Source organism: Microtus oregoni, unplaced genomic scaffold, assembly GCF_018167655.1.
Source record: "Microtus oregoni isolate MIOR12 unplaced genomic scaffold, Mior012 000048F_ref0000485, whole genome shotgun sequence".
In the NCBI taxonomy this organism is placed as follows: domain Eukaryota; kingdom Metazoa; phylum Chordata; class Mammalia; order Rodentia; family Cricetidae; genus Microtus; species Microtus oregoni.
Genome location: NW_024543222.1, coordinates 18,798,359 through 18,942,537, shown reverse-complemented (window position 1 = coordinate 18,942,537; position 144,179 = coordinate 18,798,359). Strand labels below are relative to the sequence as shown.

The window sequence follows — 144,179 nt, the reverse complement described above, 5'->3', positions numbered from 1 at the left end:
CTAAGCTAAGATCTTGTATCAATAAACTGAGGTGAAAACAGTCAGTACAGAGCGTTAGTAGCCTGTTTAGGGTTATAACAGCGTTAATTGGGATGGCACTTTCTATATTGGTAGAAAGTGAATTCAGGGCAAGCATTCTTCCTGTCTTCTCTGAGGGCTAAACATCAGCCATTTCAGACAGACATACATGTCTGAAATGTCCTTGGGTGTCTGTGAATGTCTCAGTTGAGATCTCATTGTCTGGACACTAATACTGACCAACTGCTTAACGAAGGAGATAATAGCAGAGGGGCAGACTTCTAAGTTTATATCGGGGGAAATGGAACAAGGATCTGGTTGTGAGAACAAAAGTTTTGGCTGTGTGATTACTTCACCAGAATCTCACATCGCTGGAGGGAGTCATCCAATATACCAATGCTTAAGGGAAATTGTGCCCAATAAACAATTAGCACATTGTAGTTCTGTAGGAAAAATCTCCAAGCTGTAATGTAAGGGAAAGAACTGGTGTGGGACAATTCTATATTCTGTCACTTATGTTTTAAATAAACGCTGATTGGGCAGTAGCCAGGCAGGAAGTATAGGCGGGACAACCAGACAGGAAGTAGAGGTGGGGCAATGAGGAGTATTCTGAGAAGAAGGAAGCCCATTCCTCCCCAGTCCTCTCCAGACACTGAAGAAGCAGGATGTAACCTGCCCTGCTGAAAAAGATACTTAGCCATGTGGCTAACTTAGATAAGAATAATGGGTTAATATAAGTTATAAGAGTTACAAGAAGCCTGAGCTAATGGGTCAATCAGTTTATAATTTATGGAGACCTCGGTGTGATTTTCTTTGGGATTTACTGGGTGTGGGAACTGGGTAGGACAGAAACCTCAACAAAGCAGGCCCTCATGTTACAAAGAACTATGGCTTCACACAAGAAATCTGCAAGGAGGACAGTTAATACATTCAAAAGGTAGCATTCCTTATCACCTTACAAAATAAGGTTATCTCCATCAGATGTGCATCTGGTGGGTTGACCTCTGAACTCTCACTGTATAATTCTGCGACCTGCCAAGGACTGATTGCTTCTTCAGTATGTTGATCATTTGGCTGCTCCTGTACCAGCTGTTCTAATGTCTGTAATTTTTCTTATGTTAAAGGTTCCACCCAGATGGGATTTTCAGTTAATCATTTTAAATGTAGGGAAGTTGGTAACTTTGAAAGACCAGCAGCTGTTGTGTCTTGCTTATGCACAATCTGAACAGTCAGTGACTCTTCTTGATAATATCTTTTTTTATATTTCTCTCAGAGGCATTCTTTATTTTATGGTTTGTTTCTGAGATTGAGGAATGCTAATCTGGGTTTACCATTGTTGTAACAAGTCATACCCCCATAAATTCATTGCTATTGGTCACATATGCCTTTAATTTCCCTACCTATCCTACTGGCCCTATACATTTGACCCACCTTGTTCTTTTTTTTAAATTCTTTTACCAGAGGTAAAGTTCCAACACCTGGAAACTGAATATTTACCTTCTGAAGAAGCCATTCTGGATGCCAAGATGTTGGAGAAATTATTGTTACATCCAAACCTATGTCTATAATTACAATGTCATTCACTTGTATTTTTAGCTTTGTTCTTTGAACATTTAAAGAAGCATTAAGTTTTTTAATTGCTCTGTGGATGAGTTTCACCAATACTGACAGGGAATGTTTGAAATAAATTTGAGATTGGCGCCTGTAAGAGGCCCCTAAGGTGTTTCCCAATGGCAAAGGATTATCTTGTCTGTCACTTGTTGATCTGCATTCATTGGTCCAATGTTGGCCTTTGCTGTACCTTCTGCATATTTCAGAAGGTCAGGTCTTCTGTTTGAATCATCTCTTGAAAAAGCATTGTTTCTAGGAATGCCTTGCCTTTTCAGATGATCTTATTTACCACATTAAAACATCTGACCTTTTGAACTTTCTTAAAATTTTTAGAAATCACTTCTTCTATCCAAGTATCATCATAAGTGTGAGATCCAATATCAACTATATTTCAGATCCATTCATCTGTAGGGTCTGATCTTGCCTTTAAAGGCCTAATCATCCTTTTTCATTCTGAATTATCATTTTTAAAAGCCAAAGATTCAACTTATATTTGTCTAGCTTCTTAGTCCGATAACATTTTATGCACAGCTAAAGTCAATCTTTGTTTTAAAAAAATCAGTGAAGGGTTTTTGGAACCTTGTATAATTTTAGTAATGAATCAGTCCTCTTTCCTGATTCTTCATCCCTGTCCCAAGCATCCAAAGTTGCTGTACAACATATGGCCAAGATGTGATCATCAAATCTAAACTGTCTTTGCAAATCAGCATGCTCACCTTCATTGAGAAGCTGGTCTTGGGAAATTTCCATACCTCTGGCCCTACTTCATTGTTCTGTGATCCTAGCTTCCTTTCTCCCCCTTATTTTTCATTGTAACTGAGAACTACCTTCTAAGATTGCTGTAGCTAAAGCTTTTCAGTCTTGTGGGGGTATTTCTGTTCTGAGTTCTCTATGAATTTAACATTTGTTTCACAGAGTGTGAATGCATACCATATGAAACAACTGCTTCTTTAAATCTTTTCAAATCTAACATTTCTACAGGATCCATTTAACTTCTGATAGCCTTGGGGCTGCCTGTCATCTGGTACTTGTTCTTGTATGATAACTGGATATTGGTTTTCTAATAGCCTTGGGCTGTTCCTCTTCAGTTTCATAATTCAATGTGGTAGGTTCTGTTCTAAATTCCTCTGTCTGTGTGTGAATATTTGTCTTAGTTTCATTCGTAGATCTTTCTAAGGATTGTATTTTATCAGTCAATTTTTTTTATACTTGGAACCAATATCAAACTACTTTTTAAAGTATATAGCATGAATTACCAAAGTGATAATTACAATTAACATGTCAATCCCAGCTAAGCTGATTATGCCTTCATTTAATTTTTTTCATTTTCAAACCATACAGTGTCCTAACTCTCTGTATCATAATACTGTTCCCCATTCTTAACGTAAGAAAGACTTTATTTTGAAATTTTCTTTAAAGACTTTTGAATAAAATTTCATTTCCTCCTAAAGAATTCCTGGGTGTCTCACCAGATCTGCTGACTTCTCAGTTTTTCTACAGCAGCAGTGTTTGACTGTGGGGAGTGCCTCGGGGTACCTAGGTAGCCAGGCTAGTACCGTGTGCCCACTGGAGTGGCAGCGGGATGCCGCTGCACTGCACGATCTGGGTCGAGAGCACTTGCAGCTTCTTGCATATCCCCAGGGGCTGAGGGTGTGCAGCAGTGGCAGCAGCAGTAGAAGACTAGCAGGTGCAGGCAGGTGTCAAGGCAAGCAGGCTGGTCCAGGGAAGGCCCACAAGCTTCAGGGAGAGGGAGTGAGCCACCTGAAAAATGGACACGGGGGAGGGGGATGTGCAGGAGAAACCTGCTTGGCAGGAAGTGAGGGCACAGAACTGACTGAATGACAGCCAGCAACTGTCTCGGGATCAGGTATCAGGGTAAAAACTGGATTGATCAGAGAAACAGTGGGGGAAACAACCATTGGACTCCTCTCTCTTTCCTTCCTCCATCCAAAAAGGGCCTGTGAATCTTTCTAAGCCCCTCTTTTCTTATTAAGCCCCTGCTAATAATTCATGGGTCTCTCTCTATATGTCCTGGGTCCTTCAAAACTTCTATGGGTAATTCTGGTCAGCTAGTAGTAGCTAGCTCCACCCTCTGATTCAAGGTAAACTTTATTGTTAGTACCAGGATTGTCAGAGTCTGATCAAAATATCAGTGAGACCATGTAGCCCTGGCTGTCTTCAAACTTGCTGTAAAGACCAGGCTGGCTTCAAATTCACAGCGATCACTGCCCTTGACTCCAGAATGCTGGGGTTACAGATGTGCACTTTTCTTGCTTTTTTTGCATGGCAAGTTTCTTACTCCAAACATTGTAGTAAATTTCATTTTGGGTATATCGTAGATGTTGATATTCCTATGTGTTCCCAGGTATGGCTATTGTTACTCAAAAGGATTTCACCATTTTGAATCTATCAGTGAAGGTTTGTGAGAGGGTAATATAAAGTAGCCTTTACAACTTCTGATTTATAACTCCTAATATATGTTCTAAGTGCCTTGTGGCCATCGGCCATTAGTTCTCCTGCCTGGCATGTGTGAGTGCCCTGTGGCCATCTGTTATTTGCATGTGTGAACAGACAAGATTCCTAACCACCTACGAACTAAATTATTATTCTTTATACTCAATTGGCAGGTTCCCCCCCCCCATCTGTCAGTAGTTTCTTCACACACAGTATTTAGCACTTTGCTGAATACATGAGCTATCTGGCTTCATGGTTCTCTTTTTCTTAGTGTGCCTCTTACCTTATGATACTCTGTCCCATCAACTATAGTCACTTTGATTTTCTTGATTTCTCAACTCCATTTCTGTCATCAAATTGTCTACCGTTTGTTACTTTGTGTTCCTTCCTGGCAACACAGAATGTCTTCCAGGGCAGTAAGTTAGTATATAGTCAGCTTTTTTTTTTTTAGATTCATTTATTTATTATGTATACAGTATTCTCAGTATTCTGTCTACATGTGTGCCTCAGGCCAGAAGAGGGCACCAGATCTCTTTACAGATGGCTATGAGCCACCATGTGGTTGCTGGGAACTGAACTCGGGACTTTTGGAAGAGCAGGCAGTGCTCCTAACCACTGAGCCATCTCTCCAGCCCCTATAGTCATCTTTTCACCGCTGTGGCAAAATACCCAAGAAAGACAACTAAATGGAAAAACTTTCTTGAATTCCCAGTTTCAGAGATTTTAGTCCATGATCACTGCATTTTGTCACTGTAGACTTGAGGGGACACAGAGTGTGAGTCTTCTGACCCTTGACTCGTGCAAGGTTAGCAGTCATCCTACTGGACAGTAGTCCTCAAGACAGTTCACACGTACTACTTCAAGACTACTTCCAAGTGGAACGGTTCTTCACTGTAGTAGGGACACACACAGAAATCATTGAATGAGGACTAGATCTTTCTCTTCAGGCCATGACAATGGTAATAACTTCTTAAGGACTACCCTGAAGTATCAGAATTGAAACAGTGATCAATCAGACCACTCGTTGATCAGGATTGCTAGAATTATGCATAGCCCTGCCCCTCCCCCACCTAGATCCAAAGCTATGTCAGCCCTTGAAGATGGACTTGTGATCACAAGGCTCTTTTGGTGTTTGTTGTCACAAGTGTAGCCACATTAAATAAAGCTGTCTTTGCTTGTTCCCCCTGACCCCCCCCAAAAAAAACAGAAACAAAATAGCACCCTGGTTTGGTTTGATTTGGTTTTGAATATTTGTTTTCTTGGTTTTGAGTGAGGGAGGTTAAATCCATTCACTCTATTTTGGCCAGAAGTCGATATTACTCTTTACATCTTTTTGTTTTGATTCAAGATCAATATATGGCAGGCGTTAACTGTCATGTTTTTGGTTTTTATCAAAGACATTTCACTACTTTTTCATGAGCCATGAATTGACATTCCAGGCTGGATTTGTCTGTTTCCTCATCAGTAATCAGGTTAAATATCTGTACTGCTTTCTTGAATGGGACTTTAAGTGACCTTTCATGCTGAGTTTGATCACATGTAAAGTAAAATGTTGAAGATCTTCAAATTATTATTTTTATATACTGTAATTTGAGAATATCCAGTGGCTGATGGTGGCACTTAGGAGGTAGAAGCTCATGGATCTCCATGAGTTTGAGGCCCAAAAGGTTTATATAACAAGTTTCAGGACAGTCAATGCTACATAAAGAGACCTTGTCTCAAAAAACAAACACAGGAGGAGAAAGGAGAAGAGGTGAGAAGGAGAAAGGATGAACCTATGGAATTGTTGAGACCTTAAAGATCCTATTCTCAAACTTCTTTTACATGGCTGTTTTTGATAACCTTGTTGCAATTAATTATTACTTGGTAGTTACAAAATCTTTTCAACATCAGTTAACTAGTGTTTTCTCGAAGGCCTACCCTGCTTTTCTTTTTGAGTATCATTAGGAATTCAGATTGTCTTTACATTATATTGTATTTATTGTATTTCATTATAATTTATTATTCCTCCTTTTTTCTTGCTTTCTCTTTGTGTCTATCAATGTGTGTGTATGTATATGCACACACACACACACAAACACACACACACATGCACACATAGATCAAATCCAGGGCCTTGCACCGCTACACAAACACCATGCCAAAGAACTGCACCATGGCCCTTATTCATTGGAACACAAAAATAATCCAGATTTGGTCAATGTGATCCATGTTGCCATTTAACCATAAAGTATGGGTTAAAGTGGGCTATTTTAGGCCTCACATAATCTATTCTAATCTAATAGTAGGAATAGAGAAAAGCATCCCTAGGTTGGATGCTTGCTCAGGCCCTGTGCATGACCAACCCAGAGTGAGACTTGAGTTGAGGGGAGTTGCTTCTACTATCAACATCTCCTAGTTCTGTTTTTGTCTCCTGTTTTAGGCGTGTCACCTGGTTCGGTTCCTGTCACTTTTGTTAAAGGCACACACACACACACACACACACACACACAACACTTGCTCTTCTGTTGAACACCTCTGTCCTCCTCCATGATTACTTTCAGTATCAGAGAGCAGCAATTTGCCATTGAGTCCCCACCCAACTGAACATGCCTCAAGAACTCTGTCCTCTGCGACCCTGTGGTAGCCTTGGCCTGCCTCTTCTGTACCTCAGTAAGGCTTTTCCAGTAAACCAATTCTCTGTTTTTCTATTTACAGAATCTTACCTAGACATATGGCCTGCTGCCTCTGCAAATATAAAACTGATATTGAGGTTGTCTGCAAGACAGTCAAACTGCATTGCCATACTGGATGTCTGACAAACACAACACATTGTCGTGAGTCTCTTACCTGATGAATGTTTTAATTTTATGTCTTACTTTTTAACTAGTTATGAAAAAGGCTCATCCACACCTTCTCTTTTGCTGAAAGTTGGATTCTCAGCTATTATTGCATGATTAGATAATAGAACTGTTCCATATGCAGAAAGAGCAAAAGAAAGGGGTAAAATGGGAGAGAGATAACATAGATGACCACAAACTCTTCACTATGCTGTCTGCCTGGTATCCTGCTTCCAATAATTACTTTTGCATATAGTACACTTCAGTCTGTAAGCTGGCTTTTTGTACATTAGGTCTCAAGTGATCTCCTACTTTTGATATCTCTAGACAGATTTTGTTTGGTTTCTTTTCTTAATTTTGTAAGTGATGCCTTTTTATTTGGAATCTGAGAGCAGTGAGTGCTGCCTCACTGTGCTGCTGGAGCCGGGAGCTCTTCCATGCCCACACCGACCACCTCCCTACTGTTTTGAACCTCAGGCTTTTCTACCGCCAAATCTTTCATGTAATTTTAAGTGTTTTTCTAAACTGAATATCTCGGCACATGGCAATAATCCCAGCTACTCAGGAGGCTGAAGCAAGATGATCCAAGTTCAAGGCCAGTCTAGGCAATTTAGTGAAAACCTAGCTCACTTTTTTTTAAAAAAAAAATATTTTAAAAGGGGACAGCGATACAGCTTGATAGTATAGCTTGTGCTTAGCACTAAAATATTTTCTATGTATTAGGTTTATTAGCAATAACTTCATCCAAAATATGACCGTTTTCTTGCCTAAATAGTTTAAATGCAAGTCTTTAGCCTTGATCTGGAGAAGAGAAATAGAAGTGGCATTTGACTGTCTATATAAATGTCATTTATTTTTATTTAAGAAACCAATTACATTCTCTTTTTTCCACAGAAATGGCAAATAAGCATTTCTCTTATTTTACACATCAGAAGTGTCAACTGCTGTTGCCTCTTGCTTGAGTTATCACTTCCTAATTCTGAGCAGTCCATAGGCACACATTTTTCTTTTCACCACTCCTTCAGGCCCTCACTACCACCTCAAATCCTCTCAATTCTCCTGGGAAAGAAACACAGCTACACAGTGACTCACTTGACCTTCCTACTACCAGAAGCCTTGTATTGTTCCCATGTGGACCTGGAAGAATGAGAAATGAAGTGAGAACAGGCTTCAGACAAGAGTAGCTCTGACCTTGTGCATTTTATGAGTTCGAGTAATGTTTATCTAGAAATTGCTATTCTATAAATTGATTTTACATAAGAATAAAACCCAGTACATTAAACATGTCTTCACCTACACCTCATAACCCCCTTCACTCAGGCAAGAACCAGAAAGATGCACAGAGAGGATGCTCCTGTTTCAGGAGCTGGAATACATGCCAACAGAGCCTATGGGAAGAAATTGGGCGGGTAGGTGGAGAAGGACACACATCCAGATGTGAATGAGAGGTGCCTGCTTTAGCATTTCTGGCCTCACTCCCCTCAAAGGTTGTCCATCACCATAGTTAGCTGAGGTTGTATCAACAGAGGGCACATTGAAACGATGGAGAGAGGAAACCTAGTGGGCCTCTCGAATCTGAGGCAGATGGTGTAGATGTAGAAGCCTGAGGAGGTTCAGTCAGCCATGCAGAGAAGAAAAGCTGGCTTTGTCTTCTGGCTCTGGGTCTCTCTCTACTGGTCCACTGGCTGTCTTGAATAGACTTCCTGTGTGCACACTGTGGAATGTTCCCAGGAGGTTCCTACTTTGCCAATGACACTCTTTCTTTCGGTTGCTCCCATTTCACAGAATTTAGTTTAGTGTGTTTTCACACACACACACACACACACACGCACACACACACACACACACGGCATACCAGTATTTGCTGGCCCATAATTTATTTGACTACAGTGTGTGACTATGAGCTGAGAAAGGGGTAAAAGTATTCTCTGACTAAAAACAATCTCTCCATCTCTGACAGTTGAGGAAGCATCTATAGGGAACCCAGAAGGGGCATTCATGAAGGTGTTGCAGACCCGGAAGGAGAATAACAGCACTGAACTCATTATTGAACCAGAGACAGGCTATTCAGACCAAGAAAATGCCAAGTACTCCAGCTCCATGGAAGAGGATATCAACTTTAATGATGAAAATGATGTTATGAGTGCCCTGAATTACATACTGCCATATTTCTCTGAGGGAAATCTGGAAGATGTAGTATCAACAATGTTACCATACATTAAACTGCTGTTTTCTCATGACCAAGATTCAGAGAGTTCCTTGGGATCTTTGCAGAATGATACACAAAGTCTTTTTCCTACAAATGAATCTGAATCTGGTAACTTCACTAACAAAAATAAATTGAATAAACTTTATTTTCTGGAAAAGTTATTAGATGAAGAAATTGATGAGGTTAAAAAGGAAGAGAAAACTATACTACATAAGGAGAAGTCTAATAATTCAGGTAAAAAATTTAAGTGACAAATATTTGGAAAGAGTTGGACACCTGCCCAGGCAGAGGAAAACAGTCTTGCAGAGATTGAGAAGGCAGAGAAAAGACTCCACAGCCTGAACAGAGTGCTCAAGAGGACAGGAAGCATACAGAAAAGGCACTTTAAGGGAGTGAGTGACAAGAGCCTGTGGGATAAGCAGAGTGTCCAGACGCCTGTGGAGAGTATTGCCAAAGACGGACAGCTCGGGAGCCCACCCACAGTGGAGTAGCAGCAACTCAGTATTGTTCAGAAGATCAGAAAATTAGTGAGAAATTCCTTCCACCCAGAGCCCTTGCTCCCAAAGGAGCATGGGGAGGCAGTGTCTTCTTCCCCAGAACAGTCGCTGGTGGACAAGACTCTCACTACAAAATCGCTGCCTGAGTTCATAGACAGACGAAAAGACTTGTCTTACACCATTTTAGTTTTAGAAAGTGCAAATTTAAATGTGAAAAGAACGAAGGGGTCTAACCCTAGTTTACTGTCTGAAAAGACACATAGAAACCTTAGGAAGAAAAAGTATCATTTCCGGTTGATTGCAAAGAGTCCAGCATCCTCTGCAGTGAGGAGCCTGGTAAATTCCCCTGCAGGAGGGGTCTTTTCATCTTTAGGAGACCTGAGTTATGCAGAAAAGCCTTTTTCAGAATTAGATGCTGCCTTAGGACCTCCTTCCAAAAAACCTCTGGCTGCATCTGATATTGATAATATTGAAGAACACATCTTTGAACCAACCACCCCTATGTCTGAAGAACCTATATCAGAAAATATATTCCCTGAAATGACTGCTGTAGAGTCTTTTGGGCCTACATACGATTTGATTCCAACAGATATCACTGTGCCTGAAGAAACTGCATCAGAAATTATACCCTCTGAGAATCCTATTGTAGAGTCTCATGTGCTTACCTCCGATTTAATTCCAACAGACATCACTGTGCCTGAAGAAGCTGCATCAGAAATTATACCCTCTGAGAATCCTATTGTAGAGTCTAATGTGCCTGCATCTGGTTCAATTACAACTCTTCAGCAAGCCAGCAAGCCACAGTTAGACTTCATCTTGGGGCCTGACTCCCATGAATTTGCTTACTCGTTGCTGATGTCACCAGGTAAACGCTTTGAATCTCAGCTAAACCAGCAGCTGCGGCCCCTCATCCCCAACAACAACGTGAGAAGGCTTATTTCTCACGTTATCAGGACTTTGAAGATGGATTGCTCTGATCCCAGTGTGCAACTGTCCTGTGCCAAGCTCATCTCCAGAACCGGCCTCCTGATGAAGCTTCTCAGTGAGCAACAAGAATTCAAGTTGTCCAGGGCCGACTGGGATACGGACCAGTGGAAAACTGAGAACTACATCAATGAGAGCCCAGAAACCCAAGGTGGACAGAAGGGTCTGGAACCAAGTCAGGTGAGGACAATGTTGGAACTGAGTCCCCTGTACCCTCTCAGTCATTTAAGCAGAAAGACTGGAGGCTTCTATTCCAGATCTTGTATTGTCCACATAACACTAGCCCAGCCAAGACAGTGGTTCTCACTATGGTTCTAAATTTATTGACAGAAGGCAACCTAAAACTCAAAACATAAAAATTGTGTTAGATAGGTAGCACATTTAATTTGGTATGTTCTTTTAAAATCTGCAAGCTACTAATGTAGAAAACTTTTATTATTTTTTTCATATTGTCATTTTGTTTTATAGTGTTGGGGATTAAATTCAGGACCTTGTATACATAATATACAAGGACTTGATCACTAAACTATATACTGTAGCCCATAGTCTTGCTTTTGTTTATTGTGCTATTGGGGCATTCTGTTTTGTTTTGTTTGAGAAAGGGTCTCACTATGTAGTTATATCTAGCCTAGAAATTGCTGTGTAGACCAGGCTGGCCTTGAACTTTCAGAGATTCACTTGCTTCTGTCTCCAGAGTGCTGGGATTAAGAGCCTCACCAAGCCCAGCTCTTAGTTTTATTGAGTCAAAGTCTTTTTGTATAATCCAGGATATCCTAGAACTTACCTGGTGTTCTAGGTTGTCCTTGAACTTATGGCAGTCCTCCTATCTTAACTTCCCGATTGCTAGGTTATATATATGTTACCATTCACAAGCCCAAGAAGGAATTTTAAGCAATTAGCCTTCACTTTCTGTCATTCTTTTAATTTTATTATTATTTAATAGCCACACAAATGTCCATTCATTTATTTCATATATTCCAGCGCACAAAAGAAGTTCCGGGATACAGCTACAACAACAAAGTCATCTTGGCAATATCTGTAACTGTAGTAGTGACAGTGTTGATTATCATTTTCTGTCTCGTTGAGGTAAGGACAACAATACATTCCTGTGTCCAGCATGTGCCCGGTCTGTGTCATAGGTTTAGAGGCCGCGAACTGAAAACCTGAGCCACTGACCCTCTCTGTCTACAAATAATGCCCCCGAGTGTCCACAGGTACTCTGTGAAGTCGGGCTCCTCAATGTCAGGTCATTATGTAACGTTCTGATTTGGTGTCAGACTGGTGGTGTTGCCGTGAGAGGCTGTGGGAGCAGTGGAGAGTTCTCTGTCCGTGAGGATGGTGGAATTTTGAGGCTAGATGGCAGAAATCAGCATGGGGTCAGTTCATGACCTCCGGGAGGATGTCCTCTGGCCCCTGTACAGGCAGCACCTCCACACCTAATGTGGTTGTGACCTCCAGGGAAATCTCTGTAAAGTCCTATATTGCTCTTTAGTGGTGTATACTGTTCACCACTGTGCTGGAATTTATTCACATTTTCACTATTTTTTCTGCCAATTTAGATGATACTCTGTGAGTAGAGTAAGCATGCCCAGTATTTTGCCTACAGTAGATAACAGTGGTATTCAAAGAAGAGAAATGACGCATTCCATCAATTCTACTATGAGGGTGATAGAAATCAGTACTTATTAAAATAGCATCAGAGAAAGATGTTTGTGTACTTCTGTAGTCCTTGCTCTTAGGAAACAGAAGCAGGATGATCCATAGTTCACAGTCGTTCTCAGCAATGTAGTGAATTCAGGCCAGGGATATATGAAATGCTATCTTAAAAAAAAACAGATTAAATAGTAACAGACAGAGAAAAGCAATGGACAAACAGTGCGGGGACTGTTGGGGTCTGGGGATTTATATGGCCTGTGCATGCTAAGCATGAGCTATATTCCTAGACACTTAAGACTTTTGAGTAATTTAATAGTTTAGTCAACTGTGGAAAATGGAGTAAATGGTAAGAGAACAATTGCCTGATTGTTTTGTGGCCAAGTAATGAAAGCTTACTCCTTCTTACCTTAAAGAAACCATGCGAAAGAGAAAAAATAGCAGTGGTTTTAAAAATGAATGTGTGGGGGGAAGAGCTGTCTGTTTCCACTCCATAGGCAAAGGCCTTTGCTGAGTCTGGACGCTGTCTTCCACATCCTTCGGGATAGAAGGCTTGTGCCTGCTGAGCACAGCACAGAGTTCTCCATTCTTTGTCTGATCTAATCTCAGACTCCTTGGGAAGAGCTTATCAGCCTCTCCTAGGGTGAAGAGCACCTAGGCCCAGTGGCCAAACCAAGAGTAAATCTCCCATTCATTCCCCTGATCCCTAAGCCTGCACCTGGACCCTTCACTGGTCAGTTTCGCCCCCTCAGAGACAAACAGGAAGTACTGGGAGTGTGAGAGTACTAGGAAACCATTGCAAACCACCCAAAGCATTAATATATTTCGTGGTAAAACAACCCAGTGGAAAGGAAAGTGTCTGTAGCCGAGGCCACTCATCTGCCGGCCTGTGTCTCCTCCTGTGTGAGTTATGGATGTTCTTGTTCTCAGGGTGTTACCACCTCAGGGGACGCAGGTTCCTTCTGTACCACGTCCTAGCTCTTGTCTAGCACTGTTTTCTCATTTGTACATTTTCCCGCCGCCCCAGGAGAAAAGGAGCTTGAGACAGGGTTTCTATAGCCAGAATGACCTGGAATCCACTATGTACCTGAGGCTGACCTTCAGCTCCTGATCTTCCTGCCTCAGAATCACAGGCATGTGCCACCAAGTCCAGCTGGTGTGCTGACGTCTTTGTTTTGTGACTTTCCACCCTACTAACTTTTCATATTACTTCCAGTATAGTTTTAGTTGATCTCGTCAGCATTTTGGTTGTCTGTTGTTTCCAATACAAATAGTACTAGTTTTTCACCTGTCTTCCCAATTTAGTTTCCTTATTGTGTATTGAGCCCTTCTTGACAGGGCCACCCTGCAGCAATGATAGAGGAGACCTCTGGACACCTTAGGCCACCCCGCAGCAGTGACAGAGGAGACCTCTGGCCAGGGCCACCCTATAGCAGTGATAGAGGAGACCTCTGGACAGGGCCACCCTATAGCAGTGATAAAGACATCTTGCTCTTGTTCTTGATCTCTTCAGCAGTGCATTTCTTAGGCTTTTGCTGTATACTTAGATGGAGTTAAAAATATTTTGAATCACCTGACCATGATAGTGCTTTCTTTTAATTCCAGCACTCAGGAGGCAGAATGCTGTGAGTTCATGACCTGCCTGGGATAAAAAGCTAGTTCCAGGACAGCCAGGACTGTTAAACAGAGAAACCCTATCTCAAAAAACAAAAAATTCATACTTTTAACAGAAATTATTTTTATTAAGAAGTATTTGCTGAATTTTATCTAAAATAATCAGTATAATATATTAAGTGAAACCTAAAGGATGGTGTTGTGAAGAGACAAAGAAGGGCAGAATGGGCTCCTGAGCTCACTGAACAGGTAAGACTTTAGGTAAGTAAAAGGAATTAGTAGATTTAGAAACAGTGGTCATTGTGATAAGCAGAATTATGTTTTCTCCCCAAACAGGTTTATTCCCACAGAACAAAAGAGGAAGATGAAGAAAAGTCCATAGGGTAAATATGAGACCATCTTTCACAGAGAACATGAGAGTTAGCAGAGAACTTGGAACTCACCTAATTCCCTCATCTGACAGGGAGAAGAAAATTGCCAGAAAGAATATGATCCTCTCTGTTGTTTTGCCTGGCTCCCAAAGAGGCACCTGGCACTAGCATGGATGCCTCTGCTGCCACCAGGCTTTCAAAGAAAGAGGGTGAAATCCATAGGTTTAGGCTGTACCAGCTTTTGTTAGTGTTGTCTGCTCCAGCTAGAGACTTCAGAATTGGATGCTTTGGAGAAGAAGCAGGGGAGCCCAGAGTTAGAGTGTAGGGCTGTGAGTATACAGAGGAGGAAAGTCCATATCCTCATCCTGTTGGTCACCTTTTGAGCCTCTTCTTTCTTTGAGTGACACAAACTTCATAGAACTATAGCTGGGAGAGATTATGGACAATAGTTACCTTTCTTCTAAAGAGGAAATGAAGGACAATGGCAGAAATGTCTGGTCCTGTGGTCACTCTCTGGGGCATGTCAGAAAGAGGACCATTTTCTCCCTGGTGGAGCCCTTGTTTTTAGTTCCTCTCTGCTCAGGCTTTGGTCATATTTCACATCAAATCTGTACAGCGTATATGTCTGGAAAGTATGCTCTGAGTTTCCTAATTGTCCTTGGATTCAGAAAAGATAACTAATGTGTGTGTTGGTTCTTGTCATGTACTTTACTGCTTTTTTGGAGACATGGTTTCACACTTAGGCTGGTCTGGACTCACTGTGTAGCCAAGGCTGGCCTCAACCTCACAGAGATCCGCCAGCCTCTGCATCCCCAGTGCTGGGATTAAAGGTATTATGCACCACTGCCTGACTGGCCTCAGAATCTTGTTTCAGCCTCCCAAGAATTGGAATCACAGGCATGATCCACCATGCGCAGCTACCTGTGCCCTTTAAACTGCTCTTACAAATCCTCAGCAGAGGCAGGCTGCAGGGTGAAACCCCGTGAGTCTGTGAGCTGTGCTGTGGACTTGGGCTTTGTACTTGGAGGATAAAGCAGCTAGGCAAGCAGGAGCAGCCCCTCCCTCACCTCAGCAAGTCTGCCTGTGAGAGCTGATCTGCAGGAGAGCAAAGGGCTCCTGCCTAGAGTGGCTTCTTCAGAGGGAGAAGTTGGTTCAGTGGAATAAGTGGGACTACTGTCATGCTGGTGCCTCTGCTCCAGGACAATTCACAGGCAAAATCTCCCCAGGGAGATCTTTTGGAAAGTTCCTAAAAGCCAGATATGCATGGAATTGTTGTTAAGTCCCATTGCTGGGGTGATCTTTGTTATGGGGAGAGCCAAGATGTCCCCAGACAACACCACACACACACACACACACACACACACACACATAAACACAGCACAATCACTAACTGTCTTCTGCATGTGTTTTCTTCCAAGGAGTAAGAAATGCTACAAGGACAGTGAGAGTCAGGTAAGCCCGAGACTCGGTGCTGTGGCTGGAGAAGGTGGGGCTAAAAGAACTAATGTCTCCCCTTCTGTTTCCTAGGAAGGATTTTTCCGGCTAAGGTGGCCACAGTGGCTCACAGATTTATTCAAACGTGACATACGAAAGAAGAGCATGACTGAGGGAATGCAGGTCAAGGAGTCCTCTGCACAGGACGATAGTGCCATTCAGGATGTACCATGGTAAATGTCTAGCTCAAATGAGAAGCTAAGGTCAAGTTCCTCATTTCAAAGTTTGAAAGCCTTGGCATTGCTCTTCTTCCAGGGACGTCAAGGGGGAAGTGATGCCGCCGGCCCTGAATCTGTCAGTCGCTGAAGCAGAAGAGAGTGAAGAAGCAGATGACACTGAAGGCACAGAATGATCTGCTATCATTTATTAATAAATTATTTTGTGTAGATTCGTGAGTGTCAAAGGACTTTGTACACAAGTAAATGAAAATCGATGTAGAGCAGTTTAGAGCTGAGCCAGTAGGACGACTTATCACGTGAAAGCAGTGGCCATGCAAGCCAAGTTTGATCCAGAATCCAAGTTTTATAAAAAAATGCTGCATGGGTAGCAAGCATCTGTAATGGAAGCACTCGTGAGCAACATAGGAGGTGAAGACAGAATCACTTAAAGTCATCTAGCCTGGAGTACAGAGCAAAAAAACAGATAAGGGACCCTGCCTCAACAAGGTGGTTGGCCAAAACCAACTCCCAAATATTGTCCTATGACTTTCACATGATTGCCATACCATGCATGAACCTAGACATTCCTCTCCTCCCCCCGTACACACACACACAATTTCAAAATGGGGAATGGGCTTATTAAACACAGAAAAAATACTGACTATCCAGTGATACAAAGACTGGCGCTGGTCATGGATGCTCAGCATTCTTGGTCCCCAGAGGAGCAGTGTGGCTGGGGAACCACCGGCCTGTGTGGCTGGCTATGGGTCCAAGCAGAGCAAGTGGCCCTCTAGTCCTCACCTGGCTGGTCAGTGAGCTGGTTGCAAAGGAGGTGTCCTTAGCGAGTCATCTTAAAGGACAAGAATAGGGAATATCTTGAAGAAAGGGGAGGCAGTGGAAGCTGTACCCACCGCTGCCCCCTAGGAACGGTGTGTGTACTCAGTGCCAAGCCCTGGGCTGGACTTTTAATGTCTTATGCCATTTGCCCCAACAAACTACCATAGCAGCATTGTTCCAAACTGTCTTCGAGTAGCTGGGGATGGGCAGGCCTGTAATCTCAGGACTTGGGAGGTCCAGGCAAGAGAATTCCTACAACTTCAAGGTTAGTCTGGGCCACCTCGAGGTTACCAGTGAGGTCCAGGCCACAGGACTTGGAATGTAAGCAGAATGCAGCCTGCTCAAGTACCCTAGACCACACATCATCATAAGCTATTAGACCTTTACGGACAGAAGCCTCTCGGCCCTTACCCTGTCATGCTGCAGAGACAGGGATTTGGAGAAACACAAACCTTGCTGTGGACAAAAGTCAGCGTCCATATGGAAGGTGATGCCACTCTTCCTGAGGACCAAGGATGGACCAGGCACAGAGCTGGGCACTTTAGTTACAATGTTGACACAGGGACAGAAACTCTCAAGCCAGCTCCTATGCTACACTTGAGTGGAAGGGCTGTTGACCTTGGTAACAGTTAGAAACAAACAGAAGCTGACAAAGCAAGAAAAGAGGAGCCTCTGTTGCTGGGCTTCCCAAAGCCTGGGCCAGGTCTTTCCACACAGCTGCTTACATTGTTCATTTCTGAAAACAAGTTTTGAGAAACGTTATTCTTCACCCCAGAACTGGCAACACAAGCCCGTTCCACATCCATTTATTTAATATTACTATTCATTATTATTAGCATTATTTATTTTGGTTTTCAGAGACAGGGTCTCCATATGTAGCCCTTACTGTTCTGGGACTCACTTTGTAGACCAGCATGGCCTCAAGCTCACAGAGATCCACCGGCCTCTACTTTATGAGTACCAGGATAAAGGGCGTGCATAACTGTGCCAGGCTTCATATCCTTTAGACATGAGGGAAACGGTGTTAGAAGTCAGGGGATATAATCTCCTGCTTGGATCATCTATCCCTATTTCTGAGGTGGCCATATCCCTCTTATCATCCCTTCCTCCCTCCTCTGGCCCTCGCCATCGTCAGAAATCGTCTTGATTCTCCTGGTAAGGAACTGTAGCTGCACCTGACCCTCATGGTCATCAGAAGCATCGTGAAGGGGGAAGAAGGACATGTAGTGAGAACAGAGCAGCCCCAGACAAGAGGAGCCCTGACCTTCCGTGTGTGTGTTTAAGAACTTAGAGTAATGGTTGTCTAGAAACGGCTATCATTCTGAATAAAGAGGGTAACTAGAGTTGTTAGGGTGCAAGCCTATGTCCTAGCCCTCAAAACAAACTAGGCTCAAAAGGCTGATAGAGGAAACAGTCATGAAAAGTAGAAGAAGATTTATCCAATGTGGCCACATTGGGAAGTGGACTCCTCGAGTCCATCTTCGTGGTCCTGACATAAAGTTTAGATTCAAATAGAGGGCAAGAAGTATACATTACTAAGTAACCCTGTTCATGACATAGCTCTGTTCCCGTCTCTCTGGCACATTGTTGAGAATCTCTGACTGACCCAGGCTTCGGCTTTTTCCTTTTCCCATCACTAGATTGTGGGGAAATTTCAATTTCTTGGAAATCACTATTTTAATAATGTCCTGGTTAGTGTTACTATTGCTGTGATAAAACACCATGACCAAAAGTAAGTTGTGGAAAGGTCTGGGTAGTTCAACAGTGTGGAAAAGTGAAGCCCTGGCTTTCATCTCCCTCTGCTCCCTGAGTGCTGATGCAGTGTGAACAGCTGGCTCCTGCTCCTCCCACCAAAGTTGTGTGAGTTTTGTTTGTGTTCTGACAAATAAAGCTTGCTTGGAGTCAGAGGATAGAGCTGGCCACTAGTTAACCATAGAGGTCTGGAGGTCTGTACAGAAAGGAGACAGGATCTTAGCCTTTTTTAGATGGAGGATGAAAGGGGTAGGAAGGGACTATGGCTCTCTCTCTCTCTCTGCTTCTCTAATCTTTCAGGATATTACCCCCAATTCTAACTTCTGGTTTTTATTGATAAGATTAATTAGATTTATGCTTCAACTAGCACCCAACTTTTGGGGCACAAATTTATGAAATAGCTCCTTGCCAGTTGCTTGCAGGCATTGGCCAGAGCTGCATGTGGAAACTGCATCCACCAGGGTCACCTCACCGTCAGCTTGGTTTTCCTTATTTTTCCTTTTCTTCCCTAAGCCCTCTGAGTGAGTCTGGAGTTTTTCTGTTGCAGCCTCTCTACAGTAATCTCCACAGGCAAAGATAGATGCACAGGTGGAAAGAAAGACTCTGAAGATAAAGATTGACCTAATGCTGCAGGATATTTGATTACACTGTGAACCCTGAGATTGTGCTGTTTACTGGAAAGCCATGAGTTGTGCTGTGGCTCAGCCCTACCACACACCTTATATCCAGGTTTTCTGTTTGAATATTCTAATCATGATTAAATAAAACCAATCACAGGTCAAGGGCAGAACAAGCAACCAGTTGACAGGAAAAAGTCATAGAGAATAAGAGGAAGTCCGTGGATTGAGAGACACACAGGAAACAGAAAGGAGGGACATCCAGTTGGAAGAATTTCCTTTGAGATGGCATAGGAGAATACACTCTTGCTAGGATGTCAGCTGAGGAGGGTCATGCAGGTGTTCTCTCTCTCTCTCTCTCTCTCTCTCTCTCTCTCTATCTCTCTCTGAGTTTGCAGGTGTTCACTTCAGCATCTGGCTCTCGAGTCATTATTGTTAAAGTGAATAATTGAGATTTAGTCAAAAAGCAACATTTGGTGCTCCAATGTGTGGCAGAGAAATCATGCCAGCTGCAGACAAATAGGAAAGACATCATGCTTGTTAAGACACCTAGAATGTCCTCAAAGTGTTAAATAATATTAAAAGGGGAACATTTCTCAGGTTAAGGATGAGAAATATCATAATTCAGGAATTAGAATCCTGTAGAGTGATACAGAAAGACTGAAATTAGAAGCAGGAAATGAAAAGAAAAATGACTTACCTGAGATTGACATAATATCAATTGTTATAATTACTATCAGTCCAGTAAATCATATTTTATCCTTAATAGTCACAGTGGTTTTCCTGTGCCAAATACGAAAAGTGGATTGATAAGCTGCAATCCTTAGAAAGACATATAAATGAAAATAAGAAAACTACAAACAGAGGAATTTAGACAAGAACCTACTACATTACTGCATGATGAAATTGAAGAGGAGCAGCCCAAGGTTGTTAGGATGCAACCTTAGTTTATCCAGTTCGTATACAAGAACTACAAGGAGACTATAGACATCCTCAAAGTTTTCAAGACGTTAATAGAACTCTATAGAAATACTAGATTGGAAGAGATTTAAGGAAATGGTTGTTTCATATGGTAAGCATTCATCCTACATGAAGTAGATATTAACATCATATTAAACTCAGAACAGAATTATCTCCCAGGATTAGAAAGACTGGGCAACAGCAATATGGGAAACTGGTCCTCAGTTACAATGACAAACATGGTGGAGAGAGGAAGTGAGGAGCATAGAACAATGAAATAGGGTTAGAGGCATTAATATTTCCAAAGATTGGTTTCTAGGTGAAGGTCAATATGCTGAATCACAAAGGCAGCTTAAATTTGATGATCATACCTTGGTGCTATGTCGTTTAGCAACTTTAAATGCTTGGGACAAGGTTGAAGAATCAGGAAAGAAGTCTGAGTCCTTTACTAAAATTATACAAGGCCCCAAAGAAGCACACACTGATATTTTGCAAAGATTAACTTCAGATATAAATAGAATAGTATATCCAGAAGTCAGACAAAATTAATGGAATCTCTGGCTTTTGAAAATACTAATTCAGAATGCAAAAGGGTGATTGTGCCTTTAAAGGCAAGATCAGCACCAACAGATGAATGGATTACAGATTGCTATTGGATCTCATGTTTATGATGCTACTTATTAGTAAAAGAAATTTCTAAAATTTTAAGAAAAATCAAAATATAAGTTGTTCTAATTATGGAAAGCAAGGTCATTTGATAAGGGATTGTAGGCAAGGCATTCCTAGAAACAGTATTTTTTTTTTCTAGAGCTAATTTTTAAAGAAGGCCCCAGGAGTATGCAGAGGTGTGGCAAAGACCAGCATTGTACTAATGAATGCAGATCAACAAGGGACAGACAAGGTAACATTTTGCCATCAGGAAATGACCTAAGGGACTTCCTACAAGAACCTGATATCAAATTTGATATAATCATTGCCTGTTTTCATTGGAGAAACCCATTCATAGAGCAATTAAAAGATTTAATGCCTATTGTTAAAACAACACTGTTCTGAACATAATCAAGGATAGAACAGCTTCGGTAAATAAAGCAAAAAACTCAAAGGAGACCAGAATACAAGTATTTTGGCAAATTTATTTGCTATAAATGATCAAGAGAGCAAAGCTAGAACTACAAATAAATGACATTGAAATTGAAGGATTGTTAGACACAGAAACAGTTGTAACAATAATTTCACCAAAATCTTGGCATCCAAATTAGCCTTTTCAGGAGGTAAATACCCACCTTCTAGGGACTGGAACTTACCTAAGGTAAAACAATGTACAAAATAGGTCGGTCAAGTGTATAGAGCCAGAAGCAGAAAATTAAAGCCATATGTGATAAATATAATCATGAACTGGGGGACATCATTTGCTGCAGCAATAGAAAACACAGATTAACCTTCTTCATATCTCAGAAACAAACCATAAAGAATGTTTTTGAGAAAAATAGTAAAAGATATTATCAAGAACAGTCACAGACTGTTCAGGTTGTACACAAGCAAGACACAACAGCTGATGGTCTTCTAAAGGTACCAGCTCCCCTTCCACCAAAGTAGTTAACTGACAAACCTGTGTGGGTGGAACAATGGCCTCTGACATCAGAAAAATTATGGGAACTACAACAGCTAGTACAGAAGCAGCTAAGAGCTCAACATACTGAAGAAAGAATTGATCAGTCCTCGGGATTCTCCTATATTTGTTATTTTAAAAAATCTGGAAAATGGATAATACAACAGATCTGAGAGCTATAAATGGGTGACTCAGCCAGTGGGATCTTTGCAGCCTGGAATTCCCTTGCCTCCTTTATTACCTAAAGAATACTCTATTATAGCAATTCATTTAAATGTCTGCTTTTTTACTATATCTTTACAATAACAAAATTTATTATTAGCAAAAATTTGCCTTCACAGTGCCTACTTATAATACCTGTTAAAAGGTATCAGTGGAAAATTCTACCACAAGGAACATTACACAGCCCTACATTGTGTGAATATTTTGTACAATAGCTGTTAGAAATAATTCACAATTTTCTCAATCTAAAAACCTATCATATGGATGGTATCTTACTGACTGATTTAGATGAAAATACCTTAGGAAAATGTTTGTTTGATAAAGAGAATTTTGCCTTTCTAGGGATTATAAATTGCTCTTGAAAAAAATTGAAAGAGGAGATTTTATCAGTTATCTAGAATAAAGTGTTTACAAAAATTCAACCACAAAAAGCACAAATCAGGAAAGATCAATTATAAACTCTTAATGACTTTCAAAACTTGCTGGGAGATATTAACTGGCCATGGCCCATAATTGAATTAACTACTCAAAAGTTAAATAATTTATTTCAAACATTACAAGGTGATAAGGACTTAAAGAGTCCAAGAAAATTATCAGCTGGGGCCAAGAGAGAATTGACTCTGGCAGAAAAGAAATTACAGGATACACATATGGATCAGTTGGATCCAAAACTTGATTATATTTTAGTTATTTTGCCTTCTACTCATTCTCTCACATGAATTCTTATGCAGAGAGAATATAATGTCATAGAATGGCTATTTCAGCACACAGTGTAAAAAAATTAAAGACCTATGTAGAAAAGGTTTCTGAATTTATTTTGAAAGGAAAATGAGACTTTGTCAGTTAGCAGGAGTAGACCCAGCAGAAACTGTAGTACCTTTTACTAATGCTGAAATTGCCTCATTGTGGGCAGAAAATGAACACTGGCTAAGAGCTTAAATAGTTTTGGGGGGAAAGATTAACAAATATCCCCAAAGCAAGAGACTTCAATTTATGAAAAGAACTAATTGGATTCTCCCTCATATAGTAAAAGAGGCACCAACTTCTGGAGTCCTTTTATTCTATACTGATGCAAATAAATCAGAAAAGGTCCTTTATAATCAGGAAAAAGAAATAAAGTGGTTCAAAGCCCTTATGATTCAGTAAAAAAAAAAAAGAATAGAGCTGTATGCCATTCTTGCAGTGTTATTAGATTTTCCTGAACCTCTTCATATAGTTACTGACTCCCAGTATGCCAAAAGAGTTGTTTTACATATTGAAACTGATGAACTAATTCTGTATGATTCAGAATTAACTTTGCTATTTCTTTAATTACGTGCAATCAGAAATATAAACCATCCATTGGATAAAACCTCTCGCACAAGGTGATGGTGAAATTGATCAGCTAGTAGGGATGTGATAGAAACCTCAGAATTTCATAAGAAACACTATGTTAGCAACAAAGGTTTAAAGAAAGATATTTCTATCACTTGGCCATGAAAATTATGGGAAACATCTACTTGTTCTTTGTATAAATGAACTCCATTATTTGCAAGAAGTAACCCAAAAGACATCCAAATAAATGAAATTTGGCAAACAGATGTGTTTAATTTTTCAGAGTTTGGAAAACTGAAGTATGTGTATCATATCATAGATATATACTCAGAATTTCAGTAGGCAACTACTTTAAGTTCTGGAAAGGCTAATTCTGTAATTACACATTTATTAGAAGGTATGGCTATTATAGGAATACTTGTTCAAATGAAGACTGACAATGATGTATCATATGTTTCTAATAAAATGAAACCATTTCTTGTATGCATATTATAGGTACATGACAATCCCACGGGATAAGCAGTTACAGAAAGATATAATCTCACTTTAGATCATGTTTAATAAACAGAAAGGGGCAATAAAGACCTCAGAGATAGCAGTGCTTTATTAACGTTAAATTGTTTAAATGCTAATGAGAAAAAGAACAACCTCTGCAGAGAGATATTGAATAGAAAAGCTACTGAATTAAATCAGCCTGTATATTTTAAAGACCTCATTGAGGTCTTTCATTTGTTTAGTTTTTTCTTATTCAATTATAATAATTTTTTAAAAATATTCCATTGACTTCAGAATGGAAACTGTGATACATGTTATGCTGAGGAAGACGTTTTGCCTTTGATTAGGCATGAAAAAAATCAAAAATAATATTTTCAAATGATAATTTATTAAAGACACACTTGTCTTACTGGCATGAAACGAAAATGGACTTTCTTAAATAAACTACCTGTCTTAACTCCATATTAGAATTTGGATTGTAGATTGTCATGTGGCCCACGCCATCTTGGACATCAGCTTTTCAGTTTTCTCTTAAATAAAAATTTTTGTTGTTTGGTATTAAAAACATAATTAAGAGATTTTAAATGTTTTAGATAAATTCAAAGGGTTACTATAGCTCAAACTTGTTTTCTAAATCTCTAAGAGTTGGAGTTATTTGAAGATAAAAGGTTTGAGTAGGGCAGTGGTAGCCCATGACTTTAATGCCGACAGAGATAGGTGGATCTCTGTAAATTCTTTTCTAAATTCTAGAGTAATGGGGAACAAGATGGTGGTGGCATGCACCCTTAATCCCACCACCCAGGGACAAAACTCAAATACAGTTCCTAATTGGTAGGTTTGCATACTAGAGAGATCACAAACTATATTAACAGGTTATTATAAAAATCTTCTACAGGCTTATTTAGAAGGTAACTAATTTCCAATGTGGGCAAGAACAAAGAGCAGCTTTTGCGACTGCCAGTAAGCTCTTCTCCGTGCATGCAACCGTGGCCAATATTGAGCCAGATACCCTAATTATGGATATCATGTTTATTGGTGACTTGGCAACTGGGAACTCTTCATAAAGCAAAAAGGAGTCTACCAACATTTGCCTGTTGGCTTCTTTTGCAAATGCTTCCCACTTACATAGAATAAATATTCCTTCTTTGAGAAAAAAATCTGGACATCCTACAAGGCATGGAAAACCTTATATTCAGTCACCGCCAGCCACCCTAGGATCAGTCCTAAGAGTGCCCCATACAATGGTGGACTGGATCTGTTTGAAGACAGAGTCCTTTGCAGGCTTAGCCCTGGAAGCCAAAGTGTTATAGTGGAACTGGTACCTGTCTGATTCTTTGTGACCAGGATGTGGTAGCAAAGGGGTCTTGCCTTCTTGCACTGAGGAAATAGCTCAGTTACCCATAATTCCCATCCCTAAGCTTGTTCACCCCTCTCCCCAAAGAGGCACCCATTGGACTCTGGGCACTGACCAAATGACACAACATTTGGTTAAAGCACAGTTTCCTGTTAGGGGGATGGAATGGCCAAAGGCAAGGGCAACACAAACTCAGTATCAAGCTGTTATGCTAGGAAGGCCAACTCGTGGTGTGTGTGCCAAGGGATAGCTCAGCCCTAGTACACAAAGTTAATCCAAGAGCTTTCTGCTTGATATTATAAACAGGATTAAATCAAATCAACCATAGGTTGAGAGCAAGCAAGCAACCAACTTCCGTGAAAAAGTCATAGAGTGGGTGAAAGTCAAGAGGATGGAGAGAGAAGCACACAAGAAGTAGAGGGGAGGGTGGAGGGTGTCTCCAGGCAGCGTAGGAGAAAGCCCCCTTCTGGGGCGATGGCAGAGGAGGAAGCAGCTGGGTGCTTTCTCTGCCTCTCTGAGCTTGCAAGTTTTTACCCCAACATCTGGCTCCTAAGTCTTTGTTGATAAAATGACAGAGACTTAGATAAAAAAGAACCCTAAAGACTATACTCAAGCTTGCTCTTCTACAAGCCTAAGAGAAACATTCTGAACCTGCACAGCCTTCCACATCCGTGGAATAGAGTGGTTATGCTGATTTCTGGCACCAGCTTGGAATAAAAGAAAGCAACCAGTATATTGTCTCTTCAGTAAAGTCATTCTAGGCAAAGACTTAAGAAAGGAAAGAAAAAGGAAATGAGGAATGTCAGAACAAGAAGCAGCCAGGCAAAGGGAAGCCTTGGAGCCACGGAGCTGGATGTACGGGGCCCGCCAGCGCCAGCTCCCTCAGAGACCACCCTTCTTCATATTTTTTTTACAGGTACTTCAATCCCAGGGTCAATAAATTTAGAAAAACACTTGTGACAACCCATCCTCACAAGACTACCATTCAGTCTCCTAGGCCAGTTCTTTTCATGAGCGCTCCAAACAGGCACAACAGCGAGAGAGCCCCCAAGGCCAGGAAAGAGCAAATCCTCTCCGAGTGTGAGAAACCTGCCAAGAGGCTTGGCTACAGGAACTTGATTGACAGAGAGCAATGTGAGGAAGTTATCAAAGGGCTTGGAGAGAGGACAGGGTTGACTTGGACCCCGTCCAGGAACGGGGAGGCAGCAGCCCAACTGAGGGCTGCTGAGGATCTCCACTCTTGGAGCAGGTGGAAGGACTTTATTCGAGGGTGCGCTGTCAGCGGCGACAAAGGGGGTGCCCCAGTGCAAGCTCTCTAGTGCCTGCTCAGTCAGCAGCACGAGCTTGTCGAAGCCGTGAGAGACTAACTGGGTGGCCAGATGATGAAGAATGAGAAGAGAGAAGAGAAACTAAAGATCCATCCTCTTACTCTCACACCGAGTCCGGGTTGACTTATCAACAGGATTTCCTTCCTCCCAAGCAGGAGCAACCACCAAGCGGCTCGGCCACTCCACCTCTCCTGGCACAACACCAGGTCCGCCAAGTGCACCAGACGGAAGACGCAGATCTCTGAACTGCATTCGGCTAGCAGTGCATATGCTTAGGCGCCATAATGGATGTGGCTGCATGGGATGACTGCGGGCACCCGACCCTGCTTCGTTCTTCAATCCTCCACTTTCATAAAGCCTGGCAAAGGATTACTCCTGCCAGGACTAGTCCTCATTGCCCAAATTAAAAAAAAAACAACAACCCCACAACGTCCTATTATGTATTACATGTAAATGTTGTATCAGACACAAAGCACAGCATAAAATTGTCAGATGTCTAGCAGACCTGATATGATCCAGGGCTTTATGCCTTAACGCCTTAACAATTATTTCTCTTTCTTGAAGCCTACTTTCCTGATTGCTCAACCTTACTGATACCAGATCCTAGGAGTGAGCCTTCCATTCAGTGTGGATGTTAGGCAATGCGTGGTCTCTGCAGGCACAAAATGTGATGCTTGGCTAACAGGGACAATGGCGAGCAGAAGTTTCCACGGGAAAAAGCTGCTGCCTGTGTTAAATCAGCTACACAGTAAATTTGGCTGACTGTGAAATGCTACAGTGTTACAAGATGGGAGCCAGAAAACGCCTCAGACTATCTGTGGCCCTTTAGGAGGTGTTCTGTGCCCCCTCTGCCTGTCACCTGACATTCCTGTGAGTGCCAGCATCTTCTAATGTGGATGTTGTGTTTTGAATGAGAAATGTCCTCCCAAATGGTTTTAAACACGTGGTCCCCAATTGGAGGTGCTGCTTGGCAGGAGTGGGATGGGGAGGGGTATGGAGCCTTCTGGAGGTGCAGCCTCACTGGAGGAAGTACCTCACTGGGTGTGAACTAAAGGGTTTATAGCCTTGCCCCACTTCCTGCTTGCATTCCCTACTTTCCACGCATGGTTGAGACATGATCTCCCAGCTTCCTCTTCCTGCTGCACGCCCTCCCCACCTTCATAGACTAAGCTTCTAGAATCAGAATGAACTCATTCTTCCTTAAGTTGCTTTTGGGCTATTATTCAAACGTCATTTCCAGATGAAATATCTGGAAAGTTCTAACACAATATCAAAAATGTCCTCCAAGAAGACTCAATGAAAGCCTGACCAAAACCTCTCAACACCGAAACCTCGATCCTGATTGTACCAGGGCTCCTTTCTTTGGGATGCGTGTGCTGTTTCCGCTTCTGTTGCTTAGCCTTGCCTTCCCACTTCTCAATGAGCATATACAGTTTTTCTCTTATTACCCACGGCTTCAGCAAAGAAGACCACTTTAGTAATCATTGCCAACGATGCCTTTGTCTGGGGGATTTCATAGACTGTTCCCAATGGAGACTTCAAAACCTTAGGAAAGCGTAGGAGAGACTGTATCTGCCCAACTCAGTTCTGGGCCCCTACCCAGCAGCTCCAAGAAGACCAAATCCCTCAGTAGCCAACAGGCACAGGAATAGCTTAGCAACCTAGGACTCGGCCTGGCTTGGGCTATGAAGACACACTCACTAGTCTCGTAGCATAGGGCCCTCACCTGCATTAAGTTGCATATACACCGCATGTCAAACAGTGTATTTCCTGATTTCACCTTAGTAACTCTTGTGGCCAGCTTTCATTCAAGCTTATTCTAGAACATATCTAACAATGAGAAGCAGGGGGCCAATTCGGCCTGAACTGGTTCTGGATATATGTCCAGCAAGAGAAACTCTGTCCTCCAAGGTTTTAGGGAAAAATCTTATATTTACTGTTGTATGTCTATGCATAATTGGGACACATATGATTCAAATCAGATGGATCATGGTAAAGAATGTTCGAACCAAGCAAAGACATAATCCAAGCCTACCAGTCAAAACAGAAAGATTGCCCATAACCTGATGGAGGAAGGTCATTGGTTAATTAAATAAAGAAACTGCTTGCCCTGATAGGTTAGAACATAGGTGGGTGGAGTAAACAGAATAGATGCTGGGAGGAAGAGGAAGTGAGCTCAGAGATGCCATGTTCCCCTCTCCCGGGCAGACGCGATAGCTCTGCTCTCTGAGGCAGACGCATGAAGCTCAGACCCAGGATGGACGTAGGCTAGAATCTTTCCCGGTAAGACTGATGCTACACAGATTATTAGAGATGGGTTGATCGGGATACGAGAATTAGCCTGTAAGGGCTAGAGTAAATGGGCCAAGCAGTGTTTAAAAGAATACAGTGTCTGTGTAATTATTTCGAGACATAAGCTAGCCAGGCAGCTGGGGTGCTGGGGATGCAGCCCCGCCACTCCTACTACTACAATAACCCATTATTAACAACTAACTCTGCTGTTCCTCAAACCCTTAAAAGGAGGCTGCAGACACTGAACACTACCCAGCACGACAACCATGGCGTCCACTGCTCACTGTACTGTTGTATTGTTTCTGAATACGGTTTCCTTGCCACTTTGCAATCTGTGTTGCCTGGATTCTTTAAACAAGATGCCAAGAGACCGGAAATGTTGATCCAGGCAACAATGTCCAGCAACACTTCCACGGCCCACTTCAGCTCTGAGGAGCCAGACGGATGGTGCGAAGCAGCTCATCTCCTTACAAGTTTAATGTCTCAATTCTTTTCCTATTTCCCTTATTTATTTCATCGTATGTGTGTGTGCACGTGTATAGACGTGCATGCCACAGCAAAATTTGGAATGGACATGCAGGGGGTCAGTTCCTTCCTCCACGTGGGCTGAACTTGAGGCATTGGGCTTGGCTCCTGTCCTCTGAGCCATCTCAACAGCTCTGGCCTCACCTCTTGGGGAGGATGTTGGGTGGCCAGACAGGTAGTAGCAGGCTTGGAGGCCACTGAGGATAGTCTCATTATTAGATTCTAGCTCCAGTTTACCATATAAAAGGATGGAGGAACAGGGGACTTTCTTGGGATCCTCTAAAGGACAGCTATTTTCTCTTGGTTAAAAGAATAGAATCTTAACTTCTCCCTCAGATGCTAACTAGATATAACAGTCTAATCTACTTCCAGAATTAGAGATTACATATTATTGCCCCCTCAAAGTGGTCCTGCCAGTTACCTGGTCAGGAGACCACCCCTCAGGGAAGCTGATTTAGCTGAAGGCTTGCTAAGGGGATGGGAGGAATAATTATCCCCTTAGTGAAGTGATGGACTTACACGCCCCAGATGCCGCTTCAGACCCTCACTGCTAAGCCCACCCTCTTTTCTCATTTTCTAATTCTAAACCGAATCTTTTTATTTTCCCCTTTCTATGCCTTCCTTAGATGCTGAACAAAACCAGAAGCATGCTTGCCATAGCATATGGAGATTTGTTTTCCCTAAAGATCCTATAGCTCCTTTCAGACCCCCACTACTGACTTAAAAGGCGTCTTCCTCCCACACCCCCATCATCTGCCTCAGCAGCTTCAAGAATTTACAACTTGTCCGGCCTGTTTTTCTTGCAAGATACAGTAAAATGACCCTTCAGCTTCCTCCCAAGATCCTTTTGAAATTATTTTAGCAACCAGACTAGGAACATTGTTACCGTTGCTGAACTACTTTTTCCCCTAATGGATAAGATGCGGGTTCTTTGCATGGCTTCTTTGCAAAATGACCCTGAGTCCTCCTCTCAAACTTCCAAACAAGCTTTGTGCTCAGTTGGAACCTCCAGTTCACATATACTAGATCTGGAAAGCCCCATTCCTCTCTCTCCTATCTGTCTCCAAAGTCCTCCCTCTCAGAGAATCTCCAACAGAGGGAAGGCACCAAAAAACCCAGTTCCACATTTCTGGTGGCTACAGGAGCTTCTCCCCTGAAGTTGCCAGGCACCCAAGATCCTGCCTAAAGCACTCAGCTTTTGAGCATACTTGGGCACAAACCCAGCTTGTGACAGACATGTCATTAGACAGGCATGTCATTACCCCTTGCCTACAACCTATATAAGCTCCCTGCTTTAATCCCGGCAGGGGTGTGACTTCTCCTGCCTCTGTCTCTGGGACTGGAGAACTCACCTGGGGAGTTGCTTTACTCAACCTGTTCATTCACTTTTTCAATTCAGCTTAACCTGGCTTACTGTGTGGACAGAGGAACCTGATATCGTGATATAGAAAACCTATTACTAGCCGGGCGATGGTGGTGCACGCCTTTAATCCCAGCACTCGGGAGGCAGAGGCAGGCAGATCTCTGTGAGTTCGAGACCAGCCTGGTCTACAGAGCTAGTTCCAGGACAGGCTCCAAAGCCACAGAGAAACCCTGTCTCGAAAAACCAAAAAAAAAAAGAAAACCTATTACTCCGACAGAAAAGGAAGCACCCTTCTGCCACCATTGGGCGCTTGAGGCATCTCCTAATTTTCTTAGAAACTTGGTTCAGGCTAAACAAATACTTGTGGCTTCCATGCAGAAAAGAGTATCAGGGTGACCCCATCCAAAGAAGAGTTGGGGGTTTATAGAAGATATTTTACTATAGGCTTAAGAGAGTTAAAAGAGACCTCAGAACAAAAGGCACATTCAAGAGCATGGGTGGCGGGGGAGCGAGCAGGGCTCCACTGCCCTTATAGGAGTCACATGTACTATAGAGACCGTCATTTTGGCGGGGTTTGAAGTGTCTTTAAAGGTGGGTGTGGGACAGAAATCAGATCTCAGGGTGGTTCCTGAGGAGGAGCTGGGCATTTGAGAGGATTCCAATTGATAACGTAAAAGTCTAGCTCTCAGGAATGAAGGTCGGTGGGATTGCTTCCCTGTAAACAAAGTTAAGCCTTGTTTGGATTCCCAAGAGACCTCTGGGAGAGAAGGCTGACAAGGCCACCGAGTCAGCCCTTCACCTACCGTTTCCCCCTTAAAAAACATCTTTAAAGGCAATACTACGTCTTTGTCAGCAGCCTTCAGAGCACAAGTTCGTTGTGCTGTTATCCTTGCTTCTCAACCCAAACTCTAGGAGAGGGCCTCTTTTTCTTTATCCCCATCATTTTCCATCTCTCTAGCCTACCTCAGCCCACTTCCTGGGAAATTCATGAATTTTTAAAAAATGAAGGAAAGTATTGTTGTATTGATAAGGAAGGATGTTGCCACACTCAGGCAGTGAGTAGTCTAGACTTTTGAAAAGAAACTGAAACCATCCATGCTAGCCAGAGGAGAATGGTCTTTCAGAGGTGGAAGATGGGGGGGGGGGGCTCCATGGGTTGAACTGCTACCTCAAAGGACCAGGAAAAGGTACTTCAACAAGCTGGGGGGGGGGGGGGGGACTGGGGCAGGAAGACATAGGGAAAAGGTTAGTGACCTGGGAACCGCACTTGGTTTCTGTGTTATGCACATACACTTCTCATGATCTGCCCAGCATTCCAAGGTCTATGCATACATATTCACATACTATATGCACACCTTGGCAGCCAAGCCTCCTGCCTGGGTCTGCAAGCGGCATGCACACTTCACTCTGAACAACTGAATGAACATCTCCTCCCCTTAAGGACCATCCAATCCAGCCACAGATTCCATCCAGTCATACACCAGCTACATCCAGTTACAGGGGTGGAGGGGCCCTCTGGCTTGAACTCATCTTGCCTGTGTGAAGTCTGAATGAAAATGGCTCCCATAGACTCAGAGGCAGTGGCTTTATTGGAGCTGGTGTGACCTTGCTGAAGGAAGTGCATCACTAGGGTTCAGGCTTTGAGGTTTAGGATGCTCAAGCCAGTCCCAGTGTCACTCTCTCTTGCTGCTGCCTTTGGATCTGCATGTAGAACTGTCAGCTACTTCTCCAGTGCCATATCCGCCTTCATGCCGTCATACTTCCCACCATGACAGTGGACTAAACCCCCAGAACCAACTGTACGCCACCCCCAATTAGATGTTTTCCTTTATAGAGTTGCCGTGGTCATGGTGTCTCTCCACAGCAATCGAAACCCTAAGTAAGAAAGTGTGCTTGTTCAATAAAGCAAATTGAGTCCTCTAAGGGAATTTGTAGGGGAAAGTCCCTATTAGCTTTTTTGTGCCCATGCTCAATGCATGTGCACTCCATGTGCAGTAGAAAAGAGGATGCAGAGTTTTAAACTGTCTACCAAACCAGCGATCACCCCCACCCAGGCAACATCCTGAGGCCCTGACTACCTTCACTCATTCACTCTTATTTCAATTAATTTATTAAACTTCATTTTATATTCTAGCTAAAGTTCTCCCTCCCATCCTGCACCCTTACCTCTCCCCCCTCCCCGGCCTATCTCCCACCTACCCCCCAACAGGTAAGAGCTCCCATGGGGAATCGGTACAGTTTGGCACATTAATCTACAGCAGGACCAGCCCCTCCCCTCTGCATTAAGTCTGAGCATGGCATTCCCTTAGAGGGAATGGGATCTAACAAGTTACTTCAACGCACCAGGGAGAGATCCTGGCCCCACTGCCAGGGGTCTCTCAAATAACTCAAGCTTCACAGTTGTCTCCGGCATATGGAGGGCCTAGTTTGAGCCATGGTGGCTCCACAGCTGTCTGTCGAGCTTGGTTCAGGTGTCTCTGTAGATATTGCCATCACACTCTTGACCTTCCCTGTTCATGTATTCCCTACTCAAGTTAAAACAGTGTTGTTTTAACAATAGGCATTAAATCTTTTAATTGCTCTATGAATGGGTTTCTCCAATGAAAATAGGTAATGATTATATCAAATTTGATATCAGGATCTTGTAGGAAGTCCCTTAGGTCATTTCCTGATGGCAAAATGTTACCTTGTCTATCCCTTGTTGATCTGCATTCATTAGTACAATGCTGGTCTTTGCAACACCTCTGCATACTCCTGGGGCTTTCTTTAAAGATTAGTTCTAGAAAAAAAATACTGTTTCTAGGAATGCCTTGCTACAATCCCTTATCAAATGACCTTGCTGTCCATAATTAGAACAACTTATATTTTGATTTTTCTTAAAATTTTAGAAATTTCTTTTACTATTGAGTAGCATCATAAACATGAGATCCAATAGCAATCTGTAATCCATTCATCTGTTGGTGCTGATCTTGCCTTTAAAGGCACAATCACCCTTTTGCATTCTGAATTAGTATTTTCAAAAGCCAGAGATTCCATTAATTTTGTCTGACTTCTGGATATACTATTCTATTTATATCTGAAGTTAATCTTTGCAAAATATCAGTGTGTGCTTCTTTGGGGCCTTGTATAATTTTAGTAAAGGACTCAGACTTCTTTCCTGATTCTTCAACCTTATCCTAAGCATTTAAAGTTGCTAAACGACATAGCACCAAGGTATGATCATCAAATTTAAGCTGCCTTTGTGATTCAGCATATTGACCTTCACCTAGAAACCAATCTTTGGAAATATTAATGCCTCTAACCCTATTTCATTGTTCTATGCTCCTCACTTCCTCTCTCCACCATGTTTGTCATTGTAACTGAGGACCAGTTTCCCATATTGCTGTTGCCCAGTCTTTCTAATCCTGGGAGATAATTCTGTTCTGAGTTTAATATGATGTTAATATCTACTTCATGTAGGATGAATGCTTACCATATGAAACAACCATTTCCTTAAATCTCTTCCAATCTAGTATTTCTATAGAGTTCTATTAACGTCTTGAAAACTTTGAGGATGTCTATAGTCTCCTTGTAGTTCTTGTATACGAACTGGATAAACTAAGGTTGCATCCTAACAACCTTGGGCTGCTCCTCTTCAATTTCATCATGCAGTAATGTAGTAGGTTCTTGTCTAAATTCCTCTGTTTGTAGTTTTCTTATTTTCATTTATATGTCTTTCTAAGGATTGCAGCTTATCAATCCACTTTTCGTATTTGGCACAGGAAAACCACTGTGACTATTAAGGATAAAATATGATTTACTGGACTGATAGTAATTATAACAATTGATATTATGTCAATCTCAAGTAAGTCATTTTTCTTTTCATTTCCTGCTTCTAATTTCAGTCTTTCTGTATCACTCTACAGGATTCTAATTCCTGAATTATGATATTTCTCATCCTTAACCTGAGAAATGTTCCCCTTTTAATATTATTTAAGTCTTTGAGGACACTCTAGGTGTCTTAACAAACCTGATGTCTTTGGGCTTTTAAATATTATTTAACTGTTTGAGGACATTCTAGGTGTCTTAACAAGCATGATGTCTTTCCTATTTGTCTGCAGCTGGCATGATTTCTCTGCCACACATTGGAGCACCAAATGTTGCTTTTTGACTAAATCTCAATTATTCACTTTAACAATAATGACTCGAGAGCCAGATGCTGAAGTGAACACCTGCAAACTCAGAGAGAGAGAGAGAGAGAGAGAGAGAGAGAGAGAGAGAACACCTGCATGACCCTCCTCAGCTGACATCCTAGCAAGAGTGTATTCTCCTATGCCATCTCAAAGGAAATTCTTCCAACTGGATGTCCCTCCTTTCTGTTTCCTGTGTGTCTCTCAATCCACGGACTTCCTCTTATTCTCTATGACTTTTTCCTGTCAACTGGTTGCTTGTTCTGCCCTTGACCTGTGATTGGTTTTATTTAATCATGATTAGAATATTCAAACAGAAAACCTGGATATAAGGTGTGTGGTAGGGCTGAGCCACAGCACAACTCATGGCTTTCCAGTAAACAGCACAATCTCAGGGTTCACAGTGTAATCAAATATCCTGCAGCATTAGGTCAATCTTTATCTTCAGAGTCTTTCTTTCCACCTGTGCATCTATCTTTGCCTGTGGAGATTACTGTAGAGAGGCTGCAACAGAAAAACTCCAGACTCACTCAGAGGGCTTAGGGAAGAAAAGGAAAAATAAGGAAAACCAAGCTGACGGTGAGGTGACCCTGGTGGATGCAGTTTCCACATGCAGCTCTGGCCAATGCCTGCAAGCAACTGGCAAGGAGCTATTTCATAAATTTGTGCCCCAAAAGTTGGGTGCTAGTTGAAGCATAAATCTAATTAATCTTATCAATAAAAACCAGAAGTTAGAATTGGGGGTAATATCCTGAAAGATTAGAGAAGCAGAGAGAGAGAGAGAGCCATAGTCCCTTCCTACCCCTTTCATCCTCCATCTAAAAAAGGCTAAGATCCTGTCTCCTTTCTGTACAGACCTCCAGACCTCTATGGTTAACTAGTGGCCAGCTCTATCCTCTGACTCCAAGCAAGCTTTATTTGTCAGAACACAAACAAAACTCACACAACTTTGGTGGGAGGAGCAGGAGCCAGCTGTTCACACTGCATCAGCACTCAGGGAGCAGAGGGAGATGAAAGCCAGGGCTTCACTTTTCCACACTGTTGAACTACCCAGACCTTTCCACAACTTACTTTTGGTCATGGTGTTTTATCACAGCAATAGTAACACTAACCAGGACATTATTAAAATAGTGATTTCCAAGAAATTGAAATTTCCCCACAATCTAGTGATGGGAAAAGGAAAAAGCCGAAGCCTGGGTCAGTCAGAGATTCTCAACAATGTGCCAGAGAGACGGGAACAGAGCTATGTCATGAACAGGGTTACTTAGTAATGTATACTTCTTGCCCTCTATTTGAATCTAAACTTTATGTCAGGACCACGAAGATGGACTCGAGGAGTCCACTTCCCAATGTGGCCACATTGGATAAATCTTCTTCTACTTTTCATGACTGTTTCCTCTATCAGCCTTTTGAGCCTAGTTTGTTTTGAGGGCTAGGACATAGGCTTGCACCCTAACAACTCTAGTTACCCTCTTTATTCAGAATGATAGCCGTTTCTAGACAACCATTACTCTAAGTTCTTAAACACACACACGGAAGGTCAGGGCTCCTCTTGTCTGGGGCTGCTCTGTTCTCACTACATGTCCTTCTTCCCCCTTCACGATGCTTCTGATGACCATGAGGGTCAGGTGCAGCTACAGTTCCTTACCAGGAGAATCAAGACGATTTCTGACGATGGCGAGGGCCAGAGGAGGGAGGAAGGGATGATAAGAGGGATATGGCCACCTCAGAAATAGGGATAGATGATCCAAGCAGGAGATTATATCCCCTGACTTCTAACACCGTTTCCCTCATGTCTAAAGGATATGAAGCCTGGCACAGTTATGCACGCCCTTTATCCTGGTACTCATAAAGTAGAGGCCGGTGGATCTCTGTGAGCTTGAGGCCATGCTGGTCTACAAAGTGAGTCCCAGAACAGTAAGGGCTACATATGGAGACCCTGTCTCTGAAAACCAAAATAAATAATGCTAATAATAATGAATAGTAATATTAAATAAATGGATGTGGAACGGGCTTGTGTTGCCAGTTCTGGGGTGAAGAATAACGTTTCTCAAAACTTGTTTTCAGAAATGAACAATGTAAGCAGCTGTGTGGAAAGACCTGGCCCAGGCTTTGGGAAGCCCAGCAACAGAGGCTCCTCTTTTCTTGCTTTGTCAGCTTCTGTTTGTTTCTAACTGTTACCAAGGTCAACAGCCCTTCCACTCAAGTGTAGCATAGGAGCTGGCTTGAGAGTTTCTGTCCCTGTGTCAACATTGTAACTAAAGTGCCCAGCTCTGTGCCTGGTCCATCCTTGGTCCTCAGGAAGAGTGGCATCACCTTCCATATGGACGCTGACTTTTGTCCACAGCAAGGTTTGTGTTTCTCCAAATCCCTGTCTCTGCAGCATGACAGGGTAAGGGCCGAGAGGCTTCTGTCCGTAAAGGTCTAATAGCTTATGATGATGTGTGGTCTAGGGTACTTGAGCAGGCTGCATTCTGCTTACATTCCAAGTCCTGTGGCCTGGACCTCACTGGTAACCTCGGGGTGGCCCAGACTAACCTTGAAGTTGTAGGAATTCTCTTGCCTGGACCTCCCAAGTCCTGAGATTACAGGCCTGCCCATCCCCAGCTACTCGAAGACAGTTTGGAACAATGCTGCTATGGTAGTTTGTTGGGGCAAATGGCATAAGACATTAAAAGTCCAGCCCAGGGCTTGGCACTGAGTACACACACCGTTCCTAGGGGGCAGCGGTGGGTACAGCTTCCACTGCCTCCCCTTTCTTCAAGATATTCCCTATTCTTGTCCTTTAAGATGACTCGCTAAGGACACCTCCTTTGCAACCAGCTCACTGACCAGCCAGGTGAGGACTAGAGGGCCACTTGCTCTGCTTGGACCCATAGCCAGCCACACAGGCCGGTGGTTCCCCAGCCACACTGCTCCTCTGGGGACCAAGAATGCTGAGCATCCATGACCAGCGCCAGTCTTTGTATCACTGGATAGTCAGTATTTTTTCTGTGTTTAATAAGCCCATTCCCCATTTTGAAATTGTGTGTGTGTGTACGGGGGGAGGAGAGGAATGTCTAGGTTCATGCATGGTATGGCAATCATGTGAAAGTCATAGGACAATATTTGGGAGTTGGTTTTGGCCAACCACCTTGTTGAGGCAGGGTCCCTTATCTGTTTTTTTGCTCTGTACTCCAGGCTAGATGACTTTAAGTGATTCTGTCTTCACCTCCTATGTTGCTCACGAGTGCTTCCATTACAGATGCTTGCTACCCATGCAGCATTTTTTTATAAAACTTGGATTCTGGATCAAACTTGGCTTGCATGGCCACTGCTTTCACGTGATAAGTCGTCCTACTGGCTCAGCTCTAAACTGCTCTACATCGATTTTCATTTACTTGTGTACAAAGTCCTTTGACACTCACGAATCTACACAAAATAATTTATTAATAAATGATAGCAGATCATTCTGTGCCTTCAGTGTCATCTGCTTCTTCACTCTCTTCTGCTTCAGCGACTGTCAGATTCAGGGCCGGCGGCATCACTTCCCCCTTGACGTCCCTGGAAGAAGAGCAATGCCAAGGCTTTCAAACTTTGAAATGAGGAACTTGACCTTAGCTTCTCATTTGAGCTAGACATTTACCATGGTACATCCTGAATGGCACTATCGTCCTGTGCAGAGGACTCCTTGACCTGCATTCCCTCAGTCATGCTCTTCTTTCGTATGTCACGTTTGAATAAATCTGTGAGCCACTGTGGCCACCTTAGCCAGAAAAATCCTTCCTAGGAAACAGAAGGGGAGACATTAGTTCTTTTAGCCCCACCTTCTCCAGCCACAGCACCGAGTCTCGGGCTTACCTGACTCTCACTGTCCTTGTAGCATTTCTTACTCCTTGGAAGAAAACACATGCAGAAGACAGTTAGTGATTGTGCTGTGTTTATGTGTGTGTGTGTGTGTGTGTGTGTGTGTGTGGTGTTGTCTGGGGACATCTTGGCTCTCCCCATAACAAAGATCACCCCAGCAATGGGACTTAACAACAATTCCATGCATATCTGGCTTTTAGGAACTTTCCAAAAGATCTCCCTGGGGAGATTTTGCCTGTGAATTGTCCTGGAGCAGAGGCACCAGCATGACAGTAGTCCCACTTATTCCACTGAACCAACTTCTCCCTCTGAAGAAGCCACTCTAGGCAGGAGCCCTTTGCTCTCCTGCAGATCAGCTCTCACAGGCAGACTTGCTGAGGTGAGGGAGGGGCTGCTCCTGCTTGCCTAGCTGCTTTATCCTCCAAGTACAAAGCCCAAGTCCACAGCACAGCTCACAGACTCACGGGGTTTCACCCTGCAGCCTGCCTCTGCTGAGGATTTGTAAGAGCAGTTTAAAGGGCACAGGTAGCTGCGCATGGTGGATCATGCCTGTGATTCCAATTCTTGGGAGGCTGAAACAAGATTCTGAGGCCAGTCAGGCAGTGGTGCATAATACCTTTAATCCCAGCACTGGGGATGCAGAGGCTGGCGGATCTCTGTGAGGTTGAGGCCAGCCTTGGCTACACAGTGAGTCCAGACCAGCCTAAGTGTGAAACCATGTCTCCAAAAAAGCAGTAAAGTACATGACAAGAACCAACACACACATTAGTTATCTTTTCTGAATCCAAGGACAATTAGGAAACTCAGAGCATACTTTCCAGACATATACGCTGTACAGATTTGATGTGAAATATGACCAAAGCCTGAGCAGAGAGGAACTAAAAACAAGGGCTCCACCAGGGAGAAAATGGTCCTCTTTCTGACATGCCCCAGAGAGTGACCACAGGACCAGACATTTCTGCCATTGTCCTTCATTTCCTCTTTAGAAGAAAGGTAACTATTGTCCATAATCTCTCCCAGCTATAGTTCTATGAAGTTTGTGTCACTCAAAGAAAGAAGAGGCTCAAAAGGTGACCAACAGGATGAGGATATGGACTTTCCTCCTCTGTATACTCACAGCCCTACACTCTAACTCTGGGCTCCCCTGCTTCTTCTCCAAAGCATCCAATTCTGAAGTCTCTAGCTGGAGCAGACAACACTAACAAAAGCTGGTACAGCCTAAACCTATGGATTTCACCCTCTTTCTTTGAAAGCCTGGTGGCAGCAGAGGCATCCATGCTAGTGCCAGGTGCCTCTTTGGGAGCCAGGCAAAACAACAGAGAGGATCATATTCTTTCTGGCAATTTTCTTCTCCCTGTCAGATGAGGGAATTAGGTGAGTTCCAAGTTCTCTGCTAACTCTCATGTTCTCTGTGAAAGATGGTCTCATATTTACCCTATGGACTTTTCTTCATCTTCCTCTTTTGTTCTGTGGGAATAAACCTGTTTGGGGAGAAAACATAATTCTGCTTATCACAATGACCACTGTTTCTAAATCTACTAATTCCTTTTACTTACCTAAAGTCTTACCTGTTCAGTGAGCTCAGGAGCCCATTCTGCCCTTCTTTGTCTCTTCACAACACCATCCTTTAGGTTTCACTTAATATATTATACTGATTATTTTAGATAAAATTCAGCAAATACTTCTTAATAAAAATAATTTCTGTTAAAAGTATGAATTTTTTGTTTTTTGAGATAGGGTTTCTCTGTTTAACAGTCCTGGCTGTCCTGGAACTAGCTTTTTATCCCAGGCAGGTCATGAACTCACAGCATTCTGCCTCCTGAGTGCTGGAATTAAAAGAAAGCACTATCATGGTCAGGTGATTCAAAATATTTTTAACTCCATCTAAGTATACAGCAAAAGCCTAAGAAATGCACTGCTGAAGAGATCAAGAACAAGAGCAAGATGTCTTTATCACTGCTATAGGGTGGCCCTGTCCAGAGGTCTCCTCTATCACTGCTATAGGGTGGCCCTGGCCAGAGGTCTCCTCTGTCACTGCTGCGGGGTGGCCTAAGGTGTCCAGAGGTCTCCTCTATCATTGCTGCAGGGTGGCCCTGTCAAGAAGGGCTCAATACACAATAAGGAAACTAAATTGGGAAGACAGGTGAAAAACTAGTACTATTTGTATTGGAAACAACAGACAACCAAAATGCTGACGAGATCAACTAAAACTATACTGGAAGTAATATGAAAAGTTAGTAGGGTGGAAAGTCACAAAACAAAGACGTCAGCACACCAGCTGGACTTGGTGGCACATGCCTGTGATTCTGAGGCAGGAAGATCAGGAGCTGAAGGTCAGCCTCAGGTACATAGTGGATTCCAGGTCATTCTGGCTATAGAAACCCTGTCTCAAGCTCCTTTTCTCCTGGGGCGGCGGGAAAATGTACAAATGAGAAAACAGTGCTAGACAAGAGCTAGGACGTGGTACAGAAGGAACCTGCGTCCCCTGAGGTGGTAACACCCTGAGAACAAGAACATCCATAACTCACACAGGAGGAGACACAGGCCGGCAGATGAGTGGCCTCGGCTACAGACACTTTCCTTTCCACTGGGTTGTTTTACCACGAAATATATTAATGCTTTGGGTGGTTTGCAATGGTTTCCTAGTACTCTCACACTCCCAGTACTTCCTGTTTGTCTCTGAGGGGGCGAAACTGACCAGTGAAGGGTCCAGGTGCAGGCTTAGGGATCAGGGGAATGAATGGGAGATTTACTCTTGGTTTGGCCACTGGGCCTAGGTGCTCTTCACCCTAGGAGAGGCTGATAAGCTCTTCCCAAGGAGTCTGAGATTAGATCAGACAAAGAATGGAGAACTCTGTGCTGTGCTCAGCAGGCACAAGCCTTCTATCCCGAAGGATGTGGAAGACAGCGTCCAGACTCAGCAAAGGCCTTTGCCTATGGAGTGGAAACAGACAGCTCTTCCCCCCACACATTCATTTTTAAAACCACTGCTATTTTTTCTCTTTCGCATGGTTTCTTTAAGGTAAGAAGGAGTAAGCTTTCATTACTTGGCCACAAAACAGTCAGGCAATTGTTCTCTTACCATTTACTCCATTTTCCACAGTTGACTAAACTATTAAATTACTCAAAAGTCTTAAGTGTCTAGGAATATAGCTCATGCTTAGCATGCACAGGCCATATAAATCCCCAGACCCCAACAGTCCCCGCACTGTTTGTCCATTGCTTTTCTCTGTCTGTTACTATTTAATCTGTTTTTTTTTTAAGATAGCATTTCATATATCCCTGGCCTGAATTCACTACATTGCTGAGAACGACTGTGAACTATGGATCATCCTGCTTCTGTTTCCTAAGAGCAAGGACTACAGAAGTACACAAACATCTTTCTCTGATGCTATTTTAATAAGTACTGATTTCTATCACCCTCATAGTAGAATTGATGGAATGCGTCATTTCTCTTCTTTGAATACCACTGTTATCTACTGTAGGCAAAATACTGGGCATGCTTACTCTACTCACAGAGTATCATCTAAATTGGCAGAAAAAATAGTGAAAATGTGAATAAATTCCAGCACAGTGGTGAACAGTATACACCACTAAAGAGCAATATAGGACTTTACAGAGATTTCCCTGGAGGTCACAACCACATTAGGTGTGGAGGTGCTGCCTGTACAGGGGCCAGAGGACATCCTCCCGGAGGTCATGAACTGACCCCATGCTGATTTCTGCCATCTAGCCTCAAAATTCCACCATCCTCACGGACAGAGAACTCTCCACTGCTCCCACAGCCTCTCACGGCAACACCACCAGTCTGACACCAAATCAGAACGTTACATAATGACCTGACATTGAGGAGCCCGACTTCACAGAGTACCTGTGGACACTCGGGGGCATTATTTGTAGACAGAGAGGGTCAGTGGCTCAGGTTTTCAGTTCGCGGCCTCTAAACCTATGACACAGACCGGGCACATGCTGGACACAGGAATGTATTGTTGTCCTTACCTCAACGAGACAGAAAATGATAATCAACACTGTCACTACTACAGTTACAGATATTGCCAAGATGACTTTGTTGTTGTAGCTGTATCCCGGAACTTCTTTTGTGCGCTGGAATATATGAAATAAATGAATGGACATTTGTGTGGCTATTAAATAATAATAAAATTAAAAGAATGACAGAAAGTGAAGGCTAATTGCTTAAAATTCCTTCTTGGGCTTGTGAATGGTAACATATATATAACCTAGCAATCGGGAAGTTAAGATAGGAGGACTGCCATAAGTTCAAGGACAACCTAGAACACCAGGTAAGTTCTAGGATATCCTGGATTATACAAAAAGACTTTGACTCAATAAAACTAAGAGCTGGGCTTGGTGAGGCTCTTAATCCCAGCACTCTGGAGACAGAAGCAAGTGAATCTCTGAAAGTTCAAGGCCAGCCTGGTCTACACAGCAATTTCTAGGCTAGATATAACTACATAGTGAGACCCTTTCTCAAACAAAACAAAACAGAATGCCCCAATAGCACAATAAACAAAAGCAAGACTATGGGCTACAGTATATAGTTTAGTGATCAAGTCCTTGTATATTATGTATACAAGGTCCTGAATTTAATCCCCAACACTATAAAACAAAATGACAATATGAAAAAAATAATAAAAGTTTTCTACATTAGTAGCTTGCAGATTTTAAAAGAACATACCAAATTAAATGTGCTACCTATCTAACACAATTTTTATGTTTTGAGTTTTAGGTTGCCTTCTGTCAATAAATTTAGAACCATAGTGAGAACCACTGTCTTGGCTGGGCTAGTGTTATGTGGACAATACAAGATCTGGAATAGAAGCCTCCAGTCTTTCTGCTTAAATGACTGAGAGGGTACAGGGGACTCAGTTCCAACATTGTCCTCACCTGACTTGGTTCCAGACCCTTCTGTCCACCTTGGGTTTCTGGGCTCTCATTGATGTAGTTCTCAGTTTTCCACTGGTCCGTATCCCAGTCGGCCCTGGACAACTTGAATTCTTGTTGCTCACTGAGAAGCTTCATCAGGAGGCCGGTTCTGGAGATGAGCTTGGCACAGGACAGTTGCACACTGGGATCAGAGCAATCCATCTTCAAAGTCCTGATAACGTGAGAAATAAGCCTTCTCACGTTGTTGTTGGGGATGAGGGGCCGCAGCTGCTGGTTTAGCTGAGATTCAAAGCGTTTACCTGGTGACATCAGCAACGAGTAAGCAAATTCATGGGAGTCAGGCCCCAAGATGAAGTCTAACTGTGGCTTGCTGGCTTGCTGAAGAGTTGTAATTGAACCAGATGCAGGCACATTAGACTCTACAATAGGATTCTCAGAGGGTATAATTTCTGATGCAGCTTCTTCAGGCACAGTGATGTCTGTTGGAATTAAATCGGAGGTAAGCACATGAGACTCTACAATAGGATTCTCAGAGGGTATAATTTCTGATGCAGTTTCTTCAGGCACAGTGATATCTGTTGGAATCAAATCGTATGTAGGCCCAAAAGACTCTACAGCAGTCATTTCAGGGAATATATTTTCTGATATAGGTTCTTCAGACATAGGGGTGGTTGGTTCAAAGATGTGTTCTTCAATATTATAAATATCAGATGCAGCCAGAGGTTTTTTGGAAGGAGGTCCTAAGGCAGCATCTAATTGTGCAAAAGGCTTTTCTGCATAACTCAGGTCTCCTAAAGATGAAAAGACCCCTCCTGCAGGGGAATTTACCAGGCTCCTCACTGCAGAGGATGCTGGACTCTTTGCAATCAACCGGAAATGATACTTTTTCTTCCTAAGGTTTCTATGTGTCTTTTCAGACAGTAAACTAGGGTTAGACCCCTTCGTTCTTTTCACATTTAAATTTGCACTTTCTAAAACTAAAATGGTGTAAGACAAGTCTTTTCGTCTGTCTATGAACTCAGGCAGCGATTTTGTAGTGAGAGTCTTGTCCACCAGCGACTGTTCTGGGGAAGAAGACACTGCCTCCCCATGCTCCTTTGGGAGCAAGGGCTCTGGGTGGAAGGAATTTCTCACTAATTTTCTGATCTTCTGAACAATACTGAGTTGCTGCTACTCCACTGTGGGTGGGCTCCCGAGCTGTCCGTCTTTGGCAATACTCTCCACAGGCGTCTGGACACTCTGCTTATCCCACAGGCTCTTGTCACTCACTCCCTTAAAGTGCCTTTTCTGTATGCTTCCTGTCCTCTTGAGCACTCTGTTCAGGCTGTGGAGTCTTTTCTCTGCCTTCTCAATCTCTGCAAGACTGTTTTCCTCTGCCTGGGCAGGTGTCCAACTCTTTCCAAATATTTGTCACTTAAATTTTTTACCTGAATTATTAGACTTCTCCTTATGTAGTATAGTTTTCTCTTCCTTTTTAACCTCATCAATTTCTTCATCTAATAACTTTTCCAGAAAATAAAGTTTATTCAATTTATTTTTGTTAGTGAAGTTACCAGATTCAGATTCATTTGTAGGAAAAAGACTTTGTGTATCATTCTGCAAAGATCCCAAGGAACTCTCTGAATCTTGGTCATGAGAAAACAGCAGTTTAATGTATGGTAACATTGTTGATACTACATCTTCCAGATTTCCCTCAGAGAAATATGGCAGTATGTAATTCAGGGCACTCATAACATCATTTTCATCATTAAAGTTGATATCCTCTTCCATGGAGCTGGAGTACTTGGCATTTTCTTGGTCTGAATAGCCTGTCTCTGGTTCAATAATGAGTTCAGTGCTGTTATTCTCCTTCCGGGTCTGCAACACCTTCATGAATGCCCCTTCTGGGTTCCCTATAGATGCTTCCTCAACTGTCAGAGATGGAGAGATTGTTTTTAGTCAGAGAATACTTTTACCCCTTTCTCAGCTCATAGTCACACACTGTAGTCAAATAAATTATGGGCCAGCAAATACTGGTATGCCGTGTGTGTGTGTGTGTGTGTGTGTGTGTGTGTGTGTGTGTGTGTGAAAACACACTAAACTAAATTCTGTGAAATGGGAGCAACCGAAAGAAAGAGTGTCATTGGCAAAGTAGGAACCTCCTGGGAACATTCCACAGTGTGCACACAGGAAGTCTATTCAAGACAGCCAGTGGACCAGTAGAGAGAGACCCAGAGCCAGAAGACAAAGCCAGCTTTTCTTCTCTGCATGGCTGACTGAACCTCCTCAGGCTTCTACATCTACACCATCTGCCTCAGATTCGAGAGGCCCACTAGGTTTCCTCTCTCCATCGTTTCAATGTGCCCTCTGTTGATACAACCTCAGCTAACTATGGTGATGGACAACCTTTGAGGGGAGTGAGGCCAGAAATGCTAAAGCAGGCACCTCTCATTCACATCTGGATGTGTGTCCTTCTCCACCTACCCGCCCAATTTCTTCCCATAGGCTCTGTTGGCATGTATTCCAGCTCCTGAAACAGGAGCATCCTCTCTGTGCATCTTTCTGGTTCTTGCCTGAGTGAAGGGGGTTATGAGGTGTAGGTGAAGACATGTTTAATGTACTGGGTTTTATTCTTATGTAAAATCAATTTATAGAATAGCAATTTCTAGATAAACATTACTCGAACTCATAAAATGCACAAGGTCAGAGCTACTCTTGTCTGAAGCCTGTTCTCACTTCATTTCTCATTCTTCCAGGTCCACATGGGAACAATACAAGGCTTCTGGTAGTAGGAAGGTCAAGTGAGTCACTGTGTAGCTGTGTTTCTTTCCCAGGAGAATTGAGAGGATTTGAGGTGGTAGTGAGGGCCTGAAGGAGTGGTGAAAAGAAAAATGTGTGCCTATGGACTGCTCAGAATTAGGAAGTGATAACTCAAGCAAGAGGCAACAGCAGTTGACACTTCTGATGTGTAAAATAAGAGAAATGCTTATTTGCCATTTCTGTGGAAAAAAGAGAATGTAATTGGTTTCTTAAATAAAAATAAATGACATTTATATAGACAGTCAAATGCCACTTCTATTTCTCTTCTCCAGATCAAGGCTAAAGACTTGCATTTAAACTATTTAGGCAAGAAAACGGTCATATTTTGGATGAAGTTATTGCTAATAAACCTAATACATAGAAAATATTTTAGTGCTAAGCACAAGCTATACTATCAAGCTGTATCGCTGTCCCCTTTTAAAATATTTTTTTTTTAAAAAAAAGTGAGCTAGGTTTTCACTAAATTGCCTAGACTGGCCTTGAACTTGGATCATCTTGCTTCAGCCTCCTGAGTAGCTGGGATTATTGCCATGTGCCGAGATATTCAGTTTAGAAAAACACTTAAAATTACATGAAAGATTTGGCGGTAGAAAAGCCTGAGGTTCAAAACAGTAGGGAGGTGGTCGGTGTGGGCATGGAAGAGCTCCCGGCTCCAGCAGCACAGTGAGGCAGCACTCACTGCTCTCAGATTCCAAATAAAAAGGCATCACTTACAAAATTAAGAAAAGAAACCAAACAAAATCTGTCTAGAGATATCAAAAGTAGGAGATCACTTGAGACCTAATGTACAAAAAGCCAGCTTACAGACTGAAGTGTACTATATGCAAAAGTAATTATTGGAAGCAGGATACCAGGCAGACAGCATAGTGAAGAGTTTGTGGTCATCTATGTTATCTCTCTCCCATTTTACCCCTTTCTTTTGCTCTTTCTGCATATGGAACAGTTCTATTATCTAATCATGCAATAATAGCTGAGAATCCAACTTTCAGCAAAAGAGAAGGTGTGGATGAGCCTTTTTCATAACTAGTTAAAAAGTAAGACATAAAATTAAAACATTCATCAGGTAAGAGACTCACGACAATGTGTTGTGTTTGTCAGACATCCAGTATGGCAATGCAGTTTGACTGTCTTGCAGACAACCTCAATATCAGTTTTATATTTGCAGAGGCAGCAGGCCATATGTCTAGGTAAGATTCTGTAAATAGAAAAACAGAGAATTGGTTTACTGGAAAAGCCTTACTGAGGTACAGAAGAGGCAGGCCAAGGCTACCACAGGGTCGCAGAGGACAGAGTTCTTGAGGCATGTTCAGTTGGGTGGGGACTCAATGGCAAATTGCTGCTCTCTGATACTGAAAGTAATCATGGAGGAGGACAGAGGTGTTCAACAGAAGAGCAAGTGTTGTGTGTGTGTGTGTGTGTGTGTGTGTGTGCCTTTAACAAAAGTGACAGGAACCGAACCAGGTGACACGCCTAAAACAGGAGACAAAAACAGAACTAGGAGATGTTGATAGTAGAAGCAACTCCCCTCAACTCAAGTCTCACTCTGGGTTGGTCATGCACAGGGCCTGAGCAAGCATCCAACCTAGGGATGCTTTTCTCTATTCCTACTATTAGATTAGAATAGATTATGTGAGGCCTAAAATAGCCCACTTTAACCCATACTTTATGGTTAAATGGCAACATGGATCACATTGACCAAATCTGGATTATTTTTGTGTTCCAATGAATAAGGGCCATGGTGCAGTTCTTTGGCATGGTGTTTGTGTAGCGGTGCAAGGCCCTGGATTTGATCTATGTGTGCATGTGTGTGTGTGTTTGTGTGTGTGTGTGTGCATATACATACACACACATTGATAGACACAAAGAGAAAGCAAGAAAAAAGGAGGAATAATAAATTATAATGAAATACAATAAATACAATATAATGTAAAGACAATCTGAATTCCTAATGATACTCAAAAAGAAAAGCAGGGTAGGCCTTCGAGAAAACACTAGTTAACTGATGTTGAAAAGATTTTGTAACTACCAAGTAATAATTAATTGCAACAAGGTTATCAAAAACAGCCATGTAAAAGAAGTTTGAGAATAGGATCTTTAAGGTCTCAACAATTCCATAGGTTCATCCTTTCTCCTTCTCACCTCTTCTCCTTTCTCCTCCTGTGTTTGTTTTTTGAGACAAGGTCTCTTTATGTAGCATTGACTGTCCTGAAACTTGTTATATAAACCTTTTGGGCCTCAAACTCATGGAGATCCATGAGCTTCTACCTCCTAAGTGCCACCATCAGCCACTGGATATTCTCAAATTACAGTATATAAAAATAATAATTTGAAGATCTTCAACATTTTACTTTACATGTGATCAAACTCAGCATGAAAGGTCACTTAAAGTCCCATTCAAGAAAGCAGTACAGATATTTAACCTGATTACTGATGAGGAAACAGACAAATCCAGCCTGGAATGTCAATTCATGGCTCATGAAAAAGTAGTGAAATGTCTTTGATAAAAACCAAAAACATGACAGTTAACGCCTGCCATATATTGATCTTGAATCAAAACAAAAAGATGTAAAGAGTAATATCGACTTCTGGCCAAAATAGAGTGAATGGATTTAACCTCCCTCACTCAAAACCAAGAAAACAAATATTCAAAACCAAATCAAACCAAACCAGGGTGCTATTTTGTTTCTGTTTTTTTTGGGGGGGGTCAGGGGGAACAAGCAAAGACAGCTTTATTTAATGTGGCTACACTTGTGACAACAAACACCAAAAGAGCCTTGTGATCACAAGTCCATCTTCAAGGGCTGACATAGCTTTGGATCTAGGTGGGGGAGGGGCAGGGCTATGCATAATTCTAGCAATCCTGATCAACGAGTGGTCTGATTGATCACTGTTTCAATTCTGATACTTCAGGGTAGTCCTTAAGAAGTTATTACCATTGTCATGGCCTGAAGAGAAAGATCTAGTCCTCATTCAATGATTTCTGTGTGTGTCCCTACTACAGTGAAGAACCGTTCCACTTGGAAGTAGTCTTGAAGTAGTACGTGTGAACTGTCTTGAGGACTACTGTCCAGTAGGATGACTGCTAACCTTGCACGAGTCAAGGGTCAGAAGACTCACACTCTGTGTCCCCTCAAGTCTACAGTGACAAAATGCAGTGATCATGGACTAAAATCTCTGAAACTGGGAATTCAAGAAAGTTTTTCCATTTAGTTGTCTTTCTTGGGTATTTTGCCACAGCGGTGAAAAGATGACTATAGGGGCTGGAGAGATGGCTCAGTGGTTAGGAGCACTGCCTGCTCTTCCAAAAGTCCCGAGTTCAGTTCCCAGCAACCACATGGTGGCTCATAGCCATCTGTAAAGAGATCTGGTGCCCTCTTCTGGCCTGAGGCACACATGTAGACAGAATACTGAGAATACTGTATACATAATAAATAAATGAATCTAAAAAAAAAAAGCTGACTATATACTAACTTACTGCCCTGGAAGACATTCTGTGTTGCCAGGAAGGAACACAAAGTAACAAACGGTAGACAATTTGATGACAGAAATGGAGTTGAGAAATCAAGAAAATCAAAGTGACTATAGTTGATGGGACAGAGTATCATAAGGTAAGAGGCACACTAAGAAAAAGAGAACCATGAAGCCAGATAGCTCATGTATTCAGCAAAGTGCTAAATACTGTGTGTGAAGAAACTACTGACAGATGGGGGGGGGGAACCTGCCAATTGAGTATAAAGAATAATAATTTAGTTCGTAGGTGGTTAGGAATCTTGTCTGTTCACACATGCAAATAACAGATGGCCACAGGGCACTCACACATGCCAGGCAGGAGAACTAATGGCCGATGGCCACAAGGCACTTAGAACATATATTAGGAGTTATAAATCAGAAGTTGTAAAGGCTACTTTATATTACCCTCTCACAAACCTTCACTGATAGATTCAAAATGGTGAAATCCTTTTGAGTAACAATAGCCATACCTGGGAACACATAGGAATATCAACATCTACGATATACCCAAAATGAAATTTACTACAATGTTTGGAGTAAGAAACTTGCCATGCAAAAAAAGCAAGAAAAGTGCACATCTGTAACCCCAGCATTCTGGAGTCAAGGGCAGTGATCGCTGTGAATTTGAAGCCAGCCTGGTCTTTACAGCAAGTTTGAAGACAGCCAGGGCTACATGGTCTCACTGATATTTTGATCAGACTCTGACAATCCTGGTACTAACAATAAAGTTTACCTTGAATCAGAGGGTGGAGCTAGCTACTACTAGCTGACCAGAATTACCCATAGAAGTTTTGAAGGACCCAGGACATATAGAGAGAGACCCATGAATTATTAGCAGGGGCTTAATAAGAAAAGAGGGGCTTAGAAAGATTCACAGGCCCTTTTTGGATGGAGGAAGGAAAGAGAGAGGAGTCCAATGGTTGTTTCCCCCACTGTTTCTCTGATCAATCCAGTTTTTACCCTGATACCTGATCCCGAGACAGTTGCTGGCTGTCATTCAGTCAGTTCTGTGCCCTCACTTCCTGCCAAGCAGGTTTCTCCTGCACATCCCCCTCCCCCGTGTCCATTTTTCAGGTGGCTCACTCCCTCTCCCTGAAGCTTGTGGGCCTTCCCTGGACCAGCCTGCTTGCCTTGACACCTGCCTGCACCTGCTAGTCTTCTACTGCTGCTGCCACTGCTGCACACCCTCAGCCCCTGGGGATATGCAAGAAGCTGCAAGTGCTCTCGACCCAGATCGTGCAGTGCAGCGGCATCCCGCTGCCACTCCAGTGGGCACACGGTACTAGCCTGGCTACCTAGGTACCCCGAGGCACTCCCCACAGTCAAACACTGCTGCTGTAGAAAAACTGAGAAGTCAGCAGATCTGGTGAGACACCCAGGAATTCTTTAGGAGGAAATGAAATTTTATTCAAAAGTCTTTAAAGAAAATTTCAAAATAAAGTCTTTCTTACGTTAAGAATGGGGAACAGTATTATGATACAGAGAGTTAGGACACTGTATGGTTTGAAAATGAAAAAAATTAAATGAAGGCATAATCAGCTTAGCTGGGATTGACATGTTAATTGTAATTATCACTTTGGTAATTCATGCTATATACTTTAAAAAGTAGTTTGATATTGGTTCCAAGTATAAAAAAAATTGACTGATAAAATACAATCCTTAGAAAGATCTACGAATGAAACTAAGACAAATATTCACACACAGACAGAGGAATTTAGAACAGAACCTACCACATTGAATTATGAAACTGAAGAGGAACAGCCCAAGGCTATTAGAAAACCAATATCCAGTTATCATACAAGAACAAGTACCAGATGACAGGCAGCCCCAAGGCTATCAGAAGTTAAATGGATCCTGTAGAAATGTTAGATTTGAAAAGATTTAAAGAAGCAGTTGTTTCATATGGTATGCATTCACACTCTGTGAAACAAATGTTAAATTCATAGAGAACTCAGAACAGAAATACCCCCACAAGACTGAAAAGCTTTAGCTACAGCAATCTTAGAAGGTAGTTCTCAGTTACAATGAAAAATAAGGGGGAGAAAGGAAGCTAGGATCACAGAACAATGAAGTAGGGCCAGAGGTATGGAAATTTCCCAAGACCAGCTTCTCAATGAAGGTGAGCATGCTGATTTGCAAAGACAGTTTAGATTTGATGATCACATCTTGGCCATATGTTGTACAGCAACTTTGGATGCTTGGGACAGGGATGAAGAATCAGGAAAGAGGACTGATTCATTACTAAAATTATACAAGGTTCCAAAAACCCTTCACTGATTTTTTTAAAACAAAGATTGACTTTAGCTGTGCATAAAATGTTATCGGACTAAGAAGCTAGACAAATATAAGTTGAATCTTTGGCTTTTAAAAATGATAATTCAGAATGAAAAAGGATGATTAGGCCTTTAAAGGCAAGATCAGACCCTACAGATGAATGGATCTGAAATATAGTTGATATTGGATCTCACACTTATGATGATACTTGGATAGAAGAAGTGATTTCTAAAAATTTTAAGAAAGTTCAAAAGGTCAGATGTTTTAATGTGGTAAATAAGATCATCTGAAAAGGCAAGGCATTCCTAGAAACAATGCTTTTTCAAGAGATGATTCAAACAGAAGACCTGACCTTCTGAAATATGCAGAAGGTACAGCAAAGGCCAACATTGGACCAATGAATGCAGATCAACAAGTGACAGACAAGATAATCCTTTGCCATTGGGAAACACCTTAGGGGCCTCTTACAGGCGCCAATCTCAAATTTATTTCAAACATTCCCTGTCAGTATTGGTGAAACTCATCCACAGAGCAATTAAAAAACTTAATGCTTCTTTAAATGTTCAAAGAACAAAGCTAAAAATACAAGTGAATGACATTGTAATTATAGACATAGGTTTGGATGTAACAATAATTTCTCCAACATCTTGGCATCCAGAATGGCTTCTTCAGAAGGTAAATATTCAGTTTCCAGGTGTTGGAACTTTACCTCTGGTAAAAGAATTTAAAAAAAAGAACAAGGTGGGTCAAATGTATAGGGCCAGTAGGATAGGTAGGGAAATTAAAGGCATATGTGACCAATAGCAATGAATTTATGGGGGTATGACTTGTTACAACAATGGTAAACCCAGATTAGCATTCCTCAATCTCAGAAACAAACCATAAAATAAAGAATGCCTCTGAGAGAAATATAAAAAAAGATATTATCAAGAAGAGTCACTGACTGTTCAGATTGTGCATAAGCAAGACACAACAGCTGCTGGTCTTTCAAAGTTACCAACTTCCCTACATTTAAAATGATTAACTGAAAATCCCATCTGGGTGGAACCTTTAACATAAGAAAAATTACAGACATTAGAACAGCTGGTACAGGAGCAGCCAAATGATCAACATACTGAAGAAGCAATCAGTCCTTGGCAGGTCGCAGAATTATACAGTGAGAGTTCAGAGGTCAACCCACCAGATGCACATCTGATGGAGATAACCTTATTTTGTAAGGTGATAAGGAATGCTACCTTTTGAATGTATTAACTGTCCTCCTTGCAGATTTCTTGTGTGAAGCCATAGTTCTTTGTAACATGAGGGCCTGCTTTGTTGAGGTTTCTGTCCTACCCAGTTCCCACACCCAGTAAATCCCAAAGAAAATCACACCGAGGTCTCCATAAATTATAAACTGATTGACCCATTAGCTCAGGCTTCTTGTAACTCTTATAACTTATATTAACCCATTATTCTTATCTAAGTTAGCCACATGGCTAAGTATCTTTTTCAGCAGGGCAGGTTACATCCTGCTTCTTCAGTGTCTGGAGAGGACTGGGGAGGAATGGGCTTCCTTCTTCTCAGAATACTCCTCATTGCCCCACCTCTACTTCCTGTCTGGTTGTCCCGCCTATACTTCCTGCCTGGCTACTGCCCAATCAGCGTTTATTTAAAACATAAGTGACAGAATATAGAATTGTCCCACACCAGTTCTTTCCCTTACATTACAGCTTGGAGATTTTTCCTACAGAACTACAATGTGCTAATTGTTTATTGGGCACAATTTCCCTTAAGCATTGGTATATTGGATGACTCCCTCCAGCGATGTGAGATTCTGGTGAAGTAATCACACAGCCAAAACTTTTGTTCTCACAACCAGATCCTTGTTCCATTTCCCCCGATATAAACTTAGAAGTCTGCCCCTCTGCTATTATCTCCTTCGTTAAGCAGTTGGTCAGTATTAGTGTCCAGACAATGAGATCTCAACTGAGACATTCACAGACACCCAAGGACATTTCAGACATGTATGTCTGTCTGAAATGGCTGATGTTTAGCCCTCAGAGAAGACAGGAAGAATGCTTGCCCTGAATTCACTTTCTACCAATATAGAAAGTGCCATCCCAATTAACGCTGTTATAACCCTAAACAGGCTACTAACGCTCTGTACTGACTGTTTTCACCTCAGTTTATTGATACAAGATCTTAGCTTAGAAGATTAACGGTTTTTCTCTTAACCTTATGAGATAACAGAAACAAGGTATTAACCATTTGCCCAACTCTGAACAAAGTCAATGCTTTTTTCATAGACACCACAGGAACAAAGCCATAGTTTAGTCCAGACAGCTGGAAAGAGTCATGGTCCTGATTTATTGTTATGTTACTAAAAGGCCTCCTCCTTGTTCTATCACTTAGGTGTAAATGTAATTCTTGTATTTGACTCCCCCCGCCACCAGCCTGCTACACATTTGGCAGAAATGCTGATGCAGATCAAATGCAGCAGTATTCCCCTGCTTGTTTATGTAGTTGCCTAATTACCTGATACTCCCTCTGCCCCCTGGGAAAAAGCTGCAAACTGAGTAAAAGATGAATCCTATCTTGTTCATGGTTTCTACTGATAACATTTTAGCTCTTTGCTTAGTCACTTAAGAATGTAACAAAACACACAAATTCCCCTCCTAAGTTCCTCTAACGATTTAATTTCCCTCTCTTAATTAACTGCCTTCCCCCTTAAGAGTTCCACAAAGGCTTTCACAAACCATTCCCACTTTGAATCATAAAGCTGACAGTTACAGTTATATAATTACAGTTTGTGTACTTATTATCTGCTTTTATGACCCTGAAAAAAATGCAACTCCTGTAACCTTGTTATTGCCAGAGAATTGATGATTGTGTCTGTATGTGTACATAAACTAGAAAACTTGGAGGAGAAAAAAAAGGACAATAAAAAAGAAATTATGAGAAGAACTGTGTGAGCTGATTTATTTTCTTTCACCCACACTCAGATCTTGTAGTTATTTCCCTCATGGGCTGTAGCATCTTGACTAGACCCTGAAGGGGCCTAAGGGGCTGCTACCCAAAAGACTCTGATAGGAATTCTTTTGTATTTGTCATTAAAAACAAAGAATGGTAACAGATCTAAGAAATTTTAATAAGGTGATCCAGTCAGTGGGCACATTATAGAGAATTTCCTTGAATTCCCTTGCCTTCTTTATTACCCAAAGGATAATCTATTATAGCAATTGACTTAAAAGACTGCTTTTTTACTACACCTTTACAAAAAACAGGACTGAGAAAAATGTGCCTTCACAGTGCCTATTTATAATTCCCAGCCTGTTAAAAGGTATCATTGGAAAGTTCTTCAAGGGATAGTAAACATCTCCATCCTGTATCAATATTTTGTACAACAGCCATTGGAAATAATTCATATACAATTTTATCAATCTATAATTTATCATTATATGGATGATATCTTACTAGCAGATTCAAATGCAAGTACTTTTATGTTTAAATTTTGTTTAAACATCATGTTTAAATGTTGAAAATTTTGTCTTGTTTGGGATTATAAACTGCTCCTAATAAATACAAGGAGGAGATTCTATTAATTACCTAGAACATAAGATAGGTTTGCAAAAAATTCAAATAGAGGATTGGGAGGACAAAGATCATATAGAGAGACAAAGGAAGTAGTATAGAGAGGTTTAGAAAGATATGCAGGCCCTTTTTGGATAGGGGAAGAAGAGACAGTGGAGGTCACTGCTGCTCCTTCACTATAGTGATATTTTATATATGTTTTATAAATACAGCTAGTCTGAAGACCAGAAGATAAAACTAAGTCATTAGAGATCAGGCAGTAGTGTAATACACCTTTAATCCCAGGATGTGGGAGACAGAGGCAGATAGATCTCTGATGGAGGAGGGTCATCTATCTGTGTTACTTTCATTGGTTAATAAAGAAACTGCCTTGGCTTTTTGATAGGGCAGGATTTAGATAGGTGGAGTAGACTGAACAGAATGTGGGAGGAAGAAGGCAGTGAGTCAGACGCGATGAAGCTCCAGCCCAAGATGGACGTGGGTTAGAATCTTCCCAGTAAGCCACGACCCCATGGTGCTACACAGATTATTAGAAATGGGTTAATCAAGATGTGAGAGTTAGCCAGTAAGAGGCTATAGCTAATGGGCCAGGCGGTGTTTAAATGAATACAGTTTCCATGTAATTATTTCGGGTGAAGCTAGCCGTGCGGGAGCCAGGCGGGACGAAAAGCAGGCCTGTTCGCCTCATCACTACAAATCTCTGTGAGTTCAAGGTCACTTTGGGCTGCACAAGATCAGTGCAGAAACAGATCCAGATGATGGTGGCTCACACCTTTAATCCCAGCACTAAAGAGGAATATAAATTGGGAGGAGATAGGAACTAGCTCTCTTTCAGTGTGAGGGTTTCTTAGAGGTAAGAGCTCTCTAGTGGCTTGGCTGCTTTGCTTTTCTGATTCTTCAGGTTGAACCCCAATATCTGTCTCTGGGCTTTTATTATTTGTGATATATTTGGCACCCAATGCTTTGGGTATGAATTCATGAAAAAGTCATTTGCCCGAGGCTTCTTAGCCATGGGCACAGGGTAGAGCTGCACATGGTGCTCCCATCCCACCTGGTCAGACTTTCTTTTATTTATCCCCAAGCTTTGGGGAAATGTTTGGGATTTTCCTTTTATAACCTCTCTGAAACAGTGTCTAGATGCTATATCCAAACTCCAGAAGCACCTGGGCTCCAAACTGGCTGGTTCTGCCTTTAAGTAGCCACCCCCTCCACCGGCCACATGTGCTTTTTCCCCAAACAAAATCCCCTGTGTGTTTTTCAGACAGATATCTCTCTCCCCCTCTCTCTTTACCACAGTTGCAGGCTCTCCTTGAATCCCCTTCTTGGGCTGCTGACAAACTAGGTAGCTGCCTTGAAATCCAGAGAGGCTTTTACTGTTCTATGCAGCAGCAATCAGCCTCACAGCTTCATTAACATCATCAGTAGATTTGGTAAGACAATTGGGAATTCATAAAGGCATGAATTACTTAAAAGAGAGTTTTTCCCCACATTGACAAATTGAGGAATTTGAATCTCTGTATAATATGCTAGACAGTTTGAACATGGAACAATTAATTGAGAGGATATCTAATTTAGATGGGATTTATGGAACGTTAATTATATTATCAGAATTATCATTGTCTTATCACTAAAAAAGTTGGTATATCTAAGTGCTAAGAAATAGGCCTTAGAACAAACTAATAAAACAGATCACAGAGATATTCAAATCCAGACAGAAAAATTTAATGGAGAGCCAAATTCAGCATTGCATTATAAGAATAGAGAGGAACAGTCAAATATTTTCAGACAACCAACCTTAATATATCCAGTAACCTTAAAGGAATTGCCAAATGGCAGAGTCTCTGTTACAGCTAACTAGACTCCTGTGACATTTTAGACTTAAGGACATTAAAGGAAGCAACAGTCTCATATGGCATGCATTCACCTATTGTTAAGCAAATGTTAAACTTGTGGTCAGTTTATAGTAGAATTATTCCTAATGACTGGGTAGATTTGGGTTAGAGGTGTTTTAGAGCCCAGTCCATAATTATAATTGAGTACCTGGTTCAGAGAAGAGGCTAAGATCACTGTACAATGAAGTAAAATGATTGAAACTGCTGGATTTCTACCAGATGATATAGAACTGACTTCATTATTAATTCAGTTATGAATTATAATCAGGAACAGGAATCATCTCACATACATAACACACATCCAATCACATACAGATCTGCTAGGTCCTCTAGCACAATGTAGGACAGAAATCAATTAATTAGTGATTGAAAATGTGCTGAAAGTCTCAGAATTTCATTAAAAACAATATGTCAATAGTGAAGGATTTTTTTTTTTAAAAAAAGACTTTCCCATCACATGGCAACAGTCAAGGAAATTATGAGGAAATTTCTAATTTGTTCTTCATACAACCAAACACCACTACCTGCAGGAAGTAACCCAAAGGGTACTCAAAGAAATGAAATCTAAATCTGGCAGATGGATGTGTTCCATTTTGTAGAATGCGGAAAACTAAAATATGTATATCACACCATTGATACCTATTCAGATTTTCAATGGGCAACTGCGTTGATTTAAGAAAAGGCTGATTCAGTAATCACACTTTTGCTAGACATTATGGCCATTGTGGGTATGTAAGCAGAGACTGTTCTTTCATTTTCTGACTATCCAGACCCAAATAATCACACAACAACTATAGTAATTACAACACTGTTTGGCCAATGCCTTAGGCATATTTCTAGTTAGTGCTTACATTTTAAATGAACCCATTTCTATTATTCTGTATATCCCCAGAAGGATATATTATCTGAGTAAATAGGAAGTACATTGTAAGCAACTTCCAAAACTCTAGAATCAACAGAGACTTTTCACTGCCTGGACAGTCAACCCAAGTTCTTCTGTAACGTTGGAGCATCCCTCTTCAGCCTACAGGCCCATACTATCTGGCAGATTTTTCCATGAAGCAGAAAATTTGAAAAACTGTTTTGCCTATATGGGCAGATTGTCAGTCACTTTCTTCTGTGTCCCACAGAATGTCTGGCAAACTCACGAAGCAGGAACACTGAAGGACTGCCTCAACTTTTTTAGGCAAGCTCAGCAATCATTTTTCTGTGGGTCCTGCATGACCAGTTTATATAGCATGCAACTAAGCAGTCTAGGTAACAGCAGTTTCTTGCTCAAATGGCTAGCCTTGTCACATTGAAGGCAAATTACATAGAGAGTTTCTTCAGTGTCTATCAACTCTCTGTTCCACCCTGCTTGGCTTTTCCTACATGGCAGAGGTCTGGGAGTCATGTTTACCACCTCAATTCTCAGAAGAAGTTGGCTTATGCTGCCACCAAGTAATTTGCAGCATGCTTCCCACAAACCCCATTCAAGTGCTCTATGACAGGAACTCCTGAATCCAGAGTCATTTATGCTACCAGTAGGAATCAGGAAGCCATATCTTAACAGAGTCTCACAGCTTTTCCAGCTAACATTGAGTCGGGAAGCCTCTCTTTAAGGAGCCATTCTTCAGCTCGAATTCAGCAAACAGAGCCTTTTTAAAAATATGTGGCTACCAAGAAGTTCAAGCTGACTTCTGATTTTGTGGGTCTAAAAGCCCTTTTTTTTTTTAAAAAAAAAAGCTTTCTTAGGCTTTATGTGGATATTCTTGCCCCACATTGAGTGCCATTTGTAAGCAAAGACTGTTCTTTCATTTTCTGGCCACCCAGACCCAAATAATCACACAGAACTATTATTAATTACAACACTGCTTGGCAAATGACTTAGGCATATTCCTAGTTAGCTCTTATGTCTTAAATCAACCCATTTCTGTTATTTCTATTATTTCATATTTATCACAAGGCTTGTGGTTTGTTACCTATTGTACTTGAGTGGCTACATGGCATCCTCCTGACTTCACCTTCTTTCTCCCTGAATTAAGTTTAGCTTTCCTAGCAACCTATATTTTGTACTGCCATAGACCAAAACAGCTTCTTTATTAACAAATGGTAATAAAACATATTCACATATAGACTAGAAACCCACATCATGGGTATACCAAAGACAGACAATGCTCTAGTATATGTCTCTAAGAAAATGAAACCATTTTGCTTATTATAACATAAAATATATTACAGGCACAGCACACAATCCTACAGGGCAGGCAGTTATAGTAAGATCAAATCAAACTCCAAAGGATATGCTAAATAAACATAAAGGGATAATAAATACAATCAGAAATATATGGCATGATGCTTTATTAACTTTGAATTTTCTTTCTAATGAGAAAGAAACAACAGCTGTGGAGCGACATTGAATAGTAGAAAAAACTACAGAATTAAATCAGTCAATATACTTTAAAGATTTACTGACCTCGGAATGGCAATAAGGATATGTGTTACTTTGGGGAAGGGTTTTTCTTTTGTTTACATAGGAGAAGAAAAGTTACAGATACCATCAAAATTGAAAAGATTCGATTTGATCAAGAGACATCTCTTAATTAGAAGACATGAGAGATCATCAAACAGCATGGTCACTTAATCTGAACTAACCTATAAAACTAATAAATGCTTTTTTCACTTGACTAGATATAACTTGCCAAAAGGGAATGTTCCCAATACTAGGGTTGCAGAAGGGTTTTGTTCCTGTCTTTTCAGGAGAATAAAGGTATACAGCTAAGGAATCTGAAGACCACTGCACAAATGAGACCTCTGAAGAAAAAGGACAGACAAATCATCCAGAAAAAAAATGTCTCAAGAAAAAGAGTATATTAGCCTATTGGTATACCACATTTCCAGCAGGATAAATTTTCATGAATCTTCCCAAATATTTCTTTCTGTTATTCTTTACAGACATATAATGAAAATGATCTTTTGGTAATCCCAGTCTAATTAAAGATTAAAGCTGGCTTTGGAGTTCACGTGTGGCTCTCCCTCTCTAAACCCATGCATGCTTATTAAAGTGAGGTCCAAAATCTCTGTCTCATGTCAGAGAGTCTCCTGATAGAAGACAGAAGAAAAAGAAATATCCACAAACTATTTTATATTGCTACTAATCTCATATTCTTTTGGTTTTATTTTAAACTTTTTGTCATGATATTAATGGTCATATAGAGTACTAATTTGTTCTAGAAAAAGGTTTCGTCTATCTTCCTATACATGACTTTGGGTTTGAGTCTTTGTCAGTTTTCTATAGTGAACCATGAGCATAACTAACAGAGACTTCAGGAACTTCCCAAAAGGAGGATGGGGTCCTGCAATGACGATTCTTCCAGGACTTTGATAACATCACTAAGAAAAAAAAAATCGGCTTTGGACTACAAATTGCTCTGAACAATTTCAAAGTGACTAGCTGAGATGACATAGCCTAACATACTATTCAAGCCAGGACTTGAGACAAGCCCTGCACTTTCCCATTATGCAGAGAATGGACAACAAATGATAAAGCTATCTCTCTCAGGACTTGACAATTAACCACAAATTTTGTTTCAGTATCTCCTAAAGTTACCGTCATTCACAAACAACAGGAAGTAACTTTAAGAATATGATGCCCACATTCCTAAGAAGTGGGATAGGTGGTTTTTTGTTGTTCAATGGGTTATGGATATTTGTCATTGTTTAGGGGGACTAGTTACAAGTTGTTATTGGTATTGATAAGAAAAAGGGCTAAACAAAGGACAACTAGATTCAAGGCTTTTGTTTTGAAAAGAAAAAAGGGAGGATTAGATATGATAAGATAAAAGCAACTACTAGTTTTAAAAGTTTACATTGGATTGGAGTTTTGTATTTTATATACAAATTTTATATATTGATACAAATTTGAGATTAATTTTGTTAACACAGCCTGTATATACATTTCTAATCTTGTTCAAGGTGTTGTACCTATATAGCTCATTTAACAATGGAAGGAAAATTTCTAGTCCTTGAAAGTATTATTACTATCTGCTTAGGATAACAAGGAAATGCAGGTAATTAGTCATCTACTACAACTGAACTTGTAGTCACATCAGGTATGTTTTCAAGTTCAAACAGATACATTTTAAATAGGTCATCTTCAAACACTTCAGAGATCTATAGAATATGGCATTTAAGATGTTTTAATAACTGCTGTGGGAGCTCTTTTGACCAATAGCCTTTAAGATATCAGCCCACTTGGGCGTGGTCTCTTATACTATAACTGCAGCTGTAAAGCGTGTGTTCACTCTCTTCTGGCTCTCACTTCCGGCTGCTAGATTCAATTCCTGTTCCCCATTCATGCAGAGGACTGTGATCTAGGACAGGGATCTGTGAGTCTCCCCTAAATAAATAACCCTTTATTACATGTAATTCTGAACTAGTGTGGGATTATTTTGTAACTTCCGTCATCATCTGGTACCCGAATGTGCAGACCAGTCCACACTTTATGGGATCAGTTTGCCGGCTGAGTGGCGCATTGGACACTGACTCTCCTGCCCGTGGCCCTAGCTGGCACTCAGATGCAGCAGGCTGCTGCTCAGCACTCCCTAGCTCATGACTGACACGCTGCCACTGGGTGCATTACATGCCGGCCTACAGGCTGCTGCCTGAGATCCTTGTGGCATGTACAGTGCACAACTCACACTGATGGAAAACTTTGGGTTTTCTCTTTACCTTGGGTACCAACTCTTGTAATTGTTTGATCACTTTAATAGCTGCTTTTAATTTGTTAAACAAAGCATATTTTTCAGTACCTAAGTAAGCAACATGTGCTGTTCACTGCTGCTAGCATCTTTCAGCCACATGGCTGCAACTGTGACACCTGCTGGACAATAACAATTATGATACATACTCCAATTGCATTATGACAGGTAAGATCTACAAAACTACAAAAATAACTAATAACATAACTATCTAGGAGTTCAATAATTATTTGCTTATACTATGGAAGGAATTCTGCAAGGCTTATGTGATTTTCCTTCAACATCCCCTTATTTGATTCTAGGAATTAGCTTTGACTTCAGTATTATCTCAAAAAATGTTTCAATAACAGGGTCAATAATGAGGCACTTTTAGAGATAATACAGACTTTGCAGGCTAATAATAGACAGCTATTTGAGGAGACCAACACTATGAAGAGGGATAGCATAAACTTGACAAAATTATCTGAAAGACATTGTGTTGCTAAATTTAACAATTGGAAACTTTAGAAAAGTTATGATAGATTAATGATAAGATATCTCTCCAGGAATGTAATACGCACACAATCAAAATTTGTCCAAGGGGGGGGGGGGCTGGAGAGATGGCTCAGACGTTAAGGACACTGACTGTTCTTCCAGAAGTCCTGAGTTCAATTCCCAGCAACAACATGGTGGCTCACAACCATCTAAAATGAGATCTGGTACCCTCTTCTGGCATGCAGGCATACATGGAGGCAGAACACTGTATTGTATATGTAATAAAATCTTTTAAAAAAATTGTCCAAGGATGAGACGATATCTTTATTGGACAAGTTTCATACCTTGAAATTCTCAGTGAGGGCATTGAGAACAAAACACTGGACAGGAGATTTAGACTTCACAAAAGGCAGTAGTAAAAAGATTTGAAAAGATTGGGGAATTTATTGAAATTGATGAGCAGCAACAGAAGGTACAAGGACAGGATTTAGCCTAATCAGTTCATGCCAGATCCCAGGATGACTTACACAGTGTTTTAACTGCATATCCAGTAATTTTATTGGAAAGACCATCTGGCACAAAGTACCCTAAGGTAGTCAAAGAATATGCATGGGAACCAACATGGATGAGCAATCTAAAAGAAATAAAAACAAGCAACTGTTTCTTATGGGCTACCCTCACCTTTTTGTCAGGGAAATGGTGAAGATGCAGGCTTTAAGCACTAAGGCTCTCCAAACAACTGGCTTCAATTAATCTCAGCAGTCCTAGAAGATGGACCTCAGGGGCTTTGGAAGTGTTATTTGAAGAAGAGGCAAAAATTTTAGAACAACAGGGGAAAACAAAAGGATTTGAGACTTCCCAGGATCAAATTCTTGGCAAGGGTCATTACTCTAATCCTCAGGAACAAGCTCACTGCGATGAACATAGGGAACCTTGTCCCCATGTAGCACAACATAGGGACAGGATTCAGGAACTAGGGAAAAATTGAGTCATATATTAGGGTTAAACAGGGCCAGAGAGAACCCTTTAGTGACTTCTTACAAAGATTAACTAAGGCTATACATGTAGGAGTGACAGACCCTGAAGCTAGACATGTACTTATTGAATCTTTGACTTTTGAAAATGCCAACTTAGAATGTAGGAAGATTCTTGAGCCTTTAAAGGTCAGATCAGCACCCATACATGAATGGATATTGCCTATAATGAATGTTGAAACATTTGACTATAGCACTGAGGATTGGGTAGGAGAAGTGATTTCCAATGAGGGGATACCAGAATCCCAAATGTTTTAATTGTGGCAGAATAGGACATCTAAGAAGGGACTGTAGACAAGGAATTCCTAGGAATAATGTCTGCTCTAGGAATGAAAAGGGTAGGAGGACTCAGCCTTCTGGTATATGTAGGAGGTGTGGCAAAGGCTGACATGGGACTAATGAATATAGGTCGGCAAGAGACAGACAAGGCAACCTGACACCACTGGGAAACTCCTTGGAGGGCCTCTCACAGGCCCCGATGTCAAACAAGGTCCAGTCATTCCCAGTTACTGTGAACAACATGTCTCACCAGGAAAATTAATCCAGTGCCTATTGTAAAAAACCATACTGTTCTGGATGATGGAATAAACAAGGAGGATGAATCAAAAACTCCAGTAGGAAATAGGAAACATATTTTGGTAGATTTCTATAAGCGGTCTAAGACAAAGCTATAAGTGTTTATAAATGACATTGTAATTGAAGGATGGCTAGACATGGGTACAGCCCGTGAGTATCATTACTCCAGAATCTTGGCATCCAGAATGGCCTCTTCAAGAGCCAGATATTCAATTCCTATGGAATCGGAACCCTATCTCAAGTTAAACAAAGCATGAGGTGGGTTGAATACATAGGGCTAGAAGAATAGAAAGGAAAGCTGAGGCCATATGTAGCTAATATTGTAGTGAATTTATGGGGCCATGAGCTATTGCAGAAATGGAATACCCAGGTTAACATTCCCACAGTCCCCAAAACTCATGTTTCTGGGAAGGGTATTATAAGATGATATAAACAAAGGTCACCAGCCATTTCAGCTGTACAAGAAGACAAAGAAATTAGCAAACCTTCAGAAGTACTAACGATTCTGCCTTTAAAATGGTTAAACTGAGAAACCAATATGGGTTAAACAATGTCCATTATTAGAAAAAAAACCCTGCAGGCTTTAAAACAGCTGATACAGGAGCAACTAGATATTTGCCATATTAAAGAATCAACCAGCCCTTGGAATACTTCTGTATTTGTTGTTGAAAAGAAATCTGGAAAATGGAGAATGGTGACAGATCTAAGGGCTATCAAAAAGGTTATTCAACCTATGGGCCCTCTACAATCTGGAATTCCTCTACCTTCTCTGTTATCAAAAGGATGGCCTCTCAAAGTTATTGATTTAAAGGATTGTTTCTTCACTATACCTTTACAAGAAAAGGACAGAGAAAAGCTTGCCTTCACAGTGGCTACATATAATAATTCTCAGCCTACTAGGAGATATCAATGGACCATTCTCACACAGGGAATGCTCAATAGCCCCACCGTGTGCCAATACTTTGTCAGTCAGCAATTGGAAACAATATGCAAGCCATTTCCTAAGTCTATAATCTACCATTACATGAGCGACATTTTGTTACCTGACTCAAATGCAGATACTTTAGAAGTCAAGAAAGTTTTGCCAAAATGGGGATTAAAAATTGCCCCTTAAAAAATATAAAGAGGAGATTCTGTTAATTACCTAGGTTACAAAATAGGTTTACAGAAAATTAGAACACAAAAGGCATAAATTAGGAGAGGCCGACTGTGGACTCCTAATGACTTTCAAAGATTATAGGAAACATTTCCAGTCTATGACCGGCTGTTAAGATAACACCTGATCTAATAGTCCATTTAAACAAAACCTTAGATGGTGATAAACACTTAAATAGTCCCAGGGAATTAACAGCTGAAGCAGAGAAAAAATTGATGGTCATTAAAGAGAAATTACAGGAGGCACACGTAGATAGAGTGAATTCAAATCTTAATTGTAATCTAGTCATATTGCCTTCCAGAATTTCCCCTACAGAAATTTTAATGCAGAGGGAAGATATTATCTTAGAATGGACTTTTTATCACATAAACCAAGCAAAATGTTAAAAACTTATGCGGAAAAAGCTTCTGAATTAATTATGAAAGGAAAATTGAGACTTTGTCAACTAGCAGGTATAGATAGAACCAGCAGAGATTATAATTATAGTTCCTTTTTCTTCTGATGAAATTAAAAAATTATGGCAAAACAATGAACCAGAGAAAAGAGCTTATGCTATTTTTTTGGGGAAATTAATAGCAATTATCCCTAAAGTGATAGAATCAGCCTTATAAAGAGAACTTCTTGGATTCTTCCCTGAATTGTACATGATGCAACAATAATTGGAACCCATACATTTTATAATGATGCAAATAAATCAGGGAAGGCAGGTTACAAATCAGAAGAATTAAGTAAGGCAGAAAAAAGCCCTTATTATTCTGTCCAAAAGGCAGAGTTGTATGCTATTCTCATGGTACAAAGGGATTTTAAAGCACCTCTCAATATAGTTACTGATTCGTAATATGCAGAAAGAATTGTATTGCATATTGAAACAGCTGAATTTATACCAGATGATACAGAATTGACTTTATTATTCATTCAGGTGCAAGATATAATCAGGAATAGGCTTTGTCCTATATACATAACACACATCCAATCCCATACTAGTCTGCCAGGTCCTCTTGCTCAAGGTAACGCAGAAATTGATCAATTAAGGATTGGAGGTGTGCTGAAGGACCCAGAATTTCATAAGAAACATCACGTCAACAGCAAAGGTTTAAAGAAAGTTTCCTATTACATAGCAACAAGCTAAGGAGATTATAAAAAAAGTCTTACTTGCTCTTTCTATAACCTAACACCATTACCTTCAGGGAGTAACCAAAAGTGTACTCAAAGGAATGAGATCTGGCAGATGGATGTGTTCCACTTTACAGAATTTGGAATATTAAAATATATCCACCACACCATTGACAGTTATATAGGTTTTCAATTGGCAACTGCCTTGAGCTCAGAAAAGGCTGATTCAGTAATCATGCATTTATTAGAAGTTATGGCCATCATGAATATACCTGCACAAATAATGGTCCTACATATGTGTCTAAGAAAATGAAACTGTTTTTTTTGCTTATTATAATACAAAGCATATTACAGGTATACCAAATAATCCTATAGGTCAGGCAGTTATAGAAAGGTCAAATCATATTATAAAGGATATGCTAAACAAACAGAAAGGGATGGAAAATACCCCCAGAAATAGATTGCATAACTCCATTAACCTTGAATTTTATTAATGTTAATGAGAAAGAAATGACAGCAGCAGAGAGACATTGGATAATAGAAAAAAACTGCTGAATTAAATCAGCCAGTATATTCAAGGATGTGCTGACCTCACAATGGAAACCAGGAGATGTGCTACGCTGGGGAAGAGTTTCATTCCTCTTTCCACAGGAGAAGAAAAGCTATGGATACCATCAAAATGAATAAAGATTCGGTTTGTAAAAGAGAAACCTCTTGAGAAAGAGAAATGACAACTCATCCATAGGGGTGATAATCATACAGGTGGTAAACAAACAAACAAAAAACCTCATAAGGGTTGGGGCAAGGTTCTGTTCTTGTCTTTGCAGGAAATCACTCATCTTCAAAGAGTAGAGACCTTGATGTCTAAAATTGAAAAGATAATTATCCAGAAAGGATCACCAAGCAAAGAGAAATCTCATTTGTGATTCTATCTTATCTGCATGGCAAAATTTGATTATCTGTATGCATTTCTACTTAAAAATACAACTAGCTTTAGAGTTAGTCAATGGCTTTCCTACTCTAAATCCAAGCATGTTGTTAAAAGAAAAATTCTGAATTTTTGTCTCATGTCAGGAGTCATCTGGTATGGGACAGAAAGAAGATAGATTTTAAGGAAATATTTTACTTTTCTCCATGCTCATTTTTTCTATATCATATCTTTCACTGAATATATGTCTATGTGACTAATGTTTAAGTTTTCAACAATGAACAGTAGATTTCCCTGCAGTAATCTTTGAAGCTTCTAGGAGGACTATGGGGCCCCACAATAACGACTCCACCTGGTTGATATGATGTCATGATGCTGATAGTGCTACTATGAGACAGGTTTTTGGATACCAGCTGTGGAAATGGTGCACCTTCTTACAACATTCTGGCTAGAACGCCAAATAAGAACTTAAAAAAAAAACAACAAAAATAAACCCAACCCAATCAACTACTCAGAGACCATTTGTAATTATACAAAACAACAATCTTGCTTCTGGCTCTTGTTTCTGGCTGACAGACTCGGTTCCTGTTACCCATTCATGTAGAGAACTGTGATCTAGGACAGTGATCTGTGAGTCTCCCCTAAATAAATAAACATTTATTATACATTATTCTTAACCTGTGTGGGCCTATTTTGTAACTTCTATTGTCGAGTAACATATGTTCTTTTTTATTTTTTTTTATGACAATGAAACATGTATGCTCCTGGCAGCACCACTTTACCTCAGAGAAGACGATGGGAATATAAAAAACTCCACTTGGAGTTTGCTTTCTTTGTGGCAAAAGTAAGCTACTGGGTACAACAACTGCTGACAGTATGTTGTCCTAATGAGACAAGCAGGACCCAAAAGAGAGGGACTGCCAAACCTTGCCCAGACAAGGTGGGACAGTTCTTCAAAAACCCAGTTTCATAGAAAAGTCTGTCAGATATTCTAGGCCTGTAGGCTGAAGATGGATGCCCCAACATTGCAGAGGAACTTTGGGTGACTGTCCAGGCAGCCAGCTGTTTCTGTCATTTCTCATATTTTTAGAAGTCACTTGTTTACATCTCCTGCTTACTCAGTTAGTATTGGGTCTCTGAGGTAGTTGAAGACTAGATAGTTGTAGTTTTAAGTGTTTATGAGACTCAGAAAAGAAACTCACTAAGGAAATGTAAAGTATACAAGTTTGAGAGATATCAAGACAGTTTTGGATGGCAATGCAAGGTATGATAGAAAGTGAATTAGGTACAAGGTTTTGAACTCACCAAGCTAACATAGATAATGAGTATTTTCTCTGAATTTGTTCAATGCAAATGGACTAGATATTGTTGTTATATTTATTGCCTGTATATATTGTATACAGTTATTATACTTATGGTATATAATTTCTTATATTAATTATAACCTTCCTTTTTTGTTTTAGACAATAAAATAATTGCAGTTATATTTCTATTGTATTTTAATAAATAAAGTTTGCCTGAAGACCTGAAAGTAAAACTAAACCACGAAAGACCAGGCAGTGGTGTCTCACACCTTTAATCCCAGTACTAGGGAGTCACACCTTTAATCCCAGCATTAGAGAGGAATATAAGGTGGGATGAGACAGGAAGGAATTCATGCTCTTTTAGTCTGATGATTTCTTAGAGGTAAGAGCTCTCTAGTGGCTCAGCTGCTTTGCTTTTCTGATATTCAGGTTGGACCTCAATATCTGCGTCTGGGTTTTTATTAATCGTGCTACACTCCCAACTTGAATGGATAGATAAACACGAGGAACCAATACAGCTTTGACCTTGGGATGTTTGTACTACAACCCATTCAACCCCTAGAGACTCCTCTCATCTCTCTCCTTCTCCTTTCTCTTTCTCTTTCATGCATGTGTGTGAAACACACACCACAAAACAAGAGAAAAGCAAAGGACTGTAAAGACACAAAGTAAGAACAATATGGCCATAGTCTACTGTTTTCTGCTTATGGAAGGGTCTAACTCCAGTTCCAGAGGCGATGGGATGAGAGTCCCTGCCCAGTGTTCTCTGCTTTCAGATGCGTTCAGTGGATCAAAGCAGTGAAGAAAGGACTCTTGGAGCACTTGGTTAGTGAGCAAGTAGTCACTCATTTCCCCTTACACTTTTTTTCTTAATCATTTTATTATAACATTTTGTTTCCTTTTTCCAGTCAGTTATATACCTGTGATAGTACATGATTTCAGAACATCCAAAGGAAAAGGGGCCAGCCATTATCTTGGCTCTGATTTCAGCATTCATGGTTTTTGTTTTGTTTTTTGTTTTTGTTTTTTGGCACCAGAGAACTTGTAAAATAGTTGGTGGGTTCAAAATGCAGCTCTACCAAAAAAGAGAGGGATTTTAATGTCTAAAATGTCACTTTAATATAAACAGTCACTGGTGTTTCAGGTTGGGTCACCATATTCCTGCACTGACTCATTGTCCTTATCTTCAGAGGTGGAGACTGAATGCCATGAGTCCTTTGGGATGCACTGGGATTCTACTGTTGCTGCTGTGTTTTCTGCTCTTGCTACTTTCTTTCCTACCTGCAGTGTGCTCCTCTTTGGAATCACCAGGATGAAGTGCCATCTCTTGTCACACGGGGTGGCTGTAGTGTTGACACTTCTGCTCCAGGTCCTTCTCATCTTCCTCAAAAACCTGCATTTCTCTGTAAGCACATCTCCATTGACACTGCTTAGTAGTGATTCTTCAGGCATCTGAGTGGGGTGTTAAAGAAGCCCCACACGGTTCTTACCAGGCTGGAGAAGGCATGCACAGTGCATCACCTGACCATGAGCATGTTGTTAATTGAATCTGGGGCAGTTTCCACTGAATCTTTAGAAAACTCATTTGCAAAACTGTCACCTGCCTCCTGGGAGATTTTCTCCCTAGAACCAGAGAACCATGGGGGGACTTGTGCTACCTTACCCAAGAGGAAAATGTCACAGGCAGAGATCATGCCAGGCAGGTAGCTACTGCCTGGTCCTTTGCAGTGAAGGACCATTGTATAGCACTGGCCAGGGCATGCTGGAAGAGAGGGAGAGGCAACGCTTGCTGCTGAAGAAAACTCTGACTACTTGGTTGCCCTCTGCAAGACTTCCAGGCTGATTATCCTCCAAACTTTTTTTTTTTAATTTCAAAACTGTTTATTTAGCCTACTAGTTCAGGATTTTTATTAAGTAACTTTTATTTATTTATCTTTTTTATTGAGAATAGGAAAAAAAAAGTTTCCAGCCTCCCATTTCCCTCCCCCTCCTCCCACCCTTCTCCTCCTCCCTCACTCCTCTCCCCCTCCCTCTCCAGTCCAAAGAGCAGTCAGGGTTCCCTGCCCTGTGGAAAGTCCAAGGTCCTCCCCCCTCTGTCCATATCTAGGAAGGTGAACATCCAAACTGGCTAGGCTCCCACAAAGACAGAACATGAAGTAGGATCAAAACCCCGTGCCATTGTCCTTGGCTTCTCATCAGCCCTCATTATTCGCCATGTTCAGAGAGTCTGGTTTTATCCCATGCTTTTCCAGTCACAGTCCAGCTGGCCTTGGTGAGCTCCCAATAGATCAGCCCCACTGTCTCAGTGGGTGGGTGCACCCCTCGTGGTCCCGACTTCCTTGCTCATGTTCTCCCTCCTTCTGCTCCTCATTGGGACCTTGGGAGCTCAGTCCAGTGCTCCAGTGTGGGTCTCAGTCTCTATCTCCATCCATCACCAGATGAAGATTCTAAGGTGATATGCAAGATATTAGACAGTATTGCTATAGGATAGGGTTGTTTCAGGTTCCCTATCATCAGCTGACCAAGGAACTAACTGGGGACATCGCCTTGGGCTCCTGGGAGCCACTCTAGGTTCAAGTCTCTTGCCAACCCTAAGGTGGCTCCCTTAACTAAGAATTGTGCTTCCGTGCTCCCCTATCCAATCTTCCTTTATCCCAATCATTCTTTTTCCCCAAGTTCCCCCCATCCTCCCCTTCTCCCTTTTCTCTCCCCATCTCCCCTTACCCCCATCTCACCCCACCCCCAAGATCCCAATTTTCTCCCCGGCAATTTTGTCTACTTCCCATAGCTAAGAGGATAACTATATGTTTTTCCTTGGGTTCACCTTCTTACTTAGCTTCTTTAGGTTCACCAATTGGAGACTCTGTGACCCTTATTTATGGCTAGAAACCAATTATGAGTGAGTACATGCCATGTTCATCTCTTTGGGTCTGGGTTGCCTCACACAGGATAGTGCTTTCTATTTCCATCCATTTGCATGCAAATTCGAGAAGTCATTGTTTTTTACCGCAGCATAGTACTCTAATGTGTATGTAATCCACACTTTCTTCATCCATTCTTCCATTGAAGGGCATCTAGGTTGTTTCCAGGTTCTGGCTATTACAAATAATTCTGCTATGAACATAGTTGAACAAATGCTCTTGTCATATGATAAGGCATCTCTTGGGTATATTCCCAAGACTGGTATTGCTGGGTCCAGGAGTAGGTTGATCCTGAATTTCCTGAGAAACCGAAACACTGATTTCCAAAGTGGTTGCACAAGATTGCATTCCCACCAGGAATGGATGAGGGTACCCCTTCCTCCACAGCCTCTCCAGCAAAGGCTATCATTGGAGTTTTTTATTTTAGCCATTCTGACAGGTGTAAGATGATATTTCAAAGTTGGTTTGATTTGCATTTCCCTGATCGCTAAGGAGGTTGAGCATGACCTTAAGTGTCTTTTGACCATTTGAACTTCTTCTGTTGAGAATTCTCTCTTCAGTTCAGTACCCCATTTTATAATTGGGTTAATCAGCATTTTAAATTCTAGTTTCTTGAGTTCTCTATATATTTTGGAGATCAGATCTTTGTCTGTTACGGGGTTGGTGAAGATCTTCTCCCAGTCAGTAGGTTGCCTTTGTGTCTTAGTGACAGTGTCCTTTGCTTTATGGAAGCTTCTCAGTTTCAGTAGGTCCCATTTATTCAATGTTGCCCTTAATGTCTGTGCTGCTGGGGTTATACATAGGAAGCGATCTCCTGTGCCCATCTGTTGTAGGGTACTTCCCACTTTCTCTTCTATCAGGTTCAGTGTGTTCGGACTGATATTGAGGTCTTTAATCCATTTGGACTTGAGTTTTGTGCACGGTGATAGATATGGGTCTATTTTCATTCTTCTACAGGTTGACATCCAGTTATGCCAGCACCATTTGTTGAAGATGCTTTCTTTCTTCCATTGTATACTTTTAGCTCCTTTATCGAAAATGAGGTGATCATAGGTTTGTAGGTTAAAATTTGGATCTTCTATACGATTCCATTGGTCGACTTCTCTGTTTTTATGCCAGTACCACACTGTTTTCATCACTGTAGCTCTGTAATAGAGTTTAAAGTGAGGGATCGTAATGCTTCCAGAAGATCCTTTATTGTATAGGATTGTTTTGGCTATCCTGGTTTTTTTGTTTTTCCATATAAAGTTGATTATTGTCCTCTCAAGATCTGTGAAGAATTTTGATGGGACCTTGATGGGGATTGCATTGAATTGCCTTTGGTAGAATTGCCATTTTTACTATATTGATCCTCCCAATCCAAGAGCAAGGGAGGTCCTTCCATTTTCTGGTATACTCCTCAATTTCTTTCTTCAATGCCTTAAAGTTCTTATCAAATAGATCTTTCACTTCCTTGGTTAGAGTTACCCCAAGATATTTTATGCTGTTTGTGGCTATCGTGAAAGGTGAAGGTTCTCTGATTTCCCTCTCTGCTTCCATATCCTTTGTGTATAAGAGGGTGACTGATTTTTTGGAGTTGATCTTGTATCCTGCCACATTACTAAAGGTGTTTGTCAGCTGTAAAAGTTCTTTGGTGGAGTTTTGGGGGTCGCTATGTACACTATCATATCATCTGCAAATAACAAAAGTTTCACTTCTTCCTTTCCATTTCGAATCCCCTTGATCCCCTTATGTTGTCTTATTGCTATTGCTAGAACTTCAAGCACTATATTGAAGAGGTATGGAGAGAGTGGACAGCCTTGTGGTGTTCCTGAGTTTTGTGGGATGGCTTTGAGTTTCTTTCCGTTTAATTTGATGTTAGCTGTCGGCTTGCTGTATATAGCTTTTATTATATTTAGGTATGACCCTTGTATCGCTAATCTCTCCAATACTTTTATCATAAAGGGATGTTGAATTTTGTCAAATGCTTTTTCAGCATCTATTGAAAGGATCATATGATTTTTTTCTTTCAGTTTCTTTATATGATGGATTACATTGATAGATTTTCATATGTTGAACCAGCCCTGCATCTCTGGGATGAAGACTACTTGATCATAATGGATAATTTTTCTAATGTGTTCTTGGATTCGATTTGCCAGTATTTTGTTGAGGATTTTTGCATTGATGTTCATGAGTGAGATTGGCCTATAATTCTCTTTCTTGGTTGAGTCTTTGTGCGGTTTTGGTATCAGAGTAACTGTAGCTTCATAAAAGGAATTTGGCAATGCCTCTTCTGTTTCTATATTGTGAAATACATTAAGGAGTATAGGTATTAGGTCTTCTTGGAAGTTCTGGTAGAATTCCGCATTGAAACCATCTGGTCCTGGGCTTTTTTTGGTAGGGAGGTTTTTGATAACCTCTTCTAATTCTTCATGACCAACAGGTCTATTTAGATTGTTCACCTGGTCCTGGTTTAACTTTGGTATATGGTATTTATCTAAATAAGTGTCCATTTCCTTTACATTTTCCAGTTTTGTGGCATACAGGCTTTTGTAGTAAGATCTAATGATTCTCTGAATTTCCTCTGTGTCTGTGGTTATGTCCCCCTTTTCATTTCTGATCTTATTAATTTGCAAATTCTCTCTCTGCCGTTTGATTAATTTGGATAGGGGTTTATCAATCTTGTTGATTTTCTCCAGGAACCAGCTTTTTGTTTCATTGATTCTTTGTATTGTTTTCTGTGTTTCTATTTTGTTGATTTCAGCCCTCAGTTTGATTATTTCCAGTCTTCTACTCCTCCTAGGTGAGTTTGCTTCTTTTTTTTCTAGAACTTTCAGGTGGGCTGTTAAGTCTCCAATGTGAGCTTTCTCTGTTTTCTTTAAGTGGGCACTTAGTGCTATGAACTTTCCTCTTAGGACTGCTTTCATAGTGTCCCATAGGTTTGAGTATGTTGTTTCTTTATTTTCATTGAATTCCAGGAAGACTTTAATTTCTTTCTTTATTTCTTCCTTAATCCAGGTATGGTTCAATAGTTGACTGTTCAGTTTCCATGAATTTGTAGGCTTTCTGGGGGTAGCATTGTTGTTGAATTCTAACTTTATTCCATGGTGATCTGATAAGACACAGGTGGACACTGATATTTTTTTTGTATCTGTGGAGGTTTCCTTTGTTTACGAGTATGTGGTCAATTTTCGAGAAGGTTCCATGAGCTGCAGAGAAGAAAGTATATTCTTTCCTATTTGGGTGGAATGTTCTATAGATGTCTGTTAAGTCCATTTGCTTCATTACCTCCAACAATTCTCTGTTAGGTTTCTGTCTGATTGACCTGTCCATTGGTGAGAGAGGTGTGTTGAAGTCTCCTACTATTAGTATGTGTGGTTTGATGGCTGCCTTGAGTTTTAGTAATATTTCTTTTACATAAGTGGGTGCTTTTGTATTAGGGGCGTAGATATTCCGGATTGAGACTTCATCCTGATGAAATGTTTCTGTTATGAGTATAAAGCGTCCATCTCAATCTCTTCTGATTGATTTTAGTTTGAAGTCAGTTTTGTTAGAAATTAGTATGGCCACACCTGCTTTTTTCTTAGGACCGTTTGCTTGAAAAACCTTTTCCCAAACCTTTACTCTAAGTAGATGCCTGTCTTTGTGGTTGAGATGTGTTTCTTGCAAACAGCAGAATGTTGCATCCTGTTTTCGTATCCAATCTCTTAGCCCGTGCCTTTTTATAGGTGAATTGAGACCATTAATACTAAGTGATATTAATGACCAGTGGTTGTTTACTCCAGTTATTCTTATTGTTTAGATAGTAGAGTTTGTGTGTCTCCCTTCTTTGAGTTGTGCTGGTGAAGGGTCGCTAGTTGCCTGAGTTATTGTAGGCAGTGTTGGCTATGTTGGATTCCTTGGGTTGTGATTTTCCTTCTATTACTTTCTGTAGTGCTGGATTTGTGGCTACGTATTGTTTAAATTTGTTCTTATCCTAGAATGTCTTGTTTTCGCCACTGATAGTGAACGATAGCTTGGCTGGGTATAGTAGTTTGGGTTTGCAACCATGGTCTCTTAGTTTCTGCAGTACCTCTATCCTGGACCTTTGGCTTTCATGGTTTCCATAGAGAAGTCAGCTGTAAGTCTGATTGGTTTACCTTTATAAGTAACTTGCCCTTTTTCCTTTGCAGCTCTTAATATTCTTTCTTTAATCTGTATATTTTCTGTTTTGATTATTATATGGCGAGGGGATGTTTTTCTTTGATCCTGTCAGTTTGGTGTTCTGTATGCTTCTTGAATATTCAAAGGAATATCTTTCTTTATGTTGGGAAAGTTTTCTTCCATAATTTTGTTAAAAATATTTTCTGGGCCTTTGAGCTGTGACTCTTCTCCTTCTTCTATACCTATTATTCTTAGGTTTGGTCTTTTTATTGTGTCCCATATTTGCTGAATGGTTTGTGATGAGAATTTGCTGGCTTTGCTGTTTTCTTTGATCAGTGCGTTTATTTTCTCTATGGTGTCTTCAGCATCTGAGATTCTTTCATCTATCTCTTCTATTCTATTGATTATGCTTGTTTCTGTAGTCTCTGCTCGTTGACCTAGATTTTCCATATCCAGCTGTTCCTCAGTTTGTTTTCTTCCTTGCTTCCATTTCAGTGTTCAATTCTTGAACTGTTTCCATTACCTGTTTGATCGTTTTTTTCTTGGTTTCCCAGGGTATCATTTACGCATTTACTCATTTATTCAAACTTTTTGTTATACTTCGCATCCATTTCTATAAGGGTGTTTTTTACATGTTGTTTAAGGGACTCTATTGCTTTCATAAAGTCAATTTTTTCCACTTCTTCCGTGTTAGGGTGTTCAAGTCCTTCTGTTGTAAGATCATTGGGTTCTGGTGTTTTCATGTTGTTTTTCAGATTGTTGGGTGAATTCTTGCCTTGGCGCCTGCCCATCTCCTCCTAATGATGCTATCTAATGGGTCTTTTAAAACAGGAACAGGTTTTCCTGCTGGCCAGGGGCCCTGCTTACTAAATGCCTTCTCTCCATTTCCTGGGGCCAAGATCTCTTTCACCACTCAGAAGGGTCTTCAGGACCAGGAGCAGGCTCCCCGTTCGCCAGGGGCCTCACCAACAAAAGGCCTACCCCTCTGCAGGCCAGCCACTAAAACAGAGGAACTCCCACTGCCCTCTGCCCTGAGCACCCTATCCAACGCCCAAACAGGCTAAACTGGGTGATCCCGCGGCCCCGCAGAAGGGACAGGGAGTGAAGGAGGTCCCTGAGCGCAAGCTGGGATATGCCAGGGAGAGAGAAGTCACAGCAGAGGAGGAGTAGCCCCAGCAGAGGCTACCAGCTCTCGCAAGCTAACGGGGGAGCCAAGGGGGTCGGGGAATGCCTGCGCTCCGTTTCCTGTGTCCTGCCGCGGGCCAAGAACACTCTCTCTCCCCACTCAGGGTGGTCTTCAGGGACAGGACCAGGCTCCCTGTTCGCCCATGGACCTCGCCAATAAAAGGTCTACCACTCTGCAGGCCAGGCCCCAAAAAACCTACTTGATTTAGTTGTAGTGTGGCGATCTGCTCTCAGTGTGGGCTTCACTGTTTCATGCTTGGACTATCCCGACTACAAACAGTTTTAAGACATGCTTAAACTTCTGTGGATTTTACTGGTCCCAGCTTTTAGGACCACATAGAGGCTTTTTGAGCATTATTATACTGTCTCTGCTAAAATGCAACCTCTTTCCCTCCTGAATCAGGATAGAATTAAAGAGGCTAGGAAGACTGCAGGTACCTTCAACTCAGTTCCTCCTCAACCTTCCTCCTTCCCCCTTCACTCACTTAACCTCTTTTTTTTCAGTAAATTTTCTCTGGTTGTCCTTAAAAGTCTGTTTCATTGGGCTAAAACCAGGCCCTATGACCTGCATGTTCCTGGAGAAAGAGTTCTGCTACTGTATCAAGGAACCTGACCAAGTAGATCAGTTTCCAGATAGGTCCATTCCTCTTGCCAGATGTGTGCCAAGGCCAACCTGCAGGGGGCCCTCAAAATATAACAGTCCCTGCACCAGCTCCAAGGATACCAATCGAGGACACCAATTGGGCAAGTACTGGCAAGTTGACTTCATCAACACCCACTCATAAAAAGCATCATTATCTCTTAACTCTAATTGACACATTTTATAGAATTGATGGAGGCACTCCCCACCTCCAGAAAAATAGCAGATGTAATGGCTTGGGAACTCATGGAACACATCATCCCTTGATTTGGCATGTCATCCCCCCAAGTTCCTGGGACCTCAGTGCTGGTACCATCTCTCCAGGCTCCAGCAGATACCTACCCAGGATAAGTGGTCTAGCCAGCAACTGGGACTCTACACCCTCTGGTTTTTCAAAATGTACCAATGAGAGGCATATCTGCTCTTGTGTATGGCTCATTGACCTCTTCCATACAACCAGGGCACATCTCTGCTTTAATCTTTCTGGCAGTCATCACTCCTCCCATGGCTAGCACTGTTCATAGCGCTGGTGTTAATATAATCTATTTTATTCTCCTAGCAACTTGCCTCCTTTGCTTTTCTTTGGTGCAAAGTTCCATTCCAAGCCCCCTCCCCTGAGAGTTGCTGCAGACCAGATTTCAACTCCAAGAAAGCCCACCAAACAGTGATCCCCTCCCCAGGGAGTGTCAAGACCACTCCCCTAGGCTATTTAAACTGTCCCCCAGAGAACGAACACATGGTCTTCCCGGTTCTCCTTTCCCCTCTCTGTGTTTTCCCAGAGGGCCACCTGTGAGCGCTGGTATCCATTAAACCTGGGCTTTTTCTAATTCTGTTAGATTTGGTCTGATTTGGATTACTGCATTGGCAGAGAGGTTTGACAGGACAGAAAAACTTTACAGCTTTCTCAAGGAACAGATGCCTGAGATCTCCAGGATGGCAGTTAACAGAATCTTGTTTCACCCATACCTCCCACCAAGCATAAGGCCATCGACTCCCCATGTCTTCCCTTGCCAATAGGAAGTAGCCAGATTTGAACCAGAACCCATATATCCAAAAAGGTTGGGATATTTAGCTGGGGACTCTGCTTTGCCTCCACTTTGCCCTCTCTAGAACCCACCCTCAGAAATCCCACCATCAGTGGCTCCTCTGGAGCTGTCAAAGACAGTACATATAAAGTATTTAAATCTCCCTTCTTGGGAGCAGAAGCATGATTTCTCTCCTACTTTCTTCCCCGAGAATCACCTGGGAGTTTCTTTGCTCAGATTAAACCTGGTCTTATTAATTTGGCTTGATTTGACATATTGCATTGGCAGAGAAAGCCATTACCAAGGACTTCAAAATACTTCTCAGAAAGGGGAAACCAAGGCTACCTCCGTAAGCACCCACACTAGAATCCCAAAAGCAGGCAGGAAAATGGGTTCCTTAGAAGATGGTCAGAAAAATGAAGAGTGACCCAGATCCTGCTCCAACATGCATGAAGTATATGAGGAAAGAAGAAATCCTTTCTTTCTTCATCTACAAGGCCCATGAGACTGAGAACATGCCTCCCCATATGAAACTCTTCAGTGTGCAATTCTGTGTTATACCAGTAGATTCTAAGAAATCAAAAACGATGAGCTGGTATCTTAACCACAATGCTGAGAGTCACCTTAAGATTGCCTGGTGATGAAGAACGGTGAAAAGTACGGCTTCTATGTTATGGGAAGTCCTTCAGTCTATGTGTTGCTTTTATTGGTTAATTAATAAGGAAACTGGCTTGTCCTGATAGGGCAAAGTAGAGCTAGGTGGGGAAAACTAAACTGAATGCTGGGAGAAAGAAGGCAGAGTCAGAGAGAAGCCATGGAGTTACCACCAGAGACAGACATGCCAAAACTTTGCTGGTAAGCTACAGCCACATGCCGATACACAGATTAATGCAGATGGGGTAGTTTAGGATATAAGAGTTAGCCAGAAACATGCTTAAGCTATTGGCCAAACAATATTGCAAATAATATGGCTTCTGAGTGGTTATTTCAGGGCTGAGCAGCCAGGAACAAACAAGTGGCCTCCTACTACACTTCTAGAGTCAGCAAGACTCAAAATTTTGATTTGTAACTTTCTACTGATAGGATTAAGACAACCTCAAACTTACAAGTTCCCTAGTAACATTTTCCTCACTTGAATGAATGAGAATGAAAATGTGAGAGGTGTCTAAGAAAGGCATGCCCGGAAGAGGTGCTCAGCAGTAGTGACTTCCTATGTCCAATGAATCAGGGCCAGGAATTCCCTGGAGATGGAGGTGGTGTGATGAGGAGCTCTAGCACTTCCAGAGGGAAATGGAGTTCTGTCCAAAGGAGTCTACTGAAATTAGAAACCAACTTCAAGATAAACAAGTCGGGCAACCTTTAATCCCAGCACTCCAAGGCAGAGGCAGACAGGTCTCTGAGTTTGAGGCAAGCCTGGTCTAAAGAGAGTTCCAGGTTGGCTAGGGCTGCACAGAGAAATCCTGTTTGGAAAAACCAAACAGACGAACAACAACAAAATCACAAAAAGCGGAATTGATAAGTTTAGCTCCTATTACAAGGGAAGAAAAACCTCCCAGAAAATTACATGCAAAGCCCCCAAGAGCTTCTTCATGTATCAATGGTATAAGCCTGGACAAGTAGATCAAAATCAGTTTCAATGTTTTACCCAAAAATTGGGCATAATAATAGTAATACTATAAGACTCTAGCAAAGGTAAAAATGAGGTATAATGTCTAAGTATTTACTATGTGCCAAACACTGTTCTATGAAATTTCAGCACATTATCTTATTTGTATCAATACTTTATATGGTACCAGGAACATAATAGACACCTCTTATTAAAGTGCAAGGTACCAAAAAACAGTTACAGGCAGAGGAAGAATTTCCAGGATTCCAGGAGAAAGGTGTCTTGCTACACCAGTGGGGGGAAAAAGATGCAACAGGGAGAGGAAAAGTCATGTGTTAGGTGTGACCCTCTAAAACTGCTGAATGGTTACAAAATAAATATTCTACCCAGATCACCCCAAAGGACAGACCTAGGATGCTCTTTTCATCTTTAATGTTTGTGCCTCTCAATGTGAGAAGCAGCTGCCAGGATCCTATGTGAAGCAAAGGGAGGGTCATGTCCTAAAGAGAGCAAACTTTTGGATATGGACAACTTCCTACAGAAAATCAATAACAATGGACCAGGACGAAGTACTTGGGTGTTTCCATGACAGGATGGCAGCTCAATTACCCTCAATAGTGTGGTCAGTTACTCTGTAGGTATTCTCAAAAGCAAACAAATATTTTGGTAGGGACAGAGCTTAGATTTTTTCTGTTTTAGAGTGTATCTGTTTTTCGGCACAGTGTTGACAGGCATTAGAGAAGCCAGCATGTGAATAATGTGAAACTTTTCTGCTTGGGGTGTTCTTCAGTTTGTAAAACCATGGGAATTTGTATTGTTAAAACAATTAATTCACTAAAAGAATTTTAAAAAGCCACCAGTCTGGACCTGTGTAGGTAAATGAAGAAGCACACTAAAGTCAGCAGGGAAAATACACTTACCATGTAGATTGTCAACCACTATTGTGTTTTTGTAACATTTTTCACATGAAAGAGGCATGATTCCTATTGTCAATAAAACAATGGCACTTAACTAATGAGCTTTTGGTGTGTCTTTGTCCTATATTTCAGATTCAAGAGCATCTGATCCTGCTTCCCCCTTCCCCCCCTCTGCCTGCCCACACTTCTCCCCCTTCTCCCCTTCCCTTTCCCCTCTATAACCTACTAAATAAACTCATGCCTAAACTCTCTCTGCATGGCCTATGTCTCTGTATATCCCCAGCCCAGGCCCCACACCATCTACCAGGGGATCCGCGGAAGCCTTGGGTGACCCGCTACCACCCCTCGTGTGACTGGTCCCCTAGCACCTCTTTATAAATGATAAAGTCAGGGCTTGTCAGTAACATGGAGGCTGTATCCAAGTAGATATCTGGAACCAGGGGTGAATATGGATCTTGAGAGGTTATTGACCAGTATTATTATAGTCAAGGGCCTCATCCCAGGCTTTGGCATTCATCTTTGTAATATTGGGCAGAAAGTTCCATTTCAAGCTCCCTCCCCTGGGAGTTGCCTTAGTCCAAACTTCACCTCCAAGAAGGCCACCAAATGGTAACCCTTCCCCAGAGAAGGTCAAGATCACTCCCACAGGCTACTTAAACTGGCCCCAGAAAATAAATATGTGGTCTCCGGGTTTTCTGTGGTCTCCCCTTCTCTCTCTCTTCCTTTTGCCATGCTTTCCTGGTGCCACTCGGGAGGCATTACATTAAACATGAGCATCTTTTATTTGGTCTAATTTGGTCCAATTGGAATTAGTTGCGTCAGCAGAGAGGCTTGTCTAGGAAATATTCCCAACAACTATCTAATGGAAAGTAATAATAACATGCAGAGTTTATTAATATAGAAGCTGCTGGAGCCCCAACCAGGACTTTGGCACTTGGGCTTAGGTTTCATTCAGCCCTAGACAAAACTACTTTGGCTGGGATCTTTGTACAGACTTTTGTAATGCAGGGAGGACAGAAGTTCAGCTTAACAAACACTGCAGGAACTGTGTGCTATATGTCACAGAATTCCTGGTTTCTCCCTTGGCAACTTGCCTTTGGAAAGATGCAAGAAGCTTGTGTCCCAATGCCGGCAGAAGGCCCTTGCTCCACCAGAAGCCATGCTTATCACCAGAACTTCTGCATCAGAGGAGGATTCGCTGCTGGACCAGAAGCCAGACCTCCAGCCCCCAACTCGGATGGAGATCCTCTTCTCAACCACAGGGCACATCAGCCAGAAGACCAGAGAAGAAACAGAAAGCAAGGAACAAAATGCCCATCTCACAAACACAAAAATCAGCACCTAGACCTATAATCACCCTAAACTCAAATGCCTAGACACTAGTGTAAGAAAACAACCAAAACAAGCCAGGGTAATATGTCACCACCAGAACTCAGTTATCCTCCTACAGCTAGCCCAACACAGCTAAAGCAGAAGAAAATTACCTTAAAACCAACTTTATGAAGATGATAGTGGTCCTTAAGGAGGAAGTAAATAAATCCCTTAAAGAAAACACAAACAAAAATGGAAGAAAATGAATAAATTCATTAAAGAATGTCGGGAAAAAAGTTGAAACAAATAAAATAGTTCAAGAGCTGAAAATAGAAATAGAAGCCATTAAGAAAACACAAACCGTGGGAATTCTTGCGGTGAACCCACAAGAATTACACAGTAAAGATAAAGCTGACAGATCTATTGGACTATCCACAGGGAGTGTATATGTACACGTTCACTTGGAGTAACCCATTTTTACAGAGCAACAGGGACACATGTTTTTTTTTTTTGATAAGTCACTATTAATTCTGTGGAAATCTTGTGAATTTCTGCATTTCTGACTTCTATAGTATCCCAGCAGTGTATAAACCTGACTTTTCCTGTAGGGCAACCAGATACCTCCCCGCCACACCATGAAGCCATGGTGTGAAAAGCACTCATTCAGTCAAAACCTTTGTTCTCACAGCTAAAATCTGTTCTCCCACAAACTTTCTTTATTGACAGAACTCACTGATAAGAAAGGAGCCTCACACAGGAGGCAGTATGTCTGCTCTAACAGCAGACTCAGGAAGGTGTAATCTACTGATCTTCTGCTCTGAACTAACAAATTGCTAATATTTTGTATTTACCCTTCACCTTGGTTTCAAACAACATAGGATCATAGCCCAGAAAATTAACTGTTTATACAGAAAAAAGGCCTGAGTTGCAAAAACTAGCTTCACAGAAAAAAATCTCACCAGGGCACCCTGCTGGAGTCAGAAACATGATCCCCAGAAGAGATTCCTTTTAACTCAACCAGCTAGATGTTAATGCAAATCAAGCCCAAGGTAAGTATAGGCACCATAGAGCCTTCACAGCCATGCTCCCTCTGAGATGTAAAGCTCCTCCTTGCCAGATCAGTAGGTTTCTGCGACTCTGTGAAAAGTATGCTGGATACTATTGTCAACAGCCTACGGAACTGCTAACTTGTCTGTATGCCTATATAAACTGAAAGCTTTGTGGAGATCACCCCTTATACTGCTGCTGCTTCTCGCTACTTCTTCTTTCCAAGGTATAAAGAACATGTAGTGGTAACATATGTAAGTTGATTTATTTCATTTACCCTAAGATCCAATTAGTCAGGTTTTCCTTGCCATAGTGAATCTTTCTGGACCCTGAGAGATTTAATGGTCATAATCCCAAAATAAACCTTGATAAATTCTGGAAATGAAACAGGAAATACAGAGGCAAGCTTCACCAACAGAATACAAGAGATGAATTTCAGGCATCAAAGATATGGTAGAAGAAACAGATATATCAGTCAAAGAAAATTTAAATCTAAATAATTCCTGACACAAAACATCTAGGACACCTGGAACACTATGAGAAGACCAAACCTAAGAATAATAGTGTTGTTCCTAATTTCTGGCTGGCTTTCTTGTCTGCGGGTTAGAGGATAAAGACATTACGGGGGGGAAGAAGACACAGACACGCGGCAGTCCCACGTGGGTGCACTTTTAATGGGGGAGGGGTAACAGCGGGCAGGTAAAAGGTGTGCGAACACAACAGGAGAGGCGGGGAAGAAGAGAGAGAGAGGGCTCCTGGCGGCCCTCGCTTTTTAACGAGGAATGCAAAGGCTTCTGGGAATATGTCCGTAGTCCAGGAGAATGCTGGGAGCTGTAGTTCCGCAAAGGAACAACAAATAGGAATAGAAGAAAGAGAAGAATCTAGCTCAAAGACCCAGAAAACATTTCCAAAAAAATTATAGAAAAAAAAAACTTTCCTAAAGGCCTTGGCTATAAAGGTACAGAAAGTGTCAGAACACCAAATAAATTGGATCAGAAAAGAAACTCCCCTCATCACATATGAAACAAAACACTAAACATATAGAACAAAGAAAGAATAGTACAAGCTGCACAAGAAAAGGGTTAAGTAACTATTATATTTGGGGGCCTCATCCCAGTCCCTGGTATGGGATGCTATCTTTGGCATACTGGGCAGGAAGCTCCATTTCAAGCCTCCTCCCCTAGGAGTTGCTTTGGTCCGGACTCCACCTCTGGGAAAGCTCACCAAGCAGTGAGCCCTCCCCAGGGAGGACCAAGAAAGCCTGTCAAGCAATGACCCCTCCCCAGGGAGGGTCAGGACCACTCCCAGAGGCTACTTAGGCTGCCTCCCAGAGAATGAACATGTGGTCTCCCCTGCTCTCTCTTCCCCTCGACATGCTTTCCCAGTGCCACCCAGGAGCGCTGCATTAAACATGGGCATCTTTTATTTGGTCTAATTTGGTCTGATTGGAATTATTTGTATCAACGGAGAGACTCATCTTAAGAAATATTCCTAACAATAACATATAAAGGAAAATCTATTAGAATTACACCTGACTTCTCAATGGAGACTCTAAAAACCAGAAGGGCCTGGACAGACAGATATCTTGCAGAATCTAAGAGACCACAGACCTATACCTAGCAAAACTTTCAATCACCATAGATGGAGAAAATAAGATATTCCATGATAAATGTTAGGAGCCTAGGCCACAGTCCCTGGCATCTATCTCAGCCACCAGGCCTGGTCTGGACTTCAAATCTCAGCAGGCCAGATCCTGACCCCTCCCTGGGGGTGGGGTCAGGACCACTCCCCAGGAATACTTAAGTTATCCCCCAAAAGAAGAACACGTGATCTCTCTTTCTCCCTCCCGGGGGTCACATTCCTGTGGCTTCCCGGTTTCCCCCTTGGGCCACCCGAGAGTGCAGATCTCCCATTAAACCTGGATATTTCTTAATTTGGCTTGTTTTGATTTGGCTTGATTAGGAATTTTTGTATCATCAGAGAGCTTGCTTAGGAAATATTCCCAACAATAAAGTCAAATATAAACAATATCTATTGATAAATCCAGCTCTAAAGAAGGTACTAGTAAAAAATTCCAACCCAAGGAGGTTAACTATATCCACAAAAAGACAGGAAATAATCTCACACCAGGAAAACCAAAAGAAGGGAAGTGCACTCATGCACACACACACACACACACACACACACACACACACACACCTACTAACAGCAAAAAAGAACAGGAATTAACAATCATTGGTCATTGATATTTCTCAGTATCAAAGTACTCGATTCCCTAATAAAAGACACAGACTAACAGAATGGATGCAGGTACAGTATCCATTCTTCTGCTGCATACAAGAATCCCACCTCAACACCAAAGATAAACATAACCACAGAGTCAAGAAATAAAAAAAAGAATTTCCAAGCAAATAGGCCCAAGAAACAAACTGGTATAGCCATTCTAATAGCTAACAAAACAGAATTCAAACAAAAATTAATCAAACAGACAGGGAAGGACACTTCATACTCATCAAAGGAAAAATCTACCACGATGATCTTTCAATTTTCAACATTTATGCCCTAAACACAAGGGCACTCACATTTGTAAGGGAAACACTACCAAAATCACACACTGACCCATTGGGACACTTCAATACCACATTCTCACCAATGGACAAAAATTCCAGACAAAAACTAAATAGAAAATGGAGCTAACAGATGCCACGAACCAAATGAACCTAACCTATCTACAGAATATTCCACCCAAACACAAAAGAATACAGCTTCTTCTCAGTACCTCACAGAACATTCTCTAAAACTGACCACATAGGTGGTAACAAAGCAAGTCTCAACAGATACAAGAAAACGGAAATAAGCCCCTCCATCCTATCAGACCACCATAGACAAAAGTTGGATCAACAACATAAACAACAAAAAGCCTACGAACTCATAGAATACGAAAAACTCATTACTAAATAACTACTGGGTTAATGCAGAAATAAAGACAAAAAAAGACTTCTAGAACTCAGTGAAAATTAATACACAGCATATCCAAACTTATAGGACACAATGAAAGTGATACTAAGAGAAATGTTCATGGCACTAAGTGCCTACCTAAAGAAATTGGGAGAGATCTCATACCAGCAACATAACAGCACACCTAAAGACTCTAGAACAAACACCTAGAGGAGTAGGCAGTAGGAATCAGGGCTGAAGTCAATAAAACAGAAACAAAGAGAACAGTACAGATAATCAATGAGACAAAGAGTTGGTTCTTTGAGAAAATCAACAAGATTTAAAGAAAAAAATCCCTTATCCAAACTAACTAAAAGACAGAGATTATCCAAATTAGCAAAATCAGAGATGAAATGGGGGACATAACAACAGATACCTGATGTGGGAGTGTCATATCAATCTGTTGATTTCATTGGTTAATTAATAAAGAAACTGCTTGGCCTGATAGGTTAGAACATAGGTCGGTGGAGTAAACAGAATAGAATGCTGGGAAGAAGGGAAGTCAGCCAGACACCATGCCTCTCCTCTCTGGGGCAGATGCGATGAAGCTCCGACTCAAGATGGACGTAGGCTAGAATCTTCCTGGTGAGTCACCACCTCGTGGTGCTACACATTAATAGAAATGGGCCAAGCAGTGTTTATATGAATACAGTGATGTGGGAGTGTCATAGATCATTCCTGGTAAGCCAGCTCGTGGGCTACAGAAGATTATTAGAAATGGGCTAGTCCAGGTGCGAGAGCTAGCCTAGAAGAGGCTAGATAGAAATGGGCCAAGCGGTGTTTAAAAGAATACAGTTTCTGTGTAATTATTTCGGGTAAAGCTGGCCGTGGGGGCGGCCGGGTGCTGGGGACGCAGCCCGCCGCTCCTATTACAACAATACAGTTTGTGTGTTGTTATATTGGGGCATAAGTTAGCTAGGCGGCCGGGAGCTGGGTGTCAGGATCACAGCCCACAGCTCCTACTACAGATAACAAATAAATTCAAAGAATCATTAGGTCATACTTCAAAAACCTGTACTCCACAAACCTGGAAAATCTAAAAGAAATGAATAATTTTCTCAATAGACTTCGGCCCCACCGCCCTTTTTCGGCACATAACATCACCCAGCCCAGCCTGTCTGGGCACTGGGTCCGAAACCTCGGGGCACCCAAGCGGGCGGGAGTCCCTTTGCTTCTATGGCCTGCCTGCACCAAGCAGGGTAGGCGCTTTGTTTGTGAGCTGCCCAACCAGCACAGAGACCTGATCTCTAGGCACCAGGAGAGACAACGTTGGGGAGAGCCAGCGTTGGGTAGGCAAGGAGACCTGATCCGGCAAAGAAGATCCATAAGGGAGCATTTGGAAGAAGAGATGGGCAGACGCCAAGGCAAGAATTCGCCCAACAAGCTGAAAAGCAACATGAAGCCACCAGAAACCAGCGACCTCACAACGGGAGGACATGAACACCTTAATCAAGAAGAAGTAGAAAAGATTGACTTCATGAAAGTGATCGACACCCTTAAACAGCATGTAAAAAACGCCCTTATAGAAACAGATGAGAAATATAACAGAAAGTTTGAAGAATTGAATAAATCAGTGAATGATACCCTAGAAAACCAAGGAAAAACGATCAAACAGATAATGGAAACAGTTCAAGACTTGAAAACTGAAATGGAGGCAAAGAAGAAAACACAAACAGAGGGCCGGCTGGACATGGAAAATTTAAGTAAACAAACAGAGTCTACAGAAACAAACATAACCATCAGAATACAAGAGTTAGAAGAAAGAGGGCTGGAGAGATGGCTCAGTGGTTAAGAGCATTGCATGCTCTTCCAAAGGTCCTGAGTTCAATTCCCAGCAACCACATGGTGGCTCACAACCATCTGTAATGAGGTCTGGTGCCCTCTTCTGGCGTGCAGGCATATACACAGACAGAATATTGTATACATAATAAATAAATAAATATTTTAAAAAAAAGAGTTAGAAGAAAGAATCTCAGATTCTGAAGATACCATAGAGAAAATAAACACACTGATCAAAGAAAACAGCAAGTCCAACAAACTCTCATCACAAAATATTCAGGAAATATGGGACACAATAAAAAGACCAAACCTAAGAATAATAGGAGTAGAAGAAGGAGAAGAAGTGCAGCTCAATGGTCCAGAAAATATACTTAATAAAATTATAGAAGAAAACTTTCCCAACCTAAAGAAAGATATACCTATGAAGGTTCAAGAAGCATACAGAACACCGAATAGGCTGGAACAAAAAAAAAAACATCCCCTCGCTATATAATTATCAAAACACAAAGCATACAGAATAAGGAAAGAATATTAAGAGCTGCAAAGGAAAAAGGCCAAATTACTTATAAAGGTAAACCTATCAGACTTACACCTGACTTCTCCATGGAAACCATGAAAGCCAGAAGGTCCTGGATAGATGTACTGCAGAAACTGAGAGACCATGGATGCAAGCCCAGATTACTATAGCCAGCCAAGCTTTCGTTCACTATAAATGGAGAAAATAAAATTTTCCAGGATAAAAACAAATTTAAACAATACACAGCCACAAAACCAGCCTTACAGAAAGTAATAGAAGGAAAATCACTAACCAAGGAGTCCAACAATGCCCACAATAACTCAGACATCTAGAGACCCTTCATAAACACAAATCAAAGAAGGGAAACACACAAACTCTACGACTAAAAAAATGACTGGAGTTAACAACCACTGGTCATTAATATCACTTAATGTCAATGGACTCAACTCACCTATTAAAAGGCAGAGGCTAAGAGATTGGATACGAAAACAGGATCCAACATTCTGCTGTTTACAAGAAACACACCTCAACCACAAAGACAGGCACCTACTCAGAGTAAAGGGCTGGGAAAAGGCTTATCAAGCAAATGGACCTAAGAAACAAGCAGGTGTGGCCATACTAATCTCTAACAAAGTAGACTTCAAACTTAAATCAATCATAAGAGATGGAGAGGGGCATTTTATACTCATAACAGGAACAGTTCATCAGGATGAAGTCTCAATCCTGAACATCTATGCCCCTAATATAAAAGCACCCACGTACATAAAAGAAACATTGCTAAAACTCAAGACAGCCATCAAACTGCACACGCTAATAGTAGGAGACTTCAACACTCCTCTCTCACCAATGGACAGGTCAATCAGACAGAAACCTAACAGAGAAATAAGAGAATTAATGGAGGTAATGAATCAAATGGACTTAACAGACATCTATAGAACATTCCACCCAAATAGGAAAGAATATACCTTCTTCTCTGCAGCTCATGGAACCTTCTCGAAAATCGACCACATAGTCGGTAACAAAGCAAACATCCACAGTTACAAAAAAATATCAGTAACCACCTGTGTCTTATCAGATCACCATGGAATAAAGTTAGATTTCAACAACAATGCTACCCCCAGAAAGCCTACAAATTCACGGAAACTGAACAGTCAACTATTGAACCATACCTGGATTAAGGAAGAAATTAAGAAAGAAATTAAAGTCTTCCTGGGATTCAATGAAAATAAAGAAACAACATACGTAAACTTATGGGACACTATGAAAGCAGTCCTAAGAGGAAAGTTCATAGCACTAAGTGCCCACTTAAAGAAAACAGAGAAAGCTCACATTGGAGACTTAACAGCCCACCTGAAAGTTCTAGAAAAAAAAGAAGCAAACTCACCTAGGAGGAGTAGAAGACTGGAAATAATCAAACTGAGGGCTGAAATCAACAAAATAGAAACACAGAAAACAATACAAAGAATCAATGAAACAAAAAGCTGGTTCCTGGAGAAAATCAACAAGATTGATAAACCCCTATCCAAATTAATCAAACGGCAGAGAGAGAATTTGCAAATTAATAAGATCAGAAATGAAAAGGGGGACATAACCACAGACACAGAGGAAATTCAGAGAATCATTAGATCTTACTACAAAAGCCTGTATGCCACAAAACTGGAAAATGTAAAGGAAATGGACACTTTTTTAGATAAATACCATATACCAAAGTTAAACCAGGACCAGGTGAACAATCTAAATAGACCTGTTAGTCGCGAAGAATTAGAAGAGGTTATCAAAAACCTCCCTACCAAAAAAAGCCCAGGACCAGATGGTTTCAATGCGGAATTCTACCAGAACTTCCAAGAAGACCTAATACCTATACTCCTTAATGTATTTCACAGTATAGAAACAGAAGAGGCATTGCCAAATTCCTTTTATGAAGCTACAGTTACTCTGATACCAAAACCGCACAAAGACTCAACCAAGAAAGAGAATTATAGACCAATCTCACTCATGAACATTGACGCAAAAATCCTCAACAAAATACTGGCAAACCGAATCCAAGAACACATCAGGAAAATTATCCATTATGATCAAGTAGGCTTCATCCCAGAGATGCAGGAATGGTTCAACACACAAAACTCAGCCAATGTAATCCACCATATAAACAAACTGAAAGGAAAAAAACCCACATGATCATCTCATGAGATGCTGAAAAGGCCTTTGACAACGTACAACACCCATTCATGATAAAAGTCTTGGAGAGATTAGGGATAAAAGGAACATATCTAAACATAATAAGGGCAATTTACAGAAAGCCTGTGGCCAACATCAAATTAAATGGGGAGAAACTCAAAGAAATCCCACTAAAATAAGGAACAAGACAAGGCTGTCCACTTGCTCCATATCTATTGAATATAGTACTTGAAATGTGAGAGGCAGCAATAAGACAACTAAAGGATATCAAGGGGATACAAATTGGAAAGGAAGAAGCCAAAGTATTGCTATTGACAGACAATATGATAGTATACATAAGCAACCCCAAAATTCTAGCAGGGAACTTCTACAGCTGATACACAGCTTCAGCAATGACTCCTAGGAATGGGAAGTATGGACCCTGAACCAGACATCTTCTCTAACCAGGCAAAGCTTCCAGAAATGGAACTGAGATGGCAACCCAGACACAAAACCTTTGACCTACAATCTGCCCTACCTCCAAGATGTGCTGAATTAGTGGTAGCACAGAACTTATCAAAATGAAGAATGACTGGTCTAATTTGAGACCTATACCACAAGAGGGAGGCCACACTAGATACTGCCTAGATGGCTAGAAACCAGAGGCTGTGTTGGGAAAAAAAATCAATGAAATGATTACTAACGATATTCTGCTGTACTCATAGATCAATGCCTAACCCACTGTCATCAGAGAGGAGTCATCCAGGAGCAGATGGGAGCAGATGCAGAGACACACAGTCAAACACCATTAAAACCCCACAGAAGCGGGGTGGAGTGAGAGGAGCTGAGGACAGAAGAACACAGTACACAGAGTCAACTAAGCAGAGCTCATAGGAGATCACAGAGACTGAATGAAAAAACATGGAACTGTATGGAACTGAGTTAATTCCTCTGCACATACATTATGATTGTGTAGATGGGCATTTTTGTGGGACTCCTAAGAGTGGGAGTGGGGGTGTTTCTGATTCTTTTGCCTTCTTGTAAGTCTGCCTCATCAAGTGGGCATAAAGTGAGGCTTTATGGCTACTTTTGTTGCAAATTGTTACATCATCTTCGGTAGATATCCACAGAAGGACTGTTCTTTTAATATTTTTTGAAGGGAAAGTAGATCTGGGGGACAGCAGGGGTTGGAGGAATGGGAAGAAACTCCCTTATCTATTACAAAGAGTGGAGGGAGAAGAAATTATAGTCAGGATGTAATACATGAAAGAAGAATAAAAGAAAAAAAACATGAGAAGGAAGATGAGGAGAAAAAGAAGAAGAAAAAAAGAGGAAAAGGAGGAAGAAAAAAGAAAAGAAAGGAGGAGGAGAGGGAAGAAAGAAGAGAAAAAGAAAAGGAGGAGGAGGAGAAGGCGGCAGAAGAGGAATAAGGCAGAAGATAGAAGGCAGAGGTAGAAGGCAAAAGTAGCAACAGCAGCAGTTTGTAGCCTACCATGAGAAAGATTTCCTGAAGAAAACTCCCCTATCTATTACAAAGAGTTGGGTTGTTGGATCCTAACAAAGGAGTCCCATTTCCAGCACATACTTGGGTTGTGTCCACTGTTGTCAAGTTGTTTTTTTTTTTTAAATGAGTTCTCACTATCCTGCCTTGAACTCCTGGGCTCAAGACATCCTCCCTCCTCAGCATCTGAGCAGCTGGGCTTACAAGCACACACTATGCTTGCCTCACTGAGCCAATCTGTGATGGTGACTGAATTCTGAGAGGTACCATTGTTCCATTCAGATAACACGATGTGACTATCAATGTCCAATACCAGTTAGCTCTGCACATCTCATCACAAGGAAGCAAACTCCCTTTCTGCCAAGATGAACACAAACTAGAGATAACAAGTCCATGCGCCTGCATGAGTCTTTCCTAACCCGCCAGACCCTCTGGTTCCTTTCCCCCAAGTTAGGAGTTAACAAATTGTTCTGGAGAGGGGAGACTGATACAAAGAACATCTACAGAACAGTTCATCCAGCCTCGGCACACCACCAACCCGTCCTCCCATGGGAACCAACTGTGAATCTGGGTTTCTGACCTACCAGACAGGTTACAGCCGCCCAAACTCAGATCCAGAGCAGAAAATCCCTCTTGAGTTTATAATGCTCTCCTGGCCGCTGAACGTCACACAAAGTGGGATTTTTTTTTTTTTGCTTTGTTTTTGACACAAGTCTACTGTTAGTCCAAGACTCCTTCCAACTAACGATCCTCCTGCCTCTGTTTCCTGAGTGCAACTGCTGGTATTTAAGCATATGCACAATGCCTGACAAACACAGATTTTTAGATAAAAGCTAATAAAATTCACTTTCTTCTTGAGGAAGAAAAGTATTATATAGAGCCAGGATAGAGCAACATATTTTCTTTATGGATATTTTCAACCATATAGCTTAATGCAGATGCAGATGCCCTCTTATCCAGGCTGTCAAGATGCCTCTTACCCACAGATAATGCATGACTTCAGAGGCATATGCGTCCTGAGAAATAATGTTCTGGATAAGGAGGGGAGAAGTCCTTGGGCAAATTTTCAGCTTTCCATTTCTGGGAAATTTCTGGGAAATGGAAAAGCTCCCTGGAGGAGTTGGTGTTAATCTTTGCTCTTTGCACCTCTATGTGGCATTCATTCAAGCAGCTGGGAACTGTGCATGGGAGAGGGAATCAGAGTGAAACTCACAAGTGGGTTTCCAAAAACAACATCACACATCAGAGCCACAGCACGAGGGCGCCATGATACCTATCAGTGTTACTCGTGTGGTGTTACTTGTGCCCATGCTGAAGGTCAGGATGAGGAAAGCTCATCGTGTCCTGTAATTTACACAAGTCTCCTGCCCTCCTGTGCCTTAGTTTCCTCATTGGAAAAGAACGAATGGGACAAACTACCCACAGTTCACACAGGGTTTACAGTTGGGGAATCTGCATGGATTTTAACACACAAATAAGTATTTACATTCTACTGCACTTACAGCTTCTGTAGAAACTGCATTCTATGCCATGCTTGAAATGTTCCATAGCTCAGTTCAGTGAGTAGATTGCATCCAAGGTTTCTAAAGTCATTTAAACAAATTAAAAACACATAGTAAGCCAAAGGAAACATTTTTCAGACAGTTATCATTTAACAATCACTCTAATATACATATGATGAAACATAACCTTTCTCAGAAATGGTTTCAATGTTTTCTCGACTCACAAAGAAAATCTCATTTTGGATAATATGCCATGCACTAACTACAGTGAATTACAAGCAGATCCTTCTTTCAATGACCCTCCTTCTCTAGAAAAGGGTTTCACAACTCAGTACCACTGAAATTCTAGGCTAGACCCTTCTGCTATGGAGGTTTGTCCTATACATTGGAGGATGTTTATAACATCTGTGGTGTCTGCATATTAGATATCTTTTGCAAATCCAGTTGCCAAGGGTCACCTGGGTACACAGCCACACGGACTAAAAACTAGTGTTGTGCTATGATTCAAGTTTCACTCACTTTTACCACAGACTAAAGGAATGTGGGCTGGGGAGATGGCTCAGTGGGTAATGATGCTTGCCACCTAGGCTGAGTTCAAGCCCTAGGACTCACATGGTAGAAGGATAGAACTCAAGTTCTGTGATTTATATAAGCATGAAAATGCACACACATCCACATGGGTGTACACACACACACACACACACACACACACACAATTTACTATGTAGTTACTTTCTATTAGCCACAAAATTTGCTTCATTTGTACACTACATAATGGGTTTCTCATCATGACAGTTTATATTATATATACGTGTGTGTAGTATATGTATATATGCATATATTGTATCTTTCTTATTTCTTATCCTTACTGCCACTCATTATGCCTTTTTGTACCTTTTCTCCTCACAGAGTCTCCCTTTTTCTTTCATGCTACACACACACACACACACACACACACACACACACAAAAGAAAGAAATCTAGATTTCAATTGATAGAAAAGATGGCATTTTGTCTTTCTTTCTCCCATTGTCCTCTCGTTTGAAATCTTTCTAGACTTCTTTCTTGCCCTCCATAGGCCATCTTCTACTCATGCCACATATATGCGTATCTACATGTAAGTCTAAGGGTTATGGATTTAGCACATTGATAGAGTGCTTACTTAGCAAGTATAGGGCCCTGGGTTCGGTCCCCAGCGTGAGAGAAACCATGTAACAATTGTCCTTCTAAGTCTGGCTATTTCCTACTAGCAAAATTTTAAAATTTTAATCATGTAACAGATTAAGTAGCATGGGGGTTATAAAATCCAAAATATAAATGGATTATGTTTGTAACTTACATATACTTCAAAAAAGGTAATGATTCAAATGTCCCTCTTTCAATATAGCATATTTTATTGCAGGATAAATCCCTAGGAAAAGTAAAAGGGAAATATTGCTTTGATTAGCTATTAGATATCTAATTAGTATGAATAAACAACAGAATTGTTATATTATTGTTTTGTCTAAACTCTAAACCTTTGGATTTCTACTTGAAATCTCTAGAGCCCCTACCCCTATCCACATCTATCCTAAACATCTCAACCTTTGTGATCTTCATGTATAAATACATAGCTATAGACATGGGAAATTTCAGAGAGTCTTTCCTGAGAGAAGAATTATTAAGTAACTTTTGTTTTTGAAACAGGGTCTTTCTGTGTAGAATCCAATCCTCTCACCTCTGCCTCCTGAGCACTGAATGCACATGCACAACTTTGGCCTCCGGGGGCTTTAGAAGATAGAAATCAGCCCTGTTCTAGACTACTGAGTTGGTCACTGGAGCGGGGGTGTTGTCATAATGAAGTTCTAACAAGCTCTCCAGGTGATGCAAGGAGTATCCTTTTTACAGTGCCACGGTCCCATACATGCCTCCTGGATTTGGTATTCAAATCCAAAGAAGGTCTGGCCCTGTTCCTTCTTATACTGTGAAGGTGCTCATGGCACTCCTCAAACTCTTTAATGTGTTTTGCCTTTTTCTTCCCTATTGTTATTAGTGTTTAACACGTTCTCCCCAAAGGGCCTGTTTGATGGTTCCCACTGACTCTTCAAGGTTTTATTCAAGTGAATTGGTGTAGCAACAGCTTCCCTAAACCAAATTCATGTCTTCTCTCCTCTTCTGTACTCTAGATACAATTTATTCTTCAGTGACAAAAAAAAATGAATGGATGAATTGTAATGTGTGGAGGTCAGAGAACAGTTTTCAGAGATCAGTTCCTGTCTTTCACTTTGTTGAAGCAGGACTCTCTTGTTTCAGCCACACTGCTGACTGGAGGCTAGCTGACTGAAGATGTTTCCAGTTCTCTCCTCTGACCCCTTCTTTTCGCAGCAGACCTGGGATGAAAGATGCACACTACTGCATCTGTCCTTTTTCTAATATGGGTTTGGAGGATCAAATATGGGTTGCTGGGCTTTCCTGGCTAGTGCTTTACCCACTAAGCCCTATCCCCATCCCTCATTACTTCAAAATATATTTTATTTCTATTTATTTATTTGTGTGTGTCCATGTGTCTATGCAGGTGCTCACAGAGACCCCAAAAGGGTATCATATCCTCTGGAGCTAGAACTACAGGAGGTTATGGGTTCCCTGATGTGGAAGCTGGGAACCAAATTCTGGTCCTCTGCAAAGCAGCAAGTGCTCTTAACTGCTGAGCCATCTCTCTAGCCCTCTCCTGCTTTGAAATTATTTTTGTACCCCTTCTTCTAATCACAAACCCCTGGAAGCATGGAGTCTAACTCATCTACATTGCCCACCAAGTTTGATACTGACACAAATATTTGAGTGAACTCAAATATTTATAAAATAAACACATAGTTGGTGAGTTCAAGAAAAGTGGCTTATTTGCAAGAAATTCAGTGTATGACTTTATGGCTGACGCCTCTCCATCTCTGCAGCACTGAGATTCATACTCACTCATGGGTTTGTTCCTCTTGAAGTTGGTAAATTTTAAGAGGGAAGTAACCCAGGCTTATTCATCTCTATGCCTCCAATAATAGACATAGTATTTGGCATGTTCTATTTTAGTACATTTTTTTAATTGAGGGACATTTAAATAAATGAATGACAGTAAATTATGTCAATAAGAAACAACTATTTACAAACTAAAATAAAGAAGAGGACTACTCTACTCAGTTATTTTATTATTTCCTCCAAACATTTTGTACAGTTTGGAAGTTCAGATGCAAAAGGTCCCCAAAAATACCAATACGAAAGAAGGACCAGTGCGATTGTGGCCATTCTCTGAGTGTCCAGAGAAGGAAAATGTTTCTGGCTTTGTTTAAGATGACTCTCACTATGTAGTCCTGGATGGCCTCAAACTAGAGATCTGCTTGCCTCCACCTCTCCAGTGCTGTGGTTCAAGACATGTGCTAACAGTCCCATCTTTTATTATTTGGTTTTGTTTTTTTGTTTTCGAGACAGGGTTTCTCTGTGTCACTTTGTTGTTTGTCCTAGAACTAGCTCTTGTAGACTAGGCTGGCCTCGAACTCACTGAGATCCTCCTGTCTTTGTCTCCCAAGTGCTGGGATTAAAGGCGTGGGCCACCACAGCCCGGCTCATCCTTTATTGTTTTATCAGTGAATGTCAGGAGCACTTCTGGTATGTTTGCGTCAAGGAAACTTTTGTAGTATTTCATAACCACTATTCAATATCTATTTTCACATGGACATAAAAAATTATTACATTAAAAACTGTAATACCAGTCTGTTCTCCTAATGACTTAATCATGTTAGTAATATTATTTATGTAATCTAGCATGTAGTTACTTATTTAGTATTTCAGTGTCAATTAAATTCAGATTAAATTATTAAAGAAACTGGATAGAATGGCACATGCACACAACCCTAGCACTTGGGAGGCAGAAGTAGTATGAGGATTGTTACAAATTGGAGGTCAGCCTGGGATACATATGAGACCTAGCCTCAAAAAAAAAAAAAGGCATGGGGTATCATCATGGTTGATAGAGTGCTTGCCTAGCATGCACAAAATCTTGAATTTTACCCCCAAAATTGTATAAATTATGTAATAATGAATGCCTATAATCCTAGAACTTGGGAAATAGAGGCAAGAGATTCAAGAATTCAAGGCCAGCTTTGGCTATTTAGAGAGTTTAAGACAAGCCTGAGTTACATGAGACCATATCTCAAAGAGGCAAAGCCATTGTCATTCTGGGTTAAAGACCTTCAAATTAATGTAGTTGTGCATTTTCTTCTCTTTGATACAACTCTTCAAAGTTTAACTAATTTCTCACATCCTACTATGCTGTCTTAAGCCCTTTTTGCAAATTATAAATTAGTAAACATATTAGGTTTGCAAGCCCACACACAAATCCAGAAACAATGGAACCAGCCACCATGAGCCAAAAACCTCTGAGTGGAAGGGCCAAAATGAATCTTGCCTCCTTTCAGCTGTTCTCATCAGGCACCCTGTCCCCTCAACAAAAAGGGCACTGGCACAAGTTCTCTAAAGGTGTCAACCACTCCTAACTCATGGGCCGCAGTAAACGAGAGCATGGATCAGACTTGATGGAGGTGTGACCGACTAGATCCGAATACAAGCATATGTCTTAGAAAACAAGGGTTGTGGGAGCTCCAGTAACTGCTCAGACCTTACTAACACCCCCTGCAAATGAAGTGCTTCTATCTGAATCTGAAGCTTGTCCATAGAAGTTAAGAAATTTAAGATGCACTGCTGGGCAGTGGTGGTCATATCTTTAATCCCAGCACTTGGAAAGCAGAGGCAGGTGGACCTCATTGAGTTCAAGGTCAGCCTGGTTTACACAGCAAGTTCTAGGACAACCAGAGCTGTTACAGAGAAACCTTGTCTTGAAACCCCCCAAAAAAAGGAAAAGAAAAAGAAAAACTAGAAATTTAAAATGCATACAAGTCATTTTCATGCGATGGGCTAAGCCCCACCCCCGACTGACAAAACTGCAGAGTTTGTTTATTATTTTTTGTCTTTAGAGCCAGGGTCTTGCCAAGCAGCCCTGGAATTGGTATGAAACCCACTATGTAGACCACAAAGACCCACAACTTGTAGAAATCCTCCTATTTTCTACCTCTTCAGTGTTGGGATTGCAGTCAATAATTGAACGATTTTATTGCTTGAAATGATGTTAGTATCTAATTCAAATCCCTTGTTCATCCATAGATAATTTATATCATAAAAAATAGATGTGCTTAATTAACTTACAAAATCTGGAGGGATAGCAGGCCTTCAAATGAATCCTTATGTAATTCAGTCAGGTGATTTTCACTGAGATTTCTGAAAGATTAAAAGGTTATCTGGATCAAAAATCATCAAACAGATGGAGAACATCCAGTGGTGACATGGGATGGAGAAATACAAGATGTCATATGCTATTGCCTAGAGCATAAATTGTCATCAGCTCTTTTGGGAGCAATTAAAATTTTATATATGTAATGGTCTCCACCCTAAAGATTTTATTTCTAGGTATCTAGCCTATAGAAACACTTGTCTGGGGTATACAGGACGCTTAATTCAGTCCTATATGAAATATTGTGCAGAACTGGAAATGAGTAGTATGAGCCTCTACATATGGAAAAGGAAGCTTTAAATATCATGAAATGAAGACATCAAGCTATCAGATGGTATCAATTATGTAAAAGTGATAAGGAAAGCAGCAACACTATTTGCTATATGCAAATATGTCTGGAAGGGTATATATCAAACTCAGAGTAGCAGTTACCTCAGATCTGAGGGATTATAGCACAAGGAAGGTTTCACTATTCCTCTTACTAATTTATAACCATTACAAATGTCACCATAGATGGATTCTACTGGAAAACAAATTTTCCTTTCAATGAAAACACCGCATTTAAAATAAAAACTTTGTCTGCAAAGGTAAGGTTCCAACTCAGGGCTCGTGCACCAGGCAAGCGCACCAACACTGAACCACACCCAGTCCTTATGCAGCTTACAAGAGAAGTTCACTTAGTACCAATTCATTTTTTTACTTAGAGCCATTAAAATTCCCTATCTCTATCCTAAAGATTCCATGTCTAGCTATCTATTCTGCAGAAATTCACTGGGAAGAACAGAGGAAATAACTTTTCTCAGACATACTGGCCTCAAAATCTGGACCAAAAATAAGGGCCTTGGTCCAATATTGTACAACATTTGGAGAGAACATGTACTACTCACAGTTTTTCAGCCCAACGGTATGCTCTCCATACATTTTTGTCAATGTAAGAAATAGAATTTCCTTGGAAATTCCTGTGAAGAAACAGTTCAAATACTTGAGTAAATAGGAAAAGACTAAGCAGAAGCAGTAAAATCATGGCACCCTCATGGCAGTGTTCAATGCCGAACGAAGAAAACCACCAATCTTCTAATTCCCAGACCTGTCAGTTTCTGAGGGAGCACACTTAGCAACACAGGGCTGCTGGAGCAAGCTAAGACCTTCCTTGCAAGTTGAACTTTGAATACGACCAGCCTCTTGGTTAGAAAATGCTAGTTAATTACTAAGTATTTTTCTCAAAAATAATTGCGTTTAAATAAAGTACTTCTACAAATCAATAAAAAATAGTGATTAATAATTGAACAGGAAATAGGTGAATTTTGATCATCCTGAGCAAGTAAGAAACCCTGATATTGGCACCATCAAACCTTTGCCAGGGGGCTGTCTGTCGAAGCATTGTGTTAGAAAGAGGAGGAAATTTGAATTAGTCAAAGTGATGTGCTGGTGTGGAAACAGTTCTTGGTCACGCTACTTAGGGAAAAAGCACAACATCACTAATGAAAGTTTTACCTCATCTGTGAACAACACAATGTTCCTGTGGAAGGAAGGACACATGACAAAATGTAACTGGAGTTTATTTTGGCTTGGAGGACACAGAAGAAGAGCAACAAGCTCCATGGAATGAATTTTCTAGCTTATCCTATAAACTCCGGGTCTTTCATTTCTATTTTGCTTGTGTGCATGTGGAGACCCAAGTCTGATGTTAGGGCATCTTCAATCATTCTCCTACTTTACTGAGACGGAATCTTTAATCCAGCCGAAAGTTCACTAGAATGGTAGACTTGCTAGCCAGATGGTTCTGAAAAGTGTGCTTCTGACATTCAAGGCTGTAATTATTGGTAGACTGCCACATAAACCTATCATTTACATGGATTCTGAGGATCTGAACTCTAGTCCTCACACTTGCAATTGGACCACTTTAACAAGTGAGGACCCTCCCTGCTGTCCCAACCCTTCACTCTTTTTTGAGGTGCTAGTAATGGAATTCAGGGCATTTTGTGTGCCAGTCAAGTATTCTACCACTGAGCTATATTCCTAGCCCTCTGTTCATTATGAGACAGGATCTCATTAAGTATAGTCTAGCCTGGCCTTGAATTTGTGATTCTCATTCTTTAGTTTCCCAAGAACTAGGATTAGGGTATATACTACACACCAGGCTTCTATGACTTTTTTTTTTTTGGTTTTTCAAGACAGGGTTTCTCTGTAGCTTTGGAGCCTGTCCTGGAACTAGCTCTTAGAGACCAGGCTGGTCTCGACCTCACAGAGATCTGCCTGCCTCAGCCTCCCGGGTGTTTGGATTAAAGGTATGTGCCACCACCCCCAAGCTCTATGACATTTTTTAAAAATGGGAATATATCCTTGAGTGGCACATGCTTAAAAGAAACTGTTAAATACCTAATTTATGTTCAGTTTCAACTCTGTGGCTCACTTTAAGCATTTACTTTTAGTTCTACTCAGTGAAGACTTTCTTGCTCAGTTTAAACACACTTTTTTTTGTGATAGGGAAGAAAGAAATTCACTCACTGGATAGTGGACATCCTAGCCAATCCCAAACTGTTTGATTTTATGTTCACTAATAAGAAAAATGCCTAAAACTGAACTCTCATTCCTGACTGCTGAGTCTATCTGTTAAATTGCCATCCTTATCTTTATCTAGAACAGAAACTGTGGTCTCATTTTTTTATTTGTATACTTCAATCCCCAACTTTGTTTGAGGCACACTCTCACCATGTAGCCCTGACTCGTATAGAACTCACTATGGAGAGGAGGCTGGCCTCAATCTCACAGAGATCCACCTGCCTCTGCATCTCAAGTTCTGGCATTAAACGTGTGCATAACCATGTCTAGTATCACTCACTAAATCCTATCTTCTCTTACTCTGTAAGGATTTAGGGTTTTCTTCCCACTCCCGTAACAGCCACAGTGGTCCAACTCTTGCTCACTTTAGTCCTAGATTTTGCTCGATATTTTTATATGGTCATCAAGAATTAAGCTTCCTGTCTGGATTACTCTACAAGAGGATGCTAAAATGATCCTCTATCTGAGTGTTAAGATTCATGCCTGTATTTTCCATTTGAGATGCTGAGGCAGGACGATCATGAACTCAAGGCTAGCCTGAATTACATAGCAAAGTTCCACCCTCTTAATACTTTTTCAATATTTTTTAGAAATTTATAATGGTTCTTCTTCCATATTGCACTGTGACTTTCAAACCACTAGAACTGATATTCAAAGTATTTCATAATATCTCTCACTGTTTTCTAATTCAATCTTTTCTGGTAGACTAGTCTACTAAATCCCAATTCTTGTAAGTTATGCCTTTGGCTATGCTGTAATACCTATTTTTACTTTATTTAATAATGAGACACTCTTTGAACCAAAGGGAAAGTTTTAATGTAACCATTCCCCTTTCCCCCATCTATTATTTCATGTTCCTGAGAAAATGCCACACATATATGGCTCTCATACTTCTTATCCCTGAATAGTGCACACAATACATGAAAAATATTAGAAAACCAGGAACAAGAATGAGCTCTGGGCATAACTAAGATTACAAAGTTAACATTCATGTAGGCTAAGAACTAAGATAAGTATTCCATGTAGTCAACTAAACATTCCCAGGTCTTGCTTACAATAAAAGCAGGAGGTTAGACACCACAGTTTGAAGGAATTGGGACAGTGAATTCTCAAGACTGCTTACGGCTGATTTGTGGGCATCGTCTTGGGGGGCGGTCCCTGAGAAGGCTGTATGCTGGGAACCTCCTGGCATAGCTGGTCTCTTTGCTTCTGACCAGTGTCTGTGGTGTGGAAATGTCTGGTGTCCCTTATCCTGGTTAAGGTATTGGCAGAACAAAGAAAAGTTAAATTAAGGAAAAAAAAATTTTGGACTAGGGAAATGAGGGGGTATCTGACCTGTTTAAGGTGGATTCTTTAATTCGGCTCCCTGGAACTCACAAGAACACATATAATGACTATGCCTTATTTTGTACAATGAAAAGTATTTTTTTAAGAAATTTGATTTGAAATTTGTTTGGTGAGGTAACCTCTCAGCTATCAAACTCTCAGAGATCTTTGAGAAGGATAAGATTTTTCTTGAGTTACCGATTAAAAAATGACAGAGAACTTACTTGGTTGGCACCCAGAGCTACTCTTTTTGGGTCCTCCATGGTCGATGAAGGTTGCACTTGACCTTTGCTGGTTAGCGCCAGGCCTGCCAGGCTCCAGAAGACCCTGTGGGCTAAGAAATCTGTAGGAAGACAGGCCTACCTTGACCTGAGCAGCTGGGCTGTCGATTCCATCCACATCTAGAGGTCTTCAGTTTAGAAGAAAGGCAGTTTTTCCTAATGGTCAGCGCTCAGCAGTGCTCAGTGAACTGCAGAAGGACGTTGTTTTGCGCCCATTTGTCTTCTGTCTTCTTTGGAGGAAATAAGAGTCTGCTGCTAGGAGCCACCCTGTCTCTTTTTGTTATGAAAAGTTTTTTTAAATAAGTAAATACTTAAATATCACATTCCCCAGATCTCCGAGCATTTGAGGGCTGTTTATTAGGTATAGCTGCAGTACAGAATCTGTCTGGAAGGTTAGGTCTGAGCTTGACTGCACTGGCTCTTAACAGGCTACATCCACACTCATAAAAAGACAGACAGAAAGAAAAAAACTGCTTGTAATATAAGATTAGTGGCAGAACTGACAATGGTAAATAACAGCTTAATATTAAATATAAGGCATTTTTGTAAGAGACTTAAAAGTACATACCAGTTTAAAATATGAGACTTATGATTTTGTAGTCTGAAATAAGATGTAATGAACAATTATTATACACAGAAAGAGTGAACAGGAATTGGGCAACGTGGATGCCTTTGATGGGCCCTATCAAAGGCATGCCACTGCATAAAACATATGTAACAGACTTAACATGAGGATTTCAGTGAAAACCGGGTGAAAAGGCAGGGTATGCAGGAGTCATATTGTCCTCATTTATTGCACAGTTGTTTATTGTCTTAGTCTTTAAGTTAGATAGGTATTGAGAATTATATAGATCAAGAGTCATCTGAGTTTGTCATTTATAATTAGACTAATCAGGTTCTTTAGATACATGGAGATTATATTCAGTATAGATAGATAATCTTCAACCTCTTCAAAGAGCTGTAGAAAATGGCCTTTAATCTAACTCAGTTTCGTGGTAGTGAGACACAATTGCTCCTGGCAACACCGATCTATTCCTGAAAGAATGTTGAACACCAAAGACACTCCACCTGGAGCCTTTCTTTTTGGCAGAACTGGCCTTTGGGCAAATAAATGCCCATACCTCAACCACTGACAGAGATACAGAGTATCCATGAATGGATAAAACAGGACTGTCATATCCTGCCAAGATAGGGTAAGATAGTTTTGAAAAGTTTCTTACCTTTGAAAATGGTATGTCAGTTATGTTGGGCCTTAGCCAAAGTTGGTTGCTTCAACGCTGCAAACATGACCTTGGGTGATTGCCCAGGTAGCTAGTTGTCTCTGTGATCTGTTGCATGTTTTGGAAGTTGTTTGATTGAACTTCTCAATTACTCAGGTAACATTATTTCCCTTCTCAGATCTTCAATAGGGTTGAAGACTATATAAATGTAGTTACTTTTCTCTCATGACTTGGCCAAGTTATTTATTATACAAGACTTAAGCTAGTTAGAATAGGATATTTGTACTTATTGTATATAATTTCGTAGTAGGTTTAGAACTCTTTTACTTAAACAAAAGGGGGAGATGTTGCGGGAGCTCCTTCCACTCCTTCAGCCAATAGCTGCTGAGATACCAGCCCATTGGGGTGTGGTCTCTCTCTTTTTAAACAAGTGGCCACTTCCCTCCTCTCTCTCTCTCTCTCTCTCTCTCTCTCTCTCTCTCTCTCTTGCTTCCAGCTCCGCTTCAGGCAACTAGGCTCCCTTCTGGATTGCGCAGAGGGTTGTTGTCTGGGACAGTGAGCTGTAAGTTTTTCCCCTTTAAATAAATAACCTTTCTATTAATCCTAATTCCAAACTGGTGTGGGATTGTTTGTGATTTATGCCTTAACCAGGGCCTCACACATGTTAGGCAAGCTCTTTACCATTGAGCCACATCCACAGAACACCTAGACTTTTAATGAAAAGAGATAAAAAAAATAAACTCCAACAATCCTAGCTAATGGTAAGGTATCCTATAGCTTCAAAATCAATTAAGACTTATAAAGGGACTACTAGATATTGGCATTTTTATTACATACTACACAAACAATGGAGAAAATCACTATCAAAGTGATTAAGGCGATGAATTGTAGGTGGTGGGCCAATCATATGTACCTGCTAACTCTCCACAGCAGCTGGCCTCTCACGTGTCCTCCACACAATCTAGTTCAATCCTTCTATCTAAAGTCTAGGATTACAATATTCAGAGTATGGTTGATCAAAGTCTGCAAAGTTCTCCTTCACAACCTTGTTTGACCATCAACAGAAACTAAAGTAGTAAATTTCTAGTTCTTGGCATTGTGAGCTGATGTTAAACTGCCTTATGTCTAGTGCCAAGACAAACCTAGTCATAAGAGACTTACAGTTTCATAACCTGCCAGAGATTTCATTTTGGATATACTTGAAATGCAATGCTCATTTTACAGAGTAGATGTGAACAACATTTTAACTGTATTTATAGAGAACCCTAAATAAAGGTTGTTTTTTTGAAGTCACAGTGCTTTCCTGCATCATTTGTTGGATGCAGGACCTACTGCCCTCTGTTGATGACAGTGATGATAAAGGAAGTCCTTCAGAGAAAGCACAGGATTGGGAGTGAGCAAAGGAACAGTTCAGTCTTTGCAGAAAGTAGCTCCTACTTCAGAATACCATCCAAATGCAGATGAAATGAAACTGCCACCCATCCCTCTCCAAATTACTAATCCAGTAAAAGGAAGAATACACTTATCTCTGAATTTTACAAGCAGCTAAAACTATGAGAGGCTCATCTGCATTAATACACTTCTGTAATAATACAAATTCTTCCCAAAGCTACCTCTGAATGTTTTATAAGTCACTGTGGATTTTTCCTTTTCTTTGTTTGAGACAAGATCTCATATAGCTGGATTCTCTTCTTAGCCCTAGAACAATGTTGAACTTCTGATCCTCCTATCTCCATGTTGTAAAAGGAGTGGCGACCTGCAACCTGGATAGCTTAACCCCCGAAATAACCACACAGAGATCTGTATTAATTAAATTGTTGCCTAGCCCATTAGTTCTGGCTTCTTATTGTCTAACTCTCACATCTTGATTCAAGCCATTTCTAATAATCTGTACGTCACCAGGAGCTTGTGGCTTACTGGGAAAGATTCAGCATGTCTGACCTGGCAACTTCATGGCAGGCTGCTCTCTCTGCCTCTGCTTTCTTCCTCCCAGAATTCTATTCTCTCTACTCTGCCACCTAATTTTTGTCCCTATCAAAAGGCCAAGGCAGTCTCTTTATTTAACTAATGAAAGTAACATATAGACAGAAGACCCTCCTACACCATCTCCAGCTCTTGAGTGTTGGGATTAGAGATGTGTACCATTATAGCCACCTTTGATTTTGTTTACTGTGGTGCTAGAGATAAAACCCAGTGCTTGATGCTAGAAGCACTCTATCAATTAAACCAATTCCCAGCCTTACAGTACAGTAGACACCACTAGTTCTTCCAAGATGTCTACTTCAATTTTGAAAAGTGTTGTATTGTCTTAATTAAGTTTCTGTTGTTGTGAACAGACACCATGACCGCGCCAATTTTTATAAAAGAAAACATTTAATTAGGGTGGCTAGGGTGGCTCTCTTATACTTTCAGAGGTTCAGTCCATTATCATCATGATGGGGAGCATGGTGGCGTGCAGATAGATGTGATGGTGACTATAACTTGGCTTGCAGGCAATGGGAAGTCGACTGAGACACTGGGTGGTACCCTGAGTATAGGAAATCTCAAAGTCTGCCCCAACAATGACACACTCCTCCAACAAGGCCAAATCCACTCCAACAAAGTCACACCTCCGAATAGTGCCATTCCTTATAAGATTATGGGGGCCAATTACATCTAAACTATCACATAAATATTTCTAAAATTTGAACAATTCAAAATAAGTCAAGGCATTATTAGTAACTTGCAGGTTTATTTATGCATCTTAGTTCTCTGTCACAAGGCCTTAAGCTTAATAAGCACCTGATAGGCCAATATTTAGGGACTTTTTTTATCCCAGAATCAAGCACAGTCCACACCATTTAATAGAGGATTGATAGTATGTCAGTGGAATGAGTGAATAGATGATTGAAAATGAAATTGCTCTCTTTAGCTGAAAGTCTAAAAATGCCTGTTGGGAAGCTGCGATGCCCAGGACTGTGAGGGAGACTGGATATGTGGTGCGTCCCACTGGGCTTTTCAGATAAGCTTACCAGAGTTGTTGCCGACCATCACCTTCCTTCATGAGGAGAAAATGAAATAAAAAATTCTCTTAAGGTGCTTTACACCCTTCCTAGATTTTAGTTTAAAACCTTATGCACTTGGGGCTGGAGAGATGGCTCAGTGGTTAAGAGCACTGACTGCTCTTCCAGAGGTCCTGAGTTCTATTCCCAGCAACCACATGGTGGCTCACAGCCATCTATAATGAGACTTTGTGCCCCCTTCTGGCTTGTGGGCACACATGAAAGGAATGCTGTACACATAATAAATAAATAAATAAATAAATAAATATTAAAAAAAAACAAAACCTTATGCATTTTTCTACATTTATAAAAGGTGTGTTATCAGGGGGAACAAGGCAGGAACTACTTGTATTCACCAAAGCTAAAAGAGTACTTAAACTGGTAACAAGGCAGTTTAAGGCGGGAAGCCAAGTAATAGTAACCCAAGGCTCTGCCATAAGTATGACTTCAATTATTCAATGATGGGCTTAACTTGTAAAAGTCTTAAAACCTAAGATACATGAAGTCATCCCAGTTTTCAAAAGGCAGGGAAAACCCAATACTGCTTTGTAATTTCTCCAGTGACTTCTATACTATATAAATGCCTGGACCTGGCTGGCAACAGGTTAGAAACAGGACCACAAGGAAATAATTAAACAATTCCTGACGAATGATCTCTTCAGTGATTAGGAGTGGATGGCTGCAGATGAAAAAGGTGTTGAACAATGTACAGAAGCAGATATGAGATCACTACTGGGTAAAGTTCTCAGATTCAATAAAAGTTGATGAGGAAAGCTCCATGGACAAAAATAGGCAGCAAGGACAGAGCAAGTGGCCAGTCACTCATCGAAATGGTCCTCAGAAAGGACAGGTGTATGAACTGACAGACATAGTGAGATGTGGGCCTCAGGCAGGCTCTGGGAAATTAAATCGGTTGGCATGCTGATGTGAAAGGGGGTCTCTTTCCTTTCTTTCTTTCTTTTTTTAAGACATATTTTCTTTTTTTAAATTGATTTTTATTGAGCTCTACATTTTTCTCTGCTCCCCTCCCTGGTTCTCCCCTCCCCTCTTTAACCTTTCCCCAAGGTCCCCATGCTCCCATTTTACTCAGGAGATCTTGTCTTTTTCTACTTTCTACTTCTCATGTAGATTAGATCTATGTAAGTCTCTCTTAGTGTCCTCATTGTTGTCTAAGTTTCTGGGATTGTGGTTTGTAGGCTGATTTTCTTTGCTTTATGTTTAAAAACCACCTATAAGTGAGTACATGTGATAACTGTTTTTCTGTGTCTGGGTTACCTCACTCAAAATAATGTTTTCTAGCTCCATCCATTTTCCTGCAAAATTCAATATGTTGATATTTTTTTCTACTGTGTAGTACTCCTTTGTGTAAATGTACCACATTTGTGGAAGGGGCTTTCTACAGCGCATGAAAAGAGCCTATTTTCTGGGATGCCAAGGGTTACAACTGCCTGTCTGTCAAACTCACCCATAGTAAAAGCAGCAAAAGCTAATCCATCTCCTGTGATTTCTTAAATTTAAAAGCAAAAGAAAATAATGAGGAATAGACTACATGAGCACACCTGGGTTTGACCTCTTCACACCAGTCACTGCTACAAACATAAGAAATTAAAAAAAAATAAATTAAGTTAAAAAAAAAAGTCATCTAACTCACGGTTGTCCTCAAACTACACCCCAGCTCCCGCATCTGTACCAACCTTCACAAGCCACGCCTGAAGAGGAGGCTTCCGGTCATGCCTTTGGTGCTCTCTGTGCGTCCCTCGCCCAGTAAAACTTGACGATGGTGTGGAAACCAGGGTCCCCAGCAGCCTTGGGGAAGACCCGGGTTGTACACAGAAGGCCAAGCTGGGAGAATGCTGTGGGAGGCTCAGGGCCTGAGCGCCAATCTCCTGCCTCAGTTCCCATGAGTCCCCTCCCTTCTCCAAGGGGAGCACTTCTCCCTGCGCCAGACCGAGGCTCCCTCCAAGGCCACAAGGGCGTGAGGAGAGCGGGCGGCTAAGGGCCACACTGGCTCACCACCCTCTGTAGACCTGTGCCCAACGCTAGTACCTGCAGCCAAAGCTCCGAAGCTCCAAAGCTCCGAGCTGGAGGGACCCGCACTCCCCCGGGCGCGGGAGGTGGCCTCGTCCATCCTCCCTCTCAGCGCAGCCCCTCACAGGCAGAGCCTCGGCCAGAGGGCCCAGAGCTCAAGTCTCCACTGGACGCTTTCGCGCTCTAGGTGCAACCCCTACACAGGACCCTCATTGCGCCTGCGCAAGCAACGCCTGCACGTGCACACGTGCAAGGGGCGTGGCCCGCGGCTGGCCAGCACCGTCCTTACCCTTCTTGGCAGATGACCTCAACTGGTGTCAGTCTGAGTTCCTACCGCACCACTCCCTCCGGGCTAGGGCTCCTACCCAAGCGTATTTTTAAGGGCAGACGTAGAAGATTCAGCTGGCTTCATCTTCACTTCCGGAAAAGACAAAAAGTAGGTAGTTAGCACTGTGGAACTGGTGGGAAATGACTTCTAAAGATGGAATCCTTCGAGCTAACTTTAAGGAGTCTTAAATACGCAAAACTAAGCAGAACTCAACCTCTAGGTCTAGCGTGAACTCTTGAGACATGTCCCCGCTTGTCCTGGAGTTTCTGGTTGTGTGTGTGTGTGTGTGTGTGTAATTTGGAGAGTGTAAGAAGCTGCGAGTTAAGTGAGAAGTAAATTTGGAAAGGGATCAGAATGAACCCAAATAAATACTGGAGATGTTGGTGTTTTGGACTACTTGTTAGAGAAATGCTCCGGGAGAAGGTGAGGCCTAAGGCGCAACAATTCTAGGATGAATGGGCTCTGGAAAACATGTAAGTTCTAAATGATACCCTTCAGTCCATGCTGGTCTATGACAACATTTTCTCCTGTCTTCAACAAAATAACAAAAGGACAGTAATTTTAATTTAATGTCTGTAGGTGCTTTGCCTGCATGTATGACCATGCACTGCATATACCTGCTGCCCATGGAGGCTAAAAGATGGTGTTGGATCACCTGGAACTAGCGTTAATACAGGCAGTTGTGAGCTGCCATGTGGGTGCTAGGAATTGAGCTTACATCCTCTAGAAGAGCACCCAGTACTCTTAACCACTGAGCCATCTCTCCAGCCCTAACAATGTGTTTTTAATTTTATAAAAGGAAGTGTATTATAGTCCACTCTCCTGCATGTATGACTTCCACAAAATATTGATGTTAACAGATATTTTAAAAAAACAAAATGCTGAGACTGGTCATAATATTCTTTTTATTATTTATTGTTTTTAATTGAACTATACATTTCCCCCACTCCCCTTCCTTCCTATCCTCTCCCCTTCCACCTTTGCTCCTGCTCCCACACTCCCAATTAACTCAGGAGATCTTGTCTTTTTCTCCTTCCTAGGGGGTCCATGTATGTCTTCTTTGTTGTCTAGGTTCTCTAGGGTTATGGACTGTAGGCTGGTTATTCTTTGCTTTATGTCTAAAAGCCACTTATGAGTGGGAACATATTATATTTTTGGGTCTAGGTTACCTCACTCAGTATGTTTTTTTTTATAGTTCCATCCATTTGCCTGTAAATTTCAAGTTATCATTGTATTTTACCACTGTGTAATACTCCATTGTGCAAATGTACCACATTTGTTTATCCATTCTTCAGTTGAGGGACACCTAAGTTGTTTCAAGGTTCTGGCTATCATGAATAATGCTGCTACAAACATAGTTGAGCAAATGTCCTTGTGGTATGATTGAGCATCTTTGGGTATATGTCCAAGAATGGTATTGCTGGATCTTGATGTAGATTGACTCCAAATTTCTGAGAAATCGCCATACTGATTTTCAAAGCAGCTATTCAAGTTTGCACTCCCACCAGCAATGAAGGAGTGTTACCCTTACTCCGCATCCTCTCCACTGTAATCTGTCATCAGTGTTTTTTATCTTGGCCATTCTGGCAGGTGTAAGATGGAATCTCAGAGTTGTTTTGATTTGCATTTCTCTGAGGGCAAAGGATATTGAGCATTTCCTAAGTGTCTTTCAGCCACTTTAGATTCCCCGTTGAGAGTTCTCTGTTTTAGGTCTGTACCCCATTTTTTATTGGATTATTTGTTCTTTTGATGTCTGGTTTCTTGAGTTTATTGTATATTTTGGAGATCTGTTCAGTGTGGGGTTGGTGAAGATCTTTTTCCATTCTGTAGACAAAATAAGCCATTTTGTCTTATTGACCATGTCATTTGATTTACAAAAACTTCTCAGTTTCAGTAGGTCCCATATATTAATTTTTTCTATCAGTGTTTGTGCTACTGGTGTTCTATTTAGGAAGTGATGTGCTGTGCTAATGTGTTCAAGGCTACTTCCAACTTTCTCTTCTATGAAGTTCAGTGTGGATGGATTTATGTTGATCCATTTGGACTTGAGTTTCTGCATGGTGATAGATATAGATCAATTTGCATTCTTTACATGTCAATATCCAGTTATGCCAGCACCATTTGTTGAAGATGCTTTCTTTTTTTTCCATTTTATAATTTTAGCTTCTTTGTCAAAAATTAGGTGTTGATAGGAGTGTGGATTGATATCCGGGTCTTCAATTCGATTTCATTGGTCAACCTGTCTGTTTTTATACCAATACCAGTCTGTTTTCAGTACTGTATCGCTATAGTAGAGTGTGAAGTCAGGGATGGTGATGCCTCCAGAAATTCCTTTATTGTACAGGATTGTTTTGCCTATTCTGGTTTTTTTTTTTTTTGTTTTTCCATATAAAGTTGGATGTTGTTCTTTCAAAGTCTGAGAAAAATTTTTCTGGGATTTTGATGAGTATTGCATTGAATAATTTTGGTAAGATTGCCATTTTTACTATGTTAATTCTACCTATGCAAGAGCATGGGAGATCTTTCCATTTTCTGATGTCTTCTTTGATTTCTGTCTTCAAAGATTTAAAGTTCTTGTTACATAGGTTTTTCACTTGTATGGCTAGAGTTACCCCAAGGTATTTTATGTTATTTATGGCGATTGTTAAGGATAATGTTTCTCTGATTTCTTTTTGAGCCCGTTTATCATCTGTATATAGAAGATCTACTGATTTTTTTTTGAGTTAACCTACATTACTAAAGGTGTTTATTCATTGTAGGAGTTCCTAGGTACAATTTTGGGGCCACTTATGTATACTATCATATGATCAGCAAATAGTGAAAATTTGACTTCTTCTTTTCCAATTTGTATCCCCTCGATCTCCTTTTGTTGTCTTACTGCTCTAGCTAGAACTTTGAATACTATATTGAATAGCTATGGAGAGAATGGACAGCCTTGCCTTATTCCTGATTTCAGTAGGATCGCTTTGAGTTTCTCTCCATTTAGTTTGATGTTGGCTATTGACTTGCTGTATATTGCCTTTATTATGTTTAGGTATGTTCCCTGTATCCCTGTTCTTTCCAAGGCCTTCATCATGAAGGAATGTTGGATTTTATTAAAGTTTATTTTTCAGTATCTAATGAGATGATCATGTGGTTTTCTTATTTCAGTTTGTTTATGAGGTACATTACATTACCGATTTCTGTATGTTGAACCATCCCTGCATCTCTAGGATGAAGCCTAAAGGTCGTAGTTAATGATTTTTTTATATGTTCTTGGATTCGGTTTGCCAGTACTTTATTGAGTTTTTTACATCAATGTTCATGAGGGGGACTGGTCTGTAATTCTCTTAGTTGTGTCTTTGTATTGTTTGGGTATCAGGGTAACTGTAGTCTCATAAAAGAGTTTGACAATGTTCCTTCTGTTTCTGTTGTGTGGAACAATTTGAGGAGTATTGGTATTAGTTTATTGAAAATCTGGTAGTATTCTTTGCTGACTTTTTTGGTTGGGAGACTTTTGATGGCCGTTTCTTCCTTCGCAGTTATAGGTCTATTTAATTTGCTTATCTGATCTTGATTTAATTTTGGTATGTGATACTTATCTAGAAAACTGAACATTTTTTTAAAGTTTTCCAGTTTTGTGGAGTGCAGGTTTTTGAAATAGACCTAACGATTCACTGGCTTTCCTCCAAGTCTGTTTTTTTTTTTTTTAAGAAACTTTAATCTTTTCATTGAGTTTTTTTTTTTTTTTTTTTTTTTTTTTTTTTGGTTTTTGAGACAGGGTTTCTCTGTGCCTTTGGAGCCTGTCCTGGAACTAGCTCTGTAGACCAGGCTGGTCTCGAACTTACAGAGATCCGCCAGCCTCTGCCTCCTGAGTGCTGGGATTAAAGGCGTGCGCCACCACCGCCCGGCCTCCGAGTCTGATTTATATCCATCTTTTCATTTCTGACTTTGTTAATTTGGACATTCTCTCTCTGCCTTTTGGTTAGTTTGGATAAAGGTTTGTCTATTTTGTTGATTTTCTCAAAGAACCAACTCTGTCTCCTTGATTCCTTGTATTGTTTTCTTTGTTTCTATTTTGTTGATTTGGGCTCTTGGTTTATTTCCTGTCCTCTAGTCCTTCTGAGTGAGTTTGCTTCTTTTTGTTCTAGGGATTTCTGGTGCTCTGTTAATTCGCTAGTGTGGAATTTTCCGGCTTCTTTATGTAGGCTTTACTGCTATGAACTTTCCTCTTAGCACTGCTTTCAATGTGTTCCATAAGTTTGGGTATGTTGTGCAGTCATGTTCACTGAATTTTAGGAAATCTTTAATTTCTTTCTTTATTTCTTTCTTGACATAGTGGTGATTCAGTTGAGCATAGTTCCGTTTCCATGAGTCTGTGGGCTTTCTGCAATTAGTGTTGTTGTTGAATTCTAACTTTAAGTCATGGAGATCCAATAAGACACAGAGGATTATTCCAGTTTTTTTTTTTTGTTAACTATTGAGATTTGCTTTATTGCTGAGTATGTGGCCAATTTTGGAGCAATAACTATGAGGTGCTTAGAAGAGGGTATATATTCTTTTGCCCTTGGGTGGAATGTTCTATAGATGGCTGTTGAGCCCATTTGAGTCATAACATCTGTTAGATCCTTTTTTCTCTGTTAAGTTTCTGTATGGCAGACCTGCCCAGTGGTAAGAGTGGAGTATTGAAGTCTCCCATTATTACTGTGTGGGGGGCTTGATGTGTGATTTAACCTTTAGTAATGTTTCTTTTACAAATGAGGGTGCCCTTGTATTTGGGGGCCCACAGACACATAGAAATTAAACAATGTTCTATTGAACCACCCCCCTGTCAAGGAAGAAATAAAGAAATTAAAGACTTCCTAGAATTTAACCAAAATGAAGGCACAATGTACCCAAGCCTATGGGACACGGTTAAATCAGTGCTAAGAGGAAAGTTCATAGCACTAAGTGCCCACATAAGGAAAGTGGAGAAAGCTCACACTAGTGACTTAGCAGCACACCTGAAAACTCTGGTGTTTTGATTATTATGTGGTGAGGAGACTTTCCTTTTGATCTGGTCTGTATGTTGCTCTATAAGCTTCTTTTATTTTTAGGTATGTCCTTCTTTAGGTTGGAAAAGTTTTCTTCTATGCCTTGGTTAAATATATTTTCTGTGCCTATGAGCTGGACTTCTTCTTCAGTTCCTATTATTCTTAGGTTTGGTCTTTTCATGGTGTCCCAGATTTCCTGAATATTTTGTCTTAAGAATTTCTTGCCTTTAACATTTCCTTTACTGGTGAAGCCATTTCCTCTATCACATCTTCAACACCTGAGATTCTCTCTTCCATCTCTTGTATTGTTGTTTATGCTTGCATCTGTAGTTCCTGATCGTTTACCCAGATTTTCCATTTATAGTTTTCCCTTGGTTTGTGTTTTTTTTTTTTTTACATTGCCTCTATTTCAGCTTTTAAGTCTTTTTTTTCTCTGTGGTTTTGGAACCTGTCCTAGAACTAGCTCTTGTAGACCAGGCTGGTCTCAAACTCACAGAGATCTGCCTGCCTCTGCCTCCCGTGTGCTGGGATTAAAGGCGTGCGCCACTACAGCCTGGCTAGCTTTTAATTCTTGAACCATTTCTTTCACCTGTTTGATTGCTTTTTCTTTAAGGGATTCGTTATTTCTTCCAATTTTTAGTTGTCTTTTTCTCCTTTTCTTTAAGGAAATTTTTCATTTCTTCTTTAAGGGCTTCAATCATCTTCATAAAGTTATTTGTAAGGTTGTTTTCTTCTGCTTCATCTGCATTGGGATGTTCAGGTCTTGCTGTTGTAGAACCACTAGTTTCTGGTGGTGCTGTCTTGCTCTTCATGTTGTTGAGGGTATTCTTACCCTGTTGTCTACCCACCTCTTCCTCCAATCGGAACAGGGGGCTCCCTTTTCTCCAGTTGGTGTAGTTGGGGGCTGTGATTACCTTGATAGCTCTTTCATGTGTAGGCAGAGTAGAGTCTTGATTATCGTTCCTCCAGGTGCCTTTGAGCCCAAGGCTCAGACGGCCATTCCTCCAGGTGCAGGAGGAGCTAAGGCTGAGACTCTAATGGTAAGATAATTTTTGGAGGCCACTGCTACAGTTGCAGCACCCCAGCCGCCTGCTAGCTTATGCCTCAAAATAATCACACGGACACTGTATTCTTTTAAACACTGCTTGGCCCATTAACTCTAGCCCTTTCAGGCTAATTCTCATATCCTGATCAACCCATCTCTAATAATCTGTGTAGCATCAGTCTTACCGGGAAAGATTCTAGCCTACGTCCATCCTGGGTCTGAGCTTCATGCATCTGCCTCAGAGAGAGCTATCGCCTCTGTCCGGGAGAGGGGAGCATGGCGTCTCTGAGCTCACTTCCTCTTCCTCCCAGCATTCTGTTCTGTTTACTCCACCCACCTATGTTCTAACCAATAAAATGGGCCAAGGCAGTTTCTTTATTTTTTAACCAATGACCTTCCTCCATCCTTCCTTCCTTCCCTCCTTCCCTCCTTCCCTCCTTCCCTCCTTCTTTTCTTTCTTTCTTTCTTTCTTTCTTTCTTTCTTTCTTTTAGCTGAAGCATTTTTATTCCCTGAGTCACATTGGCACCATAAGTGACAGCACCAGGCATTAGTCACAGCTCTTGGTGCTGGTAGGGTAGACACATCTGTGACCTTGGCAGCTGTATACACAAACCTATAGCACAAGCAACTAGGTAGGGCATACAGACCACAGGGCCTGACAAATGCATGCACCTGCGACCTAAGCCTCAGCAATCATTAGTGCAGTGCCCCCCCACCCCCCACACTTAGGTCAGACACTTCCCTGTGAAATGGCCAGCAGCCTCATATGTTTGGTTACTATGTCTCTTGATCACAACAGAAAGTCATGCCGGGTGACCAACCTGTTTGCCATCTAGGTTTGGTCAAATACACCCCATGAAACGCACAAGACAATGAAATCACCTAACAATGCATTCCTCAGGATGTGTCCTCATGGGTGAGTGACACATGACTGTGTGTCTCAGGACCTTTGTAACAGTTTAACTAAGTCTATGATAAAGCACTGAGGTTTAACAGCCACAAAATAAATGAAAATACATTTGATAATTTTTGTATTGAAAATGTTTTACTTTTTTGTGGCACCTGGGATTGAACCCAAGGATTCTTGGAGGCTAAGCAAGGGCCCTCCTGCTCAGCTACATTCTAGATTATTTTTTAAATTTTTTATTTTGAGACAGAGTCTTGATAAACTGACCATTTTATCCAATTTTTTTGACTCCAATTTCCAATCTTCCTGCTTTGCTCTCCCAAAGTATCGAAACTGTGAGGACCAACTTGCTGGACTTACATAAATGTGATTAAAGACATCTTTTTTCTTTTTAAATTGAGAAGTCGAGACAGGGTCTTTTTTGAGGGGCGGGGGAACAGGGTCTTACTATGTAGCTTTGGCTATGTAAACCTGGCTAGCCTCAAACTCACAGATATCCACCTGCCTCTGCCTCCGGACTGCTGGGATTAAAGGTGTGCACCACTCTTGCCCAAGTCTTACTAGGTTGTTCGGAGTAGTCTCAAATTCCTGGGTACAAATGATCCTCATGCCTCTTTTTCCAGAGTGTAGCAGACATAAGCACGTGATACTGTGTCTAGTTTAAAAAAAAAATATGTAAGACAGGATTTTCTCCAGCACTGAAAAAAAAATTAAAGTTGAAAAGAAAATTTATAAAACTAAAGGTAACAGGTGTAGGCTGGAGAGATGGCTCAGCAGGGATGAGTTGTGTTGTTCTCGCTGAGGATCCAGGTTCTGTTCCCAGCACCCACACTGAGCCGCTCACACCTGCCTGTAACTCCAGTTTCGGGGGTCTGACCCCCTCTGCTGGCCTCTGCTGGCCTCTGCTGCATATGGTGCAATAAACACACAGGCAAACATGCATACACATACATTTTAAAATCTAGGGGGGAAAAAGTAGCAAATGCTAGTGATGTACGGGGAAAGCAGAATTCCCCTGCAGCATGGGTGGGATGTAAATAGTATGCATATCAACGTGAGTGTTCCCTCAAAAGCTAGAAATAGAAAGGCATATGCCGCAGCCACCTCACCATGGGCAGACAGTCAAAGAAACCGAAGTCAGCATGTTAAGAAGACATCTGCACTACCACGATCGTTGTGGTTCTGCTCCCAAGAGCCAACATACAGAATCCACCCAGCTGTCCATCAAGGGATGAGTAAAGAAGACACAACACAGTGGAATACCAAACACAGTGGAATTCTGTGCAGCCACAGTAGAGTGAAGTTCTCTGTAAGGGCATGGATGTAACTAGAGGACACTGTGTTAAGTGAAATAAACCAGGCATGAACAATAACTTGTGTGTTCCCACTTCACGGTGGGGACTGGAAAGTTGGCTTTGAAGAAATAGAACACAGAATAGTGGTTACCAGAGCTTGGGAAGGGTGTGTGTGAGGGGTGACAGGGAAGGAACGGCCAGGGCGTCTAAGGGCTCAGTTAGATGGAGGAGTAGCTTTCTGCACTCCAGAGTCCTGAGGAGCACCCGTGCTTGACACCAGGTAGTTCTACAGTTAAAAATAGCAAATAGAGGGGCTTGAACATTCCCATCACACAGAAATAATGAAGTCTGTGATGATCAATATGATTACACTAATCATACTTTTTATACACTTATGGAAATCTCACTGTGTGTGCTACAAATGTGTATGACTGCTATGTCAATTAAAAAATAAAATTATAGGGTCTGAGAGATGGCTCAGCTGTTAGGAGCGCTGGCTGCTTTCCGAGGACCTGGGTTCAACCCAGCACCCACAGGTGACTCATCATTGTCTGTAACTCCAGTTCCGGGAGATCCAATGCCCTTACACAGACAAATGTGCACATAAAATAAAATAAATACTATTTTAAAGTTGGCAGCGGTGGCACACACCTTCAGTCCTAGCGCTACAGAGCAGAGGCAGGGGGAGGTCTCAGGTTTGAGGCCAGCCTGATCTACATTGTAGGTTCCAGGACAGCTGGGTAATACAGAGAAACCGTGTTTTGGGGGAAAAATATTTTTTAAAAAAAACCTCTGCATACATATTTCCACTAAAACATTCAAGACTATTAGCAAAAGGAAGGGCTGATCAATGCAATTACAACCTAAAGAACAAATGAGAACTCTTAAGGAGAGTTTGACCAAGTAAGGAGCTTTAAAAAGGACTTTAAAATATATCATTGTACTCACCAAAAAGATATCACCATCAGGTTCAGATTTGTGGGCTCAAGTTCAAGCAGAAGGAATTCTCTCCAATGTCACAGCACAAGTACAAAAGGATAGGGGAAAAGATAAAGCAGTGGACCCACTCAGGAGAGCAAACTCTCAAGTAAAAGAAAACCAAGGAAGCGAAAGCCATACAATAAAGAGAGTCCTACGCTGACGGGGACGAGTCTGCTGCCCAGCAGGTTCAATAAGCGTCGAGACTGGATGGAGAACTCTCATTTGGTTAGGGATGCAAGGATGGAGGAAGAAGCCATTGATGAAATGGAAAATATGACAGAAGAAAAGGGAAGCCAACTCCACCCCCACCCCCAGAGGGGGGAGACACAAGGCTAACCAAGGAGTGCAAAACACGGCAATAAAATCCAGAACAACAAAATCCCGCAGAGGGAATCGGCTGTTAAACGAAACATGAGCAGAATGAATGCTCCTGCTACAAGGCAGGCAGTTGGCCTAGGTTTCTTTTCGTTTTCGAGATGAGTTCTTGGTACATTGTCCTGGCCAGCTTTGACCTCATGATTCTCCTGCTTTGGCTTCCCAAACGCTGGCTCAGCAGATGTGTGCCATCTCCCCCAGTTCATACGGAATTTCAGAGGTGGAAATTTTACACCTCTCCTAACAAGATGAATACTCTCCTAACAAGATGTCAAATAGCCAAAATTAACTAGGGAACTAGTAAAATAAATGGAATTTATTACTGACAATGATGGGGAAGGTTTCATTGGAAGAAATTACAGAATTCATTGGGACTATCTGTGACATCACTTTCTGCCTTCAGGAAGCATTCTGAGATGTTTCCTGCCAATCCCATCACTGGAGAGAAGAAACTTCCAAAGTGCCTTCTGTGGCACCTTGGGGACATGTTAGCCACACATCTCCTAATGGTACTGTGCTTTTGTTGGCCTATCTTGCCTCCTGGACAATAAGCTACCTGTAGCCGGGGCTTTCCTTTCATTGTGGGTCTGTTGTGCCATTTCTGACTGAAAGAGTGAGAGCCACAGGAGCTGCCTTCCCCCATCAGCCGACTGGACTGCCTTGTGCCAAACTCCGGACAGGGAAGCCCGGGGAAGCAGATGCTGGAAGAGGACCCCGAAGTTGGCAGAAATAAAGTGCAATTTCCCCGTTACCTGAACATTTAAAAGAAGGTCAAATCATTTTACAGGGGAGGGTATATTAATTCGTACATTCAAACAGGCTGGGGAATGTTCCTGCTGAGGGACAAGGAAAAGGGAGGCTGGGGTCCGGAAGCAGTTCAGTTGGCACCTATGCTTTCTTGAAAGTCTCACAGGAGACCTCCAGACAGGACCAAAGATGGAGGATAAGGACCCCCAAGAGCCGGCAGATGAGCTGAGTGGAAAGGCAGCAATCTGGGAATCCCCTCAACACTAAAGTCCTTCCTCAACTTAGAAACAGAGCTTCCTCAGTTTAACCAGGCATTCTTATGCCCCAGAGCCACAGGCTCTGTTCCAGCTCCCCCAGACATCAGCCAATAGCCACTGTCCCTTTCCTCACCAGCCCAGACCCTTTTCTGGCATGGAGCCCAGAACACATTCCTGACTACCAGTTACTATGATCATGGACCTTCCTGTACCTCAAGACCTGGCACTGATCACCCATCCAACTGACATTCAGCATTGAGGACTGTCCCCTCCTACTCCTTAACAGAGGGAAGGCAGAAAAAGTCCAGGGTTCAGATGGGAGCGGCAGGAGTGTGCTGGTCTTGGGATCCAACTGGAAGGCTAGGGGCTAAAGGGAACCAGGGACCAAGAGAACCAGGAAACAAGAGTGAGGAGGAATTCAGCACCCTACCATCTAGAGGACATGAGATAGCCAGCCACCCATCTTGCAGGGGCGAAGACAGTGAGTAGGAGCATTCTGAGTAGCCAGGTAGGTAAGGTAAGTAAGGCTGGGAGGGGGTGGAGAGAGGGGAAGCCCTGGTCTCTCTGCTCTTCCCTAAGCCAGATGGTGGGGCTAGGTCCTGGGACCTATGGATCAGCAGGGAGGAAAAGACCAGGTCAGGTATAAAGAGACCAGCTGAGCCACCCGGGGGCAGCTTCCCAAGCTAGGGCTCCTGGGTGCTGTTGGGAGACAGGGGTGGAGGGAGTGAGCAGATTGGACAGGACTGAATGGGACAGGGACATCTCACTGGGTGTTCTTAATTTGGCCTCCACTCCCTGCTTTTACTAACCTCAAGCTTTTCAGACACATGGTTGGCTGGGACTGTCCCTGAGACAAGTGTCTCAGGGAGTGTACAGGAAGGGAGGGATCAGGTGGGGAATCTGGGAGTGAGGCTACAGAGAAAGCTGCCAGTCCCTTTCTCCCCCAGGATCCCGGAACCCCTGGGAAATCACTCACAGTTCCTGATGGCCAAGGTGGGAGAAATGAGGGCCCAGGAGGCTCCTTCCAGTTCAGGCTGGATCCAAGCTCAGGAGCAGTGCCTCTGGGGCTGTTCGCATAAATTCCCAGCAAGGTCTGTAACCTGTCCTGCCAGTGGCCAATGCCCAGGCAACAGGGGCATAGGTGCCATAGGCCTTCCTACCTAGTCCATAGGTGCCCTGGGCCTTCCTACCTCCAAGGCTAGGGCAGGCATTTTGATCACACCCTGAAATCTGCTAGCTAGAGAGGCCAGAGGCCACAGGGGAAGGGCGGTATTGGGGATTGAACCCTGTGTCTTAAACCTTCTAGGCATGACCTTGTACACCCTAGCTCCTCTTTTTAACCCTTTATTTGAGAGAGTTCCACCAAGCACACCAGACTGGCTTGGCATTGCTCTGTAGCTCAAGGACCCTTGAAAACAGGATCCGACTTGCTCAGCCTCCCGAGTAGCTGGGATTATAGACCTGGTCCCAGAGGCCACTTTGTCTCTTGGCTTCCTGTGTGACCCTAGCCCTGTCAGGAGTGCTGGCTGTGGCCTCCTTACTATCTAATTCCCCTATTGTAACCTGGATGTCAGCAGTGCTGGCTGGAGGATTGCAGGGCTGGGCCCTGTGCTCAGAACAAAATGGATTTGCTTGACTTCTGCTCCCCCGCTCTGGCCCAGAGGAACAAGGCTACTCACCCCTGGCTACTTTCCTGAGACTAAATTTGGCGGCTAGGGTGAGGTTTCGAGTCAGGAGGCCTGGGTCTGATCCGCACGCACTTCCTCTATAACCCTGTTTGTTTTGGGGGCAATAGAGTGTCCCATGCCACCTTCTGAGCTGCTAGACACTGAGCTGTGTGGCAGACCTGTGACTGTGAGGACAGAGGGCTGTTAGCCCCTGGGAGCTGTGTCTTACTACGTCTTGGGTGCACAGTGTCCAGCTCCATGACCAGCATACAGCAGGTGTAGTGTGTAGTACTCACGTGAGCTGTGGACACAAAACGCTGAAGGTGGCACAGATGCCCTTCTTCTATGGGTATGCCTGCCGAGCAGCCCGCCCTGAGGATGGCGGGTCCATCTGATGCCCTGTCACCTGTAACACCTCGTGGTCCACACCTTTGCTCCCGTTTTCAGCCACTCCCTTCTTCCAGGGATCCTATCTAAAGTCCCTCCTCCTCCCTCCTCCCTGCTCTGGCCTCACCTACTGTTTCAGACTTTGGGTTGCCTTGATTGTTTCGCCTTCTTACTGTGACTACAGCGTTTCTCTGGCTTCTCTGCCAAACGGTTGCCTGCCTGCCCGCCCGCGTACCCTCTCCACTCACATCCTTCAGCCCCTGACCCACACTGTCTTCTGCAATCCCTTGACAAGCTGGTCTTCTGGTGGCTACGTCAGATAACGTCCCACGGCCTTTGTCTAACTTGAACTTCTGCACATTCACCTTGGCGTTTAGGCTTCTGCTTTTCCTCTTTGGTCCCTTTGTTTCCTCCTAACTTCCTCTTTTCCTCCTTTAGTCAACTCTATTCAGGTGCATCCCATTTTTTCCCCTCTAACCCGTCCTTCCTCCAAGGCCTATGTAAACAATGGCACTGTCTGCCCACCAGTGTCAGTGGGAAGTTAGGCCTCAGCTGCCCAACTGCTTCTCCCTGGCCCCAAACTCTGTGACCCTCCCCTTTTCACCATGTACTATAGCCCTGAAGACAGGAGTCCTTCTCAAATCCATTCTCTTCCTTACTAAGAGCCTTCCAAAAGCTGCAGGATAAAGTCCAAATTCCCACAAAGCCCTGCCTGAGCCAGCACAAACCGTGGGTTGGGACAGAACTACAGTCTCCATGAAGGCCTGTCCACACCTCCCCTCTGCCCTTGTGCCACAGCAGCCTCAGTACAGCTCCCTAAGGTCTGAACAGGGTGGGACAGGGGCATCTGCTATCAGGGTCCCATCCCAGACAGTGTACCTCCCAGGGCTGTTTCTGTGCTCCCATCATCCCTAGGACTGAAAGCTCACTGGGGACTTGAGAGGCATCTAATCAATTCACACTTAATGGACAAGCAAGAGTAAGCAAATCGACTTGGGGCATCATGGCTGAGGTATGAGATAGGGTAGTGAGTATGACTGAGTTGGAATATGAGTAGGGGTACGTGTGTGTGTGCGCATCTATGTCTTCTGGGTGTGTGCATATATATGTGTGTGTGTGTGTGTGTGTATGTGCATATGCACGCATATATATAATCTGTGTCTTCTGTGTGTGTGTGTGCGTGCACATGCATGCATGTGTGTATGTCCTATGTGTGTGTGTGTGTGCATCTATGTCTTCTGTGTGTGTATGTGTGTGCACATGCACACACGTGTGTATCTATATCCTCTAGAAAACTGCCAGGCTCACCTTTCAGGGAATTCTTTCCCATGCTGCCTGGGACAAGGCAGGGCAGGGGTGGGGTTTCCTTCCCAAGGGAGAACAAACTCATCCCTGCGGTTTGCTGTGGGGACAGGGTATCAGGAGAGAATGTGCCATTGTTATACTCGGCACACAGGAGTGAACAGGGCCAGGGATGCTGAGACCTCTGTTGAAGCCACAGAGTTAATTAGAGCCAGCAGCAGCGTCTCTGTCAGGTCCTTGGCAGACTCCCTGGTCCCTTCTGTGTCAGTACCAGCCCACCTTCAACTGTGTCCCCAAACTGCTCACAGGAACCTGCTGGGAGCTGGGGGAAGGATGGGGAAAGGTCAGGGATCCTGGTAGCTGGGGAGATTTCTCAGGAGATTCTGACATTTGGGCGACTCTTTCTTTCCTCGGTCCCAGAGCCTGGATTGGATAGACACCCTTAAACAAGCTTGCACAGTCCCGGTTCATGGGTGAAGGGGATGCAGCTCCTTGCTTTTTAACACAGTGTGAGCAATCCCTTGGCCAGAATTCTGCACATGGGACCATTTCCCATAGCCAGGAAACTCATGGGGGCAGTAGACATATTCCTAACATTACTAGGACCCATAATCTGGAAGGACTCGGGAGTTCTCTAGAGGAAGGGAGCCTGCTCAAGGGCGTCGGAGAACCAAGCGCGGGCGTTTAGCCATCTACACCACAGACTGGCGGATAAGCAGGACATAGTCATTGATAGGTCACGGATACTCAAGCCGGTCGAGTGTGGTTCTCTGCAGTGGCCACAAGGAAGAGGGTGATCCGCGGAAACCTTGGGGCAGAGGAGCAGAGCTGCAGGCAAGGCCAAGTCAGCGGGACCCTAGCTGCTCTCCCTGCACCAGCTCCTGCCAAGCGCTTCCACGCCTCACTGCGTTTAAGGTTCACAGCAACTTTATTCCTTGGGTATTGTTTACATACGAGGACACTGAGCTCCTAAGCAGCTGGCAGGTGACCCAGCAGAGTCAAATTCGGGTTTCAGTAGCCTCAAATCCTGAACTCAGCCTCAAGGAAAAGCCGCAAGGCCAAGCAGCTGCTCTATGGGGTCGCACCTCCTGGGTGAGGGCACCTGGGACTTGGTGCCTGAGGAACTGAGTTCTGGATAATGCCACAGCGAGTGGAAGATGTCAACCCATTGGGGGCACCCCTCCCTCCCTCCTCCCGCAGGCCATTTCTCCCCAAAAGGTTCTAAAGTTTAAGATGACAGGGCCGAGCAAGAGGAGTCTGAGGCTATAAATGTTTAAAAACGCGCTGTATTCGCTGTCTCAGATCAACACAACCGGATCCCGAAACAGAGAGACCTCACTGCAATTGAACTCGGAAAAAAGCCCATTAAGAGTTTCAGTCTTCAGCTGCCCAAGGAACTAACTGGGGACCTCGGCTTGGGTATCTGGGAGCCACTCTAGGTTCAAGTCTCTTGCCAACCCTAAGGTGGCTCCCTTAACTAAGAACCGTGCTTCCGTGCTCCCCCATCCAACCTTCCTTCATCCCAATCCTCCCCCTTTCCCAAGCTCACCCCCATTCTCCCCCTCTCCTCCCTCTCTCCCCATCTCCCCTTACCCCCATCCCACCCCACCCCCAAGATCTCAATTTTCTCCCCGGCAATTTTGTCTACTTCCCATAGCCAAGAGGACAACTATATGCTTTTCCTTTGGTTCACCTTCTTACTTAGCTTCTTTGGGATCACCAAGTGTAGACTCCGTGACCCTTGTTTATGGCTAGAAACCAATTATGAGTGAGTACATCCCATGTTCATCTTTTTGGGTCTGGGATACCTCACTCAGGATAGTGTTTTCTATTTCCATCCATTTGCATGCAAAATTCGAGAAGTCATTGTTTTTTACCGCAGCGTAGTACTCTAGCGTGTATATATTCCATACTTTCTTCATCCATTCTTCCATTGAAGGGCATCTAGGTTGTTTCCAGGTTCTGGCTATTACAAATAATACTGCTATGAACATAGTTGAACAAATGCTCTTGTCATGTGATAGGGCATCTCTTGGGTATATTCCCAGGAGTGGTATTGCTGGGTCCAGGGGTAAGTTGATCCCGAATTTCCTGAGAAACCGAAACACCGATTTCCAAAGTGGTTGCACAAGATTGCATTCCCACCAGCAATGGATGAGGGTACCCGTTCCTCCACAGCCTCTCCAGCAAAGGCTATCATTGGAGTTTTTTATTTTAGCCATTCTGACAGGTGTAAGATGATATCTCAAAGTTGTTTTGATTTGCATTTCCCTGATTGCTAAGGAGGTTGAGCATGACCTTAAGTGTCTTTTGGCCATTTGAACTTCCTCTGCTGAGATGGGGAACCTGAAATGACCCTATCCTAGAGCAATAGTGACGAATATCTTGCATATCATCATAGAACCTTCATCTGGTGATGGATGGAGACAGAGACAGAGACCCACACTGGAGCACTGGACTGAGCTCCCAAGGTCCCGATGAGGAGCAGAAGGAGGGAGAACATGAGCAAAGAAGTCGGGACCACGAGGGGAGCACCCACCCACTGAGACAGTGGAGCTGATCTATTGGGAGCTCACCAAGGCCAGCTGGACTGTGACTGAAAAAGCATGGGATAAAACTGGACTCTCTGAGCATGGCCAACAATGAGGGCTGATGAGAACCCAAGGACAATGGCACGGGGTTTTGAACCTACGTAATGTGCTGGCTTTGTGGGAGCCTAACCAGTTTGGATGTTCACCTTCCTAGAAATGCACGGAGGGGGGAGGACCTAGGACTTACCACAGGGCAGGGAAATCTGACTGCTCTTTGGACTGGAGAGGGAGGGGGAGAGGAGTGGGGGGAGGGGGAGAAGGGTGGGAGGAGGGGGAGGGAAATGAGAGGCTGGGAGGAGGAGGAAATTTTTTTTTCTCTTTTCTCAATAAAAAAAAGTTAAAAAAAAAAAGAGTTTCAGTCTTGTTTTGTTTTAAAGGAACCGAAAATTTGGAGGCTGTCCCAAAGAGAAGCAGATGCTCGACTTTCACATCCACCATCTCATCTAACTCGATCTCCACCTTAAGCTTCTGGGGAAGAATGAGTGAGAGTCCACAGCTTCAAACTGCTCCTTACTGTTCTCCTAGTCGCTGCGCGCCAGGGGCCGCGGGCAAACCCAGGATCCCGCCACGCTGGAGGCCTTAAAGTGGCCGGCGCTACCGAGGAGGCCGGCAGGGGGCGCGGTGCCGCCGCGGGCCAAGTCGTCCAGGGACTGCGCCGGTCGCACCGGCGCTGCGGGCCGCAAGTACAGGCAGGCGGGTCCTCCCGGCGCCAGGCTGCTGCGCTGGCCTCCGGCGCGCTGTCGCGCAGGGCCACACAGGGAGCTGGCGCGTCCCCGGGGCTCGGTGGAGGATCCATCGGCACCCACCGGGGTGCTTACGAAGCGGTAGTCGTAGGCCAGAGGCTCCGGGACTGCGGGGCGCGGCTGCGGCACGGAAGGCTGCGGGGCCGGGGCAGGGTCACCCAGTGCGGGCAGCTCGCGCACGTACTGCGCGGGGAGGTAGAAGGGGCGACCCCCAGGCTCGCGCCGCACGTGCCACCAGTGCTCGGTGCTGCGGCGCAGCACTCGGCAACGCTCGTTGGGCTGGATGGCGATACGGCGCCCCTCTTTGCGGGTGTACTCGAAGGGGTGCTCCACCAGCACATACACGTCCCCTTCGACGTCGGCCGCCATCGCGGCCACCGCGCTTTTTTGCGGGCAACAAGAGGAGCCGCCGAAGTCAGGACCGCGCAGCCGGGAAGAGCACCGCGACTGGAGCTCAAAGACAAGGGTTCGAGTCCCTCTCCTGTCCTTGCCCAGTGCATTCGGGCTTCAGTTTTTCCATCTCTGAAATGGAGATTTGGATAAAACCATCTCCAAAACTCCCAGTCTTAAGGCTCCATTCTGTGACGTTGATTGTGAGATGTGGGTCTCGCTGCGATCCCGCGGCGAGGAAATTGAGGATGATAGGAATTCAACTTTACTCTCCAGGGAACTTTGGCTCAAAGACCCGCGGGGACTGCAAGGTAGATGACACATTTGCCTTAAGGCTGGCTGAGCCTCTTTTTCGGGTTGGCGAACTGGGAATTAAGGCCGCTTTCCCGCGCTCCTCCGCCCCCACCCCCGTCCTGCCCCACCCCGACGCCTCCAGCCTGCAGGGAATCCGTGGAGAGCCCTAAAGTGCTCCCCTCCCTTTAAGAGTCGGCACTCCGGGCGAGCGAGGTAATTAGCTCTGGGGCGCAGGATCTGGGGCAGCCCCCAAGTTGCTCTTCCTTAGGGGCGTCCCTGCCTTACTTACTCCAGGGACTTTGACGTAGGGGCATGGACAGCTAAGGCTGGAGAACCGGTTTTCTGGGTTTCTCTTTCCTTTCTCAGTGGCTTCACCACACACGTGAATTAGGAGTCCTGCCCGCCCAACCGGGCCAGCACCGCCCTCTGCTCTCCAGCTCCCAAAGCTTCCTGGTGTGCGCACCTGCTTAGGATCCCTACCCTGCCTGCCTGCCCTGGAGAGTAGCTCCTACAGACTGCATTGCGGTAGTGTCACCAGGATCCCCTAAAGTCTTTTCAGGCCACACAACTCGGTAGCAAGCACTTGACAGCCCAGTGGAGTCAGACGTCGACAGTACTGGTGAGAAGCAGCCACAGGCTCTAGATAAGAGAAGAGCATCTCAGATCTGGAGATAAGCCTTCCTATAAGGCCGTCCATCTCCAGCCCTATCTCACAGTGCCTACACTACAACACTGTGGTTTCTGACTTTGCCTCCCTCAAGAGAGTTGCGTGCCCTGCACTCTGAAGCTCACTGACGCCAACCCTCTCCAGGGTTTCTCACTTGTGGGTGACGGCCTTCGGGGGGGGGGGGGCAGAAAACAGGCTGAGGCAGAGGCTTCTGCTGAGTGTGTTTCTTCCTCTTCCCCCCGGCCTGGGCATGGATGTGCTTGGCATGCAGGCCGTGGATAAACACGGCCTCCAGTGCACTGCACATGGTGTTGGCATCTCCATTTTCACTGGTGACCACTGTGTCCAGAGACACATACTGCTTCTGCAGGGCTTTCACGGATCCCACCAGCTTCTTCTTGAAGACCTAAGAGGTGTCGAAGACAATGGCAGACTTTAGGGGTAAATCCTACACAAAGTCCCTGGAATGTAGCCCATGGCCTGTTTTTCCATGCGTGTGACCACAAACACACCTATGTACAGAACCCGAGACTGCTGCAAAACTAGCTACTGCGGCAAGTCAAGATCCAGAAAACAGAGAAATGGTTTTGTACATGTTTTTTTAATTAGAATTATTAATTTTATTTTATGTATGAGTGTTTGGCTTATATGTATAATATATGTGTACCACATGTGTGCTTGGTGTCTGAGGTTAGAAGAGGGTATCAAATCCCCTGAAACTGGAGTTACAGATGGTTGTAAACTATCCATCATGTAGGTACTAGGAATCAAACCCAGGACCTCTGCAAAAACAAGAGCTTTTAATCACTGAAGCATCTCTCTCGTCCAAATCTTTTTTTTCTTTTCTTTTCTTTTTAATGGACCTTTAGCCTTGTATTGAAATACCAGATCCATGTAGTCATAGCTTTGTTAGCTCGGGGGCATTCTGCAGACAAGCTAAGGAGGCAGAGAATATTTCTTTAGAGCAAAAACCAAGAAAGGACTAGGGGTGTGGCTCAGTGCTAGAGAGTATGCTTAGCAGACACAAGCCCAGGGTTAGATCCCCAACACAGTGGGGGGAAAGACCATAGGAGCCTAATTATATCAGCTAAGAGCCCAAGCGAAAGGCAAAGGCTTACATCAGTACCAGCTCTGTTTGCAGACACCTCGCTTAACCTCTCTGAGCCTCAGTTCCCTAAGTTAAATGGAAATGATATTACATGACCTATAACACTGGGACACTGCTTCTTCTTTCATTTATTTATTTATTTATTATTTATTTTTATTTTTTTTAACTTTTTTTTATTGAGAAAAGAGAAAAAAAACAAATTTCCTCCTCCTCCCAGCCTCCCATTTCCCTCCCCCTCCTCCCACCCTTCTCCCCCTCCCCCCACTCCTCTCCCCCTCCCTCTCCAGCCCAAAGAGCAGTCAGATTTCCCTGCCCTGTGGTAAGTCCTAGGTCCTCCCCCCTCCGTCCATTTCTAGGAAGGTGAACATCCAAACTGGCTAGGCTCCCACAAAGCCAGCACATTACGTAGGTTCAAAACCCCGTGCCATTGTCCTTGGGTTCTCATCAGCCCTCATTGTTGGCCATGCTCAGAGAGTCCAGTTTTATCCCATGCTTTTTCAGTCACAGTCCAGCTGGCCTTGGTGAGCTCCCAATAGATCAGCTCCACTGTCTCAGTGGGTGGGTGCTCCCCTCGTGGTCCCGACTTCTTTGCTCATGTTCTCCCTCCTTCTGCTCCTCATCGGGACCTTGGGAGCTCAGTCCAGTGCTCCAGTGTGGGTCTCTGTCTCTGTCTCCATCCATCACCAGATGAAGGTTCTATGATGATATGCAAGATATTCGTCAGTATTGCTATAGGATAGAGTCATTTCAGGTTCCCCATCCTCAGCTGCCCAAGGAACTAACTGGGGACCTCGGCTTGGGTATCTGGGAGCCACTCTAGGTTCAAGTCTCTTGCCAACCCTAAGGTGGCTCCCTTAACTAAGAACCGTGCTTCCGTGCTCCCCCAACCAACCTTCCTTCATCCCAATCCTCCCCCTTTCCCAAGCTCACCCCCATTCTCCCCCTCTCCCCCCTCTCTCCCCATCTCCCCTTACCCCCATCCCACCCCACCCCCAAGATCTCAATTTTCTCCCCGGCAATTTTGTCTACTTCCCATAGCCAAGAGGACAACTATATGCTTTTCCTTTGGTTCACCTTCTTACTTAGCTTCTTTGGGATCACCAAGTGTAGACTCCGTGACCCTTGTTTATGGCTAGAAACCAATTATGAGTGAGTACATCCCATGTTCATCTTTTTGGGTCTGGGATACCTCACTCAGGATAGTGTTTTCTATTTCCATCCATTTGCATGCAAAATTCGAGAAGTCATTGTTTTTTACCGCAGCGTAGTACTCTAGCGTGTATATATTCCATACTTTCTTCATCCATTCTTCCATTGAAGGGCATCTAGGTTGTTTCCAGGTTCTGGCTATTACAAATAATACTGCTATGAACATAGTTGAACAAATGCTCTTGTCATGTGATAGGGCATCTCTTGGGTATATTCCCAGGAGTGGTATTGCTGGGTCCAGGGGTAAGTTGATCCCGAATTTCCTGAGAAACCGAAACACCGATTTCCAAAGTGGTTGCACAAGATTGCATTGCCACCAGCAATGGATGAGTGTTCCCCTTCCTCCACAGCCTCTCCAGCAAAGGCTATCATTGGAGTTTTTTATTTTAGCCATTCTGACAGGTGTAAGATGATATCTCAAAGTTGTTTTGATTTGCATTTCCCTGATTGCTAAGGAGGTTGAGCATGACCTTAAGTGTCTTTTGGCCATTTGAACTTCCTCTGCTGAGAATTCTCTGTTCAGTTCAGTGCCCCATTTTTTAATTGGGTTAATTGGCATTTTAAAGTCTAGTTTCCTGAGTTCTCTATATATTTTGGAGATCAGACCTTTGTCTGTTGCTGGGTTGGTGAAGATCTTCTCCCAGTCCGTAGGTTGCCTATTTGTCTTGGTGACAGTGTCCTTTGCTTTACAGAAGCTTCTCAGTTTTAGTAGGTCCCATTTATTCAATGTTGCCCTTAAAGGCTGTGCTGTTAGGGTTACACATAGGAAGCGATCTCCTGTGCCCATCTCCTGTAGGGTACTTCCCACTTTCTCTTCTATCAGGTTCGCTGTGTTCTGACTGATAGTGAGGTCTTTAATCCATTTGGACTTGAGTTTTGTGCATGGTGATAGATATGGGTCTATTTTCATTCTTCTACAGGTTGACATCCAGTTATGCCAGCACCATTTGTTAAAAATGCTTTCTTTCTTCCATTGTATACTTTTGGCTCCTTTATCAAAAATGAGGTGTTCATAGGTTTGTGGGTTAAAATTCGGGTCTTCTATACGATTCCATTGGTCAACTTCTCTGTTTTTTATGCCAGTACCACACTGTTTTCATCACTGTAGCTCTGTAATAGAGTTTGAAGTCAGGGATGGTAATGCCTCCAGACAATCCTTTATTGTATAGGATTGTTTTGGCTATCCTGGGTTTTTTGTTTTTCCATATAAAGTTGATTATTGTCCTCTCAAGATCTGTGAAGAACTTTGATGGGACCCTGATGGGGATTGCATTGAATCTATAAATTGCCTTTGGTAGAATTGCCATTTTTACTGTGTTGATCCTCCCAATCCAAGAGCAAGGAAGGTCCTTCCATTTTCTGGTATACTCCTCAATTTCTTTCTTCAATGCCTTAAAGTTCTTGTCAAATAGATCTTTCACTTCCTTGGTTAGAGTTACCCCAAGATATTTTATGCTGTTTGTGGCTATTGTGAAAGGTGAAGGTTCTCTGATTTCCCTCTCTGCTTCCATATCCTTTGTGTATAAGAGGGCGACTGATTTTTTGGAGTTTATCTTGTATCCTGCCACATTACTAAAGGTGTTTATCAGCTGTAAAAGTTCTTTGGTGGAGTTTTTGGGGTCGCTTATGTACACTATCATATCATCTGCAAATAACGAAAGTTTAACTTCTTCCTTTCCATTTCGAATCCCTTTGATCCCCTTATGTTGTCTTATTGCTATTGCTAGAACTTCAAGTACTATATTGAAGAGGTATGGCGAGAGTGGACAGCCTTGTCGTGTTCCTGAGTTTAGTGGGATGGCTTTAAGTTTCTCTCCATTTAATTTAATGTTAGCTGTTGGCTTGCTGTATATAGCTTTTATTATATTTAGGTATGACCCTTGTATCGCTAATCTCTCCAATACTTTTATCATAAAGGGATGTTGAATTTTGTCAAATGCTTTTTCAGCATCTAATGAAATGATCATATGGTTTTTTTCTTTCAGTTGATTTATATGCTGGATTACATTGATAGATTTTCGTATCTTGAACCAGCCCTGCATCCCTGGGATGAAGCCTACTTGATCATAATGGATAATTTTCCTAATGTGTTCTTGGATTCGGTTTGCCAGTATTTTGTTGAGGATTTTTGCATCGATGTTCATGAGTGAGATTGGTGGTCAAACAGACAGAAACCTAACAGAGAAATAAGAGAATTAATGGAGGTAATGAATCAAATGGACTTAACAGACATCTATAGAACATTCCACCCAAATAGGAAAGAATATACCTTCTTCTCTGCAGCTCATGGAACCTTCTCGAAAATTGACCACATACTCGGTAACAAAGCAAACTTCCACAGTTACAAAAAAATATTAGTAACCACCTGTGTCTTATCAGATCACCATGGATTAAAGTTAGAATTCAACAACAATGCTACCCCCAAAAGGCCTACAAACTCATGGAAACTGAACAGTCAACTACTGAACCATACCTGGATTAAGGAAGAAATTAAGAAAGAAATTAAAGTCTTCCTTGAATTCAATGAAAATAAAGAAACAACATACTTAAACTTATGGGACACTATGAAAGCAGTCCTAAGAGGAAAGTTCATAGCACTAAGTGCCCACTTAAAGAAAACAGAGAAAGCTCACATTGGAGACTTAACAGCCCAACTGAAAGCTCTAGAAAAAAAAGAAGCAGACTCACCTAGGAGGAGTAGAAGACTGGAAATAATCAAACTAAGGGCTGAAATCAACAAAATAGAAACACAGAAAACAATCGAAAGAATCAATGAAACAAAAAGCTGGTTTCTGGAGAAAATCAACAAGATTGACAAACCCCTATCCAAACTAATCAAACGGCAGAGAGAGAATTTGCAAATTAATAAGATCAGAAATGAAAAGGGGGACATAACCACAGACACAGAGGAAATTCAGAGAATCATTAGATCTTACTACAAAAGCCTATATGCCACAAAACTGGAAAATGTAAAGGAAATGGACACTTTTTTAGATAAATACCATATACCAAAGTTAAACCAGGACCAGGTGAACAATCTAAATAGACCTGTTAGTCGCGAAGAATTAGAAGAGGTTATCAAAAACCTCCCTACCAAAAAAAGCCCAGGACCAGATGGTTTCAATGCGGAATTCTACCAGAACTTCCAAGAAGACCTAATACCTATACTCCTTAATGTATTTCACAGTATAGAAACAGAAGAGGCATTGCCAAATTCCTTTTATGAAGCTACAGTTACTCTGATACCAAAACCGCACAAAGACTCAACCAAGAAAGAAAATTATTATTTATTTTTAGAGGGTTTCCATAGACCTGGCTCTCCTGGAACTCATTCTGTAGACCAGGCTAACTCCAAATTCAGAGTTTTTATTTTATTATTAATACTATTATTATGTTTTTTTTCGATAAAGGATTTCTGTAGATCTGGCTGTCTTGGAACTCACTTTGTAAACCAGGCTAGACTCACATTCAGAGACTATCTGAACTATCAAGCCCAGTGGCGTCATTGCTCGAGGGCAGACATTGGGTTTTCATTTCTCCTTGTGTCCCCAACAATTGCCCCTGTGCCTGGTACATGTATAGAAGGCATGCATTACAAAATGCACATCAAGGATTGTGGAAATTTAGCATAAAATGTATATAATCATAATTACGAGTCTATTAAAGTCATATTAGTGTTTGACAAAGAACTAGACACAATTGCAGAACAACTGGTTGTAGCAAGTATTACGTTATAGATAAACAGTTCACTTTTATTTTGACTTGGTCTAAAGAGTAAGTGTTCTTTGGAAAGCTGAATTAAAAAAATTAATTAACAAGTTATAATTCACATTAAATTCTCCCATTTAAACTACAAACTTCTGGTTTTTTGTTTTGTTTTGAGTTGTTGTGGAAATACACCAGCCCATATACTTTAGGAATGCATTAACTTTAAAAAGTCAAAATATGTGTCACATGGAAATCAGAAAGGCTTTGGGGAAGCAGTTTTGCTTGTGTTCTCACAGGAAACAAAAGGCTGTGTATTCATTGCAGGTTGATATGGATCTGGTCTGATCGAGGGAGACTGCTTGGAACTTGACAGGTGATATCTATCAACAAAGGTAAGGCTGGTCTTCCCAGGACTTGGTCATCATCTCAAATTTTCTCAGGGATCCTAAAAATGCCTTCATCCACATTTAGCAGGAAGCAGTCTAGAGAAAACAACATCCACATTCCCACCAGTTGGGTTGTTGGAGGCTTTTGGTTATTTGGTGGGTCACGGATGTCTGTTATATCTAGGGGAATATAGGAATATAGAATAAAAACACAATAATTAATCTCATATTTTGCACTGCCGTGAGCTCTATCAGTATTGCATACTGATAAAAATTCAAAGTAAATTTTATTACATTGTATATATGTTTCTATTCTTGTTTAAAGGATTTTTGTATAGTGATACAAATTTAAGGTTATTTTTGTTACAACATATTGTCTATATGTTTCTACTCTTGTTTAAGGTATTGTACCTATGCAACTTATTTACAAATATAAGGTAAAATTCTAGTTTTTGAAAGCTATTATTATAAACTATTTAGGGTAATCATAATCAAGAAACATAAGTTAGTAGTCATTTATAACAGTTAAACTTGTAGATATGTTAGGCATGTTTTCTAGGTCATACAGAGATACATTTTAGATAGATGAATGGTTTTCATACATTTCAATGACCTAAAGATATGGGATTTAAAATTTTTTGTTAACCTAAGGTTTCTCATGACAACGAGACACATCTGTTCCTGGCAGTGCCAATTTACTTGAGGGATGATGGGCATTGAAAAAACTCCTTATGGAGTTTGCTTTCATTGTGACAAGGTTAGTCACTGGGCAAAGAAACTGCTTCTGTCTTTGACTGCTGAAAATGTGTGTGTAGACCGGACCAGGACACAGAAAAAAGACTAGTGATTTTGGTTAAACAAAGCAGGACGGTCCTTCAAAATTCTTGCTCTGCTGAAAAGCAAAGCAAATACTCTAGGCCTGTAGGCTGAAGATGGATGCCCCAATGTTGCAGAGGAACTCTGGGTGACGGTCCAGGCAGCCATATGTCTCTGCCATTTCTAAAGTCTTGGAAGTCACTTGCAATAAACTTCCTGTTTACTTAGGTAATATTAATTCCTTCTGGGGTCTTAGATGGAGTTGAAGACTAGTTATAGTTGCAGTTTTCTTTAATTATGAAAGAAAATAGGTCAGGTATGAAATTTTGATTTCACTAAGATAAGATAGGCAATGTATTTTCTCTGAATTTGCTAAATGCGAATGAACTGAATATTGTAAATTAATTCTTACTTGATAATTATTTTGCTTAATACAGTTTTACTATGTTTAAGTTATAACCTTTCTTCTTTTGTTTTTGTTTTTTGAGACAAGATGTCTCTGTAGCTTTGGAGTCTTGTCCTAGAAATAGCTCTAGAGGCCAGTCTGGCCTCAAACTCACAGAGCTCTGCTTGCCTCTACCTCCCGAGCACTGGGATTAAAGGCGTGCGTCACCACTGCCCAGTTAAAATCTTTCATTTTTTATTTATACAAGGGAGAAATGTTTTAGAATATTGTTTTAAGGTATGCTATTTTTGTTTATGCTGTGGAACATTTGTTTAACGATGTAAAGATATGTTGCCTTTGTTTATGATGAATTTGTTTAACTCTGTGAGGCTGTGATTCTTTGCCTGTCTAAAACACCTGATGGTTTAGTGAAGAGCTGAACAGCCAATAGTGAGGCAGGACAAAAGATAGGCAGGGCTGGCAGGCAGAGAATATAAATAGAAGAAGAAATCTGGGAAAGAGGAAAAAGAACAAGAAAAGGAGAGAGGTGTAACTGGAGATTTCTCTCTTGTTCTTTAGTTCCTGGATATCCACTCTGAGGCTTAATATTGACTACAAGCTGTCTGGCCAATGGCTCAGGCTTAATACTAACTAGTTTTTACATCTCAACTTAACCCATTTCTATTAAACTATGCATTGCTACGTGGCCGTGGAGTTATTTCACGTTTGCTTCTCCAGCAGCTGCGGGCATCTCTCTGACTCCGCCTTTCTTCTCCCAGTATCTCGGCTGGGATTACTCTCCTGGCTCTATTCTGCCTGCCTATTGGCCCAATCAGCTTCTTCATTAACCGATGGTAATAAAACATATTCACAGCATATAGAGGAACATTCCAAATAAGAGAGGACACTAGGACCCAGCCACCCAGTCAGCCACACAGGAAGAGCGAAAGTAAGATACACAGAAGTAAAAAAACGAAAAAGCCTAGAGGCAAAGGTAGACAGGACAATAAGAAAAGCAGGCTAGAGATAAGCCAAGTTAAGGCTGGGCATTTATAAGGAAGTATAAGTCTCCGTGTGATTTATTTGGGAGCTGGGTGGCGGGTCCCCCAAAAGAGCAAAGAGCCCCAAAGAGTAAAAAGAGTAAAGAAAACAACCAACTACAACCTCCCAGCATTATTTTTTTAAAATATTTATTTATTTATTATGTATACAATATTCTATCTGTGCGTATGTCTGCAGGCCAGAAGAGGGCACCAGACCTCATTCCAGATGGTTGTGAGCCACCATGTGGTTGCCGGGAATTGAACTCAGGACCTTTGGAAGAGCAGGCAATGCTCTTAACCACTGAGCCATCTCTCCAGCCCCCAGCATTATTTTTTTATTATCACTTTAAATCATAGATGTAGTCCTAAACAGATAAAACCCAAATGGTTTTATTGTATTTATTCTAGAGTTCATTGAATTTCTTTGATCTGAAGATTTAACATCAATAGAATGTAGAAAGTTTTGGAAAAGGAAATAAAGTTCAGTGGTTTTTAGTGTTCTCAGAGAATTGTGCAACCTTTACCATTAGCTAATTTTAGAGCATTTCAACACCACTGAAGCAAAGTATGTATCGGTGGCTGGGGGTGGGGTGGAGCAGCTGTAGGATAATCTATTTTCTGCCTCTAGAGATTTATCTATTCTGGTCATTTCAAAGAAATGGAAACATACAACATATGACTTGAGTCTGGCTTCTTTGACTTGGCATGTTTTTTTCAAGGCTTATCTATTCTATAGCACATATGGGTATTTAATTTCTTTTTATCATCAAGTATATCCAACTGCATGGATATACCATGCTTTACTTGGCCATTTATAAGAAGAGGAATACCTGGCTTGTTCCCACTTTTTGCCTACAGAGCTACTGAGTGTTTGTATCCACATTCCAGGTCTAGAAATGCTAAGTCATAGAGCTCGCCAGATGGCACAGGCTTGCAATCCTGACACTTACAGGCTGAGGCCTTTCCTGTGAGTTCGGAGGGCAGCCTAAACTACATAGTAAAACCTGCCTGAAAATCCCAAACTGTTACATCGCATAAAACCTATGCTTCCTATGCCAGGTGGGGATGTGGCTCGGGTAGAGCACTGCCTACATCTGTGGGATCCTGTATTTCATCCCCAACACTAGAAAGAAAAGGAACAAAAAACAACCCAAAAGCTCCATTTAAATTTTCTATGAAACACTGAGCTGTCTACCAAAGTGACCACGATTTTAAATTTCCAGAGACTAGAGGAGAGCCAACTTTTCATGCTTTGTTAGCACTTGCTGTTGTCTTTCTGATGACTGCTACCCTCATGGTGTGAAGTAGCACCTTCCCACAGCTTTGCCTTACATTTCCCCGGGTCTAATGGTAATAAGCATTATTTTGTGTATCTACTGGTCATTTGCATATCTTCTTTGGAGAAATCCTTTGTCTACTGTATAACTTGTTTTTATGTGTGGTGTGTGTGCATATATGTGTCAGTGTGTGTAGTTGAGTGCACACGTGTATGTGGAGGCAAGAAGTCAATGTTGAGCGTCTTAGTCCTTCTACGCATTATTTTTATAGACAAGGTCTCTTACTGAACCTAAGCTCACCAATTCATAGGTTACCTGGCCAATGAACTCTGGGGATCTGTCAGCCCTTACCCTCCCGGCAACTGGGATTATAGACATAGGCTGCCAGGACTGGCTTTTATGTGGGTTCTAAAATTCCAAACTTAGGGCTTCGTATCAGCACACGCAACTGAACAGCCATTTCCCAGTCCCAAGATTATCCTTTTAACTGCTGAGCTGAAGTAGTTCTCTCCATATTCTAGATACTAGACCTTTATCAGAGATAACAGCTTTTCTTTTTCATCTCTCCCTCAACACTTAATGAATAGTGTCCTTTAAAGCAAAGATTTTAATCTTGGAGTTGAATTGTAAACACTATTTCAAGTATATTATTAGATTATATAAAAAGCACAAACTATTCCTAACTGAGTGCCAACCAGGTGCTGTATCATGGAAAGCAGGGATAACCAGACATACACTCCAGGGTCTGTGCAGCCCCTGCTAGGAAGCCAGGGCTCTGTTTCAGCTCCACAGGGCTCAGGTAGGACAGGGATAACTGCGAAGGCCTAGCTGGAAGCCAACAGGGAGATGGGTAGAGCCGACCCTCTAGTGGCCAGGAGAGGAGAGGCAGGTCCCTGCGGACTGTAGCTCCTTGTTGACTGGCTCGGTTATTTCAAAATAAGAAAGTAGATGGAAGCTGGAGATGGTGATACATGCCAGAAATTCCAGCACCTTGGAGGCTGAGGCAGGAGAATCAGGAGTTTATCCTTTGCTATGAAGTGAGTTCAAGGCCATTCTAGGCTACTACATGAGACCCTAAAGAAATTATTATTATTATTATGGTTTTACCCTAAAGAAATTATTATTATTATTATATTTATTATTATGGTTTTTCGAAACAGGGTTTCTCCATAGCTTTGGAATCTTTTAAAGGGAAAAGCTGATGAAATGGTGGCCCTGGACAGCCCTTCCCACCTTGACCCTATCTTGTCCACATACCTGGATGGTAGCCCGAGGGTCCAGCCCACTCTCCACTGAGAGCATTTCCACTCAGGCAGCAGCTAGCAAGGAGGCTCACATGACACCTGCAGGGACAGAAGAAGGCTAGATGAACATGCTCCCAACTTATCCCACAACCACAGCCCCTCCCAACAGGCACCAGGCGTCAGACCTGGTCACTAAACTGAGACTGGATTTTAAGGAAGGAGACAGGCCAGAGGCTCAGCCCCTGGGAGGGGTGAAACCCTTGCACCACAAACGGCAGGCAAGAGCTCCTCACACCAAAATCTGTATAGAAAGTCAGGGCCTGTGAGATAGGAATTTGCAAAGCTTCTCCAACAGTGGGTTGAAGCCCCATCAAGTGGCACACTGAATGTAGGGGTTGCAAGAACTTACCAACAGGAAAGGTTTCTGAACGCACAACAACTAAAAGTTAATTCAAAATCAGTGTCTCACGAATCTGAAGAATTTCTGGCAGAGGTCATGTGAGTTGCATCACACGACTTCATCCGCTGTTCTGAACATGCAACACGTGTTCTGCACTATACAGGAATTCACCATACATCATCAGACATCATCATGTGTACTGCCTGGACAACCTCAGGTTTGAGCCAATCTCCTTTTCCCCTTTAGACAGGGTCTCTCTTTGTTGCTCTAGCTGTCTTGGACCGCTATGGCCTCACATTTACAGAGATACTGCCTCTGCCTCCTGGGCCCTGGGATTAAAGGTGTGCACCACCGCACCCAGCTCTCAGCTCAGATTTGAGACAACGTGCAGTGTTTATTGTAGAAAACTTTCTGCTTTTATAGAAACATAATGCTTAATTGTAAAAACAAAGGCTTTGAATATTTCTTCAACACATAAGTATCAATTTATTATAGCCTGAATTTGATGGATAAACAAGCACAGCCATCTTATCAGTATGCAATTTGTTTTAATCTTCAATAAACAGTACAAATCGCATATATACCAAGACATTTTTAAATTGATTTATTTATGGTTTATTATTATTACATGTTTGATTTGTCTACCTTATACACCTACCTATTGGGTCATGTAAAAATTCTCAGGCAGAAGGGGTTGTGAACGTGAAAACTTTAGAAGGCCTGCCAGGGCATGAAGGAGGGAGGGGCTTTCACTGAAGAGGCTACAAACTGGTGGGGATCACATGTTAGGCCTCACAGTTCACATTCACGGCTGGTCTTGTTCTCCACTCCTGACCCCGTCCAGGGTTTTAAGCACACCTGAAGCAGTTCTGGGAGAGAGCAGTCTCTCCACACTTCTGCTTCTGCACTGGGCTGCAAATCTTTAGTCTGGGTGTCACAGATAAATGTGTAAATGACCAGTGTGGGTTCTGACATCACAATTTACTAACTAGGCAGGACCAAGGAAGCATAGCATTTTATCTCTCAGGTGCAAGGTCTGAACATGGTGTTTGGGTAGAAATGGTTTCTGTCATTCTGGTGACTGCAGCTACAAACCGTAAGCAGAGACTGCCACTACCCACAGTGTGCGTATGGATCCACGGCTGAAGATTCCAAGGGCCAGGTGCCTTCTTCCCCCGGCCCAAGCCTGAGCACTCAGGCTGGGTAGGCACATTCATAGGCAAACAAGTGCCTAGGGAACTCTACAGAGCAAATGTTTATGCTGTCTCACTTAATTATAACACAAAGCCTTTAACACCACCAAGGGATGCTACTCCAAGAGCCTTGTTTACAGGTCTCCTGTGATCCCCCAACGGATGCCATTTCATGATTTCTACCTGATAGAGGAAGGAGGACAGGGAAGTTGAAGCAGGTCTAGGCCACATTTACACAGCGGGGGCTTGGCTTCACCACTCAGAGCAATGCCAACCCCAGCTCCGAGGAAACCCAGGCTCCTAGGTAAATGCTGTCTTCAGCTAGACATCAAGTGGGACTGGGGGGAATACTTCAGCTGCAGCACCAAGGAACATTCTGGGCAGTCTGGCAGGAAGGACTTCAGGACAGAGAGGAGTGTAGACCTGGAGTAGAGAAACAGGGTGATCCTCAAGGATGGGACCACGCCCATCTCCGCCTTCCCTAGAAGGCAGTAACAACCATACAGGAGGGTGGACCTCTGTGTAGAGAGCATGGCCCTTACGGAGAGGCTGCCAGGAGAGCTCTTGGCTGACTACAAAGGCTCTGACTAAAAACTGTGGCTTCATTCTTTCACATTCTGTTTCTCCTCCCCAGGGATTCCCAAGCCTTCAGGAGACCAGCTTCAAACTCTGGTTTCCCGGATAGCAGAAAAGGTATTTGCTGTGGTCAAGCAGTCACCCCTCACAACATGCCTGTCCTGGAGGTTGAGTTCCTTCCACATTACCCTGTGCAGCCCAGAAGACAAGATCCAGCTGCTGAGGTGCCAAGGCCCCGTACTTCCAGGGCCCAAGCCTCTCTGTCTCAGTCTGGCTGTTCCAGACCTAGCCCTCAAACTCCAGCTGCTCTTCTGTGGGCCAGAGTGAATTGGGTTTAGACCTCAGCAATATATATTCTCTATATATTTAGAAAATCTAACTAACATGACTACAAGTTTTACTATTATTAAAAAATAAGCCACGTAAAAATGGAAAATTCACAGAGATTCTGGATTATGTACATTGTGTTTTCTTTAAAATTTTTGACTGTGAAGGAGCTAAGTACAGAGAGACATTTCATTACATGGGCTGCCAAGCTAAACCAGAATGGATATAAGGGTATTACGATTTCAAAATTTGGGTCTAAGGATATGATGCTTTGGAGTAGGTCTTCTTTTGTTTTCACAGAGGACCAGACCCTGTGGATTGATTCTATCCCGATATGGTATGATAGACCACGACCTCCTGAAAAGTTGCTGTGAACACCCTCAAAAAATTACTTCACTCAACTGCCAACTGAGATAAACCTGGCACACAGGTTACAACCTAAATGATATGATTAACAGCACCCCTATTCAGCAGGAAGCAGTTTGGAGAGAAAAAACTGTGCCCATGTTCCCAAAATATTGTTTATAAATGTTCTTTTACATTTAAAGGGGGAAATTATATAGGTATGAATAATTTGCATTGGTATGGATTTTAAGGTCAATTTTGTTATATGTATATGTATTTCTTGATCTTGATTAAGGTATTGTGATTTTGTAGTTCATATAAAAATGTATTGTATAATTAAGAAATATAAGTTGTTAATGGATAATCATCGATAATAGTAAAGCTTGTAGTCATGTTAGTTAGATTTTCTAAATATATAGAGATATATTTCAATTAGATGAGCATTCTTCATATCTTTCAAAGACTACAGAATATGGCATTTAAATGTTTTAATAACTTAGGTCTTTTCATGACAATGAGACACGTCTGCTCCTGGCAGCACCAATCTACTTCAAGAGGAAGATGGGCATTGAAGAGGATCCTTATGGAGTTTGAAAGCCATTTGGGCAAGAAACTGCTCTTGCCTGGACTGTTGCATGAACTGGACACAAAGAACCCGCAGAGAGAGGACTGCTGAACTTGCCTAAAGGTGAGATGGACTTTCGGGGTTCCTGATTCATGAAAGAGTCTGTGAGACATTCTGCAGGACACAGCAGAAAGTGACTGAACTGTCTTTGGAAATTCCTGCTTCATGAAAATGTCTGCTGGATACCATGGGCCTGAAGGCCAAAGATGGATGCCCCAACGATACAGAGGAACTTTGCGTGACTGTCCAGATAGCGAGATGTCTCTGTCATTTCTAGAGTTTTGGACTTCGTGTTTGCTTGGTAATATTATATCCTTCTGGAGTTGATGGAGTTGAAGAATGGTTATTATAGTTATAGTGTTCCTTAGTTATGATAAAAGATAAAATAGATATAAATATTGTAACTGTAATTCTTGCTAAATATCTGTTTTGTTATATGTAATCTTACTATGTTAAAATGAAAGCCTTTCTTTTTTGTTTAAACAGAAAAAGGGGAAATGATGGGGGAGAGTCTTCTGTTTTGTGTTAATTTCATTGGTTAAATAAAGAGACTGCCTTGGCCCTTTAATAGGACATAAAATTAGGTAGGTGGAGTAAACAGAACAGAATGCTGGGAGAAAGAAGCTGAGTCAGGGAGTCGCCATAGTTCTCCCACTCCAGACAGGTGTAGGTTAAGATCTTTCCTGGTAAGCGCACCTCATGGTGCTACAAAGA

General features: G+C 41.9%; 1 protein-coding gene and 2 pseudogenes across 1 annotated transcript; 1 reads left to right on the top strand and 2 right to left on the bottom strand.

The window, feature by feature from the left end:
* Nucleotides 1–6,780: 6,780 nt before the first annotated feature.
* LOC121436040 (leucine-rich repeat-containing protein 37A-like) lies at nt 6,781–11,826 on the top strand (the record flags this gene model as incomplete). The annotated part of the gene is made up of 4 exons (XM_041635612.1): nt 6,781–6,899; nt 8,863–9,219; nt 9,661–10,772; nt 11,574–11,826. Coding segments are annotated over 4 exons (1,774 nt in total), but the record flags the coding sequence as incomplete, so codon positions are not given.
* Nucleotides 11,827–38,165: 26,339 nt separating this feature from the next.
* LOC121436039 lies at nt 38,166–103,078 on the bottom strand (annotated as a pseudogene).
* A 24,166-nt stretch (nt 103,079–127,244) lies between these two features.
* On the bottom strand, nt 127,245–128,117 carry LOC121436037 (annotated as a pseudogene).
* Nucleotides 128,118–144,179: the final 16,062 nt, after the last annotated feature.